The 144,179-nt window shown below is 48.2% G+C and overlaps 1 protein-coding gene across 5 annotated transcripts; it reads right to left on the bottom strand.

The window, feature by feature from the left end:
• Positions 1-62,150: 62,150 nt before the first annotated feature.
• Positions 62,151-117,289, bottom strand: LOC126545415 (uncharacterized). Of its 5 annotated transcripts, none has more exons than XM_055061575.2 (3): positions 117,149-117,289; positions 96,257-96,408; positions 62,151-64,739 (listed from the first exon to the last, which is right to left on the bottom strand). In XM_055061575.2, exon 3 carries the CDS (start codon positions 64,729-64,731, stop codon positions 63,178-63,180), a length of 1,554 nt encoding a protein of 517 aa, XP_054917550.1. In that variant the 5' UTR covers positions 64,732-64,739; positions 96,257-96,408; positions 117,149-117,289; the 3' UTR covers positions 62,151-63,177. The 5 variants fall into 5 exon arrangements, with proteins under 5 accessions (XP_054917550.1, XP_054917547.1, XP_054917549.1 ...); XM_055061572.2 differs by lacking the exon at positions 117,149-117,289 and adding an exon at positions 115,248-115,456; XM_055061574.2 differs by lacking the exon at positions 117,149-117,289 and adding an exon at positions 115,049-115,233.
• Positions 117,290-144,179: the final 26,890 nt, after the last annotated feature.

The raw sequence follows: 144,179 nt of genomic DNA, 5'->3' as shown, positions 1-144,179 counted from the left end.
GTGTTGTCTGTTCTTGTGTCTACTTATTTCCTTTGGGCTACCACTCTTCTCGTGGAGATTTAAAAGTCGAGTCACGGAACTGGCAAACTTTCTTGTTACCGCTTTCCCCTTTATAGTCCTCGCTGCCCCTTTCACTTTGTAACGCGAAACTATATCTTGTTGCCTTGGTATTACACGCAATCGGAGTCGGGTCGCGACCGCACTGAAACGTTCTACTGTTACAGTAATCTTTTTTATTACCTTTCAGTATGTGATTCTGCGCGGATAGTTACAGCTAGAGCCCCACATAACATTGGTGAAAGACCTCAATCGTCCCTAAAACAAAACGGGCCCAACGTAAAGAATAACTACAACGCTTAGTATATCTGAGGCTATCTGAAATCGAGTCTTGCCGCTTGGATGCTCCGCTGCACGGGCCACGGCATCTTTTTCTATCGGGCAATTACAGGCAAGGCCATGGTACCGCAATAAATTTTCGTCCGAGAGATTGCCTGACGTCAAGAAACAATGTTCATGATGGATCGCCAATTGCTTCAGACGCCATAACCTCCTACGAAAAGAACGAAAACTGAAATAGCAGTAATATCACAACAAGTTCAGCTTTCAACCTAAACTCATGGTTGCTACCCCACTCCAAAACGCACGCATGAGTGCTTATTGTATTCAGGAGAAACCCACTGATTTCTCTAAAGACGTTGTTTGCCTCCATTGCCTTATTTCTCGCAGTTGTACGAAATGAAGGCGAGGTGTTCAACAATAGAAGCAACAGCAAAATATCAGCTTTACTTGTAAGCTTGCGGCAAGGCTCGAAGCTTATGCGCAGAGATCATTCCGGGAAAACTTTCGGCAGCGGGCTGTGACAGCATATCAAAAGTGTGGTTGCAGCTGCTATTGCACTGAAATCTGAACTTATTCGTCGTTGGTTAACGCCTTCAATTTACTTTCTTCTTATTTTTATTCACCGAGCAATACTTTCTCTGCCGCGCTTTGTATACTGCACCGGCTGAAGAAAAGAAATAGGAATCCGAAATAGCTAAAGCCGCGAAAATATTGAATGACCCCGGCGTTTATTAATCACCCCAGCAGTGCTGCCTGGGCGATAATTTGCATAAGGTAACAGGAAGAGGGGGGGGATGTTAGCTACAGGCGGATATATACTTGCAAAGGCACCCTCGTAGTCGCGTGCATAATGAATTGCAGCGATATAGGATATGCAGATACGCCCTGCCTCATTCGCAATGCTAACTATAACGAAGTAGTGGACAGTTTGTATCGCCGCCAAGGCGAATTCACTCCCGCAACCAATAAATGTTACCACGGGTCAGCGAGAACCACCTCCCTCGGACTGTAATCGTTTTAGTCTGGGGTCGGAAAATTGTGCCCCTTTTGTTTTCCTCCGTCCTTTCATGGAAGAATGATTTGGCCCGCTCTGAGATGGGCCTATCGCATATCATGCAGTGCAAAGCAGCAGACTCGACTGATCACTTTCGGGCACACTTCCCGACGCTTCACCGGAGGTGTGGGAAGAAAGCCAGCTGCCTCAGCCAATCAGTATGCAGTGACTACACATCCTTGAAAGTGATTGATCAAGGATACGGTCGCTGTAGCTACAGCCGCTGCTCGGCGCAGCTTACTGTAGAGGGTAGAAAGGTTGAGGCAGCTCTTGTGGAGATCGACAAGCCATCATTATCATTATCGTCGTCGTCGTCGTCGTCGTGATAGCAATTATGTGGACACTCAAGGCGCATTTATACAACCGCCGTCGCCGTCATGTTCCGTATAAAGTCTGTGGATGCTGCGTATTGCGCTCGCCATCTCGAAATCTCTCGGTATCTCGACAGCGATCTGCGATGGCGACTGAGTGCTGATAGTTTAGTGTGCGCTGTGCTTTCGCAGCTTAGTTCGCGTTGAAGCGAGAGACAGCACGGAGGCCGTCGGAGCGCACACTAAAGCTCTTGCTTTCCGGGGACGTAGAAACAAACCCTGGCCCAACTGTGGAAGAAATGCTGAAACAAATTTTCGATAAGCAAATTCAAATGGACAACAGGCTTGCGAGTTTGGAAGAGAGCCTAGTTAAAATTACGAGTCAATGTGATCTGGTGGAAATTCTAGAAAGAACGATGGAAGACGTTAAGCGAACAGTTCCGTATAAACAACAGCGACTAACTGATTTAGAAGACCGGGCACGACGGAATAATGTTATTGTATTTGGTGTTCCCGAGACTGAAAACGAAACGCGTGAAGACATCGAGCAGCAAGTTGTAAAAAATATTTTTTCCGACAAACTTGGCGTCATGATTTCATCCTGCACAGGCTTGGTCAAAAGAAACCATCACGCAATAGACCTGTTATCCTAAAATTGTACGATTACAATGAAAAGGTGGCAATCTTTAAGAACTGCAAAAAACTCAAAGGAACGAAAATTAGTGTTTCTGGCGACTATTCGCCGGAAAGAGTCGCAAAAAGAAGACTACTTTGGAAATCGGCTCAGGCTGATAAACGCGATTGCGCAAAGGTCAGTGTTGTTCACGATCAGCTTTTAATCAATAGCATTGCTTACACATGGGACTTAGAGCAGAATGTGCGCATGAGACTGCGCAATGAACGACCACCTGCCACCGAAAAAGTTGACTGACGCGCAAGGCACCCCGAAATAAGGTTACTGAACATTAATGCACGGACCATAGTGAATAAGGTAGAACAGCTTGAATACTTGTCATTGCTTCACGACGCAGAGCTCATAGCCATAACAGAAACGTGGTTGCACAGGGACGTGAAGGACGATGAGGTATTTCCAAGCACTTACAATGTAATCCGCAATGATAGAGCAACACGAGGCGGTGGCGTGGCTCTTCTAGTGAAGAAACCACTCAGATATGAAACTGTGCCATCCATAAATGGGCATGAAAGTGTGCGGTGCAAACTATTTATTGGCAATACCATTTTGCTAGTTGGCGTTATCTATAGAGCCCCCGGAAGCCCTGTTGAATTTTTGTATGCGCTTGACCAGCATTTAAATAACATAACGAATGCCAGAAGTAGAATTATTTTAACAGGGGATTTTAATTTACCAGGTGTCGATTGGGATGCGAGAATTACGGGCCCAGTGGAAAAGCCTAGCGCTGATATAATGTTCGAGATTATGCTTAAGCATAACTTTATTCAGGTAGTTCATGAGCCGAGCAGGACACAGGGGCAAAATCAATCTACGCTGGATTTGTTATTTTTGACTAACGGACCATTTGATTATAGTGTCGACATTGAGGAAGGCATATCAGATCACAAAACAGTAGTAGCAATTTTAAGTATAGGAAACACGCAATTAGAAAAAAATCCCTCTGTATATGTGTATAATTTTAATCGGGCTGACGATACGTCGGTTATCGACTACTTAGAACGTGCTCTTGATAATATGCCGGTTGATAACGACATAAATAGGGTTTGGAGATACTTTGTATCAGTTGTTCGCGCCTGTTTAGAAAAATATGTGCCCAAGAAAATCAAGCGCATAGGAAAACCCCGTCCATGGGTAACTATAAACATTATTCATTTGAAGCGGCGACTGAATCGTGCACGTAGAAGGATACCAAGGCGATGTGCAGAAATAGCCAGTCTCAGTACGCAAGTTAGAAAAGAATTAAAAGATGCGAAGGCGGCATTTTTTTCTACAACACTGGTGGATTACATGCAAAGCACGCCTCAGAAATTCTGGAATTACTTATCTGGTTCTACGTGCAACATTAATGAAATCAAGCTAGACGGAAATGTCTGCACTAAACCAGCTTTGATCGCACAGGCTTTTAACAGTATCTTTAACTCTGTATTTACACCTGGCAGTAATAGGCACCCCATAAATGCGAACGATGGTTTGTTCCTGTGTGAAGACAGAAATGATATTGTACTTTCTCGAGAAGGCATTCTAGCATTGTTGTTAAAACTGGATACCAAGAGATCTTGTGGCCCTGATGAGATACCCAATGAGTTTTTAAGGCGTTACTGTGAATGGATATCACATTTTTTGTTTAGAATTCTTGCAATGTCATTTCGTATCGGGGTTGTGCCAGAAGATTGGCTCCTTGCACGCATCGTACCCATCTTTAAAGCGGGCAATAAATTATTGGCGGAAAACTATCGGCCAATTTCCATTACATGCTCCGCGTGTAAAATGTTAGAACACATAATATCGAAACATCTGGTTGAATATATAGAAAATAACTTATTCTACAGTAAGCAGCATGGCTTTCGCCAACGTCTGTCAACAGTGACGCAGCTTTTTGAGGTGTCTCATGCTTTCGGCGTCGCAATTAACAACAACGAACAAATTGATGTTATAGCAATTTATTTTTCGAAAGCTTTTGACCGGGTGTGTCACACAAAACTTATTGAGAAATTGTATAAACTTGGTGTTAATACGCAAATTGTGAAGTGGATCCATGCGTACCTTACAAATAGAAAGCAATATGTTCAAATAGCAGGCGAAAGATCATCCTCCTTACCGGTTTTATCTGGTGTGCCACAGGGTTCGGTTTTAGGACCAATTTTGTTTCTGTTATATGTAAATGACATTGCTAATGACTTGCATCCTAACATTGAACTGCGTCTGTTTGCGGATGATTGCCTTATTTATTGTCGCGTTAAGAATGTCCAGGATCAAATGTTGTTGAACGAATGCTTGCAAAGAATTTATGACTGGTGTGTTACGTGGGACATGAAAATTAATTTCGATAAACCAGCTTACATGACTGTATATAACAAGAAAACCCCGTTGCTTTTTTCTTACAGAATAAATAATAGCCCACTTCAACATGTTAGTAAGCTTAAGTATCTTGGGGTCACAATCACGCACAATTTGAATTGGAATCCACACATTGAAAACAACTGTGGATCTGCTCAACGCAAACTCGGTCTGTTAAGGCGAAAGTTGAAAGATGCTACAGCCGAGGTAAAGCTCAAGGCGTACAAAACAGTTGTACGGCCCATACTAGAATACGCATGTACAGTCTGGGATCCGCACGAAGTGGGCTTGATAAATAAACTAGAGCGAATTCAAAGACTAGCCGCACGGTTTATCTTTAATGCTTATCAAAGGACGCAGTCTGTAACTGCGTTATTATCTCGTGCCGGCTTGACCGAACTTGCAACGCGCAGAAAAATAGCAAGGTTGAAATTCTTGTACCAACTGTAAAACAATAAATTCAATTTGGACTCCAGACTATACTTGCGTCCCCCTGGACGAGTGTCCCCACGTACTGGTCACCCTCATGCTGTAATGCCATATGTGCCGCGGGTTGATGCCTTCAAATTTTCCTTTCTTGTGAAAACTATAGTCGATTGGAACAAACTTGACGCAGATGTATTTATTGAAACGCACACAATTGAATCATTTGAGCGTAAACTGTCATGTGTTTGCTGAACGCATTGTTTGTTTATTGCGGAACTGGTGTTACATGTTCGTGGAAAATTCTTTTCCCCCACCCCTGTAACAGCCCGCAAGGGCTAACAGTATTGGAAATAAAAATAAATAAAAATAATAAATACGCTCTCAGATTCTAGCATAGCGCTCCTGAATTATTCCACAAGTGTGCATTCACATCAGCGATGACGCACATTGAGTTTGCTCCGCCCTAGCCGCATGAATTCACCAGTGAAACCACCAAGGATGTGACCAGTCAAGACAAGGTCGAAACCACAATCAGTGAACCGATGGACATTGAGTAATTACGTCGGCTGCTGTAAAGTGCTTGCTCAGTGATTGAAACGCTATACTCGGACCACATGGTGGCCCGAACTTCCTTGCGCCATTGCTGGGCGCTGGGGGACGCTAAGCTGATGCATTCTTGCATCAAGTGAAAGCGAGAGTCGTTTTGATGCATCGTGACTGCACTCGGCCCCCACACCCATTGCTCACCGGTGGCGCAAAAAGCGCCAGCTGCCATGCTGTCCGAGTATCGCGTTTCAGTCGCCGAGCGCTGCAAATGTGTATAACTGTACATACTCTAACACAGTAAAATTGTAAAATTTTGCATAATCCTCAGCTTTAACAATACGATGTGATATATAGACACTTCACCTTCACAAGCTGCGGTGTCCGTTTTGCTTCAGAAAATTACCACGCTTCGCGAGCGCACACCTATATACTGCCTCACATCTGTGGGCCTACGGCTGTGAAAATATTAATTTGTTATTTATCGTTTCCTTATTCTACTTACCAATTTATTCAATACGTGCAGTATTCTCACAAGGCGTCCTAGCAGTGCGCCAGAACGAATAAAGGCCTAATGGTTCTTTCTTGGCACTTTATTAAACATTTAGTTATTTATTTATTTATTTATTTATTTTTCGAAATGTGAGTCTTATTTATGCTCATTATGCTCTTCCTTTCTTGTCATCTTTCTTTGCTTATTTAGTGAAAGAAATAAGAAATGGGAGGTTTCATATTTTTTTGCAAAAAAAAATATTCTTGCCATATTTTTAAAGCTGAATGCTTTGTCATGGAAGCTGCTAAGCTCCTCATACGTTCCATGTCTCAAAACCCGGACCCACTGATTGGACAAAGCGCGAGGTTCCACCGAATGCGAGTCACCTTTGGGCCAAAGGGCTTAGACCGACCTGTATTGGCCAAAATATTGCTGCACGTTGTCAAATGAAACAGGAAAAAAAAATTTCCTAGGAACGCGTCGTAGGCTAAATAAGGTAAACAAGTTTTTCACCCGGTGCTTTTTCGCAGCCAGACGTGGCAACTTTTTATCCGAGAGGAATGCTTGATATGAGAGACCGCAAAACACTGCAACCGTGAACGGCATGACTTCTAAAACGCAGCGCATCACTCGGAAGCCCTCGCGTAGAACGCTACCAATTGCCTTTGAGCTCTGCACACTTCTTCAGGCGCTGAAACCTTAATGCAACCGAGAGCACGGGCTACCAAGACACTGCCGTTCAGGAAAAGCTTCGCGCCGCTCACAGATTAAAACTAGAGGGAACGTTCGGGTCACTGGATCGCCACCATGATTAAGATACCGCCTCACCCTTCTTGGTACACCGCCGAGTTAAAGCCTCCGGCGATGCCAGGTGACAGTTCTCTGATTGGCAAAACATGCAGGTTGCGGCGCAGAGAATGAGATATAAGCCTCCAGTTGACAATAGTAATAAACTCACTACAATAAACGAAACATAAAGCGCCGCTTTTGGAATATTGAGTAGTATACAGTGGTTGCAACAGACAGATCGAGACCATGAAACAGTTTCCACGTGCTTAACATTACATACTCCGTAGAACAATAGTTATTCAAATGGGAGTTATTGGCGCGAAAGCCACCTAGGCTGTGCTGCGCCAGCCACAAGGTGAGCGAAGACGCCCGACTTAACACATTCAATGGCTACAATATATGCTATAGAGCTGATACACTCGATTAAGAAACAAATAACAGTAGCTCTGAACAACAAACCTGTTGGAATATTTATCGGGTCGACGACTGGTCCGTTGCCCTGCAACTGCTTCCAGAGCAGTCTTGTTGTGATCCATAGTCGCCATGCTGCCTTCAAACTGTCGAATGTGGAAGTTTCCGCGCGGTTGACAAGCCTCAGACGCCCACGCGACGTAGTATAACCAACTCCAATGAAATGTGAACGACGACAGTCTTCTTCACACGCTCGCCACAGCGACACAAATAAACTCATGCAGTGTCGACCGGATGTTCGCTTCAAGTAATGGTCACACAACCCTCCTTCTCGGTGTGCCCACTCCACTAGCAAACGCCGCGTGGTTACTTTTATAGCAATCGACGCTAACCCAACTGAGAAATCAGTTGGGTTAGCCATGTCCCTGGCTGGTGTTGCTTTTCATTGTGTTTACCAAGGACAAGAGTATGAGCTTTCGCCTTTTACTGGTTTGGAACGTTCGAGGATGTTAAATATGGTGCCACCGGGTATGATACAATCTGTTCCTGGCGCATATCAAAGCGTTTTGTGCTCATAGCATGAAACTCTATGGCGCCTACATCGTCAACCACCAGATTATTGTTCGCGGGCAGGAATCAAGTCCTTATTGTTATATATGTCACAATTCGGGAGCTGGGGGTCCACAAAATTATTAAGGGATATCAAAATGGTAGGATATATTTCGATCTGAGAAATAATAGCAAAATGGAAAGCTTGTGCTATTGCAAGTTGCCGGCGAATGCAGTGAATAGAGCTGAAAGACGACGCTTGCGGCCTCAAGCCCTGGGATACCTATTCGAAACGAATCATCAGCCATGTTCAATCATCAATGCGGCAGACGCCCACTCACTTAGAGCCTTGGATAAGCGCGCTTATGCCGCGCTGTGTTCACGACGGAATATCTAACAAAATACGACCCGTGTGGTTAACTTTACACAGTACCGCAAGTGAAGGCCTTGTTCGGCTTTCCTTTACAATCTGGTACCGTTATCGTCAGCAAAACGTTATAAAAGAACTGAGCCATGAGGCATTGCGGAGCTCCACAAACCCATTACTTCGTCCGCAAAACGTGCGTGGCCTTTTAATGCGTTGGGCGCAAGCCATCTTGTGCCTTGCACAACCAAACTGAGTTTATGACCGCATACTAGAGGACAATGGTTTTTCGTTTGCTCTAGCGCACTTACTCAGCGTATACTGCTAACTCTGGTATTTTTTCCTTTGCGCGCTCATCCTGCTATTATTACTGCAAGAAATCAAATATGAAGTCAAACTGTCCTGCTTTACGACGCGCGACGAAACTAGACGCTTTGAAGCTTCTATTTCAAGATCCTTCTAGGTACGTTATGAAGAAACGGATGGGCGTTGTGGTCGACACAGTGGACAAGAGAAAATTGCTGACCATGAATACCGCAGCCGTAGAAATAATCTTATAGTGTTTGGAATTCCGTAAAGTGTAAAAGAGACTGCTGAACAGATTGAAAAGAAAGTGTTAACTGGTCTTTTCCGAAAGCGACTTAATGTTAACATAGCAACAGCGAAAAGAATACATAGGTTGGGTAGAAAGCAAGAACGAAAAGTACGCCCAGTTATCATGAGCGTTTTCGACTGCAAAGAAAAGGCTGTGGTGTTCAAGAACTGCAGAAAGTTAAAAAGGACCGGCATTTCTGTCTCGGGTGATTATTCTATAATTCTATTCTATTCTATTCTGTTCTATAATTCTATTATTCTAGTTAAACTTTACGCGCTTCTCACATGCTCAACGTACATTTGAAATTGACGTCCCATGAAAATACATATGCGAGATATGTTAGTTTGCTGTCACAAAGTTGTTTTTACGCTTCGCCATGTTATTAGAATGGTCAGATTCCAAAGTGCGTGCACTGTATCTGTATCTTGACATTAAAGAGGCCCATTAATCTCTAATGCGCGCTTATACCGCTCCCAGATTATTTTAACTGCAAATGTCTGTTGCAGTATTGTTGACAGACAAGCGTAAGTCGGTAATGAACCATAGAATCAGTCTCTTGTACAAAAAATAAAGAAGAAAAGAAAAGAAATTGGTAGAATCCACCTATTGATAACTCTCATTGTCAATGGGCGAGTTTAAATGAAGGCTTACCTGAATACTCATCATCATCATCATGGGCATTATCATTGTCAACATGGCGGCATTACGGAGCTACATATAGGCTAGGACATGGAGGAAGGAAACTGAGGAGAGGCCCTACCCCCTCCGCGCGCTAGGAGAAAAGTGTGGAGGTAATGACGTAGTAGGTTCTCCTCTTTGTTGCAGATTTTTTATTTCTTTGCCGTAACGGCCACGCCTTTTGGGCCACAATGGCGGCTTTGTTTTGGTTCTGTGCGCTCACACGTGTTGGTCCGTAGGTTTTGTACCGTGGCAAAGGCGCCGTGCGGGCAGGTTTGCGTTGGTCTCCGTGTTTTGTTGCGCTGCGTTATCTGGACCGTGCTCTACCGGATGTTGCTGTGGCCAGGTGGGACAGGAGGAAATAAAGTTCGTGAAATGAACGCGCATGCAACGCTGTACGCAATGCACCGCGCACGGCAATGGCAACGGACGAAGGAATATCCGCGGGAAATTTTGCCCTCGCTAACGTGCCATCGAAGGCCGAAACCGATGCGTTTCACAATCTGTACAATGAACGCCGTGTAAATCATTGATTCCTGCTATTGACAGCGCATATGATGCATTTGCGGCACGTAGAACGTACGTTATGAATGCATAGTTCGTGTTCAGTAACAACTTGCTTTTGTGCATATTAAAACACATGTTGCTTAACTGTTGCTTGTTCCTCGCAGTACTCGCGACAGCACGAAGTCTTTTAAGCAGAGCGCGTTCGGGGTTCATGCACACCTGCACAGGTGTATCTCAATACACGTGCTGATAGAGCGTTAGGCAGAATATGTGCATTTTGCTGCCCTCGTCACCGTGCGCCGGCCAGCCGACGCTTCTTCCTGGAAGATGGGAAACAAGCGTCTGCTTTGACTTAAGGAACGAATCTTCCCTACCGCAGGCGTATCTTATCTGTGCGCGCGATAAGCGCAGGGAAGTGGAGGCTAGCGGATGCGCTGCAAGAGTCGGCAAGGCTCCACAGAACGTACGCCTGCGAACATATCAAACAGCTGTTCCATGGTCGCATGTAGGCCGGTTCTACGCGCGTACTGTTCTGCACCGTGCGCCGGCTATCGCAAAACTTTGGTTCCGTGAAGCTTCACTTACCGTGGTAAGAAGGCACCTCAGGCCGCAGTCAATGAGTCTAAACGCGGAGTCAAAAATGACATTCCGCCTCCTCGCCGGCGCGCTGCCGTAGTGATGTGCGGGCACCCGAAGTTTGTTCAATAAAGCACGACGATTCCTCAAGCGAGAATGTGTTTTTGCTCATAAACTCCAAATGGATTGCAAATGGGTCGGTGTGTCGTACGTGTCTCCAGTGCGTTCTTGCAGTGCAGTGAGAATGCGTACATTTTTTTTCGTATCGCCAGACGTCTAGCTCGCAAGTCCGTCTGAGAGCCCCAGGAAGCCCAAGCTGAGAAAAGCAAGTAGAAGACAGCGATAAAGGTGACATTCTTTTAAAAACACGCAAGAACTGAGGATAATAAAGGGAAAATCAGACATCCACCCGTTCGTAGCAACTGCTACAAAGGAAACCCATACGGGTTCCTCGAAAGAAAAGCCTCAGAGCTGAGTCCGGGACGCATGTCCCGGACCAGGACATGCGTCCCGGTCGTCCTGGTCGTCCCGGACCAGGACGAATTTTTCTTCAGCTCTGAGGCTTTTCTTTCGAGGAACCCGTATGGGTTTCCTTTGTAGCAGTTGCTACGAACGGGTGGATGTCTGATTTTCCCTTTATTAACTAATTCTCTCCACCTTGCGGGTTTCCGCAGAACAACAACGTCAAGAACTGAGGAGCGGCGGGTACCTGCGGTTGATGAGAACAGTTCAGTTGGCAAGCCTTATAAGGCATGCTTATTTTAATAAAAGCCGGTAAAAGCGGCCGATTCGACCTCACGGCCAAATTTGCGAAGTTCATTATGAACTTCTTTCAACACGACTTCGGCAACGGTAATGCAATGAGACATCGCGGTTGTTCAGTATTGCTGCGGAGCGCGCGCGTCCGAGCAGCCCGGTTGCGCGCAGCGCGGCGTGGTTTCGCGAGAAAGGTAAACAAGATAGGAGAGCAGGCCCGATCGGCGGAGCAACGCCATGAGCAACGCCAACTTCCGGCTTCACTTTAGCTTCACAAAGAGTGACGTCAGGGCCTCTCCTTAGTTTCCTTCCTCCGTGGGCTAGGAGGTCCTCTAGCGAAGCATTACAATGAAGGATCGTCATGCAACGTCATTGCTCCGACACGCAACGTGTACGCATTATACAGTAGTGTGGCGCCATCTATGGGGTAGCCCTAGCATCGCCTAAGAAACGCCGATCCAGCAAAGAGGGCATAGACGATTTTACATTCGATTCACGGGCGCCGCCATCTTGGGCTGTTCACAAACAATTTCACAATTGTATGAGAAATGAAGTCACGTTACATGGTCAGGAAACGCTGTACGCATTTAAACAATTATTTTCATGCTTGCGAATCGGCTGTAGTGACGTGTACATTTCGTTAAAAAAAGCAGTAGCGTTAACAGCCCAAGATGGCGGCACCTAAACGCTTCCGTAAAATAGCCTATAGCTGCAGGCAAAATAAATGCTCTCCACATTTAAAATGAACGCACTTCTGCGATTCCTCCAGCTCTGAACATTGAGACAGTAGGAGATTCTTGCAGTCCAGACACCACTCCATCAGGTTTGCTTTTATTTATTTCCCTCTAAATATGGCGCATAACCACCATGGAAAATTGGCGAGGAATCAGATGAAATTAGAGAAAGACATTTAGTCGTGTATAGAAAACAAAAAAGAAATATTTTGGAAAGAATAAAAAAAATGAAAAGTGAGAATGTATCAATAATTTAGCAAAGAAATCGCGTTGCAAAAAAATAGAAATTCCTAAACGGCTGAGCAAACATACCAATGGCATCGTGCAAAGAGGAGGCTGCCAGAGGAAAAATGTCAGGATCCACTCAATAATAACTTCTTTGCGACGCAACACAACGTCGTCTTTGTCTGCTGCGGTTTTGTATTGTGGTCTTCACCCGCGACGCTCACGGCGCGCACGCTCCGATTCCGCGCGCGCCGGACGACCACCGCGGGTTCGAGCACTCCGAGCCGCCATGCGTGCAGGGCACCGCGCGCCCGCGCCTGCTCCGGCCCGCTCCGTGTGCCGACGTGCAGCTGCGCGCGTACGCGCCCCGCCGACCCCACAGCTTAGGGGAAGGCGAGACCGCGCGCGCAACAAGGGAGACCCTAGGCAAATCTCTCGAGAAGTCATAAAGAACATTTATTGAGCTGGGACTCAATAGAAACATCAGTTTTAACGTCACGTCCGAATATGAATCTAATTACACAAAACATGGCCGAATGGTCGCCGGTGGCCGCTAATGGCGCACCGCGACAGAGAGAGAACAAAGAAACGAGGAACAAAGAACCCCAGCAGTAAGAAGTTGCCTATCCTTCGGTCAGCGCCTGCCATCGCGCGCCCCACAGCAGAGAAAAGGGAAATAGAGAGAAACGACAGACGAACAGACGGGGGCACGATCGGCAGACGCTGCCTCAGGACATCGAGACGACGAAAGAGTGCGCGCGCGCCCGCCGAGGCCGGGACCCCGACGAGCCGAAGTAACCATCGGCCGGCGGCGGACAAAGGGGGCCGCCGCCGGCGGAGAGGAACACGTACGCACCTTCAGACGCCCCGATGTGGTCTCCTCGGGCCCCGTCTTGCGCGCGCTTACCCGGAGCGCACGCAAGCAGGGCCCGAATCCCGCCAAAATGTCCGCCAATGGGGAAAGCCTGTTGACCTTGCCATGGGCGGGATGACAGCAGAGTGACAGTGTTTTATGACCCGCTGCCACCCCGGCCAGGCAAGGAGGAGAGGGACACGGAGCCCCCGGCAACACAACGCAATGGCTCCACACAACCACCGCGAGAGCCCGAAAAACGCCGCGAGAGCCAGAAACCCCACAGTATGCAGTGGTCTCCGAAATACGTGCAAAGATGTCGCCATTAGGTCAGCCGCCATTATGTGAACGTAATCTAAAACAAAGAATTTTGCCGCGATCTTTCCTAGCGTTTTATGGAGGCTTACGTGCCAATTTAGCGAGATGTTATCGGGTAAAACACAGTCCAGAACTTCATGGACTGCGTTCGCGATAAACTGGAAACGTCATTGCATTTGGAACGTGCGAGACGTTTCGCCCCAGTTTTCAGTCCTTTAGCAAAAACAAAATAATGATGCTTCCCTAGAAAAAAAAATTTTCTCCGTAACGCCGTTTGAATTCTATCTCCAAATTATACGGACGCTGTGGATTCGGCTCCCACCGGCGGCAAGTTATCTTTTCGTTCACATTTTCCCCCTTTCCCCCTTCATTATTTTCTACATTTCAATTTCAACCACAGCTAATTACCTGTATGTTTTCTTGGTTTCATTGTCTGTTGGCTTTATATGGTGATGATTGACAAAAAAACGAGTCCCTCGGTTTCCCTTCTTTTTTCGTACCACTACTAATACTATAACTGTACCCAGTTTTTCTGGACATCAGGGTTTAGTTCGCGGGAGGGCCACCACGTGGCGTAGTGACCTTAAACTTTTTCAAACTTCCCATGGTGACGTAGTAATGACGTCATCGAAACAAAAATAAAACAACTAAAATTATTCCTGCGCGCTATACTTCACCACGAAACTTGTCCCGCCGGGGTTACCAGTTTTTTGATAAAGAGTAGCCGCTCGTCTGCCGGAAATGACTTATCATCCAAGAGCGTTTAGACGCGACTAGGCAAAGCGCGACGCGAAATGCAACCACGTTTTTTTGTTTTTTTCCTTTTTTTTATGCAATGGAGTCGACCGGCTAGGATAATCGTCGGAAGCACTTCGCGGCAGCTTTTCTTCTGTTGGAAGACATTCTTAGCGTCCGAACGCAGCACAGCATCTACGAAAGACGACGTCGTGGATGGCTTTTGATTTTGACCTGTCGGTTTTGTTGGAATCGCACCGCTGGCCCGAGTTGTTGGGGTCTCGGTGCTGACGCCCGCTATTGCCAATGGGTCGCAAGCCCCAAGGGTAGCGTTGGCCTGGCGGCCTGGGGCACTGGAAGCATCCGAAGGTCCCGGCAAAGCATGAGAAGACTGGTAACAGAACAACTGGTTTATTCTAACATAGCAAAAGAGCGGCCGGTCAGGTCGACCGAATTGGAGAGACGGGAGAGCACGTAACTCAACAGTACAAATCGGAGCCTCTCTCTTGGCGTCCGGGGGCAGCTGCTCTTATACTCCCGGCGTCGCGGTCCAAAAGGGAAGGAGGGAAGGTCACGGGATGAAGGTCACGGGACGGCGCAGCAGGAGCCCACGACGGCGCGAACTGTCGGGCCGAGAGACCTGCTGAACCGAGTGTAGTGACGCATCGCCAACCTTCACCCACACGACGGCGTGAACAGTTGAGCCGAGAGACGTCCAGGCTCCTCATTCGGGGAACTCCGCTCCCCGGCTGCCGCGCTTTGACAAGCGAGGGCACACACACACACACGCACACACGAAGACACGTGGCACTGAAACACGCCTGGACACGCTTGGCGGGTAGGCGTCGCGGCGGCGTCGGACGGGCCAAAATGTCCGCCGCTTTGAACAAAGCCCCGGCGTCCGTTGCATCCGCGCCGGCATTACCGCGCGTTGTAGGCGAAACGTAACAGACCGCCCCGCCGGGGGAAGGAGATCCCGATGGTCAGGGGACTGCATCCGCTGTCCGGAGGGATGTCGCTCGATGATGCTCATAACCGAAGTTGGGCGTCCCTGGGCGTTTCTTGAGCGCAGCGCACAGAGAAGGCCTCGTTCTCACGTTCAGGTGCACACAGGACACTGCAAAGTGACTTCGGGAGAGTTGACATTTTTGTTCTCGTTTCCGGCAAGCGTTAGAACCACGCCAAAAGTCAACCGCTCAGTCAGCAAGCACGGCACAACCCTCACTAAGCCCTGCCAGGCTCTTTCCCCTTTTATACTGCTGCCTAGTTCCTTACAGTAGTTTAGCAGCACTCAGAACGCGTCCACAAATCGGAAAAATTGCACTAAAAAGCACATCATCACTTTGAAACACTACACAAAAGCAATAGGTTAAAAATCCTGCCTCAGGAAGAAAAACATCAGTAACAAGCAATTTTGAGGCTGATTCCCACGTTAGGGGCTTCGACTTAAGCCATCGGCGTTACCGTTGAGACTCCCCTTTTTGTAACGCACCTCAAAGGAATATTGTTGCAAAGCGAGGCTCCAGCGCAGGAGGCGGCCATTTTTGGGAGAGATGGTCTGCAGCCATTGGAGAGGGCAGTGATCCGTTTCAATGATAAACCTCGAGCCGGCTAGGTAACATGACAATTTCTGAACGGCCCACACGATACACGCACACTCTTTCTCGGTGGCGCTATACGCCTGCTCACGACTCGTCAGCTTACGACTAGCATACAGGACGGGGTGTTCTACTTCTCCATTTTCCCGTTGGCACAGTACAACGCCCATGCCTCGCTCACTAGCATCACACTGAACAACGAACCCTTTTGTGTAGTCGGGCGATCGTAGCACAGGCTGGCTTGTTAGGGCGCTCTTTAGGGCGCTAAAAGCTCTTTCCTTCGTCTCATCCCAGACGACTGTTTGCGGCTCTGTCTTTCTTAGAGCATCCGTCAAGGGAGCCGCGATATCAGAGTACCTGGGGATGTACCTCTGATAGTAGCCGGCGACACCTAAGAACGACCGAATATCGGTCTTCGTGCGCGGTTGCGGGAAGTCTCGCACAGCGGCCACCTTTATTTCAGAGGGGCGGCGACGACCCCGACCAATCACGTGTCCGAGGTAGACAACCTCGGCCTGTGCTAACTGGCACTTGGGAGCCTTGACTGTCAAGCCCGCATCGCGCAGGCGGGTTAGCACTGCCCGCAAGTGCGCCATATGCTCAGGCCAGGATGCGGAGAATATCGCTACGTCGTCTAGATACGGTAAAGCGAATTCTTGCTGTCCCCGCAACACTTTATCCATGAGGCTTGAAAAGCAGTATGGCGCGTTCTTCAAACCAAAACTCAAAACTTTAGGACGGAATGTCCCCATTGGTGAAATGAACGCCGCATACCTACTAGCCTCTTCTGTAAGTGGAACCTGCCAATAACCCCTGACAAGATCTAGGGTGGAAATAAACTGAGCGCTACTCACTCTCTCAAGGCGCTCCTCGATGTTAGGGATCGGATAAATTTGATCCTTAGTGATGGAATTAAGCCTGCGGTAGTCGACGCAAGGACGAGGTTCCTTGCCCGGTACCTCAACTAAAATCAAAGGGGAGGTATAATCACTCTCACCCGCTTCAATAACACCGAGCTGTAGCATTTTCTTTACCTCAGCCTCCATAATATCGCTCTGGCGGGGTGACACCCGGTACGCCTTGGATCGTACTGGTTCTGGGGAGGTAAGTTCTATGTCATGAGTAAGGACAGAAGTCCTACCAGGCCTCTCAGAGAACAGACCTTGAAACTCTTGTAAGAGCTGGTGTAGTTCTGTTTTCTGCTCAGGCGACAGCGATGCTTTACTTATTAAGTCACTAATGACTTGATCGGCGTCTTTCCTGTTTGTCACTGAGCCTAGTCCCGGAAGCTCGACCGGAAGCTCTTCTAACTTTCCCGCATCGGGAATTTCCTCTCCAGTATCTGGTGCCTTTAACGCTACAGGCTCAATTTTATCCCGTTCGGGCGTGCTCTGAATACTAGCTTGCTGCGCCTCTGACCCTTTCTCATCGTTCAACAACGTCGGTCCCGCAACTACCGCCTTTGCAGCGAGCTCCCGAACCTTCGATCTGGTTAAGGCCTGAACGCTAGCCTCACCAAACAAAAGCCCCTTCTCGCGCAGGAGGTGATCGGACCTGTTCGAAAATAGGTACGGGTACTGGGGGGGCAGCATAGATGACACTGCGGCCTCCGTCTCAAGTGCTCCGAAAGGTCCTTCAATAAGCACTTTTGCTACCGGCAGACACACGCTATGAGCTTCCACTGCTTGCTTGATCCATGCGCACTCGCCTGTGAACATATCGGGTTCTACGTAAGACGGGTGAACTACATCCATTGTAGCTGCGGAATCGCGAAGCACTCGGCACTCTTTCCCGTTCACGAGGAGGTCTCGCATGTAAGGCTCGAGAAGCTTCATGTTCTCGTCAGTGCTGCATATAGACAAAAACACGACTTTTGGTTTTGTTTCTGGGCACTGCGCCGAAAAGTGACCCGGCTTCTGGCACGTATAACACAGGCGCGCTTGCCTCGCCTCGAACCGCTTTCTGCGTTTGGCTTCGGCTGCCGTCGTCTCCGTACGTTCGGTCGGACTGCTTTCACTCGCATCCGCACTACGTGTATCCCCCTTTGCTCTCAAGGGCGTGAACTCTGGCCTCTCAAACTTGGAGCCAAATTCACCCTTTTGACCGTCCTTAGCTCCACGAGCCCGACGCGTCACAAACTCCTCGGCTAACTCAGCGGCTCTAGCCACCGTACTAACGTCTGGCCTATCCAAGACCCAGTACCGCACGTTCTCAGGTAACCGACTATAAAACTGTTCTAGCCCGAAACACTGCAGAACTTTCTCGTGGTCACCAAACGCTTTCTCTTCTTTGAGCCACTCCTGCATGTTTGACATAAGCCTGTACGCAAACTCTGTATATGACTCACTTTTGCCTTTCTCATTTTCCCGAAACTTCCGACGGAACGCCTCCGCTGACAGCCGGTACTTTTTTAGCAGACTTGATTTCACTTTGTCGAAATCCTCTGCCTCCTCTCTCTCCAAGCGAGCGACTACGTCGGCCGCCTCGCCGGGTAACAAAGTGAGCAAGCGCTGTGGCCACGTTTCCCGAGAGAACCCCTGCTTCTCGCACGTTCGCTCAAAGTTAACCAGGAACAAACCAATGTCCTCTCCAAGCTTAAACGGCCGCATCAGGTCAGTCATTTTGAACAATACTCGTTCTCCTGCACCGTGTGCCTGACTTCCATTACGAGCGCGTTCCATCTCTAACTCGAGACGCTTCATTTCCAAAGCGTGTTGACGGTCGCGCTCTCTTTCTTTCTCTTGTTGCTCTCGTTCTATCTGTTCTTTACGTTCGCGCTCATCTTTCTCTTTCTGTTCTTTAAGTTCACGCTCCTGTCTTTTTGCCGTCTCCCTCTCCTCAATGGTCTCAAGGCATTCCGACAGCTCGTCATCCTCAGCTTCTAACTCAAGAATAGCCCTTAGCAGTTCTGGTTTTCTGAGTTTGTCTGAGACATCCAGACCCAACTCTCTCGCAAGCTCCAGCAATTTCGGTTTGCGCAACGACTTCAAATCCATGGCTGCTCTGAATGCTGCTTTCTCTACTGTCTACTATTGTCTTGCCGCAACTAACCCGGCAGCAACGACAACCCCAATTACCAGCTCTGTTTCTAACACTAACAAAAGCCTGGCAAAACTCAGAAGAAGAAAGTCCCGCACTCACCAAACCTTGCAGCCAAGACTTCAGCGCAGTCGTTCCGCTGCAGGCAACCAGTCGTCACACAGGGCTCGTTGCACTGCTCCCGGATGGTCGTTGTGCTGCTCAGCATACAGTCAACCGCATCTCTTCGCTGCTGGCCTCCGTTGTCGCGATCTCACCGCTGGCAACCAGATGTTGGAATCGCACCGCTGGCCCGAGTTGTTGGGGTCTCGGTGCTGACGCCCGCTATTGCCAATGGGTCGCAAGCCCCAAGGGTAGCGTTGGCCTGGCGGCCTGGGGCACTGGAAGCATCCGAAGGTCCCGGCAAAGCATGAGAAGACTGGTAACAGAACAACTGGTTTATTCTAACATAGCAAAAGAGCGGCCGGTCAGGTCGACCGAATTGGAGAGACGGGAGAGCACGTAACTCAACAGTACAAATCGGAGCCTCTCTCTTGGCGTCCGGGGGCAGCTGCTCTTATACTCCCGGCGTCGCGGTCCAAAAGGGAAGGAGGGAAGGTCACGGGATGAAGGTCACGGGACGGCGCAGCAGGAGCCCACGACGGCGCGAACTGTCGGGCCGAGAGACCTGCTGAACCGAGTGTAGTGACGCATCGCCAACCTTCACCCACACGACGGCGTGAACAGTTGAGCCGAGAGACGTCCAGGCTCCTCATTCGGGGAACTCCGCTCCCCGGCTGCCGTGCTTTGACAAGCGAGGGCACACACACACACACGCACACACGAAGACACGTGGCACTGAAACACGCCTGGACACGCTTGGCGGGTAGGCGTCGCGGCGGCGTCGGACGGGCCAAAATGTCCGCCGCTTTGAACAAAGCCCCGGCGTCCGTTGCATCCGCGCCGGCATTACCGCGCGTTGTAGGCGAAACGTAACAGTTTCTTTAAGGTGATCCAATTGTTTCACAAGCAATTTTTCTATTCGCACTCATGGACTGCCGCAGCAGTTGCAAATCGAGAAAAGATGCGCTATATATATTAAAATGGACAAATGAACAAGTTGGCTTTGCATCTTGAGGCAAAAGGCCCGACGCAAGAATTGCGCAACTGTCTCTGTTTCGTCGACCGTTAGCACGCTTTGGCGGAAGCTGCTCACAATATTGTGGCGGCGGTCCCATTTACTGCCCACCGGGCCAGGTACACTTTTGGGCTTGACACATATACAGTACTTGCAGTTGTCAAAGTACTGTCATGTCACGGTTATCCACGTACGTGAAAGAAGACCGCCATCTAAGATTATTGTCCAGTAATTCACGTGGTATCTGCCTGTTCTCCACATTGTCTACTATGGGCCCTATAACGTAAAACTATTCAAATATGTTTTTATTCCAATCTCCTTACGTCAAATTTACGTAACCACCGACGCAAGCTTCGGGCGGTGACCCGCAGCGTTGCCTGAACAGCCCAATCAAATGCTCTCCTCGTACAAGTCAGTTTTGTTTGGCACTCACAAAGAAGGTGCGCGATTGTTTCATTGCACCTGCAGAAGTCACAAAGCGGGCTGTCGGCCATTCCGATAAGAAAGGAGCACGCATTTGAAAATGCGACTCCAAGCCATAGACGGGCTAGTAAGGTGCAGTTACGTTGTGGAAGGTCGGGCGGAATATGGAGCTGTAAATTAGGGTCCAGGATATGAAGGCGTGCACTTGTGAACTCGGATGAATTCCATTGAGTTATAATGTTATGTCACGCGCAAGAGCGGAAAGTTCTTTCGCTGCGTCGGCTCTGGAAAGAGGGATGGCAACTCAGTGGACGCCGTCATGGGCAGACCGGGCCGCTGCGTCTGCTGGATCATTGCCATGTATGTCACAGTGACTAGGCAACCATTGATATATTATATCGTGTCCTTCGTCAACTATGCGATAGTGGACTTCTGTGATATCTGCGACGAGCTGCTCATGTGATCCATGGCACAACGCTGAGAGTACACTCTGTAGGGCTGCCTTGGAATCACAGAAGATTGACCATGCATGGGGTGGTTCCTCCTGAATGAAATGAAGAGCCGCACGCAGGACTACCAGTTCAGCAGCTGTCGTTGATGACACTTGTGACGTTTTTAACTGTATGTTGACGGAATTTGTTGATATCACCACAGCGACAGCTGAACTTGCAGATTTGACTGAGCCATCGATGTAAACGTGTACGCGGTCACTGTGCACCTCATGTAAAAGTCCTAATGTGGCCTGCTTCAGGGCAAACGACGGCGTGTTAGCTTTCTTCGTGATGCCTAGGATGGTGAGGCGTATTTCAGGTTTGTGCAGGCACTATGAAGGTGAGGATGGTCCTGCTACAGGCATGCAGTTCGATGGCAACGACGCACTATTGGCAACAATTGTACGACTGAAGATTGTGTGTGGCCTTTCTGCTGGTGAAGCGGCAAGATGGTAAGAAGGTAATCGGGCAACAATCCAAATATGCGCCCAGAGAGCATCGGTTGCCAAGTACGTTGACAGTGGGAGATCTCGAGCTATGACAATCGTTGCCGCTGGAGACGCACACTTCGGAAGACCAAGACACGTCCTTAGGGCTTAAGCTTATAGTCTCTGGAGTACACACAGGTTTGTTTTGCAGGTGTTACCAAGCACAGGGAGGCTGTATCTTGCGAAACTGAGGAACAAGGCGTTACAAAGCTGCCGCATTGACCGCACCGATCTGCCCCAGAAATTTGAGGAGATGTATTATTGCCACGAACCTCTTCTTCAGATATGAAACGTGCGGGTTCATGATAGGTCGCGGTCGATAATTACCCTTAAAAGCGGTGTTTCAGTGCGCTTGCAATTGCTTGCACATTGACACTTAACAGAATAACGCTTCAATGCCTTCCGAGTGAATGTAACAAAGCAGCATTTCTCTGAAGACAGCTCTAAGTTCTGTTTTTGCAAGTACAGTGATGTTAACGTAGTTGTTTTTTGTAGCCTTGCTCGCACCTCCAGTCGTGTCACAGCAGACCCCCCAAATGCAGATGTCGTCAGCATAGATTGATACTTGAACTGTGTTGGGCAAGCATCCGACCAGGCCAACGAGCACTATATAGGTTGAATAGCGTCGGGCCTTGCGGTACTTCACGGAATGTTTGGTGTTGAGTTGTGGCGCCATCCTCGCTCATCACGAAGAAATGCTTGTCGGTCAAATAAATGCACAGCCACTGAAATGTGCGGCCACCGATACCGGCTTCATTCAGAGCCTCTACAATGGCATAATGTGCTACATTATCATAGGCGCCTTTTATGTCAAGGAATAATTCCGCAGTGAGTCGTTTCAGACGTTTTTGATGTTGAACAAACGTCACCAAATCGATGACATTATCTATGGATGAGCGCCCACGCTGGAAGCCAGCCATAACATCTGGGTACGCGTTGTAATTTTCCAGGTACCATTCCAGGCGCGTCAAAATCATTCTTTCCATTATTTTCTCTATGCAACTGGCAAGAGCGATGGGACGGTACGATGACAAATCTAACGGTGATTTACCAGGTTTGAGAAGTAGAACCAAGCGGCAGCATTTCCATTCACGCGGAACCAGACCGTTTTCGGTGGAGGAGCTTCAAGTGGAGCAAGATCAAGTGGAGAGGGTTTGGATGGGGCCTAGCCAGCACCCTGAAAACAGATAACCGGATGAAGAGGGAGGTGCCGGCGTCTGCGATTGGTCCTCCTTCCCTTACTTAGCTTGTCGTACCTTGTCTAAAATCGTGGCGGCGTGCAACGTACAGTTAAAAATACTGCTAAAACGGATCCTCAGCAAAGAAGAGCTGGAGTTCGCGTCCCAAATTACAGACCCGACTCACCCTGTAACGACTGACGACCAGGTATCTAGCTCATATGTGCAGTCGCCCGACAGTTCGCGGGCGCTGGCGTAGGCCACAGGGCCTACTGGACCTGTCTTCAACAGTTGCTGACAATTCTCCCCTTAATTCAGCATCAGGTATCAGTTGAACTAGTCCTACAGCCAATTTATTTGTCTCGAAATGGGGCCACCCTGTCAACGTTATGGTTTTTTTTATCTTTAAGTTAGCTTTTATATTTAAGTTATCTTTTATATTTAAGTGAGTGCTGTCCTGACATTAGCACGGTTTCGCCTTTGCCAAGATCCCCGCATTTTAATTGGTAAGCATTCTTTGGCGAGTACTGCAGCAAAATATGTCACGCGCAATGTGTAATGTCTTGTATGTGCACAAAAATGGGTAATTTGAGAAGTTAAGACCTTTAAATGTAATAATAGTTTGAATATAGATGATTAGTAGCATTATAGGCGATAAGGGACAATTTAAACAAACAGAATTGATCAGAGAAAATACCGATATGATCAGATTTATGCATAGAAAATGCATGGGAAAGCATATAGTCGGGCTGGGTCAACTAAATTTTGTGGCTACGTCAACTTGAAATTTGGGGGTGGACCAACTGAAATTTGGCATTGGACCAACTTGAAATTTAGGGGTGAACTAACTGAACTTTACTAACTGTACTAACTGAACTAACTGAACTGTAAATTTCAAATTAGACGCTGGGACAAATTGAAATTTGGAGGTCTGCCAACTGAAATTCGGGGATATGCTTATGCATACTTAGAGAACTTAAGTGGAGTTACTGCTTTCTTTTTGTCCGCTTCTGTTCACATTTTGGAGAATTTTCGAAAAACGTCGTAACTATAGCACGCCCCCTGACCATGCTGCTCAAAAAGTCCATTTATTTACATGAGGCCTTCTGCAAAAAAAAAAAATTAAATTATGGGGTTTTACGTGCCAAAACCACAATTTGATTATGAGGCACGCCGTAGTGGAGGACTCCGGAAATTTTGACCACCTGGGGTTCTTTAACGTGCACATAAATCTAAGTACACGGGTGTTTTCGCATTTCACCCCCATCGAAATGCGGCCGCGGTGGCCGGGATTCGATCCCGCGACCTCGTGCTCAGCAGCCCAACACCATAGCCACTGAGCAACCACGGCGGGTGGCCTTCTGCAAGCTTCTGCCTTCTTGCAGTTCATCAGCCTCTTGAATTCACTATCAATTGTAGCCCATTTTGACGACTGCGATACCATGAAAGTCCGCAACGATTCAACGGCCATGGGATTGAAGCTGTTTAAATCAACTTTACCGTGGACACAGGAGCCGCTTTTTCGCACTTGGAATGAAACTATTCCATTAATGAGCGCGATTCTTGAGCATATACGTAAATTCACAGTTTAAAAAATTTTCTTTATTGCTTGGCGTACAGTCGCGTGTCGTCATAGTGTCATCGCGTCCTTTGCGGGATTTCATCATTGCGAGAGCGAACTTGGCCGAATGGGCCACTAGGTTTTCTGCCTTCAGGAGTAACCTTACCCGTTTGCCAACACGCCAATGGTCTATCCAGTTTACTACTGACATACAAGACTGTTTTTTCAGCCTGTACATTATTTGCGACCTCCACAGCTATACTGTGAAGGCGCTTCCCTTTTACTATACGCTACTAATAAGTGAGCTTGCCTTCGAATTCTATTCGTTTACTAATGTATCCTTGCTATCATTGTCGCACGTAATGTACACAGAATACTCGGGCACCCTCAAATGAAGTGCTTTAGCTTCTTGCGTGCGCACGCCCGCCATTGTGACGCAAATAAATATTACTTGAACTCATTTTCTCCGAATTAAATGCTGAATTAAAAATTAAACGCTTATGTCACCCTGAACAAGGTTAATAAGGGCCGTAGTACTCAACCTTCTGATGCCTCCATTCCCAAGCCTATGTTTTTTTCAGGATGTCACCTTGTACCGTAGATCAGTCTCTTGATATACCACTGTGCAGGGAACCTTGTTGGGCTTCCCGCATGGCTGCATTCGTATTTATAAGTTTTTTCAATTTTCTTTCTGTGCAGTAAGGCAGCCCTCCTCGCTATAAAACAAAAATGTGAACTACATTGAAAAATTTTTAATGAAGTGATTTTTTTTTGCTCCCGCGTTGGGCAAGGTCATCGGCAATGTAATTCCATAATATTGCACGGAGAGCAGGCGACAATCAAACGAAAAGAAACGAAAGCCGCCTTATATTTGTTTTATGAATCCGAATAAACTGCGAGGCGCGTTCGAGGCCAGAAGCCTCGCAATAAATCTCCCCTTATATTCGCGTAAATACGGTAATATAATGTTCCAGTTTAACCAAGGCCTCCAGTTGCGTGAATGTCTTTTTATAAATACCTGTGGCAGATACAAAATATTCAGTACAGTTTCTGCACATGTCCACAACCATGTGACAGCGCTCACGAAAGATGAAATAGTCAAACGTTGAAGGACGGGAAGTGTACTCAGTCTTTATGCAAGGTGTCTTATAATCCTTCCCGTCAATTACTGGGTAAACAGCGGTGAACGTACATTAAACACTCACATCAAACAAACTTAGTTTGTATGGCGATACCGTTCATAATATAACCAAGCGAGGAAGTGCGATTGGCGAAGCGTCCCGCCGATACAGTTCTCAAAGCCGGTTGAGGGCGCTATCTGTCATTTGGATTAGGAGGAATTCCAAGTGGTGTCCTGAAGTCAAATTTCTTTCTTTTTCTAATATCTTGGCGTTATCCCAATGAATCCTGTGGCCGAGGTCACCTGCATGTTCTGCCAAGGCATCTGATGCGACTTTTTTTCTTTTTCACATCGTTGACATGCTGCTTCAACCGCTGTTCGAAATTACCTGTCACGCCGATATATGCCCAGTCGCTGTCTTCACATAGAATCCCGTAGACGATGCCAGGAAAATTTGTCTTCGGAAGCTTGTCTTTCACGTTTACCAGCCGATGGCGTAATTTTCATCTGGGCTTCCGATGACGGAAGCCCAGGCAGGATTTCGTCAAAACCTCGGCTTCATTAAGTTCAAGTATATAACCTCCTTGCATAGAAATGACAGCATGGTTGCTAATAGATTGTGTTAGCTTGGATATGTTTGGCACGTGGCCGAGGACGGCACCCTATCCTCTTTAGCGTTCCTATGTTTGCCTTCGCGTACATTAAACTCTGTCTTGAAGGGACGCGCACCGTAACGTGCTGCAAAGGTACTTGCGTTGAGCGTGTCTAAGGCGAGAAACTCTATCCTAAACTGTTTGTTCTCTAACTTGCGCAGTAAACCCATGTTTATAGCATTCGCGCAATCGCAAGAGTCACGAGTATGGCCACCGTAACCACAAGAGTCACGGTATGGTCGTAAGGTGTCGCGACAGCGCAGCTGTAATCCACAGAGCCTGCCACTAGGCAATACGCGACGAGGTATGGCTGATGAATAAGTAATTGTCAATATTGGTACTCAGGAAAAGATGTTACCAAGAACGGCGGGCGCCTATTCCGCTGCGAAGGACGCATGCTGGGCAGTGACTACAATCATTTGCTCGCCACATCACACATCTACACTGCAGTTCAACCGGTTTCGCCGACGCTCCCTTATATTCTTTAGACCCTAAACTGCGACTTCGCCTGCCACCCGGACTCCAGCTTTTCCTCTTTTTGTCCTCCACTCCTTTCCCAATGTGCTCAGACGTGCTTCCATCGATGTTTGCTCCTCCTTTTTCTCAATAAATGAACTCATGCATTCATTCATGTCTAAATTGCTGCAGAAAATAGCGTGTCTTCATCTCCGTAACCACCCTCTCTCTCACCTTGACTCTCCCATCGGAAAACAATGTTGCTGTGTTGCAAATGGCTGGGCTTCGGATATACAATTTCCTAGAAATGACTAGCAGCGCGGTGTGCAATTTTCGGTGGGCGACAAGACAGTAAAGAGCGCCTTCTCTGCCTCTTTCACACTCACCGCTCTGCTCCGCAAGCTACTATTAGCCGCTTCTACGGCTGACCACTCTCGGAAAAATAAATCCTGGGAACTTGGCCTAAACATTATTCGACGCACAAGGCCACAAAAGACCAACTGTGCTTCTTGAAAGTACCTGCACTGTGTGTACTGCAGCGTTCACTCTCGCTACCTCTTCATTCTTTTTCTTCAAGGGACACTAAATAGAAACAATAAATCAGTTTAGATTATTGAAGCATTGTTTGAGAACCCTGCAGGCAGTCATTTCAAAAAAATAGTTTGATTATTAGATGAGAAAATGAAGGTCCAAATATCAGTATTTGAATTTCGCGCCGAAACCACAGCGCCCGTACGTCAGCGTGACGTCAGGGATTCCAAAATATGTTTTCGCATTTGGGCCGCGTTGGCTGAATAAAGGTTCCCGAAACTTGCCATGTTTAATATTTGGTTCCTTGTACAGTGAATCTGTACCGCTATATATAATTAGTAGGTCTAGAAGATGCCATCAAAATCCATGACGTCACAGCCCCCAGGTGCGGGAACTTAAGTAGGCGTCGCCACCCGTATTTCGTTGTTGCGCTTTTTCTGGCTTACCAAAGCCTTATCGTTGTAAGAGTGAGGGTTTTTGGTGTTGTAGAACGGTAATTTACTGATGCAGAAGAAATCATTTTTCACTTTAGTGTCCTTTTAACTTTCTTTTTTCCTTATCTCTGTTTTTCTTTTAATGCGTAGCATTAGGATTGTCAAAGTGGAAAAAGGGGGAAAAAGTGTAAACGTGCGAAGTTTGACAAGCTGCTCACGTGGGAGAGTTAAAAAGGGGAAGGGACTGCTTACAAAAAGATTTTACATATATATATATATATATATATATACAGGCATCGATTTATTGTCACATTGGCGGCGACCTACAGTCCTGCCAACACAGGAGGGCTGGTCGAAGCAATGGAATCCTCGTCGAGACTCGAGAGGCTCACCCTATTCGGCAACGCAAGCGACCAACTGGAAGTCTTCGAGTAGTCGGCTGACTCCGGTGACGAACACCTGTTCCCAAGTTGTCCATGCGTGTTCCGCGGAACGAATGAATATTCCAGACTGGAATATGCCAGGCTGGTCTCGCTGGGCGTAACGCAGATGAAACTAAGCGTTGTCATGGCGAAGAAGCTCATCGATGCTCTTCTCAAAAATGGTGTGCGTGCGTGCGCGCGTGCGTGCGTGCGTGTGTGCGCATGTGCGCGTGTGCGCGTGTGCGCGTGTGCGTGTGTGCGCGTGTGCGTGTGTGCGCGTGTGTGCGAGAGCCACCATGCGCGAGCGCGGCTCCCGACCTCCGTCGGTTACACTTTGCTCCTCGGAGAGGCACCTCACAGAGGTGTGCCGAATGCCTATCGAATTGCTCTCGCATTTACCGCTAAATTACAGTTAATTTTTTTTCCTTCCCCATGTGTAGGGTAGCCAGACGGGAACGTACATGGTTAATCTCCCTGTCTTCTTTTTCCATTCACTGGCCTTTTCTCTAGAATGTTGCGCTTTCCTTTTTCGGTGGCCTGCCTGATCTCTGCTCGGACGAAGTACGAAATGAAAGAAGAGAGAGAGAGAAAAAAAGGATGCATAGAGAGTCAGGGAGGTTACCAGAGACAGTTCCAGTTGGCTACCCTGCACGGGGGGAAGGTGTTGCGTACTCCAGGGTAGCGTATCGTACTGCTGCCGAGAAGTAGCGACGCCTGCCTATCGAAGCTCGACCGACGTTACTTATTGTGTAGCGGGGCGTTGTCGGCGGGCTGCTGGCATCCGGTAGACCATGGCGACCAAGCAAGGGCGAGACGATTTCTAGTGCGAAACTTGCACGGTTTATTCAAAGGTTGATGAAAGAAAATGAGAAGAGCTTGAAGTGATCAAAAGTAGATTTCGGAGCCCCTTAAATAGGCTCTCTATAATCGTGGGCGCGATCTTGCTTCCGTCGACATCACGTGACCGGCACAGAAAGAGGGCCCCTTCTCCTCTGGTTATAACGAGCCTGCTGCAAGGAAGAGGTCGTCCCGCCTCCTGGAATTGTAGACGCCTGTCCGTCTCTTCTACGCGTTGCGGGTTCGTGGAAGTTCTCCTCTAGGTCCAATTCGAGAAAAGGGCCTCTCTAAACTCGCACACACACACAAAAGAGGCCTGTACACTACTGGCTTCCGGCAGACAGGCAGACACTCGAAATGGTCATGGCGAATTAGGAAGTCACGCTTCATTTCGACGAGGCCTGGTGGAAGAAGGGCGGGTGAGAGAAAGTTCTTTGTGCACGAGGTGCCGGACGCCAACAAGAGCAGGCGAAGTCACGCCTCATTTCGACGATGCAGGGTGAGAGATGGTCGGTTGAAATTCCTTTCTACACGTGGTGCCAGACGGCAACCCTAACAAAGGGTGGAGGGGGATAAAAAGAGAAAGAGAGCGGAAGGGGGAGGTAGAGAGAAATAGAGACGAGCACGAACAAACCGCGTACACTACAGAGCGGTAGGGGGCGGCGTTCTTGAAGTCTATCGTGAAGTCCCGTAGACCGCAGGAACCTTAATAACGCGAGCAAGGCGTTCAGCGCGATTGTTCTGTGAGAATACTGACCTAAAGCTTTGAGTTCTGATAGTGAACTTTATCTAGCGAGGCGAGTCTAGCAGTGTTATTGGAGGAATTAGAGTGTAGTAAATGGGATATAATAGGGCTCAGTGAGGTTAGGAGGACAAAAGAAGCATATACAGTGCTAAAAAGCGGGCATGTACTGTGCTACCGGGGCTTAGCGGAGAGACGAGAACTAGGTGTCGGATTCCTGATTAATAAGGAAATAGCTGGTAACATACAGGAATTCTATAGCATTAACGAGAGGATGGTAGGTCTTGTTGTGAAATTTAATAAGAGGTACAAATTAAAGGTAGTACAAGTCTACGCCCCTACATCCAGTCATGATGACCAGGAAGTCGAAAGCTTTTATGAAGACGTGGAATCGGCGATGGGTAAAGTCAAAACAAAATACACTATACTGATGGGCGACTTCAATGCCAGGGTAGGCAAGAAGCAGGCTGGAGACAAGTCAGTGGGGGAATATGGCATAGGCTCTAGGAATAGCAGAGGAGAGTTATTAGTAGGGTTTGCAGAACAGAATAATATGCGGATAATGAATACCTTTTTCCGCAAGCGGGTTAGCCGAAAGTGGACGTGGAGGAGCCAGAATGGTGAGACTAGAAATGAAATCGACTTCATACTCTCCGCGAACCCTGGCATCATACAAGATGTAGACGTGCTCGGCAAGGCGCGCTGCAGTGACCATAGGATGGTAAGAACCCGAATTAGCCTTGACTTGAGGAGGGAACGGAAGAAACTCGTACATAAGAAGCCAATCATTGAGTTAGCGGTAAGAGGGAAACTAGAGGAATTCCGGATCAAGCTACAGAACAGGTATTCGGCTTTAACTCAGGAAGAGGACCTTAGTGTTGAAGCAATGAACGACAATCTTATGGGCATCATTAAGGAGTGCGCAATAGAAGTCGGTGGTAACGCCTTTAGACAGGAAACCAGTAAGCTATCGCAGGAGACGAAAGATCTGATCAAGAAACGCCAATGCATGAAAGCCTCAAACCCTACAGCTACAATAGAACTGGCAGAACTTTCTAAGTTAATCAACAAGCGTAAGACAGCGGACATAAGGAACTATAATATGGATAGAATTGAACAGGCTCTCAGGAACGGAGGAAGCCTAAAAGCAGTGAAGAAGAAACTAGGAATAGACAAGAATCAGATGTGTGCGTTAAGAGAGAAAGCCGGCAATATCGTTACTAATATGGATGAGATAGTTCAAGTGGCTGAGGAGTTCTTTAGAGTTTTATACAGTACCAGTACCCACGACGATAAGGTGAGAGAGAATAGTCTAGAGGAACTTGAAATCCCACAAGTAACGCCGGAAGAGGTAAAGAACGCCTTGGGAGCTATGCAAAGGGGGAAGGCAGCTGGGGAGGATCAGGTAACAGCAGATTTGTTGAAGGATGGCGGGAACACTGTCGTAGAAAGATTGGCCGCCCTATATACACAATGCCTCATGACCTCGAACGTACCGGAATCTTGGAAGAACGCTAACATAATCCTAATCCATAAGAAAGGGGACGCCAAAGACTTGAAAAATTATAGACCGATCAGCTTACTGTCCGTTGCCTACAAAGTATTTACTAAGGTAATCGCAAATAGAATCAGGAATACCTTAGACTTCTGTCAACCAAAGGACCAGGCAGGATTCCGTAAAGGCTACTCAACAATAGACCATATTCACACTATCAATCAGGTGATAGAGAAATGCGCGGAATATAACCAACCCTTATATATAGCCTTCATTGATTACGAAAAAGCGTTTGATTCAGTCGAAACCTCAGCAGTCATGGAGGCATTACGGAATCAGGGTGTAGACGAGCCGTATGTAAAAATACTGAAAGGTATCTATAGTGGCTCCACAGCCAGCGTAGTCCTCCATAAAGGAGGCAACAAAATCCCAATAAAGAAGGGCGTCAGGCAGGGAGATACGATCTCTCCAATGCTATTCACAGTGTGTTTGCAGGATGTATCAGAGACCTGGATTGGCAAGAATTGGGGATAAGAGTTAATGGAGAATACCTTAGTAGCTTGCGATTCGCTGATGATATTGCCTTGCTTAGTAACTCAGGGGACCAATTGCAATGCATGCTCACTGACCTGGAGAGGCAAAGCAGAAGGGTGGGTCTGAAAATTAATCTGCAGAAAACTAAAGTAATGTTTAACAGTCTCGGAAGAGAACAGCAGTTTACGATAGGTAGCGAGGCACTGGAAGTGGTAAGGGAATACATCTACTTAGGGCAGGTAGTGACCGCGGACCGGATCATGAGACTGAAATAACCAGAAGAATAAGAATGGGCTGGGGTGCGTTTGGCAGGCACTCAAATCATGAACAGCAGGTTGCCACTATCCCTCAAGAGGAAAGTGTATAACAGCTGTGTGTTACCAGTACTCACGTATGGGGCAGAAACCTGGAGGCTTACGAAAAGGGTTCTGCTGAAATTGAGGACGACGCAACGAGCTATGGAAAGAAGAATGATGGGTGTAACGTTAAGGGATAAGAAAAGAGCAGATTGGGTGAGGGAACAAACGCGGGTAAATGACATCTTAGTTGAAATCAAGAAAAAGAAATGGGCATGGGGCGGACATGTAATGAGGAGGGAAGATAACCGATGGTCATTAAGGGTTACGGACTGAATTCCAAGGGAAGGGAAGCGTAGCAGGGGGCGGCAGAAAGTTAGGTGGGCGGATGACATTAAGACGTTTGCAGGGACTATATCGCGGGAAGACACAGATAATACGTGCGAGCGTCTCATCGATGTTGCATGTGGCGCACGTGGGGCTGTTGGCCATTCCAATAAGAAAAGCATATGAGTTCGTAAATGCAACGCCTAGCCACAGACGGCACAACATTGTCTGTTCACGCAGTGGTAACCCAGCCGGTAGGTGCATCCGCATGTCCGGAGACAACAAACGCAAACGACACATGGTGAAAGCGTTCGAGACCCACAGAGGCAAAGTACATTCACGGGACATCAATCGCAGCCCAGCCGCACTGTCTGTTCGCGAAAGTGGAATCAAGACAGGTTGACCACTTTCAAGTGCAGATCGGGCGGCTTCGTCGGCGTGGTCATTCCCGCTGATGCTGCAATGTCCTGGAAGCCATTGAAAGATTATGTTATGTCCCTTGTCGTGGCTGCGATGATACATGCGTCGAATTTCTGAGGCCAGTTGTTCATTGGGTCCGTGGCGCACTGGGCTTTGTATGCACTGAAGGGCTGCCTTGGAGTCACTAAAGACTGTCCATTGTAGTGGTTCCTGATTAATTAAATCAAGTGCAGCACGGAGTGCCGCAAGTTCTGCACCCGTCAATGTGGTCACACATGAAGTTTTTAATTTGATTTCTTCCGATTTTGTCGGGATGATGACTACAGCAGCTGAGCTGTTGAGCTTTACCGAACCATCTGTGTAGACATGTTGCCAGAATCTGTGTACGTTGTGAATGTGTTCCAAAGTTGCTTGTTTCAAAGCTTGCAACGGCGCTCCAGCTTTCTTCCTGGTGCCTAGATTTGTCAATTGCACTTCCGGCCGGTGCAGACACCACAATGGGTCTGATAATCGTGTAGCAGGCGTAAATTGTGATGTCATGGAGGACGGATGTCTTACAACACTTTTGGCAATAGTTGAATGTGGCCTCTTTGCTGGAAAGCAAACAAGATGGTGGGAGGGAATCTGAGTCAAGTGTCGGATGTGTGCTCTCAGTACATCTGTATCTATGTAGACTGTCGACGGAGCGTCTCCGGCAATGGCCACTGTCGCAATCGATGACGTAGTTTTGGGCAGACCGAGACAAGTTCTGAGTGCTTGTGTTTGCACACTCTGGAGTTTGCGGATATTTGTAGTGCAAGTATTTCTTAGTACAGGTAAGCTGTACCGCAGGAAGCCGAAAAACAGTGCTTGATACAGTTGCAACACTGATGGTACCGTTGCGCCCCAGGACTTCCCGCCGAGAAACGCAAGAAGCTCCACGATGGCGGTCAAACGCTTTGCCATGTACAAGACGTGAGGGCTCCAAGACAAGTCCCTATCAATGACGACGCCAAGAAAACGGTGCGTTTGTCTGTATCGTACAGTTTGGTCATCATTAGCAGCAGAAGCAGCCTGGTTACGCCCACTGCAGGACAAAGACCTCTCCCATACTTCTCCAACTACCCCGATCATGTACTAATTGTGGCCATGGTGTGGCCTGCAAACTTCTTACAGTTAGACCATTCATCCGCAAAGCATACGGGGCCATCGCGTTGCGAGTAAAAGCAACGAGTGCACATTTCTCAGGGGAAAGCTCCAGGCCTTGGCTTCTTAGGTATGTTGACACGGCAGTTGAAGCCTTCTGAAGTCGTGCGCGGACTTGTGCACGTGTCACTCCTGAAGCCCATATGCAAATGTCGTCTGCATATACGGAGAGCTGAACGGTTTGTGGTAACGAATCGCCGAAACCAATGAGCACCAAGTTGAACAGGGTCAGGCCGAGTACTCAGCCTTGCCGTACACGACGACTGGTATAGCTAGCCGGCGTTGGTCCGTCTTCAGGCGAAATAAAGAAAGATCTTCCATTCAAATATCTGCGTATCGAGCGAAAGGCGTATCCACCAATCCCTACAGCTTCTAAGGCGTCCAGAATTGCATGATGTTCGACATTGTCGTACGTACCTTTAACATCAAGGAATAAGACCGCAGTGATTCGTTTCAGATGTTTCTGGTGCTGGACATATGTTACAAGGTCGATAACGCTATCTATTGACGAGCATCCGCGTGGAAAGCCAGCCATTAGCTCTGGATAGACGTTGTAAAATTCCAGGTACCATTCTAACCGTGTAAGGTTCATTCTCTCCATTACCGTGCCGACACAGCTGGCCAGTGCTATCGGAACATAAGATGACAATTCCAGTGGAGATTTGCCAGGCTTGAGGAGTGGAACAAGGTGACTGGATTTCCACGTGGTAGGGATCAGGCCGTCACGCCATAATGCGTCGTATAGGTCAAGAAGTGCAACTCTGGCCTCTTGGCCAAGGTTTGCAAGCGCAGAGTATGTGATGCCATCGGGTCCTGGTGACCAAGATCGCCTGCACCCAGCAAGTGTGGCCTCCAGTTCTTCGATGAAGAAAGGAGCGTCCACACGAGAATCTCGAGAGCAAGGGGCGACAATAGTAATAGGTGCGCAAGGTGAATAGGTGAACGCCGGACCCGCGATCCTTGCGCAGTAATCTTCGGCTACGTCGACTTCTCGGCGTCCTTCCTTAGAGATTTATATGTCCGGTGTTCTTGAGGAGCTGTTTGAAGTCCGCGGATTTAAATGTCCGGTGCTGTTGAGGAGCTGTTTGAAGTCCGCGGATTGTTATCCAGACAACCGACAGAGGTTTACGCAGATCAAGAGACTTACAAAAGGATTTCCAGCGTTGATTTTGCAGTACAGCAAGACGACGTCCTTCTGTGCCGTCACTCCGCCCGCCGGCGGATTGCACGGAGGCTCTGTATTTCCGCATCAAAATCTGCGTGTTTCTCCAATGGCCGAAATGAACGCATAGCATCCTGCATAGCCTTGGCGATCTGTAATTTCTAGTGTGAACGAAAAGCCTTCCTGGCATGCATCTTCCATAAGTGATTTAAACACGGGACAATATATAGTTTGTTTAAAATTGGGTGGAACGGATTCGGTTAGGCCTGTAATCTTCAGGTAGGTAGGAATATGGTCGTTTCCATGGGTTTCTATCTGCGAACCAAAGGACGCGGCGAGTGAGGCATCGCGAGACAAAAGCCAAATCTAAACAACTACTGTACGTCCGGCCGCGCAGAAACGTGGGACTGTGATCGTTTAGACAGCCAAGATCATGGTCACAGGCAGAGGAAACGAGATTACTTCTTTGGAATTTACCTTGACGCTTCCCCAAAATGAATGATGTGCGTTAAATTCCCCAACAACAATCCATGGACCAGGAGTCGCATCTATAATGTCACTCAGTCTCTGTCTGTCAAATCAACTTGATGGAGAAAGGTAAGCGCCCACTAGAGTAAATGAAAGTCTGTGCTTTTTCACGGTCAAACAGACATACAGATTACTGTCATGTGGCAGTTCACACCGTATGTAGATGATCACCTTGCTAATTTCATTACAAGTCGATGACACATAAGGTTCATAGCCTGAGATCCGTACGGGTTTCTGTAGGTTCGGTTCACATACGCCAATAATGGGGAATCGAGTGGTGAAAACGTAATGCCGAAAATCAGCAATACCGGATTTCAGCCCACGAGCATTCCATTGCATAATAGACGCTTCCTTGACTTGTCTGAAGAACGGCTCACGCGGTAGAGCCATTGTGCTTGCTCTTCGAGGCTCGCAAGAACCGGATCCAGACCATCCAGCACTTACAGTGCACCGCGAGCAGATGGCGTCTCCATGTCATTTATCAAATTAACACGCGAATGACTTTCATTAGACACTTGATTATAGCGATTACTTGCTTGTCTTGGCCTCGCACGCGATCTGTGCCGTTAATGGTGCATTGGTAGACCACCGTCGATCTTTGTTCTGCTGGAGGACTTAATGCCTGAAGTGCAGGACAGTCATTTCCAGTAGACGTATTCAATGCGTCACCAGGCACCGTGTTGTTAGTGTGGGTGAGCGTCTTGGGAGCACCAGCTGTTGGAAGTAGCGTCTTTCTTACGACGGTCTCAGTATTTCTAGTAGACGAAGATCGTATGCGGCGGGCACGATGCCATCGCACTTTGGCGGTGGCCTCTCTGTGCGTCGAGTTGTCTCTCACCATTTGTTTTAGGACTTTCAGCTCTGTCTTGTGTCTCGGGCAGTCTTTCGACGTTGCTTCATGAGGACCAGAGCAATTCGCACACTCGAAATCAGTCGCACGGCAAGCATCAGCGCTCTGCTGCTCAGAGCATTTCGGGCACACGGTAGAATTTTTGCATAGGCCGCTGACATGCCCTATCTTCAAACAATTACGGCACTGAAGTGGTCGTGGAACGAACAGTCGCACTGGATGACGAAAAAATCCAACTTTGACGTGTGACGACAAGCTTCCTCCCTTGAATGTTATCCTCACACAACGTGATTCTCCTATGCGACGGATTTAAATAATGGTGACATCTGCTGTGGCGGGTTTAACCAATAAATGCAGATCGTTGTCGTTGATTGACTCATCGACATCATAAATCACACCTGATGAAGTATCGCTGTCCTGTGGTATTATGGTGTGAACATTTATCTTGCCCAGCACTTTGACTGTTCTCAAGGTATGCAGCGCTGCTCTGTTCTTGACATCAACCGCGAGAATATTCTTACGTGTGTTAATTCTCACATCCATTATCTCATTCGGAACAGGAGCCTCCAGTGTGACAGATATGGCTTGCCTGTTTAGCCGATTCAGGTCGTCGGTCGGCGCCTCGGGCAAGAAGAGGATGGTATGAGCCGCGTCATTGTTCTTTGCCATGGCCATCGTCCCTGTTGAAGACGAGGAAGCAGTGACGATTCGCCTCCTTCCTTTTTGCCTCACAACTGTCAAGTAATCACCGTCATCCGATAGATCTTCTGAAGCAGAGTAGTACCGCATAGTGTTCTCGCTTTCTGTGTCGCTCATGAGGTGATTGCGCTTCCTTGGAGCGCTTGACGCTGTGACGTCTGTCTCCTCAGGGCGTCTAGCTGACTCCGCTTCCATCGCCGAAGGTCTCGGGAGCAGCGTCTCCCGAAAGCACGCAAAAATACTCGTAAAATGAGAGCAGTGGAAAATGGGGTTCCGCACAAGTGCGGGGCTGGTCGCCGGCAACTCTTTTCGCGTTCGTGATGCGCCGATTTAAAATATACTTGTGTTATCTAAGCCTGAATGACAGCGATGTAGGCGAGATGAGTTACGGTAGCTCGTGGGTTTGGACTAACGACGCTCTTCACGCAGCACTTTCGTCTTATGCGTGTTTGCGAACCAGAGTAAAGGGCAGGAGGGTAACACGCCTTCCTGAAATGAAACAGTCTAATAACCCTTTGTTTCACCGTTGAACATATGTAACACGATACGAACCACCTTCCAGTCGGTATCAGATTGCAACGGGGGAACTCAGATGAAATGTTGTCAAGCGGATAGACCTTTAATTATCGTAAGGATATATTTATTGAATTTTAATTCCTTATCATGAGGCGAAAACTGGCTAATAAGCATTTAGATTTTCTTTATTCTTAAGACCTCCTGTTATTACAAGGTTGCTGTCTTTTACAACCTCCTAAATTAAAAAAGTAAGTTATGAAAAATAAATTGTCGCGCTAAATGTGTAAACGCACACGCAACAAATGTCCTAGTCCATTTCCCAGTATTCACTCAATGAAGATGTAGCACTTATATACTGTCACGTTGTAGTAATGTCAAGAACATGACAGTTCCAAAAGAGTAAGTCACGAATCTAACTTATCAGGCGAGTTTGCGTTGAAAAAGAAAATAGCATTCAAAGCACAACGAAGGCTGCGCGCAAAATAGTGCTTCCTCTGAATCTGATCTACGGATCAAGGCATCGGTGCATCAGATTCGAAAGCTCGTAGAGAGAGAGAGGGGGGGAAGGGGAAAGGCAGGGAGGTTAACGAGATGGGAAGATCCAGTTTGCTACTCTACGCTGGGGAGAGAGGGGAGGGGGAGGTAAAGTGATAGCGAAGTAGAGATAAAGAAAGAAAGGAGCATAGACATACAATCACACTAGGTCACTGTCACAGCATACTGTCACCGCACAGCACAGTAGCACTTGCACGTTGCAGCCAAACTCTGGTGCTCCTATGTGATCGAGAATACACGCCAGTATTCGCTTCACGCACGCAATCTGATTAAATAACGCTGTTTCACTATTGAATCCGTGACAACATACTGGATATTATAAACACATGCAGGCGCGTCTTCAGCTAACCAATAACTTTGGAACAGTGATTAGGCGCTAAAGAAAGCCCACCAAAAACAATAGTGCATAGTTATTTAAATATTAGACTGCACAGCGACGCCGACATACTAAAAATTCAAGTGCTAGACACTTTCCTACTACTGGTATTTATCAAACCAGCATTTCGTGGTTCAATGTAGCCCTGTAGTCCAAGGGCCAGTTCCACCACGGGCACTTGTGTCGGAGCTCATTTCACGTGACTGTACGTATGTCAGCATTAATTGTCACAAAATCAAAGTATTTTCTTCTTTAGGTCTTAACATTAGACAGCCAAAATACATGCATCGAGACCCTCCATCCTAATACTTCAGTACTTTTCGCTCTAACGTACATGTCCGCTCTGCTCCATATGTTACAAAGTGCTGAAAATGCGTTCAATGCCTTCCCCCAGGCAGCAGTTTTTATTCCTGATGATACCAGGAAAGCAAACCTGATGCCACCAATGCTCAGAAATCTAATCGGGAGGGCGCACAATCTTCTCGGATACCTTGTGTAATGTACCGTAGCGCTGAGGTGATTCTTGTATAATGTAGGAGAATCGGTTCTAAAGGCAGAAGTTCACAGTTGGGTACATGCGTTTAAGGTCATGAACTTGATTTGTGCTAAGATAACCTGTCCAAGATTTCGCACTTGCTTTATAAGAAGCCTACTACACCATCAATATGCCGGCTGCTTTTAACTGCACCAAACTATTAAACGAATACCAATTGGTGACATGATTTTATCATTCGATTGTTCAGATTGGTAACCTCTAGATGCGGAGTAAGTTGAGAAGTCGTGTGCGTAATTAACGAAGCTACGTTAACTAAATTTCTCAATAATTGATCTTAGGTGGATAAAGAAAATGAGTAGTTTGGAGCCCGTCCTTGGGATTATGTGGCCGAGCGAAGTAATTTTGATTAAACATGATCCTGTAAGAGCTATACCAACAAAGATTTTCCAATTAAATGCTTTTAGAAAGCGTAAATGACGCATAAAAACAACATCTGTGAAGTCACAGAAAGAACAGCGCTTCAATACTGGACACAAAGGAGGAACCACACCCACACACTGCGCTAACAACTTGGAGTGCTGTTCTTTCAGTGATAACGAGCTAACTAGCCCGTTCGTCAATCCTTGCAAACCTGGGAAGTCAACCTGGCTGCACCTAGCCTTTTGTGATGTCATCAATAGTATGGCCGCGTGAGAATGTTCCTTGTAGCCAGCCGGCTTTCAATTCTTATTAAACACGTTTTTTCGAAGGCAAGCAGTTCAAAGTTTAATGTCAATATAGCTGCGCACGTGCGCCGTCGAAAGCTTGCTTGGACGCAGAAGCGACGCATGACGCAGTGATGGTGCAGATTTAGCGCGTCGCTGGAATCAAGACAGTGCGCTGCCGCCGAGGGAAGGAAGATAACGAAAGTGAACAGCTCGGTAGCTGCTGACGTAGCCGTACCGATGGTTACGGTGCCATCGTGACGAAATCGGGGTGACGATATTGACGGCTCAGGCGGTTTTTCTTTTTTCTTTTTCGTTGATTCCGCTTTCAGGAAGAGATAATACTATAATTGCAGTGTCATTAGTTGTTATCTCGTAGATTTAAATATGGGCTTAAGCTATATCCCATTCATCCCCGAGAGTAGGTGTAAGCGGGGAAATGCTCGCTCGCTCGCTCACACACAGACACACATACGCACGCTCGCGCACGCACACACACGTACACACAAACACGCACACAGAGATACGACACATGCTCGCCCGCATTCACATTTACACGCGCCCACGCATGCACGCACACACAAAAATGTACACAGGCACGCACACGGAACTGCTCGCACACACAAACGCGCGTACGCTCGCACACGCATACACACACTCGTGCGCACGCATATTCAAATACGGAGACACAAACACGCGCGCACACGCAAATGCAAGTACAACACGCACGCACGCTCAAGTCGTGCACACGCATATACACTCTCTCTCCTTCCATGCTGCCTGACAAAAACATGCGCGTGCAGTGTGAATGACACTTGCTCTGCAATTACCGTTCAAACTCCAGCTGTAATAAATCCCTTTCGGGTTTAAATTTGGCGCTTCTTCAACTGAATGTGCCCTCTGCCGAGAGGGTACAAAACAATTCACTCCAGTCGTGTGACATAACCGCCCATCTCCGACGAAAACACTGCTTTAACGCACCACCAATGTTCCGACCAAGTGCCATAAATGCATATGTTGTTACAAGGGACTACTCTCTCGACGCAGCCAGTTGGAACGTGCTGATACGCGGCCGATATATTGAAATAAATTTGCCTAAAATTTTGCCCTTTCAGCTACGCATTTGCACTGTGGTGAAGTTCCACAGTATGTCCAGAATTCCTGAGTATGTCCGTGCTACAATCCACCCTAGTTTCTTTTTTTTTTCTTTTTTCGTAACGTAACACAAAGACATGCGCACGCTTGTTATGTTGTCCAATGAACAAGCTCTGATAATAAAAGCGATGACTTAACAAATGAGCAACTCATTGCTACGTTTTAGGAACTAAAATAGAAAATATAATATTTGAAGAGCATTCCTAAAAAAACCCAAACCGAAACCAAATCTTGAGTTCTGTGTTTCGGCCATATGGTGGGAGACTGTCGAACTCAGTCATACGTGGCGTTAAAGAAGAAGTACCCCGCAGCCCAGTATGGCACCGCTACCAACATGGCATGGAACGTCAAGGCCGTCAAGTGCGAACGATTGCAGCTTCTAACGCTGTCGCAAGTGATACGCTCGGGTTTTTATAGATGCCGCGTGAATTTGCACGACTGTGTTACAAAAATCGCTTTTGGGAACAGTGTTACGCCATGTTTAGAGAGTCTAGATAGGTATGAATCGAAAGTTGCGTCTTCAGATTACATATGCTGTAGCGGCTGTTACAATAGCAGCCGTAGTTTTATCACAGCTACCGTTTTTGTCTCGAAAATCGAGTATAAATTTTCGTCGTTTCCATAGGCTTCCATTGGTGAATCTTGAGCCGCTCAGGGAACAAAATTTTAGCTTGTCACAGCGTGAACACTGCATTTGTCTCGTGTGGGTTGCCTTCTAGAACATGTCTGACACCTGCGTTTTTCAATAATAGACATGCAGCTTTAATTGTTCGCGAAAAGCCCGTTCGCTCCATTGAAAACACGCTAGCTTCGTGCCGCGGCCGCTTGGAGCGCTAGTCGGTACGCGTCCTAGGTAGGATATTAGGCAGCATAGTAGCAAGAGCTTGGTGGCGCAACCCACCGCCCCGTTCCAAAGGGGACGCTCATAACATCCATCCATCCATCCATCCATCCATCCATCCATCCATCCAGAAACGCTGGATATGGGAGGTATCGTAGATGGCGTTATGGGCGTTAGTAGAGACTCATTGTCGCGAGAAAGTGCCGATGTGATTATGTGGTGACGAGTGCTGCAAAGTGGAGAAATCGTTGTTCCTGGCATGATCTGCTTGTTTCTTTATTCTTTCACGTCTGTTTGGTGCTATGAGTATATATGTTGTGTTAAGCACACAACGCTTTTGTTGACACAGAGGTCCAGCCCACATACATGTCACGCAATCGATGTTGAACTGACAGAGAACCGCATAGAGCGTTTTTCGAATACTCCAACCCGTTTTCTTAAAAAAAAAAAGATGGACCTTCGGAGGACTCAAGCGAACTGCAAACGCAAAGTGTCGTGCAGAACACACTTACAGATGGCCTAGCTCCGTTCATTCTCTTTGCAGCGTCCACTACAAAATCGTAAACTGGCAATTACGTCTTTCGCGAAGACTCGTTTGCAAGACAGGCCGCAAGGTAATGGCGTGCTCCTCGCGGTAACCGACCTCCCTGAATCGATGCAATTTCTTCAAAGCGGCGTAGCGAACAACGCACTCCCTGGCAACCCCCAATGTTGTGCCGCTCGAACCGCGTGAAGGTCGCCGTGTTGCCGCCACCGCATGCAGTCTTCCGCTCGCGCGAGATATACATGTTGCGCTGACGAAAGTCTATCGATTCCCATTTTCCGGCAAATGCCCTAGGCCTCGCATCCTCCCCCGCAGCTGCCGCGTTTCGAGGGAGCGCAAAGTGCGAACGCATTTCACGGCCATCTTCTTCGACGCCGATGATGAGTTCACTTCGTAGTTCTTTATTAATATACTGTACTTTCTTTTGACCTTGCTAACTATTTACTCTAGGATATGTTGAAATTGCTCAATTGAAGGTGAGCAGTAGAGAATGCTTGTCTGCTTAGCAGAAATACCAAAACTAGCGTAACTCTCGAGATATTCGTCCTTCAAACATGTTACGCAATACATTGGCTCTTAAATTAAGCTTTCCCCAAGCATTCTTACGGCAGTCCGGCACCATATTGCCACGTGGTTTTCGATTCTGTTCCCACAATCACTGCTACAAGAGTTATACTGTCGCTCAAGAGAGAGGGAGAGGGAGAGAGAGAGGGAGAGAGAAATGGGGAATGCCTAAGGATAAAAAGGGAGGTTAACCAGAGATTATCTCCGGTTGGCTACCCTGCACCGGGGGAGGGGCAAAGGGATGCGATAGATGACAGAAAAAGAATTCGAAAAAAAAACGAAAACATACAGCTTCCCCTGCCGGCGATATTACCTGACTCGTATATTTCTCTGAACTTAATGAAGTCACTATTCTGCTGGATCAACCTCCCTTTTATGTACTCTCTTGTTCGCATGGCGAGGGCTGGTCTTGTTGTTTAACTTGCGAATCAGAAAACGGTCAGCGTAGCCAAACATCATATTTAGCGCTATTGCACCAGCGTCGCCATTTGGACCATCATCGTCATGAACATGATCAAAAAAGTTAGATTAGCTTTAAGCCACAAAGGCTTCGCACAACGCTATCCAAGTATTTCTATCCTGCCCCCGTCGCCCCACCTTGAAGTCACTTTTTACGACGCATGGGAAAAGGTGAGCATGGCTTCGAGGGGTGACAGCAGTCTAAGCCATACCATTGACTAATCTTTTGTTTTCGCTTATTGGAAGCCTTCTCATTCTTTTCCGTTAGAGTTTCTAGTAATAAAAGTATAAGCAACCGTTATTCCACGCAACATCCGTCATTGGAACAATCAAGCATGTTGGGAGCAATTCTTGCAGGTGAAGGTGGTAATTACCTACATGAGAAATCGCAAGTGCAAGTATCTGATAAAGCGATTAGCTTATTATCGTCCTACTAACTAAGTGTACACACGTGTCAAAATTGCCTAATTGAAGCGGAGCAGTAAGGAAGTAATATTTGCTTAGCTAAAAATCCTAAAACCGGCACCACTTTCGATACATCCGTTCCGAACATTTGCTTAAGGAGTGCATTTGCGTTAATATAAAGAATCATTCGCATTGTGCATTGCCCCTTTGGTCTCACGGTGCTCAGGCAGGCAAACATGCATGGCATCAGGCATGGAAGCACAGACGGTGACTATTTTGTAAACAGTATTTATACGTGTGCCCTCTGAACCTAGATGCAATACGGTGGCGGTAATACAGTATAGCAACAAGCACGTTCTGTGGTCCTATAAGATCGAATGACATCACTCGTATCTAACCTCTTTTTTTATAAATGCGTCATCGAATCTTCCAGATGCGCAAATTGCAGAACATGTCAATAACATCAGTACGCACGTTCTACAGCCACGTATGGACGACCGGTCTTTCTAGAAAGCCTACTACGTTTGAAATGTTCGGATTAGGTAATATCTCCAGGAGCGCAACTTGTGAGACTGATGGCAGCGATAGCGGGAACAGAATAGAAAAGCACGTGGCAATGTTGTCCCGAACTGCTAGACGAATGCTTTTTGGGAAACCACTAACTAAATCTCCCGTGTATGTCACAGCTCGTTTGAAGGAGGGGTATTTCCACCTTGGTATCAGCCTTAAGAAAGAGAAGATTATGAGGTTCTTTATACATGCCAAAACCACGATGTGATTATGAGGCAGGTCGTAGGTGGAGCTCCGTATTAATTTCGGCCACCTGGGGTTCTTTAACGTGCCTCAAATGCACAGTACACGAGTGCATTTGCCTTCCCATCGGAATGCGGCCGCCTCAGCCGGGATCGAACCCGCTACCTCGAACTCAGCAGCACAGCGCCATATATCCACTATACTAGCGTGGGGGTGTATTAGTCTTTAAATTTCTGCTAAGCAAGCATGACTTCTCTATGCTCCTCGGCTTCAATTTCGCAATTTCAAATTGTATCTTAAACGGAAACTTAAAGATTAGTAATATCTTTAGTTAGCTACCTGGATAGCGCGATTCTTTTAATATAAGTAACGTCCGCATTTTCAAGTAATCCATTTAAACAGGCTAAGTTGGGCTATGTGCTCCACACAATATTTAAGGATCCTGTTTAAACTTAAAGAAAAAAAAAAGAACACCGGTATACCTTACTCCGGCTCTTTTTCGGCTTCATGCACATGGTGGAAAATTAGCACCCCCTTGTCTCCGGTTTCGTCGTGATCGTCTTTTTCCTTCACTCTTTACGAGATGCGCTAATTCATGAAAACGTTACGCAATGTAGTTTTCTGTAGAAAGCCTTACGGTACAATCTTACAACAGCCAAGTTTCAATAGTCGTTGCGACAATGAGCGACTATACGTCCTTATGTAACGTAAGTGTAATATATATATATATATATAAAAAGCAAATTCACCATCACTTCAAGCTGCACATTGCATAAGTTGATCAATGCTTCCATTCAGCTTGTTTCACATAGTAAATGTTGAATAAGAAATGAAGAAAACGCACATCTTTACTTCACCGTAATGCTAAGTGCCAAATTAAAGGCGCCCAGGGACTAGTTCGTTGAACGTAACCGGCGTTAGTGGACGCTTTGCCAGTGATCGCGCCAGGAGCAGCGTTTCGTTCGTGTTTGCCTTGTCGCTATGGGACTCTTATTGCAAAAACGGCGGGTAATGAATTCTCCCCCCGCCCCCGCCTTCTTCGCCCAGTCACGCTGCTATACATCAGCGAGTGTCGAAATGGTACCCAGAGAACTCACTCTCACTCATCTCCCTATTGTTTCCTCCCTTCCCACTTCTCAGCGACCGCGTCCTTCCAGTTGCCCTTCTCAGTCTACAGCTGTATTTCACTCCACCGTCTCGACGCAAGAATCCGGCCTAATTGAACCTTACTGTCGGAGAGCCCTGAAAAACGCTCTTCTGCTGCGTTTCGTCCTACAACGCTCCCTAGTGACTGTGCCGCTCTATTCCTGGCCTTTGTGTGTTTCTATTTCTTTTTCTTTTATTTTTTTTCTAGTTTTCCAAGAATGGTCATGACAGTGCTGCATTTACGCAGGTTAAAATAAATGTAATACCATCAGACCTTCGAATATAATTAACTTCAGAGCCGATGCCGCACATCCATATGTCCGTATCTTCCGCTACCCCGACGGCAATCAGACCAGCTGACCATATGGACCGACTGATCAAACTTTCTGTTTCATCTGTCTTACTGTTGTTCATTCAGGGCGTAATTAAAGTACCCATTTTAAACCAAAGTTGGATCCATGTCAAGAGATAAATTACAGCAGGGCTTTTTGCTGGGCTAGGCAGTGCATGATTTTTAACGAAAAACTGACGCAAGCAAAAGACAACAGAACACATTAAACAGTGACAGAGTGTCCGACGGAAAAGGCACTCTTTCTGACTCTGCATGGCATCAGTCGTGTCTTCATTTATTTATTTTTTTATTCAAGTTGTAACTTTACGCCATAAGTAAATTGAAGGTTAAAGAGCCGTCACATTAGATGGCATGCATTTACTCTGTAAAAACCATACGTAGCACACTATCACCGTGGCTTAAGCAGATTAAGATAGGAGAGATTGGGGGCAAAAATGATCATGAACTAATGTTCACTAACCTTTCCATGCAGTATCATACTGTTCAGCGACACCAAAATGGAAGACACATGCACCTGCGTCGTTTCCCTGAAGACTCGCGGTATAGGCGAATGCGAATGATATAGGTAAATTCCCAGAAACACTACATGCCTTATCTAATGATACTTTAACAACAGCATAAATTATCTAGTGGAAGCCTAAAAGAAAAAACTTAGCACAAGAGACTCCGCTCGAATGGCGCTGTATACGCAGAAGAGAACCGAAATTTTGTTCCATTTAACCGGTATTATCCCAAGAAAAGTACACTATACTTTTGAAGTACTGGTGTTCAAAATGGACCGGTACAGTAAAAAAAGCGAGTGGTCAGTGGCATTCTGCGTAGCACTTAACAAAGTCTTTTGCTTTTAGAAACTGAAACTGCGCACCGCTTAAAGACTAGTGAACAAATTCAAATAGCTTAGCTCACCTCTCAGCCTTTCCCTGAGAAGTGCCACTGACACTAAGTTAAATGGTGGTCCTTTGGCTATACCGTGCGATTTACTCTAAATGCAAATAACATATTTGTGATAGTAAAATCGAAACTCACTGGTTAAATTTAGCTAAGAAATTCCACGAGTAAATGGGCAGGACGGAAAGCTCGGCGTTCTCGCGACCCGTTCATACATAATCGCGTTACATGCGCCATCTCATAACAAGCACTGACGCTGGTCTTGCAGCGCTTGTACTTGTACGTTTTCGCTTATAAAATTACGAAAGCCGCTTCAGAGGTATCTCTGCGATTTTTTCTCATTATCGCTGCCTTCCGGTGTCATCGCTGCGCTCAGTAATAGCGCGCCTACGATAGGACTTGTTCAGCGAATTGTTTAAGGCGCCCTCAGGTTCGCTGAGGATTCCGGCGCTGACGAAGTGCATTCCTCGCGCATTTGCCTGCGCTCCTGTTCCTTCGCTCGGAGGCCGCGCTTTGGCGGTTTCGCATCTGCGCGCGCTATGCGTATAACGAGTAAAGTCGTATTAACAGGGGTTTACCCGCGCGGCCAGATAAGAAATGGTGCCACGCACAGCGACGCAGTTTCCACGTCGTCTATAGCGCGGAAACTGTGTAAGCAAAAGAACACCATGTAATAATAATAATAACAATAATAATAATAATAATAATAATAATAATAATAATAATAATAACGAACATGTTTACAAATGGACGACCCGCCTAAGTAGGAGATTTAACTCCTGATTTATGTGTGTGTGTGCGCGAGTGTGTTACGCAGAACCGACAGGCACGGATTTCGGTAAAAAAACAACCGAAGTGAGAACGCAATAAGCATTTACAGTCCATTTCAAGGTCGCTGAACTCCATTTAATTTCACTGATTTGATAACCTCGAACGCCTTTGCGGTGACGTTCTAGCATCTTACTGCGTTGTGACTTTGTTCTTCGCTAAACTTGGTCGCAAGTGAAAATGCAGTACATAGTACTGAATCATTGACAACCCTTTTCCGTTGCCGGAATCGCGCGGCCCCTGTTGAGTAGGACTTATCCAAATGACTAAGCGTGAAATAAGCGCGCGTGCATGCGTGTGCTCGAATGATATGTACTAATGCGAGGACATGGGGTCAGTGCCTCACTGTATCAAAACTTAGCGCTAATGGCGAATTCGAACTGTGCAGTGACAACACTGCTGCATGCCAGTAGTCTCAGATAACTTCTGGTCTTAGGGCTACGGCTCTCGACTTTCTTGTAAAAGAAATGCGCCTAGCATGCTGCTCAGTGATACCGGACGCACACTGATCTTCACTCTTTTATGAAGACTTCTAATACTGAAATGTCTGCTATGACTAGATGAACGTGTTCTGTATCACTGAATGCGACTTATCAGTGAGGTACTCAGTGACGCGACGGAGAAAAAAAAAGCGCATCGGCGACAGAATCGAACATCCGAAATTACATAAACTTCATGCACCGCAATCAATACCGCGCGGCCACCGTTGACATAGGAGGTTCTGTACTGATTTCTGCGCACTGGCATTTTGGAACAGCTTTGAAAACGGCAATACTGGACAAACTTTCATTCTCTTCATTGACATTCATGGGACAGAACTGAAATCTCAGCGACTCTAATTAGGCTACTTTAAATGCCAATTCATAAAGATTTCCTTCGCAAATCATTCTTTTCTAAGAGCAGGAATTCCAGAAGAATGTGACGATTCACATGAACTCCTTTAGTTCGAATTAAACCTGAGTGAAAAGAAAGCGGCTGAATAAAAAAAATTAAAAAGAAAGAAATATAGTATACTGCTGCATTCATATGAAGCCGACAATCAAGCCAAGAAAGGTTTAAATCTGTTTCACATGTGATTTTGCTGGCGATATCGTACTTCAGAATTCGCAGGTACGGCACATGAGCAGACAGTATCTTCGTGCGTGCAATTTTGTATGCTCGGAGCTCTGAACTTCTTTACGAATTCGTACATTGTGGCATCGTCGGCAACAACCTAGCGGACAAGGCAGCCCGGTCTGCCCACGAAGATACCCAGACGCGTTCAATACCTTTGTCGAGGTCGGACGCTGCCAGGGAACTTCGCCTACATGCACGCAAAAAGTCGCAAGATATCTGGAGTTCAGGTGTCTTCAACTGCCGATTATATAAACTGGACCCCACGCTACGGCTACAACTGCCATCTAGCCTTTCCCGAGGCGAAGCAACCTTGCTGTACCGCTTGTGGCTGGGAGTAGCTTTCACAAACTCATACTCCTATCGTTTGGGAATGGCCGAGAGCCCGAAGTGCGATTCCTGTGGGTGCGAGGAGACCATCGAGCACCTATTGTGTACCTGCCCCCGCTACGATGTACAACGCCTCTCTCTGCGGGAAACTTTGCACCGACTGGACTTAAGACCGTTCACCGAGTCAAAGATACTCGGACCGTGGCCACACCCGTCACTGGCACGAAAGGCGAATCGTGCATTAGTGCAATACTTGAGGCGCACCGGTTTAAGAGACCGTTTATAGTGTCCCTGTGCATAGTGTCCCACCCACACGCACTCAGTGCTCACTCTCTCCCTTTTTCCTCTTTCTATTCCCCTTTCCCCACCCCCAGTGTAGGGTAGCAAACCGGATGCTCTTCTCGTTGACCTCCCTGCCTTTCCTGTCCTTGCTTTCTCTCTCTCTCTCTCTCTCTCTCTCGTACATGCGGCGCGGACGGAGAACAAGTGACAACGCGGATCGTGATAGACGTCACGGTGACCCGCAAGCTTTTTTTTTTTTTTTGTCTCGGGAGAGTAACAGGTTTCAACACGAAAAACGTTTCACGATAAAAGATTCTAAGTTTTTTTTTACATATTCTTCACCGAAGCGGACCAACAGTAAGAATAAAGTAAATGCGAAACTCGCAGCCCCCGCGATCGGTATTTGTGAAACGGAATTGTGAAGTTCACCGGGAAATCATGAAGGTGCACATGGGGCTGTAATTCTGCGCGCTCATATTGTTCTGTAGATATGCGCACCCAGAACAGATGTTCCTTTTATTCCCTTTAGCAATAGAAACAAACCTTGTGCAGACTATGTCCATCTAATGCGTTTTAGCGAATCTGTACGGCCAGCATATGCTGTTGCCGATTACGTAAATCATTTTTTCTTGACGTGTCAGTGCGTAGATAATAACTGGAGGTCTCAACGGTACCAGGCCAATGGCCTGCTCTTCAAGAAGAGAGTCATGCCCTTCACGAATTATCAGAAAGCTAAAATGATCCTGGCTCTGGGGGCGGCGCACGGCGACAAGAGGAAGGCAGCCAAGCTATTCCGGATGTGGCATTGTGGAGGACGCCCTAGTCCGTCATTAGTACTTAGAACGTACGAAGTCCTTTGCGAGATGGGTAGCTTCACAAGAAAGTGACACAGGACTGCGACGGTAGTTGAAGAAGCGGAAACGGATCTTTTGGCATACCTTGCTGCTAGGCCTCACGGTAGTGTGCGCGACGCCAGTGCGTAGGCCGGAACCTCAAGGTCTTCAGTGTGGAGGATTTAAAAAAAAGAAAAGGTCACATGCACCCGCATCATGTACAGTCCACCGGAAAAGTTTACGGGACGCAGGATCTGCAAATATGCTGAATTCTCACAAAGCGTGGTCACACAGCCTCGAATTAAATGTTCCAGCATGTAGTAGCCTTCGCCACCTACACAGTGATTTATTAAATATGAAGTGTCATGCCTTAACAGTGGAGGAATTCACATTTGAAGGGGAAACCTCATCCCGTAAACTTTTACTGTTGACTTTACATCTTCACCAAAGACTTGAAGATCAAGATATTGAAAACAGATTTTGCCAATCGGATTTTCACGAAATGTGAAGAAGAACCAGATTTTCTCACTCGCGTTCTTTGGACGGATGAGGCTAATTTCTCCAGAAACGCACAAGTTAATCTTCACAGCGCGCACTACTGGAGTGATAGGAATCCCCACTGACGGGGCACAAACGCGACACCAATACCAGTGGTAGTTTCATGTGTGGTGCAGTATTTTTGATGGCAACATCATCGGACCCATCTTTTCTGACAACACACTAACGACGCAACGCTACGTCAACGACATTCTCCACCGGACATGACACCACTGGACATGTTTTTGTGGGGCTACGTGGAAATCGCGTGTATAGCAGTGAAACTACCACACCGGACGCCCTAAAGGCAAAAATAAGCAGAGTCTGCCGGGAGATTCCAGCGTCGTTGGTCAAAGCTGCAACACCACAAGTGTTGAGAAGAAGCAAGTACTGTATTGCTTCAGACAGTGACCGGTTTGAGCACGTGTTATAAGTGGCAATGGAAAATAACCGCTCAAAACTGGTGTAAAACGGGACTGTTTAACTTACCTCCATGATGTCACCCTATTCAGCACAATGCGTTGGCGGGCTAGTTGGTGCGAATCCATGAATACTTTGTTTAGCGCAAAACGACAGAGACAAGAAAGACGACAGGACAAGGCGCTACTCTCAACTGACATCATTTTATTGCGTCACTCCTTTATAGACCGCTCAAACCAGAGGAACATGCGCAGTGAGCACCATGCGGTGGAGCCACCAACATCCAATCCCAAGAGCGCACTCATGCGACAGAATCCAAAAAACCAAATTCAGCGCTGTACAAGGTTAAGGAAGGCACACTAATGCACTGTGACCCCAATGACTGAATGAAAAATGCTTCCGATAACTCTTGGGCGGTGGTGTCACGGCGCTTTTTCAAAATCGTGGTATCACGAGACATGGGTTTGCACTTGCATGCTTTACAATGCTGAGCCAAATGGGAACCTGTGCCTGTTGGTATGGATCGCTCATGTTCTCTAAGGCGCTCGTTAACACAGTGGCCTGACTGCCCTACATACACTTTGCCACATGACAAGGGAATATTATAAACCACACCGACTCTGCAATCTACAAACTTCACGTGGTTCTTTTCACAATCAGGTTTTTTACTTGATTTAGAAATACGGCTGCACAACATTGACAGTTTCTGAGGAGCGGAAAACACTACCGGAATTTGGTATCTAGTGGCGACATTCTTTAGATTGTGAGCCACTCTGTGGCAATACGGCACAACTTCAGGCCTCTTCTTTTGTGTGATGCGGTTACTTTTGTGCCGCTTCCCTTTCAGTTTCTGAAGCAATACCTCCTAGACTGACGCACCACCACACTTGGGTAACCAGCAGCCTGCAGCCTATTTAACTGAGCAATGAAACTCATGTTCGCAGAGTGATGACAAGATTTCATTAAGGAAGATTCTAAACACATCAAAGCAATGGCTCGTTTCACAGTCTTTGAGTGCGCAGACACGTAAGGTAAAAGTTCCTTACGTGCACGTGGCGAATGCTTCCAACAGGCGTGGCCTGTTTGTAAGGATAGCTGCAAATCTAAAAACTGGAGTTTACCGTCCCTAGATAGCTCATGTGTGAAAGTTAAAGCTTTGCCATTGTCATTGAACAGAGTTAAAATATCAGCTACCGTCACGGAGCAGTCATTGTTAGTCTGTTTTATCACAACAAGAAAATCGTCAACATATCTAAAAATTTGAACCGAGTCGTTGTTTAAGACACTCTTAAGAGCGCGGTCGACAAACGATAAAAAGATATTACAAAGAGCAGGCGCCACACATGAACCAATACACACACCATTTTTCTGGATAAAAAGGTTGTTTTCGAACCGGATAAAAGTTGCACTTAAATAAAATTCAAGAAGGGATATGAAACTTTCCGAAGACAACCCGGTCACATTGCGAAAATCTACCTCGCAGTTTTTAGAGTTGCAGCTATCCTTACAAACAGGCCACGCCTGTTGGATGTATTCGCCACGTGCACGTAAGGAACTTTTACCTTACGCGTCTGCGCACTCAAAGACTGTGAAACGAGCCATTGCTTTGATGTGTTTAGAATCTTCCTTAATGAAATCTTGTCATCACTCTGCGAACATGAGGTTCATTGCTCAGTTAAATAGGCTGTAGGCTGCTGGTTACCCAAGTGTGGTGGTGCGTCAGTCTAGGAGGTATTGCTTCAGAAACTGAAAGGGAAGCGGCACAAAAGTAACCGCATCACACAAAAGAAGAGGCCTGAAGTTGTGCCGTATTGCCACTGAGTGGCTCACAATCTAAAGAATGTCGCCACTAGATACCAAATTCCGGTAGTGTTTTCCGCTCCTCAGAAACTGTCAATGTTGTGCAGCCGTATTTCTAAAACAAGTAAAAAACCTGATTGTGAAAAGAACCACGTGAAGTTTGTAGATTGCAGAGTCGGTGTGGTTTATAAGATTCCCTTGTCATGTGGCAAAGTGTATGTAGGGCAGTCAGGCCGCTGTGTTAACGAGCGCCTTAGAGAACATGAGCGACCCATACCAACAGGCACAGGTTCCCATTTGGCTCAGCATTGTAAAACATGCAAGTGCAAACCCATGTTTCGTGATACCACGATTTTGAAAAAGAGCCGTGACACCACCGCCCGAGAGTTATCGGAAGCATTTTTCATTCAGTCATTGGGGTCACAGTGCATTAGTGTGCCTTCCTTAACCTTGTACAGCGCTGAATTTGGTTTTTTGGATTCTGTCGCATGAGTGCGCTCTTGGGATCGGATGTTGGTGGCTCCACCACATGGTGCTCACTGCGCATGTTCCTCTGGTTTGAGCGGTCTATAAAGTAGTGACGCAATAAAATGATGTCAGTTGAGAGTAGCGCCTTGTCCTGTCGTCTTTCTTGTCTCTGTCATTTTGCGCTAAACAAAGTATTCATGTCACCCTATCCTTTTATAAAAAAAGCTTGCGACAAAGATAGAAATAGGTAAGAAACTACTTTGTAATTTTACCTCTTTTTTCGGAGTTGAGGAGACAGAAAGGGTAAATGGCTAAACCAATTGCACCTTTGGATGTTTCTTTGAGGGCGGCTGAGATGCCTTACGTGCTCTGGGTTTATTTTTTATTGAAATAAACTCCTGAGTAGCTCTTCCGAGAGCTGCCTTTTTAATTTTTTCGTGCTCTTTTCGGCACTGTTATTTTTTAACATAGGTTGAATTTCTTTTGTAGCTTTGTTTCATGATGCGCGAAGGTTAAAACAATCCCGAGTGCCTCATGATCGAGCACAACATTCTTGCGTCCGCAGATGCTAACGCTTATCGCACCACACTAGTTAGGTTAGGTCGTGAAACCTCTCGAACCATCCTACATGACGAAGCCTTGTACGATGCGGCGATAAACGAATGCAGCCGTATATCTTTCAAAGGTCGCTCGGGGGCGCTTGAGTAGCCGCGCGCGAGCGCGCATCTATTCCATATTTCGCGTATTTCGCGAAATTTTGTTTCTTCTTGGAAAAAACAACGAGTCACACTTCAGCAAGAAATAAATGCTTGATTCGGAGGTTATTTAAGGTGTCCTACAACTTTGTAGTTGACATGTTTGCGATTCAAACAATAATTGGAACGTTTGCTAATTAAAAGAAATTAATTAATACTTCGTAATGAAAAAAAGACTGGCTATAAGTACACAACACTGCCGCTACTATGCGGTCGGTACAATTTCTCTAGAGTTCTTGGACATCTATTTTTTTAATCCTGGTCCAAGTTAACTGGGACACCCGGTATACAGTATATACGTATAACCGATCCTCAAGAGTGTTGGGGAGCGCTACGCACGACCACGGGCGGCGTATGTGGAACATCGATTAAACCAAAGGCAACGCGTGGTATGTGATTGTAGAAGCACAATAAGCTCTCGTACGCTACATCAAGACATCAACGCGGGCATGAGTCGAGTAGGGCGAAGCCCTCGATCGCCACGCGATTACCGATAGAAGAAAAATCTGGGGCAACGAAGGGCTCAAACCGAGGAGGATTCGGCTCCCACGGGCTCTATCCTCTATAAGAATTTGAAGCTTATAGCAAACTTTTCGTCCAGCGTAATCCTAAAGCTCAATAAAAGGCGGGTAATTTACTCTATGGGTTACTTTGGTTCGTTGTCTGTTGGCTTCATGTAGTTGTTACTGAAAATCGAGCCCCTCGTTTTCGACGATTGTACCGTGCGACGTAGGCATGGTCACGTAGAGTCTAGCTCCTTCAAGGACGAGAGAGACAGAAAGGCAAAGGAAAGACAGGGAGGTTAACCAGAGATTATCTCCGATTGGCGACCCTGTACTGGGGGAGGGGCAAGGGGATGAGATAGGTGAGAGAGAGAGAAAGAGATAAAAAATATGCTTTAGCTTATATACCCTACGTTGTTAGTTATTGATTGAGGAGCTGATCGTTCGTGCTTTAAAATGTCATACTTCGTGCACTCGCAAAAGATTTCGCGCACTTATCACAAATGGACGACCTTGTCAGAAAGCTGACAAGTGTAATTTATGACTTGTCGGAAATCAGCATCGTGTGTGTCTATCTGCGTCCTCGTCTCCCGCTTTGTGCTCGTTTTATCAGAAAGCCTCCTCAGTTATCCGCCTTTTGCTGCTCCGATAAAGATTTCGCAGCGTGGCGTGTTATCGTGGTAGAAAAGTTGATCATGATTTCGCCCCATCGTGGATGCTTCTGTGAATAAAAGAGACCATCAAAGAAACAATACGCGTCTCTTATGAAAAGAGGCATGCAAAGACATTGATGTTACAATCTTCTTAACGACACATTACTTGCAAAGATTGACTGACGGGCTAGTTGGTTCATTATCACACACACACACACAAAACAAAACAGCGCTTCAAGACGGGACACAGGGAGGAACCACACACAAATTCATCGCTTTTCGAAACAGAGATAATAAACCAACGCTCAACGGTGTCTGCGACTCAAAATTTAGACAGCACACGATACGTGTCAGCCACAGTTATGACGCCGGAGGCTCCCCAACATCCGGTCGCCGAGTTACAACCAGCGCGATCCCACGCAGATCTCTATCTTTCTTTTTCTTCTTGCATCTGGCTGCCCTTGAGCATGCAAGCTGCAGGCGGCACAGCTGGCAGCAGCAGCTGGAGTGCAAAGGCCACGCGTGAAGGGAGCGTATACGGACTGATCTCGGTTCTGCACCCTCCAGCTTCGATGTGTGGTGGCACTCGAGCGTGGAGCTATTTGAAGAGCGAATAAATGCCTCTCACGTGCGTGGCGAACGTGGCTGAGAAATCGACCCCGAAGTGACATGAACCTGTACGTTGGCGGCGACAATACCCCGCACATTTCATCGGTCGCAGCGTTGGATGCGGCCGATGGGCGTGACGTCTAGCATTAATCGCGCGAGAACTGTGGCGCTGGTGCGAAGCCCTCGAATCTATATATATATATATATATATATATATATATATATATATATATATATATATATATATATATATATATATATATATATATATATATATGTATTTAGTTTCGTTTTCTACGTACCTACGCAACGTGAACATACATCACTGCTGCAGCGTCCTCCACGCGCGAATATCGTGCAGACCCCGGCATACGCGTCACAAAGGGACTAGAATTACTTCGAACATCAGTTTGAGCGGTGTATGCTCGTTGCTGACTACTCAACAAATATTTGCTGTCGAAAATATATTTCCTAGTATAGTAACCCGCATTTCCGCTAAGATGCTTTCAACAATGTTGCCGTTTCCACAAGCTACTTTCAGGACAATAATCAACCTGTGGCAACCTATTGCTCCTGCGGAGCAATAGGTTGCCGGCTCGGATATCCGCCGTGGCAGCCGCCATTCCCTTTGGAACAGAATACAAAAACGACTATGCACTTGGATTTGGACGTGTTAAAGAACTCCGGATAATATGAACTAATCCGAAGCCCTCTACAACGGCATCCCTCATAGCCCACAGAGCACCTGTATATAGGATCGTAACTCCCGTCCATAATTAATCCGCACAACCAACCCTGCCAATGTCCAGGCATCCCGCTGTCGATAGAGCGCTTGACGGCGGCTTTACGACAGTTAATGCGGTTGGATCTGGTCTTTATGGCGACGCCGCCACAAAGATTTGGCGGCACTAACGATTCCGGTATACATCGCGTATATACTATAAAAGGACAGCACAATTTGTCAGTCGTTGGTACTGCTAGCGTCATTAGAGTCTATTCCAGTAATCATATGTTAAGAGCCTGTAACTTTTGGAGCTTTCTTAAATATCGCTTTAACAAAACGAATGACCCAGTTCATTCGTAGTGTCTTGTTCTTGTCCTTTCTTTCCTGTCTTGGCACTATTTCTTCCTAATTAACTAACAATGCCAATATACAAGTGCTCTGAAAAGTAAACTGGTAACAGACGGTTGCTAGAAGGGACTCTAATTACGTCAGCAGAACGAAAGACGGACAAAGCGCCAAACTCCTTCGTATCAAAGAGCTACGCATCAGCGTGTGATGCTGCAGCTTTGCAGCTTTTACTCATGAAATTGGCGGTATGAACTATAGGTTCAGTGTTCTTAGTTTTATATACATACATTATATATATATATATATATATGTGTGTGTGTGTGTTGTGTGCGTGTGTGTGTGTGTGTGTGTGTGCGTGCGTGCGTGTTCAATATTTTAAGCAGATATGTTACTGAGAAACTAGAGGGCCGCAACAACGAAACCCGAAAGAGAAGGACAAGAAAGGAGAAAGAAGGGGTGTTTCGTAGCCGCAGAGCTTCGTTTTTCCAATAACTAGATACCAGCTAACCGCATTACACATCCTAGTGACAAGACTTGCTTTAGGCAGAGATATTGCGCATAAGCTAGCTCACCGCGTTTTCAGGTCAATTCACATAAAATGTCTCACTTCCTTTCTTATTTCTTTATTTAACGCATATCCGGGCACCATACTATGCTACCATATTATGCAGAGGCTAGATCGAGCCGTCTTCGCGCACTCGGCATGCCTTGAGATCAGTGCGAATGAAGGGCGCCACAATTCTCGGGAAGGTTATTCACCTTTATGTCGCGCGATGCGCGAGGCACTGGCCCGCGGGAGCCAACGCGGAGCGACCACTCGGCGCCCAAAAAGGAGAGGGAACACTGGCTGCATTTACATGAATGCGACAAGTGGCGTATCAGATCGCTTTTGAAGCGCATCGCATTCATGTAACCGGCGGCAATTCGCTAGGACGGTGAATCGCATTGATGCGACGGGAGAGGCTATTTGTAGGCGGTATAAGTCGTCTCGCGTTGTGCATGTAAACGTAGGCGTGTCGCATTGAGGGAAAGAGACAGCTGCCGCCGTGTCTTCTCCTCCACTCACCGGCGTAACACAAATCGCCTGGAACAGCTTGTTCCGGACGAGGGCGGATGCGCCTCATCAACCGCTGTCACCTAGCAATGATAGCGATGCGCTAGTGAATGCGACACGCTGCTGTCGCATTCATGTAAACGTACCTACTAGCCTCTATTTCACCGATGAGATCTTTGTTTCCCTAGCCCCCTCCCCTCTCTCCCTAGCGTAGGGTAGCAAACCGGATCTTCCCCTCTGGTTAAACTCCCTGCCTTTCCCCTTTCCTCTCTCTCTCTCTCTTTGTTTCCCTAGTGGGGTGCAGTAGAGGTACAGCATCACGCTGCCGCAGTCGCAGTTATGGGCTGGAATCGTCGTACTCTCGCCGTCCCCGGCAAATTCCTGCTGAGACTTTTGAAGTCAGTGACAGGTCAACGATGCAACGTCAAATGTCTCTCAAAGGGAACGTGTGCGCCAGCGAAGTACCTCCAGTGATTCTACTACCTGTCCGCCCTTTTCCCTGCTGTCCACGTCTTTGCCTTTCTCAGGTGCTGCTGTGTCGTGAACCCTGGCGTAACGGCGCTGTTCGACCTTTTGTAGGGCACCTCGATGGCTTCCTCGTCCGCGGGCGAGGGGGCCATCGAGGTAAACTAGGCTTTTTCAATGCGCTTGCCAAGCTGTACGTAAGTATGGCGTCTCCGGAATCTAGGCGAGACCAGACATGCTCGCTCCTAAGTGCTTATCGGTGCTTACCGAATGCTTCGCATGACCACGGCGCGTTCGTTGATGAGCCACTAAATCGTCTGCACCTTATGCCTGTGTGAGCCGTATTTCCTGGGGTCACGGAGGCGCGGTGAGAAGGCGCAGCATGCTTCTGTGGGAACAGCCTCTGCGGCGTCCATGAAATGTCACTGCTTGTTGTGCTGTACCATACTACCGCAACCACATTACGAAGCATCATTTACCAATAGAAACACCCCAGAACTAGGGCCCCAAACATATCGTCGTCAGCTTTGCGTATGTCCGAGACGCACACGGCGTTTCGGGTTTGCCTACTTGCCTCGAAAATTTACGTCAACAAGCAAAGCATTACGGCACCCACTGAAGCGACGGCGCTCGTCTAACAGTAAACCTGACCTGGTTTTGGAGTAACTGGCAACGTTTGCGACAAAAAAATGCTTATGAACGTTATCGTTTTCTGGAAAAGAGAAAGACTGAACATAAGTACCCGCTCTTTGAACGATAATCAATAAATCCCACTGCGGTACATTATGCCCGCAGAAATGCGTTTTAAGGTTTATATTTAGAAGCTCTCTTAGCCTTCACGGCAAGTGTAATTTAACTTCATTTTGGTCTTGATCCCCACCGATCTGCGCCTTAATTGCAGCAGTAGCTTTATTCATTATGCGCTAATGCTACCGTGCAATCTGCTGTGTCTGTGAGGCAAAGCCCGTCTAGCATAATTCTGGACCACAGTTCTGCACTTTTGATAGCAAGTTTCCGCGGTCATCGAGTGAGATGCGTTAATGTTTGCTTGTACGCGCGTGACACAGTGCTTGTTAAATTCGTATGTCTATGTTTACAAGTTTGTACGACCGATAAAACTACTATCCTTGCTTCGTATAGCTGTCCACTAATTTGCTATCGCAATCGGTGCTTCTGGCGAAACTGGGACTTTTTTGATAAGCGCGCGTCTTATCGAGGCGCGAGTGACGCGCTATCTATCCGCTCGGCTTCGAACCGACCGAGAAGCCAAGAAGACGCACCCTCAAGCTCCGCCCAATCGTCTGTATCGCGGTGCGAGGAAAGCACGGAGGAAGGAAACTAAGGAGAGGCCCTACCCCCTCCGCGCGCTAGGAGAAAAGTGTGGCGGAAATGACGTAGTAGGTTCTCATTTTTTTTGCTGCTTTTTTATTTTTTTTTGTTGTATGGCCACGCCTTTTGGGCCACAATGGCGGCGTTGTTATGGTTTTGAGCGCTCACACGTGTTGCTCTGGTAGGTTTCGGGCCGTGGCAAAGGCGCTGAGTGGGCGGGTTTGCGTTAGTCACCGTGTCTTGTTGCGCTGTGTTACCTGCACCGTGCTCTGCCAGATGTTGCGCGAGCGCGCATGCTCCGCGCGCGACACCACGCGCAGCGCGGCGTGGTTTCGCGAAAGATGTAAACAAGAGAGGAGGGTGGCCCAAAAGGCGGAGCATCGCCATGAGCAACGCCAAATTCCGGCTTCACTTTTGCTTCACAAAGTGTGACGTCAGGGCCTCTCCTTAGTTTCCTTCCTCCGTGGAGGAAAGCGTTCTACGTTCAGCTGCAGGCGTGAGCGTAGTGCGCATGCGCACCAGCGCTACCGCTAATGGTGTATCCACACGACGGACGGCTCCGCGCAAATCTGTGCCGCGGACGCTTATTCCGCCGCCCGTCCGGCTGCGAAGCGCATGCAGACGACGGACGGACTGAGTAGACGACCGCGCCGGAAAAATAAAGATGGCGGCTACGCCCGAAGCGACTGCCGTCCGCCTCGAACCTGTCAAGTCGTTGTCGTCCACTGCGTAGCCCGTAACTTTCAAACTGAGGATTGTATTTGGTTTAAATTTGTGTCCAGAAGCTTCGACAGCAATGTATTCGTGATGAGTGGACACCGTTTCCGAAAGCGCTACTCAGATTCTCGGCGTGTAGGCTTAGAGTGGCTGTATTGGCTGAACATGGCCTCGAAGATGTTGCGGCGGCCCGGGCGGATCTCAGTGGCCGTATGTTAATATAATTGCGTGTTTTTACTCACTCTAGATGGCGCCATCGGTGTAACAACGACTTTGTCTTAGGTGTTTTCACTCTGAATGAAAATGGAGATCGAAAGGAAACGACGGTTGGCCGCAATGACTGTTGTTTTGTCCGAATTGGACACGAGTGGTGTCAGCAGCGATGAAGCTGTTTCAGAAAGATCCCAAAGCCGCGCTTGTTGCCAGACTGTAGAGCGTGCTAGGCTAAATCCGCAGCATTCGACCCCCAAAATCCGGATGCGAAAAATAGCTCGGCATTTTCCGTCCGTGGGGGTCGCGGACGACGCGCGGACGGCACAAATCCGTGACGCGTAGTCACGTGATGCGCAGTCCGTCGCGAAAAAGACGGATTTCGTCCGTCGTGTGGATCCACCATAAACGGTTGAGCGCAAATTGCTACCATACACCGGTCTGAAGGGAGTACACTGTAGATGATCAGGTATAACTCTCCATTGTTTGCACAAACAAAGTCTGAGAGGAGCGGACAGCGAGCGCTCAGCTAAATGTCCCCATTTTCAGCTCTGTGAACTGACGCTTAGCGGGTTTTTTTTTTGTTGTTGTTGTTGTTGTTCAATGCAGATCATGCGCCTTGCTGGCGCACATGTTCATGTAACGTCTACTACAACACGTCTGCTATAACAAGCACCAGAGAACATCTTGCGTTGTAGCTTGAGCTTGACTTTAGCTTCCAAACTTTTTCTAACGGAACGTCCTCACTATTAGATGCAAAACACCACTAATGTCATACGCTGCACTGAAAATACGTAATCTACCTTTATTATGTCGCTCTAACACAATAAAAGCGAGCTTGCTTTATATTTATTTAACAACTCCAATCGTGACTGGCAGGTGGTGCAGAAAAGTGCTCCGCTCGAGCAGGCGAACGATCACCGAGCTGAAACTCTTTTCACGTGCGACGCTCTGCTGGCGACTGCGAGCGGAGCCGAACGTAAACTCGCCGAGCTAAAAGTCTAATCTTTCTTTGTTGCACGCTCGGCGGAACAAGAGCCGTCCTATTCGCATTTTATATGGACGCATTCTATCGCCGCTCTGGATAGCCAATCGAAGTAAACGGCGAGTATGACCCACACGTGGCATGAGTGCCTTAGTGAATTCTTCCGTTTTTCTCCGCTCGCCTGCAATCCGAAAACGGAAAGAAACGTACAATGGGGTGGAGAATGCGAAATCAAGGCATTTTTTTTTTCTCGCATCGCGACGCGGCGCCGCCCAACATGCGGACGACGAGCGAGCTTAAATTGCATTTCTAGCGCTTCACTGTGCCAAAACCAAGATTTAATTGGGCGCGCCGTTGTGAGGGGCTCTTGAATTAATTTCGAACACCCGGGGTTCTTCAACGTGCAGCCAATGCACGGTACACGGGCATTTTTTTTTTCATTTCAAACCCCAATGAAAAGAGGCCGCCGTGGCCGGGATTCGATCCCGCGCCTTTGGGCTGAGTTGCCAACGCCATAGCCACTACGGCGGGCAACGAGCAAGCTTAACAACGAGGCTGTCTGCCATGCGTTCGTGTTTTCGCTTTAATAAAAATGACGATAGTACCATCAGCCCGCTGAAGATGTATACATCGCTGTGTAACGACGACCACACACACTGTAAATACGGAACATATCATGCGTCTTTTTCTTTTAACTCGTACATATTTTCGTTTTTTTTTAAAAATCACATGGAGCTTATATTGCAATTTGCCCTGGGGGGGGGGGGGGGGGGGGGGGATTACCTGCAGAGGCGAACATAACTCGTGCGAAAATTTGCGCTGTCCAGGTAGCTAATTCAAGATTCAAAAGTTGATTTTAATAAATCGTATCGCTATACATTTTCAAACTGCAAAATTGAAGCCGAACAGTATAGCCGTGCTTGCTTGGCATAAAGCCGAAGAACAGTAGCACTTTCTATACATCAGTCCTTAAAATGTACTACTAAATACATTAGCGGCAGTTTCCCAGAAGCCTACTTCTAGCACTTCGGAACGAACTTAACTGGAACGCCAATGCATCTTTTTGGTCTATCTTGAGGACGGATTGCGACATCTGCCCTAAAGTAAATTTCTAAAAGTAATTTTTGAACATTTAGTTGTGTGGACATCGCGATTTTTCATACAGGTAATTTGAACCTTTTCCGGAAATCCACCTGAAAATTCGTATCAGCGCTAACTGTCAAAGCTGATGTTTAATCTGTTCGTACTCGGAAAAAAAAAAAAAGAAAGGAGATATGTCGCTTGGGGAGAACGCATATGAAGGTGTCCAAATCCATGTGACTAAGTGAGTACAGGTCATGATCTAAGACTTCGACACATTAACATTTGTTTGTTACTTTCCTTGCGCAAATATTATTCACTTCGAAGAAAATTCATATAAGAGAAATATTACTCGCGAGGGTTGCGCTAATATCACCACACTTTAATTTTCACGACAGTAGTTTGCGTTCGGCAGTCTGATGGATGTAGTAAACCACGCGTCACAACTAAATGGCCACTCGCTATTCATCGAAGGGCAAGCCTTCACTGTCGGCAGTGCACACAAAACTAGATTTCCGTTTCCAGGCACTTAACACTTCCCATAAGCAGCTCCTGGGACGAGCTAAGCTGTCTCTGGCATTCTGCCTCGTCACTAGAAAATGTGTCGCTTTTGGACGAAACGCTGGCCGCCCAGTCTGCCATCAGCGGCTGTTTGTCCATCACAAGGCCGTCCTCCTTGGGCGTGTACAAGCGGAACTGCTGGCCGCTCGTCGCCGGCTTCGGGAGCGGCACCGGCGGCAGCCCCACGGTATTGCACCTGTGCAGGTCCTCGGGCCCAACCGGCTCTGCGTACGACGCCATGGACGTGTTGAGCGGCGTCTCCGGCGCTGGCGCCGTGGTTCGGCTAGACTTGCCGTAGGAACTGGAACTGCTGTCCAGCAGGGTGAGCTTGGCGCCACCGTCCTGCAGAAAAAAGTCCGGCACAGACTTGTGCTGAAGCCTCTGCTTGCCGTCCTCTGGCACCTGGTCCCGCAGCGAACCTCGAGGCTTCTGCTCGGTCGGCTTCAGGCGAACGCGGCTCAAGTCGTCTTGGCTCTGAGACGACGCACCGGCCGCGGGCGCACGCTGAACCATGCCCGGCAGCGCGATGCCGGTCACCTTGCGCGGCACCGGCGGTTTCCTGGCCACTGGGTCCTCGCGCTGCCGCAGGTGCGCGATGCCCACGCGCACGGGCTCCTCGCTCAGGATGTTGTGGCAGCTGACCGCCAGCCGAGGCTCCATCTGCGGCGTTTCGGGACGCGCCGGTGCGGTCCGCTGCTGGGGAGGACGCGTTGCGGAGTCGAACGACGATTCGTCGTCCAGGTCCGAAACCGATTTCGACGTTTGCTTGAACGCCGTCAACGGTATCCTTCCGCGCCCTTTGACAGAAGGCTTCGTCTCCTCCGGCGCAAAGACGCCGTCATCCTCCTGAAATCCCAACGAGGCGAAGTCCCCGACGCTCGCCGGTGATTTGGGAAGTTTGCCGTTCTTCGCCTTCGCTTTTCGAAGGCTGTCGGGTTGCGATCGGTGGGCAGCGGGGATTTCCGCCACCTTCGGCGGCTCCGGGAAAACAGCATCATCCCGAGCGAGCTTCGCCTTCGTCGTCCTCGGCGAGCTTGTCACGGGTTTCTGCTGCGCCTTCTTGGGGTTCGACGCGTCGATGGAAGCATTGTGAAAGAACTCGCCCTTCTCGAGCGCAATGTTTAACAGTCCGTCGCTGGGCCGCGAAGAAGGTGCCGAGCCGTTCAGCTCTTCCCGCGAGCCCACGGACGCTTCCTTGAATTCAGTGGCCAAGCTGCCCTTGACTCCGTTCGACGTTGGCGCGGCAAACTTCCGTTGGGCATCCTTGGAGGACGGCGGCCTGCGCCTGGAGCAAACACAGGCCGACAACGAGACAAAGATGATTCCGAGCACAATAGCCGACCCGGACGCGAGAGCCAGGTAGAAGAGGATGTCGGGGTAGTTGACGATGAATCCGCCCGCGACGGCGCCAGCTATGATGAGGAGCATGCCAGTCAGGTAGAGCAGTATGACGCACACTCGTGAGCACCCTCGCTCCATTCCCGGCCTTGGTGAAGCCATGGTGGAACCTGGAAACAACAGCGGACAATAGTAAATTGAGACGGCACGTCGGAGGACTCTTGTCAAGTGGAACCTGCCACAGTGTTTTCCTTAATTCTCTCGATTTCAAAGCCATGCATGAGCATCTAAATAACGCTCAAATGTCGTCAGGTAATCGCTCGTTCATTGCGAAAAACAGTAATGCCCAGAAAACAGGCTTTGAACGTCCGTAACGTCAGGCTGCACTGCAACTACGAAAGTACGTTTGAATGAAACAAGCGAAAATGCCTAGTTATTAATCGGTATACCGAGTTAACTGCATTGCGTTGTGAATTAGGGATGTAAAATGTAAGTCGGATTTGCACCTTTTGAAAAAATAAGTGAAAGAAAAAAGGACTAAGTCCTTTTTTTCTCCTATGTATGTCACCGCTAAAGCATTGTCACATCACATATATGTTTCCGCCTGAAAATTAACAGCATGTGCATCATCGATGACTTTTTTTATCTCTTGTCGTAGACCTTAATGCCTTTATTCGGTTCAGCAATATGCCACAATTGGCAAGGCAAAATAAATATGCGACATAATGTACCACGCAATAATACAAACAGGAAACAGCGTCCGCCAAGCATATACACACACCTGATGTAAGTATAATGACTATATGAACGGGCGGAAATGCCTTACAGCTTATATAATTTTTTAACGATATACTACCTTTGTACGTTCTGTCTACGACGCTATCTTGTACTTATATGCAGTTCACTCCTTCCGAAAGATATCGATATGCACAGTTGTAACTGTTGAGATGCCGAAACTTATGCGGTACTGCAATCACCCGAGACGAAAGGATCCGTCCCCTGAAAGATGAAACAAGCCAGCAGAGAGACTCGCATTTGGTATAGCTGCTCGATATCTTCAAACAACGATTACCACTGTTTAGGTAACTATACTGTACCCACCACTTTAGAGTACAGTTTTCCTTCATGCAACACTGCGAACTCAAGAGGTACTTTTTCAGTTTTCCTCTCCGAGCAAGTTGTTTTGTTCTGTAGAAAGGGAAGCTATAAAAGAAAAGAACTAGATCATAAAAAAAGCAGTGGCCCGAGTGCCTGTTCAAATTTCGTGCGTAGTTGAAGAGCGCACTAGTTTTCCCTCCCTCAATGACCGCAATCCGGCTATGCAGTACGCAAGAAATAAGAGATTACTCTGCTTGCTTTTTTTGTTTAATGTCGTTCTACTTTTAACGGCGCAGTCTGTTGACTCGCGCATCGCGGCGTATTTCGGTCGGTCGCTTTCATGAAAAAATACGCCTAACAAGTGAGAACAAGGATGACGGGTTTAATAAAAGACATCAAAGGAGCACCGGCCAACCTCTATACGCCAACGCGAAATGGCGCATAAACAAAAGTCTCCCCAAGTAAGGTGCGCTCGCTTTTTCTGAAATCTTACGATTTCCAGAAGAGCTGGCTCAGTGGCTATGGAGTGGTGCTGCTGAGGACGAAGGTTCGATTCCCGGTGGCGTTTACGGGATGTTAACAAACCTCGTAATGTATTTTAAATCCCATTACTTAATTGCAAGGGGAAGGGAATATGAGAGTTCTCGTCAGAAGACCTACTATATCATAATAATATCATAAGAATATAAGATAATAAAAAGCGCGACTAAATCAACCACCCCAGCCATGTGTTGTTGATAAAGTGGAAAAGGAGACTTGCACGGCCAAAATCTATCGGTACAATCCGCCGCTTATAGCGCGTGGAGAGATCTGCCCAGGCATTTGATCCTCTATTTTCCTTTTTGCAGCTCAACAATAGGTGTCGCAGCACTGGTTTTGTTTATCCTCGATAAAACGGCCGTCGCTCCATGGTGTCCGGCCGATCTTGGGAAGTAATGAGCAGACCGAGCCTCACATATCCCTGAAGTAGTCGAGCGGGATGCACCGGACGTGTACACCTGCGACGCCTCGCCTTGTCTGCAGAGCGCGAGATCGGATGGGAAAGAACGTGCTAATTGTGTGCGACTTCATCGAGGCGCACGCTTACATGCCATCTGTCCGCGAGCAGAACCGCGGCTGGCAGTGTGATCACTGAGCCACAACCGCCATCCACAAGCAGCAAAACGTACACGCATATGTGTGCCGGTACGGTTCCGCGCGCACGTCGCAAGGATGCTCGTGGCGCTCTTGGTCAACTCATCTCGAACCCGGCAGGTATCCCCAGTCGAAGCGTGTTTAATCCGGATCTGATCACTCGACCATCTCAGACAAGTGTCAATCCGGTCTGTACGTGGTTACACTTTCGAGTTCATGTGGCGTGTAATTCAATCTTACAAGGAGCGGAGAGAACAGACGTAGTAACGAGAAGCATGGAGCACACAAGTACAGCTCGGCCAGCAAGTTAAAATTCGTATGGAATGCGTTTCCTTTCGCGGCCATCTTTTTTTTTCGTTTCTTTTAAAATTCCAGGCCGACGCTTTTCACGCACACACCACCAGCCTGCGTGGCCGAGGGCTTCCATCAAACGGCGCTTTCGGAGCGTGCATACGGCCGCAAACGAAGATGCGCCAAGTCGTTTCCAAGTCATTTTTCACTCGGATTCATTAAGCCCTTCGCGGTGAGCTCACGCAGTAAGTTTCCCGATCCCGTCTATCGAAAAATGTTTTCATAAGCCGGCCCATTACAGCGCAGCGCGGCGATTGAAGTGCTCTGTAGAGCGAACAGGAAAACGAGGGGGAGGGGGGGGGGGCGAGAGCGGCGACGCTTAAAAGGGAGCGCTTTATGACATCGTCTCGGAACTGCTAGCAAATCACCTCAACGTTCCTCTGGCAATTTTTTTAACCAAGAAAGGCGCGCGACGGGCGCACGCCGAGAGGCTTGCAGTCCCAAGTAGCAAAGACAAACGAAACTTCGAATACACATAATTTATCCTGCCAGTTGCTTATATTTTACCCTGCACAGCTCTCGCCGATGATATTTGCTTCATCTGGGCGTCCGGTGTGACACGGCCACAAGTGCGCGCTAGAATACAGAAAGCAGCAACCCAGACAACGGCATAGCTTCGCCGACAGTCTGACAATATCTGCGGGAAAATGTGCACTATAGTGGCTATAACACGAAAACCGATGTCTTTCTACACGGTGTGCATCGATGGCCAGTCACTTGCGTATAAGAAAGCTCACAGGTTCTTAGGCGTTATTGTGGACCGTGACCTAGCGTGGAGTCCCGGAGTCCCCACGTCTCCTACATGAAGTTAAAATCTCATTTGTATAGAGAATATGTTTAAATTCGTAGCTGGAAAATCATGGGGCCATCCGTGCGCTCCATGTTACGGCTATACACGTCACCTTTTCTCGGATTTCTGCGATACAGTCTTTCTGTCTTGTCCAACACAGGCAAGACTAATAATGTCCTTGCAGTACAGAGTGTACAAGCCAAAGCACTTCGGACATGTCTTGGCCTTCCCAGATGTTCTTCGAAAGCTGTAACGATTGTCATTGCACGCGAACACCCGATCACCACTCATATCAAGGGTGAGACGCTAAGAGCGCACGTTCGAGGCCTTTCACGGTTGCTATCACGCCATTTCGTCGATTTGACAGTGCGAGGACCACATGCTAGATTCTGTGGTATTGTGACAGCGCCGTGACTCGATACCACCTGGCTTCAAGCCTGCGAAACGCCCAACATCGGCATTGTGGTATCTCCGGCTAATTCACCTGTGCCTCTCAGTTCCTGGAATTGTTAAGGTAGACTTGTCACCGCTAGCCCTGAAGCAGTTGTGTCTGCTCCTCTTCAACTAGTCTTATTTTGACGGGATACAAATTTACACGGACGGTTCCACGAATTCCAACAGCTCTAGCAGAGATATACTTGTTCCGTCGCACGCCGTCTCTTTGCAATTTAAATATTCGCACAATACCACGTCTACAGCAGCAGATCTTGCGGCTCTTCAAGGTGCACTCAATTATGTGCTCCAGCAGCCAGCGAAATGTTGGACAACCTTCTGCGATTCCAAAGCAGCCTACAACCTCTGAAGTTTGCCCTACGTCATGGGTAGGGCTCCATGTTTTCAGAGTTTATTTTTCTTGAAATTCGGAGGGTGTTTTTCGGAGTTTATTTTTCGGCGGAGATTCGGCGTTTATCGGAGTTTGTTTCTCGCAAATCCCCGATTCTCGAAAATTCGGTGGATTATTCTCAGTACTCCAAAGTCTTAGATGAAATGATACCAGAACACGAAAACATCAGAACACACAAAGCGATCTTTAGTTGCCCGGAAGGTTTGAACGCACAAAGGCATACACACACAAGCACAAATAGTTGAATACAAAACACCTATATATGTATACATTTGTGCGTATTACAACCATAAAGCTTGTTGTAATAGACGCAAGCATACTTTACGAGGTTGTTGTTACTTATGGAAGCACGCTCCTTTCGATTGATTATTCTCAGCTTTGAAAATGCCCTTTCAACGTTTGCGCTAGAAACAGGGTGAGCCAGAAGACTCAGCGGGTAGCGAGAAAGCACTGGCCACTGAACAGTGTGAAGTCTCCGAAACCACGGGGGTTCAGCAATCTTATTTATTTCATAGCTCTGATAGCTCGCAAAATCACCCATGAGCTGGCTCATGTCATCAGTTTCAAGAAACACTTGACTTGAAAACCGGCGCATAGGTTTCGAACGCGCGAGTTGCCTCGTGCTTCACATTTGGATTCACAATTTGAACACTGTACCAAAACGATTCACTGGTGTACTGGAGTGCATCGCAAAGGTTCCTCTCAAATGTCTGTCTCCACTTTTCAGCGACAGCAGCGTAGTATCCATGGAAGTCTGCGACAGTCGTTGAGCGGTTATTCTCGTCAAGGAGATCCAACAGACTTGCGACATCTGATGTGAAGACCTCAGGTGGGTCACGCCATTGACTGAGGAGCGCATGTAAACGAACCCCCAGTATATGGTAAACCTGGTGCACCAGGGTACTCTCTGCATCAAGTTCCTTAATGATTGAGAGCCCAGCACACGAATTCGTCTTAAGAAACCTCAGCTTAATCAGCAGGTCGTGCACAACTTCAGGATGTGAAACAAGAGTTTTGAGCTTCTCACACTTGTTTCCCTTGGCACAGTCGCTTCTCAAGACAGAAAATGGCACGCCTGTAGTCGAGAACAGCTCCTAGGGCTTCATAAAAAGAGAACCACCTAGTCGGACAGTCTTCAGCGACTTGATGGCTATGCCCATGGCCCCACCCCGCACGCAAGACCAAACTTACGGCGCAGCTCCCGCGACGACTTGAACAGGGCAGGAAAATGTACAAAATCGTGAACTACCTTAAATGAGCTCGTCTTAATTCCGTCCTCCAGAGCGTTGTCAAGTAGGCGGCACGGATGTTTGAAATGAAGTGCCTTGAAATCGGGGCTGGAGAGTTGCAAGTCCTTGTGAAGCTTCTGCACGTAGGAAGCTGAATCGAAGCACAACACAGCTACGTCGGCTAAGGCCTTTCCAACCTTCTGAAGAGCGGTTTGTATCAACATGCCAATTGATACTGCGTTACACTGCTGAACCACTTGCAAGTCTATCATGAGGGCCCTACGTCCAGGAAGCTCGTCGTCGTAGAAGGTTGCAAGCACCGCCACTGCCGGACGTCCACAGAGTTCCGGCGAGTCGTCGATGGTGATTGAAATGGGCCGGTCTTTCATCGAAGAGCTTATTATCGCAATGTCTTTCACACTGACCTCATGTAGGTATTTCCGATATAGTTGATCACTACCTGGCATCGTGCGTGCCGCCGGACACTTGCTTCGAAAGCGGCTGCCGAGAGGTTCATCAGCCTGGTGCAGTGGAATCCCAGCATGACAGAGTGCACGGCAAAACTGCTGCGTTATGACATCCGCGTCTAGTCTACTGGATCGGGCCCGTGTGATGCATTCTTCTAGCGAGCTTTGCTATGACGAGTTGTCTAAGGGATAGGAACAACAAGACGATGTGAACAAATGGGACTGCGACCATGTGAAGTCTGTTAAAACACCTGGCATAGAAGGAAGCGGGCACAATAAACGGAGAAACCATGTCAGGCTGTACGAAGCATGCTACATACACTCTCACATAGCCGTAAATTCAGAGCCCCAACAGTCAAAAAAGGACATCTGTGTACAGACGGGGCTTCTTCAGCTGGACGTGGTGTTGTGACTGTAGATGCTCTGCAATTCTCAAGGCGCCCTTGCCGTTGACCAATGCTGTAACACGACAAAACTTACAAACAATGACTCCTTCAGGTGGCGTTGACCCTTCAGAATCACTAAACTCCTTAACGTAGGCGCTGGAAAGCTTTCGTTTCCTTCCCATTTTGCTTGCCCAGAATTTCTGTTCCTCGCTACAGAAATGCATCATGAGAGCATGCCAAGCTTTCCGCCAGCAGGCTTTCCGCGCTCAATTGAGTCCCCTGGCCGTCGAGTGCCGCCAGGGGATTGTATATCAAGATGTCTCGCGCTCCCGGGGGCAACAAGCCCTTTGCTAAATGTGCGATGGGTGCGGTCTGCGAGATACTGTTGACGTGAGATAAAGTTTATATCGGCTAGATCGGCCAATGTATCAGTGACGGCTTAGAACGTGCCCATTATCGAAAGGCTTTCGATGGAGAACGGAACAGGGTCACATTGGGCGTTAAAATCTGAGTTTACCGGAAAAATCCGAATTGTGAAAAATTTTACAGGCGAGTCTTTATCGGATTTTTTCGGATTTATCCGAAAACACGGAGCCCTAGCCATGGATTACACAAACAGCTAGTGTACGAAATAAGACACGCTCGTCATCACGCACTCGAGAAAGGACACGACATCGTATTTCAATGGCTGCCGAGCCACTGCGGAATTTTGGAAACAACAGCACAGCTCGGCTCATCAAAAATATCAGCGGGTTTCTATACCACTCAAGAACGGATGCTGCACGGCGACTTCAATTACTTGCTCGCCACATCACACTTCTATGATGGAATTCACTGAGTTTCACCAACTCACGTTTGTACTCTGTCGACCCAAACTTGAGACTTCGCCTGCCACCTGGGCTCTCAAACAATTTTACGGTGTCGCATGTGGTTGGGCGTCGCATTTACAAATCCCTATTCATTCTAATAGGAATGGCCAACAATGCGGCGTGCGATTTGCGCGGGTGCGACGAGACTCTAGAGCACCTTCTTTGTCACTGTCCATCCTTTGACGCTCAACGACGTGCTCTACAAGCTAAGCGCAGCCTGCTAGATAATAGAACGCTCTAGAAAAGATCCTCGGACCATGGCCTATGCATTCTTGCATGCAACAGGGCACAAAAGCCCTTCTGCACTTCTTGAAGGCTACTGGACTGCACGAACGCTTGTGAAAGCGGAAATTCTTCTGCCAGTGACTCTGCCAATGACAGACTCTTCATTAATTTACTTCTCTTATCTATTCTTCCCATCTCCCCCTCCCCAGTGTAGGGTAGCGAACCGGGCACGTCTTTGGTTAACCTCCCTACCTTTCCCTCTCGGTTTCGCTCTCTTTCTCAGAGGCAAATGGTAAAGTTTACTGTGCCAACCACACTGGCTTTCTTGTTATTAGTGTGGCACGCTCCTTGTCGTCCTCTATTTTCTTTTCGTTGTTGTATGACTGATATCACGGGTTGTAACAATTCCACAGAAAGCCCCATGCTGGACTATAATGGTCGAAAGGGGCTGCGCGCTATAGCATGCCCCGAATACGTGCTTAGTGTGCTGTACCTCGTTATTAGCAGCACCACAACATACTCGCCAAGCCACCGCGACGGGTGGGTCGGCCAATACACCCGTCTGTTTGCAATTCTTCCTGACATTCTACATGGCAGTACTGTTGATACTTCGTTCGGCCCGGGCAATAAACGAATAAACGGACTGTTCTTGCCCCCTGGGTTGGGAAGAAGGAAGGCGGGTACATCCTTTGTGCGCGCACCAATTTCGCATGTCTCCGCTCATTGTTATGAAATCCTTTCGCGGAACGCCTTCGGCAGACGTGGCGTAATGAGCCATTCGCCTGGTAGCGCCGTCGCGCTTTTGTGCGCTAAGCTCTGCACGCCAGTAATGCTTTCATTGCGGCCGAAAACAATACGAAGCTCGCCTTTGTTGCTGACAGAAGGGCGGGGAAAGGCTACGCAATTTCGAGCGTGATAGAACAACAATGGCAGCTGCGATATTTCTCCTCGGTCTCTCTCTCTCTCTCTCTCTCTCTTGGTTGCTTCATTTTAGTTAGCAACGACACGATTCATTCCTTTCGGGCAGCAGGAAAAACAATGCGGAGCTCCGCGATGCAAGAACCTCAAACTGGAGCAACGAATGAACTACGAGTATAATGAGACTGGTGTACCGCGCTCATCGGGAACTTTGAGTTAATGTTTGAATTCATTTCTGCAACTGCCATAAGAGCCAAAATACAAGTTTACTGGATTCACATGCGAGTGGAGTGAGCTTGCCACTTCAACGTGCCGCGAAACAAGGTGTACAGAAACCAAAAATTTTCATTCTAGAGCAGTGCCTGAATGTGCCCCAGTCACAAGACAACGTGCACGCGCGTGGGCAATAGGATATAGCAAAGTATATCACCGTATTTTGGACGCTCGCTATTCTGCCTTGAAAGAGTGAACAAATACTGGTCGCGCAAAGATGCGGGGCCTAAACCAATCGCAACCTTTTTTTCGTCACACTTCTTTCAGAAGTGACGTATGCTGAGCAGGAGCCATCTCGTACAAAGAAACACAAGCATTGCAGCAACGACAATACTATAAAACTTTACCGATAGGGTGGCAACACATTTACGTACGCCGTGTATGTAATAACCGCCGCATCCAAGACAGCCGACTTTATTTACTGATACGCTTAAACGCGGCTTCACCCAAATGTGTCATTTCCCTCTTATTTTTCTATTTGCTTCGGGACCCGAAGACTAACACAAGCATTCGTTACACGCAATCGTCACACGTGAGTCGCGGCACGCCCATGTGCTGTCCAAAGGTCGACGGAAAGCCGCGGAGCCACCGAGCCCCCCAATAAACAGGCAATTTTATGGGCCGTGCCTCAGCGAAAAGCCACCCGCGAGGATCTGACAACACTTTGTTGGGAGCTAGTTGTTCAGTCAGTGCCAGCTGCTTGCTCTCATTAGCGTCGTTAAGCGGCGTTCGAAACGAGTTCCAGCAAGCGCGAAGCAAGCCAAGTAGCGGGAATCGGGCCTCGAGTGAAACACGGCGGCCCCCGGAACACTTTACAAACGAGCCCCGGGTTCTGTTCTCCTCACGCAGAAACTTTTTTTTTTTCTTTTTACCCCGTCCCGGGCCCTCTGCCCTCTTGGGCTCCGAGAGGGAGGCCCCTCGCCAAACTGCCGGCCAGAGAAAGAGCAGCAGCCTTGAAACCAGCTCTAATGAGTTCGCCCAGACGGGATAATGTCTCCGTAACTGTGTCCGTCTTCCTCCGCAGCTTCTTAAACCAGTACCCTGGACTGCTCGTTTCCAACGTCCGCGCCTGGGAGAGCTAACTGGAAATCGAATCTACCGGAATAACAACGTCTCTTTGTTCTCCCAACAATCGCGCGCGCGCGGGCTGAGAGAAAAGAGACAGAGATAAAAGAAAGAGCCAAACTGCCGAGCGGAGCCAAGTTCACGCAGAAAAGGGGAGAGAGGGCCGGCCCGAGGAGAAGCAGCAGTGGCGCTCGCGCAACGAACGCTCCCGCCGACGGTCCTGGTAATGGCCCGAATCAATACCAGAAATCGCTCCCGACCCCCCGACAAAGCCTCGCGAACCGACGACGGAGCCGTAACTGGCACCGGAGGAGGGCCTTGTACCGATTCTCGACGAGACTGTCGGTCGCTGAAACGCGGAAATTCCGCCGAAAGCTTGCTGACGCGATGAGCGGCCGTGACCGCGAAATTGCGTTCGACGGCCATTGTTGAGCGATCGCCGCTCGTTCCCTGTGCCTCGAAGCAATGCAGCGAGCCACTTAATCGACGAATGCCGTCCACGGTCTGGCCCCAAAACCTGGCGCGAGACTGCGCCATGTCGGGCCTCCTGGCTTCGCAGACGCTCTGCCTGTGGATAAAATTCTCGGAAATGGGAAAACCCTCAACTGCGCACTGCCGAGTGATAGCTACGAGAAAAAAAAGAAACAAAACAATAAACGGCGAACTAGGTATCTGTCCCACAGTTATCATAGAAGCAATCTTTCTCTTCACCTGTTTAAACAAACATTCATGGCATTTATGGATCGAAACGCTGTTTTACTTTTGTTAACATCTGCGAATCTCCATTTATAGCTGAAGTGTTGGTGGCCTTTCGAGACTGGACATTTGGAGGACGTGGATTTGACACATTGCGGCCGCCGGTGACTCACGGTTAAAAATTAGTTAAGCGGCTTTGTTGCGCCATCATATCCGTGAAAACACTTGCGAACTGCAGAACCTCTGAAGAAGAATTGCAAGTGTAAGGTGCTTGCAATCCTAGGCACGCCCTGACGTTACCGTCAGTTAATCACTGGCGACAAATTAAATAAAACGCACGATACAAAGCAACGCACGCGACAAAGACGGTCGCACAAAAGTACAAAGGGTGAAAACGATCCCATGGTGGATATAGGTTCTGAATATGTACGCTGTTCGTGAAGGCGGCCGCTAACCGCAGAACTATCTGCGCGCGGCTGGACACCAAAGCTGCGGCAACTTTTAGTAGCGGGCAATGACAGTCATGACGTCACTATATCAAGCTGGTACAGCCGGCATTACGCCGAAATGGACAGGAGCTTACAGGAATGCTTACAGAAGTCAGCCCGAAAATTCGAGCACGACGTATTGATTTTATCAACAGAAATAAAACGATAAGTATAGTAAAAGCGGCACAACAACAGCCGCCAGCAGTAGACGTATTTGAACACTTCGGTAGGACACTTCGGTAGCGCACGGTGCGATCGGTGACGAGAAAGCTAGGTGCTTGTCCAGCTGGAACTTGCTCTTACTACGCTCATATGAACGTGCGCGACACGAACACCGCACGCACAATTTCATAGACAGCAGACATACGTTAACAGCAGCGCGTTGCACGTTTGCTACTTTTTTTCGACCTGGCGTACGCTTTGCTCCTTCTGAAATGCTGCCTGTTTGCTACTTCACGGGCACACGAAGCCAGCGCACGGCGTAAAATGCAGTCACGCATAGCGAGTCACTTTTGGAGAGCGACCGTCCCCCTCCACGGAGCATCCCATTCGCAGCACGCTGGCGCAGCCTAAATATGCAAATAGACTTGCATCTATACCACACCTGACTTACAAGGCCAAGCGAGTTCTGGCAACGATCGTCTGCTCCAAGGAGCTTCCTGCGAGCAGCCAGTGTTTCTCAAACGCACCGCCCTTTAAGTGTACAGAGCGGGAGACGCCGTTCGCTGCTTCAGCAGGCTAACAGAGCGTCCGACATTTGAAATGCTATCCATAGCCGTGCCCTTCAGCTATTGAACGCTTAACACCGGGAGACATAAATTCACCTGAATGAAATCTTGGAGCAGCAAGAAAAGAACATAACACAGCAAAACGGGGTAAAAAGGTGAGGAGGAAGAAAGAGACTGCAGTCATACCGTGTCCGGGGAGCAGAGAAACGCGAGCAGGCCGGAGAAATGCGTGCAAGCACAAAGAAGCGCTGACGTTGCGGGGGCGGCAGACGCTGGCTCTCGGAAATCGAAGCTGCGCCTATCCGAAGCAATCGAGATTCGAGCGGGTAGTTTGGCCATCTTTTATTCATGACGATTTCTCGGGACGAACCCGGAGCAGACTCGGTGACCGATTCTGCGGTGAGAGGCGGCGCCTCTGGGCTGGGGCGGTTTGTTGGCACGAGGACCACATCAAAGGGATCGTCTCCCGCTCGGCAAACAATTGAATGAACACGCGGGAGCAGCGTGCCCGCTCTCCTCTACGGCGCCTTTTCGCCCCTCCGCGCCGGCTGAGCGCGCGCGTCCTTCGGGACTCGCTTTCTCGCCGCAGCGGGCGCGCGCAGGCCCACCTGATGATGACGCGCAGGCCGCGCTCGGACGTAGCGACACTTTTGTTTTTTTTTTCTCGTACGCACGCGCTTGTACTGTTATTCCGAAAGACAACCGGGGCCCGATTCGCAAAGCTTTTCGTTCTGAGGTGCTCTTTGCCATTGGTCGGTCGCCCACTGGCAGTATATACTGTCCAGCATAAGCACTGGCTGAAATTTTCCCTTAGGAACAATTTAGCGCAAGACCTTCTCGTGAATACGGGCTCTGGTTATCTCTTCAGTGCAAGTTAAAGCACGCACGACTGTTGTTCTGTTAGAGTAAACAGCACTGCGAAACATCTGCCTAGCAGCGCTATACGGACTTCAGCCGTTACATTAAACTACTGTATGCATCTTCCCAAAGGTATCCTGCCAACAGAAAAGCCATCTCGCGAAACTTGCTGTTCTACCTGCCAGGGAGTAAAACAATAGACTTAATGTGGGCGCCCTGCCGGAATGCCCCGTAGGGGGTTTTCTTTTATTTATCCACTGATTTATTTAATTTTGTTGAATAAACAATTTTGTCGCTCTCTTTATCTCTTTAGACTAGCCGAATGGCTGTTCATTGAAGGGAAATATAGTCGAGGGTGGCAGAGCATTAGTTGGAGGAGCGATCAGATTAGGAAATCTACAGGCATAAGATGGGGTGGTACTAGGACGAAAATGATGATACGCTTCGCGAGACAAGTGCTAAACTCATGAGAAAGCAAGCAGCCAAGCTAGTAAGGGATAGGTTATAAGTACGGGCAGGTAATTATTCAAGAAAAGTGGACGGAGGGGCAGCAGCCGCCAAACATAATCGGTAGGGCACCTTCCAAACGTCATGCGGAGGTTATGGGTTCAGCTCCCACCCGCAGCAAAGTTCTCTTTTCTCGCACTTTCATTTCTACATTAAAATATGAAGTTTACAGAAAACTGAACCCTCACGCCTGATTATTTAGAGTTGATTTCCCCCAAGTAATTATTCGCTAGTTGTTTGGCTGGCTTTTTACACTTCTTTCTTTTCTTATTAGTTTGAACAGGTTTCTGAAATAGCCAGCGCTGTTCCGTATTTGCAGGTGTATATGTGGAACAGGCGGAGGTTGCACGACAAATTGCAATGCCCAGGAAACCAATTAAATATTCACAAAGCAACGCTTTAGTTATTCACTTTAAGGCACATGTTTCAACTGTGAAATTCAAGCCTATCAGTACAGTGTACAGTAATACAGCGACGCCGTTGACGATAGACATATGGCTGCGCCCAGACTCAGGTGGCGAACACGAAGTGCTCTGGGCGTTTAATGTAGTACAAGCACGATTTTCAATGGAAAGAGAAAAAAGGAGGAAGTGCGAGCATTGTAAAGGTGGGTACGCTAGGAACATGGGCTTATTTATGAGCAACTCAAGCTTGAAATCAGTTTGTTGTGACGAAAATAAGTTTACAGCAGCACTATACGACTGATCTTACCGACGTCTGAGTAGCTCGGTGCTTCTTTGTTGTACGGCAAACGTGAAACATTTGCAATCCCCAGCAGTCGTCTACCGTATGCGCGTTCATCTATCACAGCAGAAGACCGCCTCCCCCTTCTTTCATCGGTGCCGCAGAAATATCCACAAAGGGGAAACCAGCAATGCTACAGTTACGACTTGTGCATCTTGAAATACAATGCACGTCATTAAACCGCTTCACCTGCCCTCCCTCACTCCCTCTGCTTGTCCCTGCAATAATTTAAGCGCTACGATAGGAACTCATGCGCACATCTTGCACGTCGTGCTAAAAATTCAGCGCGCAGGCTAAGGCACAAACTGAGGAATACAGGAGTGACTCCCGAATGCGTATATAGACGAACGATTATGAGAATGAATGGAAGGCATACACTTCAGAGTCTTGCTCAAAGCCAACACCTTTTTTTTTTTTCATAATGCTATCAACGACGGTGATACCATACTCACCCCCCTCCCCTCGCCCCTTCCCAAACAGCCCTCCCTCACGTACCTTCTTTTCATTACTCAATATGCCGTTAGGGTTTTGCTCGGTTCGGGTGTCAACCTGCGAACGTTCTTCAATAGAAGACAGGACGACGAAACGATACAAGCGGGAAGATTGATGAATGCGGAGGAGAGCCGGTGCGGCCGCCGGGATGAATGCACTTGGGCTTCGGCGACGTACAGGCCGCACGTGTGACGCGAGATATCGCAGCGCCTAAAGAGTCTCTGTCAGGTACTCGAGAAGTGCATTAAGGAGCCAGGAGAAAAACACAGAAATAGGCTTCACTTCTAGAGCGGCGATCACTCGGTTCCTTTCTCCCTCTGCATTTCCCACTTTAAGGAACACAATTGCCTTCTGCAGCTTTCGCGTTAGTTCTTAACAAAAAGATCAGATAGTGGTTGCTCCATACTTTGACTCGAGGCTTGCGGGTAAGAAAGAGAAGAATAGCAGGCTACCATTGCGCAGTACTCAGAGACATCCGTGACAGTATAGAAAAATAGAAGTTGCGTTGAAAAGGCGGCAGCGCAATAAAAGACGGACCAAATGCACCAACACGCCCAAATTGCCGCCGCATTAAGGAAGTTACGTTCTTGCGCAAATCAATATATATATATATATATATATATATATATATATATATATATATATATATATATATATATATATATCTTGCGTAAATCAATACTGATACGTCGTGCGGACACGTTGCCTATAACATGCATTGCAAGAAACAATGCCTAGGCGCCAGATTTCGGCTAACCTGTTAATAAATGCGCTAACGAACTAACTGGGAAGAAATCTGCGCTATCGGTCAGATTCTATCGGCCTCCTCCTGAAGGCTCTTCTTGCCTCGGCGAATAGACGGCTCACGATTTCACGTAGCAGCGCTTTTATTAGCCCCCAGACCTTTGAAAGACGCACTCTCGCGTGTGACGTCAGCGAGAGAGAGGAGGGGGGGAACTCGCTCCCGCGCGCGCGCGCTCGCTACGTGAAGGAAAGCCGACGCTGTCGGCCGACCTGCGCTGCTCGAGTTTTTGAAATGCGAGTCTGCAGGCTTATAGAACAGTACGTAGAAAATGTTCCAGGACACTTCCCTGCGAAACCGAGCGGAGTCGCCGTCGTCACCACGCTTAGTGCCAATTGCGTCGTCTGCTAGTCACCAGAGTTTACACGGTGTATGGCGTTCGTTTATCGTCCTTGATGTTCCGTTGTCGTGGCGCACTCAATGATTTGTCGGCGGTTTTGCGACGATGAAGTGCAGCATTTGGCGTTCAGCTACTGCGTCTGCACTGTAATACTGCGTTTCTCCAGCGCGGGCTGCATGTTGGCTCGCTCGCTCCGTTGGGCACAAACATTTCAATCCTGTTGCTGCTCAGCGCGTTAATTAAGCATATCACGAAATAAGTACGATGTCATTCTCAGGTAACTAAGTGGTGGCTGCGGTCCGTTAATGCACGCACTGCTTTAGCGCCATTGCAGCAAAATGCGGTCTGGAACGTCTGATACCAGGACGGACAAAATTAGTGGGCAAAACAAGGTTACGTAGTCATGTGCTGCATTGCTGACCTTCGCAAGATAATTTTCATGAACCTTGATTATTTCCATCGCGACACCGCTCGTCCCTGCATGCATGTTAGTCGGCTTAGCGCAACCCATTCTTTCATTGCTCCTGCCACGAGGAACGAGCATAATTGGCGGGCGAGGTTCGTCCAGCGATGAGAATTAGTGCTTTCGCGTAAAAAACAAAAACAAAAAAACCAGGCGACAAGGTTGGCTTAGACCAATTTTCAATATATTTCGATCTGTAAGCGGTTAATGGGCATGTAAAGATAAGACAAGAAAATTGCGAAGTTTATGTTTGCTGGTACTTGAGCGAATAAGTAGCTGGAGGGCTAAATAAACAAGCAGAAAAAAAAATATAAGAAAATGGGGAGACTTACAAAGCCGCAAGAAAATGCTCGCAGGCTTTTCTCAGGTTTATCTCCTTTTTGTAATAATATTTTTATTCTTACGTTGATAAAGTGATGTCTCACATAAGACGTCTCACATTACATCATCGACGGCTGCCGAACTCGCAGCTATCCGTGCTGCTCTAGAGTTTATTTGTCACAAATCATCACAGTCATGGTCCCTCTTATGTGACTCGAAGGCAGCTCTCCAGTGTCTGATGTCCCCTTTCAACCCCGGACCAAATATACAACTAGTGGCAGACATCCGACTACTCCACCATCACGCAATCAACAAGGGGCACAACATCATCTACCAGTGGATACCGGGTCACTGCGGAATTTCGGGCAATCACAGTGCGGATGATGCCGCCCGATCGGCCCACGATGGTGCCCACGTTATACCAATACCACTGTCACGAACAGACGCAGCCACAAGTCTTCGCTCCCTCGCCCGCCAGCTTACGCAGAATCTGTGGAACACCAATGAGTTCAGGAACGCACGTCTCCACAGATTGGATCCATGTCTGCAACTCCGTCTACCACCAGGGTTACCACGAGCGGAAGCAACACTTCTGTGCCGCCTGTGGCTCGGCGTGGCATTCACGAACTCCTATTCATTCCGCATTGGAATGGCCGACAGCCCTACTTGCGACACCTGCGGCTGCGAGGAGACGATTGAGCACCTCCTTTGTGACTGTACCAGCTACAAAGTGCCAAGAACAGTGCTCGTGACCACGCTCGAAAAACTGGACAATCGCCTCTTTACAGAGGAAAAATCTCTAGGAGACTGGTCCAGACGGGCTTCGGCACTCAAGGCCTTAAGGGCTTTGCTGAAGTTTTTAAGGACATGCGAACTGTGCGATCGCCTTTGAGTGTTGTATCGCGTACTATCGCGTTACTGCGTGAATTTTCCGATTTCTCTTTTTTTTCTCCTCTTCTTCTTTCTCCTTTTATTCCCTTTACCCCTTTCCCCAGCACAGGGTAGCCAGCCGGTACTTACACTGGCTAACCTCCCTGTCTTTCCTCCTCTTTGTCTCTCCTCCTCTCCTCTCCGAGTGGTTTCCGGTAGTGTGAAAGTGCGCTGAACACAAACAGTTTTGCGCTAACCTAAACAAATCTTTCGCATTAAAAAGTGGTAATGAGATTTACTTGCAAGGAAATGGTGCAACGCATGATGGCCGATTGCAAAACATAATAGAGCGTGGTGCAACTAATGTTAGAGATAAGTCGCTTGTCAAAGAGACTTTCCTTGCCGGAAAGTTTTATGTACGCAACGCCATGTGACGAATTATGAGAGAAATGTAAAATTGGTACTTAACTACAACGCCGGTTAGTCGACGCGCAGTTTCGGGAATGAGGCTGCGCGATCGCGCTTCATTTCCAAAGCTCGACCCGTACTCTCACTGACTCACTCAGCGGTGACAAATAGTCACTTAGCCTGTTTTGAATTAAGCATGCTATACATGTTTTTCATTCTAGCATTTTGTATACATCTCCATAATCTTTTTTTTCTCTCTCTCTCTTCCTTAAAGCAGCAGTGGGAAAGTCGAGGGAAGAGGCAAAGAAAGCTTCGCTGCAAAAGTGCAGGACGGCGACTTGATAGATCCAAGGGGACGGCAGCCACGTTCCCATACGCAAGGCTCCCCCTCACGTGCGTTAGCGTTGAACGCTAAATCGCGAATAGCGCACGCCTCGCTTACGCATGGGCATGCGCAGTGCGCGTCACCCAATGCTAACGCTAAGTTCTGACATTCGTTGCTATACGCTATAACAAAGTTGTATCTTTTGTAGCCGTTTTGTAGGCCAGCTGAAGTCACGGCAAGCGAATCGTTCTGCGAGAGAGAGCCGCATCACCTGGAATTTTCTACTGTTTACGTGTTCTTGCTCTTGTAGAAGAAATTACCGGTAAGTTATATATATATAGGCTTTTATGGTCGTCGAAAACACGTATAGGTACAGGCCTGAAACCCAATAGGACAAATGCACATGGTACGATTCACAGTGCGTGAGTTGCAAATCAAGGCTTGCAGGACGCCAGAAGTATACGCTGTCCGTTAGCTGAGCCACAGTATAGGTTTCCGCAGTAATATTGCATCGGTCTAGCTACCCTGCCAAAACACCGTCTCCTCGTTTCGCAGAAAACCCAAATAATTGAGCATATCTATTTGTTGACTGTGGCAACGCAATGCTGTTTTGTGATATACTGCAGCGAACTTTAAGAAATTATTTTCCTTTGGACCTGCACAGTATCAGGTTCCTTGCTGTTGAGAACAAACGTAGCATACCGTTTGAGGCTGTAATGCTTCTGGGTATGTATAACAGATGGAAAAGCTGCATGGCACATAGACACACAGATGTCGACGTGCAATCTACACAGGCGTATTTCTTGGTGGCGATAGCGGCGTTCCAAGAGCCCTACAGCCTTCAGCATCTGACTTGGTTGCTCACTTCGCGAAGCTGACCTCCCTTTCCCAGCATTGAGATGGTTCTTTTGCACTACTTTTGGCTTTATTGTGATGTCTGTGTTCAGTACATGCAATAACGAAGAAAAAGAAAGCGCGCAGAGTTGGTTAAGGGAAATAATAAAAAAAAACTTACGTGAGCGAAAGGAGAAAGAAAGAAGGCGTCGCACATGCGTGCGCTCGACGTCTAAGAGGAGGTGGCTGGTAAGCTAAAGCGAAGAAAATGTGTCGAAGATATGGCCAACCAGGCGATAGCGTACATATGGAACCATTTCGTAACCTTCCACACGCAGGAACAGCATCCCAAACTATACCTTCCGCGCTGAAGAGATATAGCCCGAACAGTACCGCGGCTGCAACGTGAAATAGAAGCGTTTATTCCGGCCTTATTCGCCAGTTACCCGCCGCCAAATATACTGCACAAAGGCTCCGTACTTAGTGTTTCAGGGCTTTTGCATCCGTATTTGTTCGGCGGAAGATGTCGCCTTTAATGCTTGCCTCTGGAGTATAGTGTTACCTCGCGCAACTACATTTCAAGTGGAACAACAGCTATAAGACGCGCGGCCAATGAATAGTCCGCCCATCCAACACTATTTTTCGCGGGCGCGCACGCACACACACACGCACGCACGCACACACGCACACAGGAGCTTTAGCAAACATACGTCCTGCTTGGCCCACGACGGCTACACGAAACCACTTCTAAATACGTGCGCATATACCAGCGGCATGTACCTCGCGTCCGCGTCGGTAATATATTTGACGGAGACACAGGGAGTCCCTGAATTGAAGTTTTTGTATTGTTTAATGTACTGAAGTTCTCAGGCTATGCTAAGCTAGCATGCAAATGCAAACACGTATTGGTCTGCGGCGCTTTTAGGATATATATGGCCCTCAATCTGAACCATATATGCTGACAGAAGGCCATCCGTTATAAGACCCGTCTGCAAGACCGGGACGTTATCGGCCGAGAGCATTCCTCAACTTTGTAATGCTGCCCCGAAACCAGGCAGTTCAGCACTTTGTTTCTGGGCGCTCGCGCACAAAGTGCAGGAGACGGCGCTTGCGTCCAGATGTTTCAACAGGAGAGACGAAGATGGGAGAAAAGCAGAAAAAAAAAAAGCCAATGGAAATCGCTCTGCAGAGCGCAATGGCTCTGCACACAAATCAAGCGCGACCTACGCGAAACCACTAAATCTAGCGGGCGCTCGCTTTCAGTTGAAGGAAGCGAAAAGCGACGCCCACTTCTGCAACTGCTATTAAATACACCGCTCAGAGCTATCGCGGGTGCCCCTAGGGTTTCGCTTCCGATTTCCAGAAAGCAGCGACAGTGTACAAGAAATAGTGAAGCCGGGCGCAGTTCCCACTGCCGCACGAACACCAGCCCCGGGATCATGGCGAGAACGGAAAAAGACACGTGGAGGAGTTGGAGAGCGCGGGCTTCTCAAATCCGAATGCGTGGCGATTCAAGCGCCATTTTTCGCGGCTGCTCCGGGTCCGTGCTCCGGTTGGCCGCAGTCGGGCGCGCAGCCGTGCCACTGGGGAATCCGGGCCGGCTGAGCGCGCACGCAGACCCGTCGGAGATCGCCGATGCAGGGGGGGGGGGGGGGGGGCAAACACGGCGCTCGGGGCTCTGGTTCCCCCCAGCCCCACCATCGGCGAAACTGGCTCGCAGCTAGGAAGTCGAGTGGAACGAATGGGCCTACCGTGATGGCCGACGACTCACGCGCGGCCAGAGCCCGAGAGAAAGTGGACTCGAGGCACGCCGGCGAGTCGGCAAGCGGCGCACGCGAGTCGATCTGAAATCCTGTGGCGTCACGAAGCCCACCGCGACGCCTGCTGTTGGCGGGCTGACGTCCAGCAGCTCCCCTTTTTTTCCACGTACACAGTCGGGGCGAATGGAATAAGTAGTGTGGGGAGGGAGGGGGGGGGATAGTTCGCCCGAGCAGAGAGTACAATGTCTCCGCTTGATCGTGCAGGCGACGCACTCACGTGATTAGCAGGTGGAAGCAATGCCGCGCAGGTGTCGCACAATGCTTGAAATGAAACCGTCTAAATGGCAAGTCCTCGTTGTTCTAAATATGAATCGGATAACCGCAACGAGTCTGAAAATCTCTCGAGCCCGTAACAAGTGGTCGCGGGTTTCAAATTCGCAGTGTCCCCTTCTACAGTGGCCTGAAGGAAAACAACGTTCTTATACAGTAGAGTACCGTTGTGAACAGGCCGCAGATATAGGTAATAAAAGGTGCACCGTTATGCTTGGGTGTTCAGTTTGTTTACCTGCGCCCAACTTTTAAAATTTACCTGTGGCCGATAGGAGAATTGTAACCCTTGATCTATATTACTATATGAGGTGGCAATTATTTCTAGGAGAAATTAAAATGAGTAATTGAATAATTAACGTTATTACGCCAAGTAACTTTTTAATTATTGCCTTTATAGCACATATTTCAATTTACGAATTATGGCCGGCGAGTTCGCAAGGTGTATATACTTGGGACAAATTCTCAGGACTACACCGGTTTCTAGGTATTAATTTTCAATGTGTCTCACGAAGTTCATTGGCGTTCCAAGTACTTCTGTGCTTCGATGTATAAAACAGCTTTTTCTAAAAAGGTAAGTGCAACAACAGTGCGTATTTACTCCAAGTTTGACGCCGCATATCGAAACCGGCGCCACCCTCAGAATTTGTTCCAAGTGGATATGCCTTACGAATTCACTAGCTAGCACACGTAAAGTAATTAATTAAATGTAATCCGTGCAGTTAGATTAATTATTCAATCAAGCATTTTGATTTCTCGTAGAAGTAATGGCCACCTGATCGAGTGATTTAGCTCAAAGGTTAGAATTGTGCTATATGCCACAAGATATTGAAGAATTTGGTGCAGCTAAAAAGAAAAGGAAAACTTTAACGGCAACGCAGTTAACCTCGGACTCACTCTGGGCGATGTCTGAGCAATTTAATATAATTAGGGATTGCACAGATACGAAAGAAATTAAGATAAAAATCATCCCCCTATCGTGATCTGGCCTCCACTTCTCCGGCGGAGCGCACAGCAGCTAAAGTAATTTTCGCAAATTGCGCTGAAAAAGCTCGATGGCCCTCGACCCGAGAGGTGCCGGGGGGGGGGGGGGGGGAGGGGATCGTCGCAGCGAGGATGAAAAGACGAGCAAGCGCGCGGTCTCTCAGCCTCCCGCCAACGTCCGATTCGGAACGCATGCCCGCAGGAGCAACTTTTCCGGGCGCATCTCTGCGGCTGGTTGCGAACTAGAAGGGCACGAAGGCCGCGCCGCTGTTCGTGCAGTCCGCGATTATGCAAATGAAATGCAAATGAAGGACGACCTCAATTAAGGCACGATAGCCAAGTTCAATGGGCCGACCGTCGGAGGGTCGCTGTTGCTGCAATACTAATCACCCGGCGCGCTCCCCCTCCTTCGGCTCATTACTGAGGGCTCGGATTCCTGCGGCGGGTCGAAAGTTGAATTGCGGTCGTTGCGTCCAACGCTAACTCACCGGAAAGGAAAAGCGTCCGGCGAGGGCAAGCAGGATCGACTTTCCCCCATTGATTCTCGCAGCTCGATTCCCACCGCAGTCGCCAGAGCAGCGGCGGGAGTTTCTCGGAGGAGGGCGTACTTGAGCAATTGGTAAATGAGACCCGGAACGCGGGATCTGGGCGACGCCTGTACCTGCACTCCAAATGGCTTCGCGCCGTCACAGGTAATTTGCTCGTCAATGAGCGCAAAGACGGCGAGGTTACTATTGAAGGGGCGCAGAAAAGATGCTCTCTCCAGGGGCTGCACGCCAGCTGACAGCGATGATGTGTGTCGGCAGCGGGCCAATGGTTCGTGGTCATTTGCGGACCGGCTAACGGCCGTGAGCGCGCGACCCGAGCCCCACAAATGGCGCTCGCGAACAAGAGGGCGCGCGCGAGCTCATCGCTCGGCACTAAACGGTCTGTCTCCTGATGGGTGCCCATTTCCAATTTGAAGACCCTTGTCCACTCCTCTGCTCGGATCGAAGGCGGTAATTTCACCTGACTGCGTCCAATGACGGCGTCACTATCGCCATGTATCTCCCGCTTTATCAGGTGTATCTAGATCTGAGCACATTGCCAGTGCAATCCACGCAACACACGCAGCTTCTCCAGTTGAAGTTATATCAATCTCGCAAAATCGATATGGGAGCGTAAGCATCTAACTGTCACTGACATGTCCCCCAGTGAATTCACAGAAACAACACGTCACCTACTCCAGCCAGGAGTCTCGCATGATCAGTACACGAGTCTCAAATAGGCGGCCCGCCGAGCTTTCATTTGTAGCCCACCCTGGCTGTATATACCCGACACTGCTCCAGCGAATGCACCTCTTGTGGGCCTAAGTTTTACCTTTGGTTAGCGTAATGAACAATGAACGTCATCATTCGACGTAAAATGCCCCCGCATCAGCTTCACGTTATTCTTTAAGACAGCCGTTGAATCTGGCTGTCGTATACATCCCCGCCATGTACCGCATGTACTAGATCACCGTCATGCAGGAATTTCGTATCTGCCACAGACGTTGAATGTGCGTTTTAGTAGAGGCTTTGGAGAGAGCAGTGTGAATGTGTGTGTGTGTGTGTGTATATATATACATATATATGTTGCAATACACCCCAAGCACGGATGTGTTCGCCAAGTGACAATGAATGTAAAGTCGCTGCATTCTTCACGCAGCACCGACGGGAAGTGAGCAGAATTCTGAAAGCGCATCCGGGGCAGCCGAGCCGCACAACTGCATTACTCGCTCATTGAAACCACCGCTTGCGTTGGCAGCGTAGACTTGCCCCAGGCTCTATCACGTGAGAAGCTCCGTCTCTCTGTAACCGCCCATTCTCATGGGCGGTTCTGGTACAGTCGCTTCTGGCACAGAATGGGCACAAACCGAATGTGTTACACACAAGCAACACAAACTGTAAAACCCAATGGGAGCGTGGTTTTCCCAAATTAGGCAGTCGGGACGTCCGTAGAAGAGGTCAAGTTGACGAAGGAATTCCCTAACACAGCGGCATCTAGACGCGGTCGCACGCTTTCTTTTTCTGCGCGAAGCTGCCCGCAGTCATATCAGTTTCTGGAGAGAGCCACACTTATCAATGTGCAATCGGTGGGGCTGCTGCGTTGTTACGGTTCAACAGGAGGGCGGTACACGTGTCCGACGGCAGCGCGGTCTTCTTAGCGCGAGCCGCAACTGATTAGAGATGCGGTCTACGGAGACGGTCGTCAACGAAACAGGACGCCACCGCACCGTTCCGCAACCGCTAAGCCGCACTAACAGGAAGCGAATAGCGGCAGTGTATGCATAAACGTCTTCGTAGCAGCACGCCGCGCTTTCGCCGCTGCCGGGCCATGAATATGAATGCCGGCCGGTTCACGCAAACGCCGGGCGCGGCGAAAGGCGACCGGTCATGCGCACGCACGCGGCCTTGCTGCCCGTGGCTGCCACGACGGCTCTCGCGCGAGGGAACGCCGCGGCGCGTCTTGCATACATATCGGCACTGCACACCGGCGCGCAAACGAGATACACCGCATATTCCGCGGAAATTGAAACGGTCCGCGCGGAACGAACGACCCGCGATTCTTTTCTCCAGCGAGACCCTCGCGAGGAGGAGGCGCGCGCGCACAGCTGCTCACACGCCCGCACCGAGTGCAACCGATTGAGGACACTTCGCTCTACGCGACAACATTCTCCCGGGAGGAACACGACAGTAATGCAAAACCTGAAACTGAAACTTTGCTGTAACTTCTTTGAAGGGGCACTGCATTCATTTATTTATTTACTTATTTATTTTATTTAGTTAGTTCGCATTAAATGAAAGTCCTCGGGAAACTGGAAAACGTGCCGGCAATCCCCGGAGCACCCTAAATATATTGCTATAAGCGCTTTTCCACGAACAATTTTCGGTCTCATTTCCCAGGAAGTGTATCTGTCGTCACGTCATGGCACAGAGGGTGGCAACGTAGGAGCAAGACATATCGACGATAAAGTTTCACAATTAGCGTCTTGCGCTTGCAGCGCCACTACGGCGTCAAAGAAATGCTATTATAAATATTAAAATAAAATATAGCATTTTATGGTAAGAAAAGTAATCTTAATTTTCGTGTTTTCGCGTGTAATTACAATTTAGAGGTTAATCTATTAGCAGCAATCAATTTGTTGCCTTTGATTTCTGAGTAACCAACTTTCCGTGCCTTCACCAGCGAAGTTAAGCCGTGTTCGGCCTACGAGGTATGAAATCGACAATCGAATTCGGAATCAGCAGCCTCTAATGAACCAATCTCCATAGCACACGTTAGTTGAGAGAAAGCGATAACCGCAGTCACTTCTCCTAGCTTGCGAACTTCACGCGCTACTACGAATCGAGCCGAATTTGGTGCTAGGTTAGAGCCGTAGCTTCGATGGGTCCCGCCATATTTGTCGACGAAAAGCCTTTGGGCCAGCTTTTGGAGCTCTCGCTAAATCAGTGAAGTAGGGTGTCCGACGTAAAACCCAAACGCAGTTTGTGTCTCGCGCATTTCTAAAGCTCTCTAATAAACTACGAGAGAAGCGCCCGCTGGCAGCGCCTTTTAACTGTACGTATAGATTGAAGGCTGGCATCTGAACGTTGGCCCACGGAGTGAAGAGGATTGATGTTAATTTAGAAACGATAGGCAGGAGAGAGTCGAGAAATCAAAGAGAACATAGACAACAAAAGTTCGGACGCCTGCGATGCCGTAAGTAAGTTCTAATTCACCCCGGAATACATCGCACTTGGCGCGGAACAGCGTTGGGATTTACGACGTCGTCAGAGGTGTGTCGTGCTCGGTACGCTGCAAAGAAGCGAAGCAAAATCGCAGAAAGGAGCTGATGTGTAGTCTTAGCGGCGCATGACGGGGCCGCGATGTCCGCCACAGTTGCACCGCAATTAGAAAAAAAAAAAAAAAAAAAACACGTCAGAAGTGGCTTTGCGCGAAGCAGACATGCAATACTGTGCACACTGCACACACCTGTATCAATTTCCACAAATATTAGTCCGCCTAACACTTCCCTTTTGCCCAATCTCAAAGAGCCGCCTCTGATCGGATATATACTTCATATGACAATTGCCGGCTAACTTTAATATATACATATATATATATATATATATATATATATATATATATATATATATATATATATATATATATATATATATATATCGTGTGTGTACACAAACACACACACACATATATATATATTTGGATCGACCTTTTTCAAGGCATACAGTAAATTTGTCAGTCCACCGATCGAAACCGTTGGGTAAGTAAACCAAAGATAACCGCAATATTGTGCTTCTCATCTTTCTAAATAGGCTTGGCCCATTCAAAAAAGTCAAGTTACAATAAATAAATAAATAAATATGCAAGCATGCATGCTATGGCGCCATAATGTAATCTGCTTGTGATATGTTTGTTTTAGTAAAGCAGCGCCCTCAAATAAGCTGATTGAAAGCAACTGCTTTGCCTGTCGCAAAACCGAAGAAACAGCACATCACCTTGATAATGGTACGGAAGGAGTACCAACAGCAGGTCTCGCGGCTTCGCAGCTATTCCTTCCTCTCGTTTCTACTTCACACTTATTATCCGACTCTCAAGGCCGACTGATCACATTGATAACAAAAGCCCCTTGATAACGCGGCCGAAGCGCCACTCTGACCACGCACGAAATGCGAAAAGCAATGGAATAAGCATAAGATGTTTCAAAATCCCGGCTCTGCTCGCACCACGTCGACAGAGTGCGCGCGCAGCTATATTTCGCGCCAGAATCTTGCTTCGGACCAACGCCAACTTAAAGTGACGGTTTTATTTTTCAAGAGTGCGTATCCGTACTGCAAGAACAGGCTCGTGGCAAGAATGAAAGCGAAATAAGTAGACCGCGAAGAGACCCCAGTGTAGAGAAACGGTAAAACTATGCGTCCAAGAAAGTAAATGTACCACTTCCGAATGTGCCGAGTTGGCAATCGGGATGTCTGTACAAAACAAAAGAAAAAATTATGCAGTTCCCACGCACTGTGGGAATCGATGTGAGCGCAGCTTTCTGTGCTGTTTGCTTTGATTGACGATAATTAGCGGTGATGTTGACGTCAAAAGTTTAATTTTGTCAACGTTTAAGCCTAACACGAGAGCAGTGAGTTGATGTTAAACGTTACCTTGCGTGCACCTCTGCTGTTTGTCGGCGTAGTACACAAAACACACAGGAAGAGGTGTTTGCTTGAGGCGTTGTTGTGCGCCATATTTCAAAAGCTCTGAGATGGTTAAGCGTAGTCATTGCCTCACATGGCACATCGCATTGTGGCAGAAGCATTAAACTTGAATTATGGGGCTGTACGTGCCAAAACCACAATCGGATTATGAGGCACGTCGTAGTGGCGGTCTCCAGATTAATTTTGACACCGTGACGTTCTTTAACGTATCCCAATAGTGCACGTGCGCTTTCTATTTCGCCTCTGTCGAAATGCGGCCGCCATGGTCGGGATAAAATCCGCGACCTCTACCAATGCCATAGCCGCAAAGCTACCGCGGCGGGCACAGAAGTGTTGGTGCCGCGTGGACCATGCGGTGCGCTTTAATTAATGCGGCTCGGCCTCCGCACGCCCTGCGTAGTTTGTTCGCTTGCCATATTTGCATGGTGTTTATTCTTGAGAAATAGCAGCAACGTACTATACCGTACCTTGAACTTAAGCTTATCCTGTTTCCCCTCAACCGCGCCGCCGTATAGGGTTTGCTTGCCTTCTCACCTCCCCCCCCCCCCCCCATTCCCTTGTATGGGAACTGCCTGTTTTCCTTCCTCCTCCCTGCAGTTATATCTACGTCCCAGCTGGACTCGCACCTTAGTTGAATGGGAAGCGCTGCAGTTTCTGGAATGCTTCTGAGAGGAGTCACGGATAATTACGGCTGTCAAGAGGCTAGCTAATATGGGGAGGGCCAGGGAGCTCCAGAGGGCATTGTGCACATTCGACGCGGTGGGGTGAAAACTAGTTTCTAGCGTCGCCCTTCCTCCCTGACTCGCTCGTGTCAATATACACAGGCTTTTACATGGCCGTTTCAGCAAAAATTGTCTGCACCTGTCCACATGATGTTGCTCGAAAAATCCGCTGACTCGTCGGCTTTTTCGAGGACCCAATTCGAGAAACCAAGACGGTGCTCCAGATCTTTGTATTCATTGGTGCAGGTTAAGGTGGTACGGGGGACAGGCTGAATCATTTAGAATTCTCTTAGAATTCTCCGAACTGGTGGCTTGGAAATTGGTACCTGGGCGGTCACGTCGCGCAGGCTAGCACGAGTGTTTGAGGCCATAAACGCTGGAACATCCGTGCGTAGGCTAGAACTCGAAGATGGAGTCCTCCACTGTTTCTTGAAGCTGCCGGTTTGTCACAGATTTCATAATTTCGGATGATCTTCGATGCGCCTGCTCTAACGCCACACTTACATGACTGATATATCTTCGCGGCTTTCCTCTTGCCGCCATTTGCAGTTCCTCAGGCAAGGATCGTGCTTGCCTTCTGCTCATTAGAGAAATGACATGGCGGCTGGGACGAAACAGAACGCACGCACCTTTAAACCTTTGCACTGAAGTGTTTCGCGGTGATAGGTCTTGTGGAAAAAAAAAAAAGAAAAGAACCCCTGTGCCCTTTATCTACGCTAAGACAACAGCTATCACGGCTTGTTTCCAACTAACACCAAAGGCGACGAGTTGCTTCGGAAGCGGCGCGGCAGATGAGGCATTAGCGCGACCACGATGTTTTTTTCTGTAGTTCCCTTATTTCATCTGGCTAACTCAGAGCTAGCCAGTTCGAGGACGCTGCTTTATGATGCGGGTGGAGCGCAGTCAGGTGGTATTTTTCATATTTCGCGGCTGTATGTATCAGTCGGTAAAAAGTTGCGCCCAATCAGTACGTCGCCGAATATACCGCAGTTATAAGTCCCTTGGCTGTGCCTACAAATGCCTTATTGACACTTTAATAATTAGGACAGTACTTATCGAGTTGGATAATTACAATTACATAATTAAATCATAACAACGAAAAAAATACTGCTTGCTACTCCGCTATATATATATATATATATATACATACAATGGAACTGCCTGGACGCGTCTACCGCTGACTCATTTCCAATTTTTTGTTCCCAACTAGACAACGCGTTTTAAACACTAATGATGAGGTCATTCTGTCGGCTCTGAACATTTGAACCTGTATTTACTTTTTGAAACTTGTTCGTTCTAATTGGCTGTTTTTCGCCTTTTATTACTGTAGAATTTTTTGGTAAGTATTGCCTATGCAGAGCTGCTGTGGACAACGATACTATAGCTGTCAAAACCTGACAAATGTATTTCCCACTTGCTCAGGTCTCAACCAGAGACTGGCAGTATTCGAAATAAATAAATAAAAATATATATAATTACGAACACAAACATACCACAAGCAGATCACGTAATGTGATCTTTTGTGCTCCATCGTGATGTCTGCGACCAACAGTATCCGGTCAGACTGGGACCGCGTTCAGACTCCGTCTAAATAGCCACATAGCTCACGACAGCGCTACACACCTCAGACTGCCAGAGGATTAATTTGACAAAATATGTGTGACCCCACTCCAGGCAAGATTCCACTCTGTTCATGAAGGGGAACAAAGAGAGTCAGATTTTGTCCACAAATTTAGAACCACAACGGCATAAATGAACACATGGAAAACCTCTCGTTTCTCTTAGGCTACAGTAACGAAATAACTGAACCACCGCATATGCAAACTGAATACGTGGGCGATGCTGAAAGAATGTTTACTGCTCGATTGGGGGAGTGTACTGACCAGCTGTCACCGCAATGTTCCGGTTCACATTACCTTTCTTTTTTTTTTTCAATTTTTACTTCACCAAATTATTATACATACTTCATTTTTCTTTCTTTCTACATTGTTTTGTCTACATTTTCCCCCACGATCAGTTCCTAGTTCGGAGCTAACTGCTCCCTGTCTCGTTCCTTCCATTTTTCTTTGCTTTTTTTTCTTCTTTTTTTACACATTCTTCTCATATTACAACGCCTTCATTCGGTCAGAACACCACAAAATAGCTTACGTGTTTGTCTACCATGTAACACATTCGTCGACCGTGTAATACGTCTACATGGTAGACGTACCGAACTACGGTACGTCTACACGTACCGCATTACTTTTTTTACGCCATTGACTTCCTAACCCCATGACACTCGTCTTGGAGAACGCGTCAATGACCCAAGCACTGCCATTGATGAGGGGCGCGTCTCCGCGAATCACTATGTGTCTTCGGGTGAATACCCCTGGAACCAACGAGTAATCTCTTTACCCCTGTGCTCTTGCTCACACTTCTTTTTTGCTTTCTTTCGTTTTTTTTTCTTCGTGTGTAGCTACATATATGAAGAGACTATGTCGCGAGAACTTACTCTAGACCTTGGAAGGGCGGTCGACCGATCGAAACGGTTAGGCAACCGCGAAGTTGTGCTTCTCGTTCTATATATATAACATATATATAACCAAAAACATCCCCGTCGTCTACGCACCAATGCGCCGGTTGGTGGCAATTTCCAAGCTTAACGAAAGGTGACAGGTGCTGGTGAAGTGTGACTGATGCTAATTAGGTATCAAACGCGACATCACCTATGCAGAACTTGCCGACATCTTCGGAATGCCTATCGGCCAAACCGGCATCGAGAAACGAGTTGCGTCAGCTCCGTTAGCTCCGACCGCGGTAGGAAAAAAGAAACAGCCCAAGAAAAAAAAGTGGACAAGGCAGAAAACATGTCTTGTCCACTTCTTTTGTCTTTTTCGTTCACGTTTCTCGTGATATTTCTTATTTCAGCCACGAATTCGTACCAACCTGGGCAACTGTGATTCTGAACACTAGGCAGTTTCAGAAATAGGGGACGCTATTGGCCACGCATACAAATGAGTTTGGGTTTGTGGGTACGCAAAGACGCTTTGCTTTAGCGACTTGCGATGAAGTATAAACGATACACCCTGGCACTGATAATAAATAATTCGACGTATATGCTACAGCCATCGCCAGTTATCACAACTTGGTAGTGCTTTCGCCCGCGTTCCCGGCACCGACAACGTATACTTTCAAACACTACACTCATCAGTAAAACTGATGAAGTGAAATTAACGAGCTAAAACACGACTTCATCAAAAGAAATTAATCTGCCGAATGCACGATTGCGTTTAACTCGGACATCCAGCCACTGTGAAGCGAACGTGGCGATAAATTTTTAGTTATATCACGGCTGTTCGAGGGAAAAAATGCCACGTAGACAAAATATTTGGCAGGCGAAAACTTTGAGACCGAAACAATGTCACCAAACGGCGGAATACAGACTCGCTTTGATTTATCACGGTTGCTGGCCCCCTTCGTTTGATGCGAGCTTTAGTGTGCATCAAAAAAAGCTCACATACTATATGTCTGAATGAGACACTCGCAACATTCCTTCTACGTGACGATATCACAACCGGCCACTAGTCCCACATGATACAGGTTATTTTGATTTAAATTAAAGCAGTAAGGTCATCACCTGCTCGACATTATGCAAAAGGAAGTCAAGTCTTCAAAACGAGCTTTGCATGTTACACTGATTATGCTCTCCCCTTGTTTCCTATTTCTCAATATCTTTCTTGGAAGGGGAGGGGGGGGGGGGCTCCCACTGCTGAAGTCCTATGATAGCACTTTCAAACCTCTTGATAAGATCACAACTATCAAAAACGTGCACGCAGCACCAATGCAGAGAAACGTTGGTCGACATTGCACCCCACACGCAGACAAATTAAATTCCTGACTAAACATGCTATCCGAAATTTCATTACCTTCAGACGAACTGCAAGAACAAAAAAGAACCGAAAAACATACACACACGTGCAGAGAAATTCTTTGTTGCCAGATGTTCACGATCACAGACTCATGGTGCAGACAATATCTGGACGCATAGCAAACCAACCAGTCAGACTGTTGTCCAGAAAATGACATCACCTTAGTCATTCTACAATGAAATAAGTAAAACTGGAACGTATAACATAAGCATCCAATAAACGTGGTAGCTCACCCGGAAGATCGCGTGCAGTAAATCCTTCGAAGCGTGAACACGTGGCTCGCTCGTTCAGTCTACTTGCACCGGCTGGTCAGCGTTGCAGCTGCTGTCGATCTGGTCGGCATCGAACTGCGACGTGGTCCGGAGGAGGCATAGCCAGACACTGCCTGCGGTAGAGAGATGGCGAGGGGGGTCTGTCTTTTGTCAACTCAAGTTTTGAGGCTGCAAGGCCGTAAAGCCAAAGATAAGCTATCCCTTGCCCCAGCTTTTTGTCACTCAGCGCCCACCAAATAATTCTCTCCCTCCATCCCGCTTTCACCACCGCTCTGGCCCCGTGCACCACCTCCTTTCAAGCTTTCCAATAAGGTCTCGGGGTTCCCGTTTCCTAAGTAAACAGTGGGCGCGTCATGGTACTGAGGCGTTCAAAAAGGGCGGCCTTGAAAAGAGTATCTCTTCTCCCCCACTGCCCGCTTTCCGCTCAGTCTCTGCATCAACAATACCCGATGGAATCTGACACCAAATGCCAAAACGCGCGCTGCGCCCAATCGCCGCATGGTGTTGCCCCGACGCACTCGTCAAACGTCCGGCACACACGTTGCCGCGTCGACGGCAAGGTCCGTGCAAGATAGCGGGGCGCCGAGCTCGCGCGCGCATGCGTGCCCAATGTGCGGCTCAAGACTGTCTCGGCGTCAGCAGGTGCATGGCGGGCGCTCCATCTCGTGGCACGGTGCCAGTCAACCCGCTCCGGAATAGCCGACGCCCGCGGGTTCAACAAAGTTCGCCCCAGCACTTGTTCCCGAAAGAGGCGCCGCTTCCCCGGAAGCAGCGATGAATGCTACCGGCGCGCCAGCATCGTGGAACCGCGCAGAGGAGAAGGTTGCCTCCTTCCGTCCTCACCAATTTTAAAAGATATCGCGCACTCTAATACAGCGCTGCCCACTTTCAACAACAATGACAAAGAGTCTTGCCATCTCAGCACCGTCGGCATTGTGACTACGGCAGGTGGAACATTTCCGGTTCGTACACCCGAAAAAGGGTGCAGAACAAGACAATAACTGAGACCAACGACTAGCATTCACTCAGGGTGATGAACATTTCTAATGGCATTAGAAGAGGATGCCATTTCTAATGGCATCCTCTTCGAAACGGGGCGGTGACAGTCACCTAGCCCGCTTTAGCTAATCAGGAATTATATATGCTACAGGAAGGCGTTCGTATCCTACGGGTCTTGCTGGGTGAATATCTTGGCGTTCTATTATGATTTACTGAGTCATGTCTGGATTTTTGCTGCAGCAGACAAATGCCTCTTTCTTCCTTGTTTCCCGCTGTTACATAAATTCCAATGAACTAACTAGCCCAGCAAGCAACCATTCTGCGTCATGCTATTGCGAATATTTGCTCCGCTATGATCTTGCGCTCAAGCAGCGAGCTCGGGCCTCAAATAGCAACGACAATGCTCTGTGTTATCGCACAGATTATCCCTCCTGATTTATTCCTTGCCGTGTTTCTAGCCCTTCACGGTCTCCCCCCCCCCCCCCCCCCAACATCCCTTGCATCCAATTTACAGTCTGTTTCTCTGATTTTCTTTTTGATGGCACTGGGTCGTCTATTACAGTTTCAATTATCCTGTACTTGGTTGCCAACCTTCTTGCCTTCTTGCGTCATTCCGTGTCTACGCTTTTGAAATGATGTGTGCACGTCAGCAGGCCATTTATTTTCACCAATGTTTCCGAGTTTTTCTTCGAAACTAATATTGCTCTGCGCTTCCGACTTCAAAAGAAGCCCAATCCACATGTCTGCCTGCACTGCCTCATTTGTGGTTTTACCATGGGCCTCCAATGGCAATCGGCCCGCCGCTCTCCGTTAAATTTCAATCCCAACAAGAACTCCGGCTTTAAGCCTAGAATGGCATTTGCGAACATTAGCACCGGCACCATTACTAAATTCCAAATTCCTCGCACCACCTCATTTATTAGAGCACCTTGGGGAAACATGTTCCATTATTGCTGCATTTCAATGCCCTTCATCCTCACATTATCCTGGTGGATGTTTAAATATAGGTTCTCTCCTTCGTTCATATATACACCGAGGTAATTATATTGCTTGACTGTGGGTATGACGACTTACTGTCGGATTGATACCACGTTGTTACTCGTCTTCTCATAAAATATCAATATTTGCCGATTTCTTTACGCTAAAATTAAGGCCTAGATATGTCGCTTCATTGCCACACGTATTTGCTAGTCTCTGTGAACATCCTGCATTGTCGGCTGGTAGCACTATTTCGCCCGTTCCACACTTCCCCCAGGTACCCTCTGTTGCACACTTTGCCCATTACTAATGAAAGGTGAATCGAAACCTAATTGCCCGTTTAAAAAAGGAAAATCTAGGGTTTCTACGAACCAAAACTACCATGTAATTATGAGGCACGCCGTAGTGGGCGACTCAGTCTTCGACGTGCCCCCAATGCACGGGACACGGACGCTCTTGCATTGCGCCCCCATCGAAAGGCGGCCCGGGAGTTGACCCCGCGACCTAGTGCTTAGCAGCGCAAGGTATTCGCACGAGTGATAACTGCGCGCAAACTTAGAGGTTAAAAAAAAAAAAGACGGACGACACGGCGCTGTCTATTCATTCTATTCGTAGACTACAGTAGCTCGTAGAGTAGACCACGCCCTACGCTCATATTTAGGGGGCGCACACGTCACGGCCTTTTTCCGCCTTGTTCCGCACACAACGACGAACGGTTGCCGTGGCAAGCGTGGCTGCAGCGTTTGAAGCAGGAAAAACGCCGGTTTCGACACTATAGGAATGTATAAAACAAAAAGCGTACACAAAACAAAAAAACTGACCAAGGTCGCGTCGACCACGAAACAAGTCAGCGGTACGTCGTCGTCGTCGTGGGCAGTGTAAACAATGAAAGTGCTCATCGCAGGAGACGGTGTCAGTCCATTTCCCTCACTCATTTGGTGTTAAAATGTCTGTTCTTACTATCAGAGTTATCACTGTATCTTGATCATTAATTCAAGAGAAAGAGAGATAAAGAGGAAAGGCAGGGAGGTCAACAAGATATCGGTCTCCGGTTTGTTACCCTACCCTGGGGATGGGAGATAATGTAGAAACTAAACAAATCTGGAGAAATTCCTGTGACTTCAACAAGCAGAAAAACTAGCGTAGAGGATTGCACAAAGGAAGTGGACGGAATGGGCACTGGTCCTGTTAGCCGATTTGTCTTTTCTTTCGCGAGTATGAATACCAAACCCGTCCAGCAAGAAATTGTCGAACGAGCGCTCATGAGGTTTAATTGGTCTACAGAACTTGCCCGAAATGAGCGCCGATGTGATTCGCCATTTGCTGCGAAGAAAATTTTGGCAGGTTAACGTAACGCTGAAATCGATCGCCGCGAACTTTCTTACAAGCCTGGATACATAATTGAGCGTCACGTCAAGAGATATCCCTCGAAGGAAACCATTCAGATGGCCGAACATTCCCATCGCAAGCTTATTCTTTCATATTAAACGTGACAAATATTAAGGTTTACCATTATACGGAAGGTTATCTCATGGATCATTGGAATTGAAAAAAAAAAACAATGAAAGTACAAAGCACAGCCAAGTCTAGTAAAATTGATCACAAGCCCCTTCGTAGTATATCATTAAATAATTTGAGACATTCCGTCCCATGAGCCCTTTATTTTGTAGGAACCTTTTTCCAAGCAGTGAGGGCGCTATATCTCTCAGATCAACGTCACCAAAAGTTCAGAAGTGTGCCATAGATTGTAGCTTGAGTTAATCTAATGTACCATTTCCAGAAATAGTGCGCGCATGCGCGAGAAATGCATTTTCCAGCCAATATTATCTCGTCCACAGACTATTGGAACGAAGTAGGGTTCTCTCTTGTGGAAACAGCGCGAAAATCGAGGATTGAGAACACAACACAAACGCGGCGTTTACACGAATGCGACAAGTGGCGCATCGCTTTTTCAGCGCATCGCATTCACGATAACGGCGGCAATGCGCTATGGAGGTGAATCGCATTGATCCGACACGAGAGGGTAGTTCGAGCAGTCTCGAAGGTGCATGTAAACGCTGGTGTCGCAGTGAGGGAGAGAGACGGCAGCCGCCGTGTGCTCTCCTCCACTCACCGGCTATCGACGACGATCACTTTCGGCGATAGCATGTTGGCATGACGTAGAGCTCAACTAGATCAATCAACTCATCCGGTTTTGCTCAATCAGCCAATCAGCGCACACCTGACGGCCGAGGTGATAGTATCGCCGAAAGTGATCGTCGCAGAATACGTGTCCCCAGGTTCCGGCTTGTTCCGGACGAGGGCGGATGCGCCACATTAAACGTTGTCGCATAGCAATTACCGTGGCGCGCTAAAGAATGCGACACGTTGGTGACGCATTCATGTAAACGTAAATAACCAATTAGTACTACGAGAGTTATTGGTTAGCAAACGGCCGTGCAAAGCAGCCAACATTTCATTTTTTATTCGGACATTTCGAGAAATTCCCACGAAGAGAGGCAAAAGGAGACTGTCTCCTGACTGGGCCTACTCTTCGTTCTTCACTTCGGGCAACGTACAGCAAAGCAGAACACGATAGAAAACAATATACTATGTACAAAGAATATTCGACACATCATCCAGAAAAAAAGAAGAAAACAAGGAGAGAAAACCTTTTTCTAGGTCACGCTTATGAAAAAGTTTATGAAGAACATAGATTACTGATTGATGCTACCAGCGCTATAGAAGTATGAATGCTGCGTAGCTGAAATAATACACTCTGCTTTTAACAATTAATGTCATCGTTGAAGCACCCGGCATACTTTCACAACATCTGAAAACACGCGCCAGTTTTCATACAATGAACGATCCCCCGCTAAATATTTTCTGGACAAAAAAATAAAAGATACAGAACGCAAAAGAAGATTACCGAACTTTTTCCTTACGCATTTCTTTAGTTTCCGCGTGATCTCCGGACTAGCCTTAGTGAACTCAGAAGAAGAAGCAGCAAAAGATAAATTAGTTATCAGCGTTAAATGCAGTTATTTCTTGATGCTGTGATTCTTGATAGTTGCTACTATGATTCTGTATTTTACATTTACAGGAAGTCCTTTCTACGGTGAATTACCTTGGGTCTTCAACCCCACTATATCGGTACTAGTAATGTTTTTTTTTTTAATTTATGTCAATTTGCAAAATCAGCCCGCAAAAGTTTGCATAGTTTCTCATCGAAATCCATTGCTCGATATCAGCGCCGCCATAGGGTCACGGTGCAGTTACAATGAACATCGGGCACACTTTGATAAACGCAAAAGTGAAGGAGGAAAACATTTCGTCCCACGTGCGCGAAAGCCGTATGGACGATACTGCGTGTCCAAAATAACTCGAAGAGAACACTTCGCGCCGAAAAATAACAGCCAGCAATGCGTCATGACGTAAATGTTTCCTGTAGAATAAGAAGGTGTGCACTTGTGCTAAAACCCAGTACCGAGGGGCTCGTTTTTTTTTTTTTGTTTTTTTGTTTTTTGTAGTCTGAAGACAATAAAAGGAAAAGAGGAAATCAATTTTTTTTTAATATAGGTAACGCAGTAATGATAAGGAAAAGGGAAACGAAACCGGACGACAACCAGCCACCGGTGGGAGAGAAACGCACAATCTCCGCATCATGTCACCCCATCCACGTTCTTGGGAAATTGTGTATGTGTGCTAAACCTAACCTTAAGTGTATTAGCGCCTCTCACGGCCATGGCAGCAGTTGTAGAACAATCTTGCAACCGCAGGATTCACGTAGTCGCGAACCTAGGAGCAGGTATTGGCCAATGAACCACCAAGGCGTCAAGGCTGCCGGAGTCGACACACTCGCTATGCAAAGAGCGAGAAATATGAAGACAACCGAAGAGCTCGGATTTTTCGTCAGTTCCAACGATACGAAGCCAGCGGAAAATGATGCCAAGAAAAAGCATAAAAGAGCATCGGCGCGAAATGGGGGACGAACGTTGCAGACGCCACACCAGGTAGACGCAGGGCTATTTTGTGAGTTTATGGGCTGGTGCGTCGGGTCGTAATGGCCCTGTAGCGAGTTGTGTTGGGTAGTGCAATTGCCGCGCGCCGGACACGAGGTCTATCGGCAAGCACGCGGCCACGAGTGCTCCTCGCCCAGCAAGGAAAGCCAACAGAAGACATCAGAAGTGCGGGCAGGAGAAGATTCGCACTCGCGCCGCAATCTACCGACCGCCAGAGTGAGCTTCACGGGGTCGTGGCCGGACCGCATCAGAGGACGGAGGTGGGGAGGGGTCGGCGGGGAATGCATACGGCACACGGGGGTCTCATTTTACGGCAGGCGTGCACTCTTGTAGACGTGCGCCGTCTCCTTGTGACCGAGCACATTAAGCGACAAGAAAACGCACCGCAACGACGGACACCCATGGCACGAAACAAGATTCGCGTGGCACGAAATGTTGAAGAACGCCAGCCCGGCCGCAGGGAAATGGAGTGTCCTCGCGCTGGGAATCGCGTCGTTCTTGCAAGTGGGTGGCGGCAGAGAAACGAAAGAGCGTTCCGTGCGGCCGGGCATGAACTCCATTCCTGGCCCCCGCGGCATTCTGCCGCTGGTCGTGTTCGTCTTTCTCCCTTATTTCTGTGTGTTCCCTCGCAGCTGCGTGCTCTTCTTGCAAGGAAAAGCCAAGAGCGCGAGGAAGTGGGGAAAGGGGGCTCGGCTCGCGATGAAGACGACGAACCGGGGCATAGTAGTTGGGAAACACTAGGCGGCGCCACGATAAGGTGCCCCTCGCGCACGGAGAATGCGAGCGGTCGTTTGCCCCCCTCTACACCCACCTTCTTTGGAAGCGGAGCCTCCCGCAGCTTTGTCTGCCAGATACCCAGGGAGGGTCTCTGGCACGTCATTTCTTTTTTTTTTTTCCGCCCACGCCGCACGAAGATCCGCCGGGCATCGCACGCGCGCCAGTTCACCACAGGCAAAGCTGCCGCGTGGGTGGTTTGAGGTGGTGCCACCCCGCTAAAGCATGTGCGGACACAGGCTCGGCAACACAGCCCGATAGTTGGCGAAAGGCAAAAATGCCTCGTGTAAATAGATCCCGATTCCCAGAGTCTTCCACACTACCCTTCACATAAGTTTGCTATTTGAAGAACTAGTTTGTTTTGCCCTCCAGCAGAGGCCGGTTAGAACTAACGAAGCCAATTTTTTTTTTTTTTCGTTTTGAAAACGGTAACATCATCAAGAGCCCGTCACGTCCAGACCAGTGCGACCATCTCTATCATCTGTTTTGTTAACGAAACGAAGAATATTCAGCACTGATCTGTTAGGGCGCGATGCATATGTTCATCCGGGGCACGTGGCAGCCACCATCGCACCAACGTATTTTGAGCAAGAGCAGACAGCGCTGTAAGTCAACGACAGTACGCTGGTTAATGACCCGGCGTGTGTACTCGTCTTGGCTACCTCGTTTAATAACCTCGTGGGTGGCTGACAATTTCGTTCGAGCAGGCGGACGCGCATCCACCTGGACCCACACAGCGCGCGTGTGCGCCACATGCTCGGGCCGTATCGCGCGCATTCGCGGAAAATTGAACGTAGGCGCCACGCGCAGCAGAAGCTGCAGGCACAGGTGCCGCGCGCGGCAATTGCGTGCCGGCCAGACACATGCAGACGCGCGCGCACGGCTGCAGCGCAGCCCGTGGCGGGCGAGTCGGGACTGCCGTGGGACAGGCCGAGTGGCGTCGTTTAATTGCAGCCAGGCTAATGATGAGCGTCCTCGGCACCGCTTTGTCTGCCCGTCTCGTGCACCCAGTGAGGCCCATCAGGGCCGCCGTCGCGCCTAATGGGGCCGGCACGGCTCGATCTTGGGCGGCCGATCGACTCCTCCGGACGGTGCTCCCGGCGGCGGCAAATGGACGCTGCAGTTAATCTGACAGCTCGGATTAGCGGCCTCCTTGATCCGGAAGGGAGGCCCATCTCGAAATAATAAATTGCTCCGGCGAACCGTTCCAGACAGCTCGCGGCCGTCGAACACGAGTCGGAGAGGCTCGTTTCGCGTGGTCTCCCGTGAGATTACGCGAGCACCGTGTCTCTCGACGAGGCCCGGCTCTCAATAATCGCTCGCCTAGTGTTGTGAGAAACCGGGACTGTCCACATTTCAGTTGTTTTAAAGCAAAACGCATTGGCTACTTATCTCAAAGCACTTGGGTTCCCTGCGCCTGTCCTGTTCTCCGCGTTGGGTCGCATCTTTCGCGCTGCTATCTTCATCAGACACGAGACACGATCTTCTTGAGACGCAAGAAAGCGACATCTACTTCTCTTAATGGAAAAAGATCGCTTGTTGTCGAGACATAAGCTTCTTTTTTCGAGCTGCTAAAGCACTGCCTTAATATACGTATAAAGCTCGCGTCGAACGGGCTTGGACTTAACAAACGTTAGAAGTATATTTAGGGTCATGAGTACAACTACAACCAGCATCACGAATGCATCTAAACCAATCGCGCATAGATTTTTAAGGCCTCCTTTCAAGGGATGTTCCAGTGGCTGCCAAATGTAATATTCTGCTCACACTATCTCTTCGCCAAAGAATCGAACCCGAGCGACATACTAGAGATATTCGTTCACACACAGTGCAGCGCAGGTCACAAGGCTGCCAAGATACGCCACGTCACGGCATAGAGCTTGCACGGCTACTCGCATTCTTAACGCTCGAACATGGACGCGCGCCCACGGCTCTGCGCTTGCGCTACGTGAGCTCATGCATACGCGGTTCGTTCTGCTTCTTCGCGGTTCTTTCCTGTTTTCTTCTTAGACGTGAATCAATTCAGAATGGCTGGCTGGATTTACTTTACCTGCTCATGCAACCTCGGGAACTAGAAAGAGGGCGTGCGCGGAATCAGTAGCAGTAAAATCTACCTGGGGAGTTGCTGGAAAGAGGTCGCCTCTTCGCGTTGCATTGTTTTGAGAAACACGTCTTTCCAGAACGTGCGTTGCCGATATCAACTGGTGCGTGGCCCCCGCCGACACGGTTGCGGCCAGAACAGAACGGCTCTGGAAGCCCAGACGATAAAAATTGAAAAGAAAAAAATTAACCAATAAATACAGCTTCACGTGGTGGCCGAATAAGCGGGCCGTAGTAATATTTCACGCTCCACATTTCCTCTTCGCGCAGAGTTTCATTGAACAGTTCTAAAGCGCACAAATTTAAGATCAATTTTCGATAGTACATTTCATCGACGTCCCTCATTCTACACACTTAATACATTTGCATAATACGGAATGCAGGATTCTCATATTCACTACTGTGCCATCCAAGTTGTCCAGCATGCGGCCGGGTAGTTGATGCGTGAAGCACACTGCAGGAGCTATAGACTAACAACAATACGCAGAACGACGTATATGAAAGGGAAAAAATTGCCATTCATCGGAGTGCAGCACGAACTTACAAAGGAAAGCCGGGTGGAAGACTTTTTATTCTAATACTTTCATGAACCTTTCCGCAGCTGTGAACACCTGAGGGGAGCTTCTACGCAAGCGTACAAAATGCAGTTGCGCAAGTACACTGTTTCAAGAGAAAGAGAGAACAATAAAAACGAATTCGGCGAAACACCGTCACACTATTTATGAAAAAAAAAAAAAAGACATGCGGGAGATGTACAAATGCGTCCTTCAGAGAAGGTGTCTCGTACGTGGTTCTCAAATAAATTACGGTGGCGATCATATGATCACCACCCGAGCCATATGGTTATATGGCAGCAAAAGTAGGCTGGTCGCGATCTTCGTGTGAAGGGTGAACACAACGGACGCAGGGAGAGCCTGGAAGTACCAAATACGAAGGGGTAAATAATAGAAGCCAGAACGCAAGCCATGAATCGCTGCTTGCAGCAGCATCCACAGCCGAATCAGTTCTCTGTACCTCAATATTCTTTGCAAATATGTTCGTTCCAGCGCATTTTCTGCGTGATTCCTTTGTATCTCATTCTGTCGGTTAACATTCACCTTTCAAAGCATTAAGTACGTTGTTGCGCTCTTTATGTACCGGACGATTCGAGTAACATGATCTAAACTTTAAAAAATACGGTGGCTCCTCTTAGACGTATGAGGGCAACGGTATATTTGTTGTTAGTCGTCTTAAGTTGCATTGTTTTTTTTTTTTTGAGTGCGATTAGTTAGAAAAACTGAAATATTCCTTTCAGGACTTCAGTCTTATTTGAAAAGTTAGCGTGCTCCGGGACACCCAACGAAGTTGTTTCCGTGATAACGTTTACGTGTATGTTTTATTTTTTTTTTCGTATTGTTCAGAAATACCGCGAAATAAGAAAAAGTCGTCACAGTACGCTCGCTGCGGATTGCAGCGCTCTCAATCGTGTTTCGAAAGAAACAAGCCCGCATGCCCATCTCGCAAAAGAAAAGAAAAAAGATGGCCACGGCGTTCAGTGTACGTCACAACCTTCATCACGACGGTCGAAATCCGCCACGGTCCTAAATGACAAGTGACACACCGGCGCTGAACACGTAAGCAAACACATTTGTCGGCTTTCGACAGGCACCTTAGCTGCGTTTTTTGGAAACGCGATTGAGAACGTTGCAGCCAGACGCGTAAGCACGCAGTAACGCGATTCCTTTCATACTTCGCGAGCTTCGATCTCTAGCGCAAGCAGTAAAAGAACCGCAAGATAGATAGCGTCATGGAAACAGCTTCATTAAGTATTTCCGAAACCGCGCTACAGAGAAAGGGAGAGAAAACAAGGATAGGAAAGGCAGGGAGGTCAACCAGAACAGCATCCGGTTTGCTACCCTACACTGGGGGTGGGGGAAAGGGGAATAGAGAGGAGGAAAGGGAGAGAGTAAGCACTGAGTACGTGGGAGGGACACCATACACAAGGACACTATAAACGGTCTCTTAAGCCGGTGCACTTCAAGTACTGCACTAGTGCACGAATCGCTTTTCGAGCCAGTAACGGGTGTGGCCACGGCCCGAGTATCTTTAACTCGGTCAACGGTCTCGAGTCCAGTCGGCGTAAAGTTGCCCGCAGAGAGAGGCGTTGGACATCGTAGCGAGAGCAGGTACACAATAGGTACTCGATGGTCTCCTCGCACCCACAAGAGTCGCACATCGGGCTCTCGGCCATTCCCATACGGTAGGAGTATGCGTTCGTGAACGCCACTCCCAGCCACAAGCGACACAACAAGGTTGTTTCGCGCTACAGCTTTTCCAATAAAACTTATGGCCTAAAACTTACGTTTAAGATATGTCATTAAACGTAACTAATTGGCCAACAAATCATGCTTCAAAAAATAGTAGCTCAAGACCACAAACAATATGCCCTTGATATTTATGTAAGGTGTAGCACTCTTTTTAAATTTGGTTCAGGTTACGTGATACACCCTATGTATATAGAACACGTACTATAAGTGCGACTATACGTCGTGACCCTACAGCCTCCATATACCATCACCAACCGAATAATCCGTGAGGTCATTACTGTATAGTGGCACCTGCATATAACATTCGCTGTAATCCCTAACATATAACTCCTCGTGTTGCATATTGCCATGGGACGACATAACATTCCGCGGTGCTTGACGACTTGTACAGTTGCACAGATGTCCGGGACTTCTACGACCGAGGAGTTCCGTATACCTTGTACTAGCAGCGAACGTTGTACTGAGATAAATGTCTGCATGTCTGCACATTCATGGACGGGCAGACACGATTGCTGGCTCCTCGGTGAATATACGACATTCTCAGCGCCGCAAACGCGGTTGACGGGAATGCTCTTGTTTGCTGTCAACACCGAGGTCAACTTTCTAGCGCCACTGCGCCGGTCTTCTTCAAGTTAGGTTGCTGTTCCCGCCGTGACGAACTTTGGTTCCGAGCGGGCCGGAACGACGGACTAATGTTTTGCCAGAGCACGAGAAGATCGTCTTCCTAGCCTATCTCGCTGTACCGGACGCTATGTTTTCTGGGGCATGCCAGAGGTCCAGCCTCACCTCCTCTACAGGAGTAAACACTCCACATCTCCAGACCGAAGCCCTCAATGGGACTGGGGCAACGGAGCTGTGCTGGCACCTCCGCTTCGCATGTGCTCGTGGCAAGGAGGTGCGAAAACTTCATTGGATATTTGCCGCGAAAGAAAAAAAGGTGTTGAAGATTTATTTAATACGGTGCCAGCGAATTTGTGAACGCGACTCTTCCCTTTGTAACTGTAACACTGCCCTGTATACACGTACCTTCCTTTCACGTGGCCTCCGTCTTCGTGACCGCATGCAAGATCCAACAATGCCAGACCGCTACACGCCGATAGGACTACTTCCACGTCCGAGCAGTACGGAATGCATAAAGGCAAAACGATATTGCTGATTTCAGTCTTGAAATCGCAGCGAGCCGCACTAGTCTTTCCGTCGAGGACGGTTGCGTTTCGCGGCGCCGTTGCTTTTTCTTCGTTATTTTGTCTTTTTCTTCTTCGCGTCGCTTAGAAGGCATTCCGGGCGTTCGTGTTTATCTGCGACCGACGACGACGCCTCTCCATTTGGCCGGCATCCAAGGCAGCAACAGCAGCAGGTCGACCGCGACACGCGGACGATTTCAGCGCCATTTTGAGAGAGTTTTCTCCCCGTCGTCGTCCCCGCCAACGGCTTCTTGCCACCTTGTTTCGTGTCTGCTGTCCTCGAAACGTCACACCGATCGGCCAAGCGCAGAAGAACCCGGCTAGGGACGAAAATTACTCGCGCAAGTGCGACGAATCAGCGCGCATCGACTCTTGGCGTTATTCAGTTCGCACTATTCATAGAATAGTAGGAGGTCACGATTCACGTGGCATCATGACAGCTCGAATAGGATATGCTGCGAAATACCGAGTTGCCACTGCGGCAATAAGAAGCCGCGCGCCGGATACGATAGCCGCAGAGCTATCGTGCAACCTGCAAACTTCGCAGTTCGTGCTGGATTTGTAGTACGCGCTACGCAGATTCCGACGGCGGTGGCGTCTGCGCAGTCCGAGACTCGTAAAACCGGAGTTGCCGACGCGCGAGAGAGAAGATGACGGCGAAACGTGAGGGCAAGGGTTGAGGGAGGACATCAACGCAGGGTGAATATGAGCCAAAAGAAGGTCGTTGCCAATCAGATATTGGTTGTATTGACTGGGCTAGGGAGAGCCAGGCAGCTATAGAGAGGCGTTACGACGGAGCACACAGCAACGTTGGCCCATATAGAGACTTCAAGTCAAAAATGTACAAGAGGAGAAACAAGGAGGAAAAACAAAGGGTAGGCGTAGAGATGGACAGAAGGTTATGCCTCATGGCTCCTTTAAGATGGAGTCACGTTACGAGAAAAAACACGCAGGGGTGTTGCATCAGTTCGAGGCGAAGACGTAATGGTTATGTAGGCAGAGATCGCCAGAGGTGCAACGTAAGAGGCTTGACGGTGTGCAAGTAATGGTGGGTTCAGAAAAGCAGGGGGCTAGAGCCCTTCGGTGCGGTTACGACGGAGTGTCCAAGCAATGCGAACAGAGGATCCAAGCCGCAGGAACATCCTGAGAAGCCGTACAGATGCTAGTCGGCAGAAGCCGTACACTGTATATAGTTAATCTCAGACCCCGTACAAGTTGAACAAGTGTTAAAAAAAAAGAACAAGAATTGACGAGCAGCCGACATCCCACAGCTCTCCGCCGTTGCAGATGTCATTCATCGCTAAGTGGAAGAGCGCTTTTTTAAGATCTTTTTCTAGTTAAAAACCAGAAATTTGGCTTGCTGTGTCCATCTGTCAATTCATATATTCGATTACGTCACCGTGGTCGTGCACATGGGAGCCAGCCGCGCTAACCACTCAGCTACCGAGAAAGGATCGCAGATATTGAGCGACACGCAACCTCTCTATTGGCGTCTGTGCGTGTATTTCGGGGACCACGTGCAGTCCCCACTGTAGCGGACCCAGACAACGTTGTGCGCAGTACTCGAGAAGGTGGCGAGGTGGTCCGCCGCGAGGGCCTGCTGTTGTCGCAGTAAATCTGTGTCGGAGTAATCGCGCAAGTCTGGCCTACTGCCTTTTTTCATCTGTCCTGCTCGGTTTTTACTCAAGGAACATGTTTTGCTGCGAAGTTGGAGAAAATATGCACGATCTTAACATTCACATATACGGAATTAAAGAGTCCTTCCAAGTTACTTAGCTCTGTCTAGGTAAACCGTTAATAAAGCATTATTGAACAAAAAATCTAACTATTACGGAGTTTTTAATTAGTTGACTTTACGCGTTATAAGGCGGCTGCTATACTTCACGCTGAAATATATGTCTATTCTGACGGGCTATTAAGCAGATTATAAGCAGCCGCCCCCCCCCCAAAAAAAAAATTAAAAAAAGCAATGAAATCAGCATCAGGCTTCAAAGAGAGAGAGAGGAAAGGCAGGGAGGTTAACCAGACTGATTCCTGTTTGTTACCTGACACGTGAGTATGGTGGAGTGAAAGAAGAGAGAGAAGACATGAGTCTATATCGCACTTTCACATGCACTAAACTATATAGGTGCAGCATGTCTACAGTCGGGCATTCAAGTGCGGAGTTGCCTTCAGGTACTGAAGAAGCGCTCGAACGGCTTTCTGGGCTGATGAACTGTGAGGCCTGACTCCCAAAAACTTTGCTTCAATATCCCCTACAAATTACATCTTGGCTCTGCTACTGCTGACTAAAATTAAATTATTGTGCTTTACGTGCCAAAACCACGGCCTTGTTATGAGGCACGCCATAGCGGGGAACTCCGGATTACTTTTGTCCACCTGGGGTTCTTTATCGTACGCCTAAATCTAAGTGCACGGGTGTTTCTTTGCATTTCGCCCCCATCGAAATGCGGCCGCCGTGGCCGGGATTTGATCCCGAGACCTCGTGCATTAAGCAACCACGGCGTGTCGCTACTGTTGACAGTGTACAGCTAGCACACATGATCCCATGTGAACCAGAGTAAACAGTGCGTGACGTTGTGGTCTTGCGACGTTGCGAAACTTGGGCAGCAAAGTTTCTTCAAGCACGAATGCAGCCGCCTGTCGTGAAAGGCCGCCGTGTTACGCTTACCAGGCGTCCTGCTAGGTTGAAGTCCAAACGTATTGAACCCGGGTCACAGAAAAAGACGCCCCCCCCCCCCCCCCCCCCCCGGTTTATTCCCACGTCGTCTGAACATCTCGCGACTCGTCTTGTACACACATCCGAGCACAACATAGCATGATCAATGACAGACGCCGCTTGCCGTGTCTCATGTGGCGTGGCGCGTGAGATATGAAAGAGCAATCCCAACTCGCAGTCCACACACCACAACTGTGCATTTCGGCCCGTGGGTAAATATATGCAGTTCACAGTTTCAAACGAAGTTCTCGCGTTCTCTCATTTGCTGTGTCTGCTCATAAAGCAACCGACAAGTTCTCGTTATGTAATGGTGGCGCCAAGTACGCGCGCAGAGCTTCAAGGGCGCGGTATGGCGTGAACTTTCCCCAACTTACAAACTATAGCCCCGAAGAGTATACGCGGCGCCGTAAGCGGTATAATTGCTCCAATGACTACATAGCACTTTAAGGTTTGTGCAAGCGTAAATACTGCATTATATTTTACGCGGTCAACGGTTCTGCTCGTGCTACAATTACAAATGAGAACACAGCGTATCAAGGTATAATCAATACCGGAGTTGCAAATAAGACTGACCCACTCGAACATAGAGCAACACATTTGTAACCACTGATAGTACATGAGGGGGCCCTCAATGCATAAGGCGCTTACCGTGAGACGCGATCACGTTTTCGCTGGAAACAAACAAAACTATTTGTAATTCGAGATCGCGATATTTTAAGCGAAATGTTTCGCTCGTTATGTGGCAGCATACGCGGTCCACTGACCGAGTTATTGGGGGCACGCGTCTGCAGGCGCACACGGTGCAAGTCGCATGCATGCATGCGTCAGCGAGAGATATTGAGATATTGCCTTTCACTCGAGTCGACACACAGTAAACAATGAGCGCGGGGACTAGGCCTTCAACACGAAACCCGTCAACTTGACCCGCTGTACGAGGCGAGCCCTTGTTAGAGAAGACAATTATGGTTCTTTGTTTTGCACGCTGTCGGGCGGAGCGGAAATTCTATGCCATTCATAACCTCGGCGGTGTCACTGCATAAACGAGTAAAAGAAAAACAGGCAAAACTTGAGTTATGGCGCATCAACTAAATGCACGAACGCCCATTCATTTTTTTTTTTTTAGATAGGCCCACAACATGACAGAGCTCACTTATATACGCGAAGGTGGCGTGCTGGCACGAAGCTGCCGAGTAAACAGGTCCAAAAGAAGCGCTCAGGAACGTGAATACACACGTGCACGTGCTGACATGCAGAAATTTTCAAAACTACATCGAACGCTCCAAAGTTGCAAGGAATACGTTCCAGTCGTTAAGGAAGTGTATCTTCTAATGCTGTGAAGGTTTTATTTAGCCACCCATTGAATGTTACAAAACAAGAACTTGCATTTGTTCGTCGCATAAAATGATGTAAACATTTCGTAATGTGACTGGTGCTCCTCTTATGCAAACGTTCCTCATGTTACCTTAAACGGTTTAAGAGGTGCAAAGATAACGGCGGCTAAAATCACTGAAACGCAACAACCATTAAAATGAAGTAGATGCTCAAACGCGCACTATTTCTCTATCTGCTGTCACAAATGTCCCACACGGGACCGATTTTGGTGACCCAAAACCACCCGCTTCATAGTCTTTTAATCTGTTCCTTACGGCCCAGCCCATTTCTTGTGCTCCTCACAAGCGCCACCTGTAATCACAATTGATGGCTCTATATAAACACGCGCCAAATAACGGGCGTTAGCGCAGGTGAGTGAACACGGCTGGCTCCACGCTTGGCAAGGGCCATTACGGGGCCTCAAGAGCGGCCTTGAAGCCAGTGTATATGTACCATCCACGAAGCTGCATTCTGCCGTGAAGCCTTCAATTAGACGATTACGGTCTCCGCCCGACTTCGCGCAGCGGGTACAGAAGCGTTTAGGTCGCTTACTAGAGCGAAGCGTACCGTCTGCATTGAAGGCGTCGCGTCGAGATGCCGCGTGGATGCCGCACGTGGCTCCCAGAAATGCACTCCCTCGAGGTATTTCGAGTTTAATTAGTCGTAGCTGCCTTACACGGTCTTCCCCGAAACATTAATGAAACTTGGTCATTTGTGTCACCGTTCCGTGGAGCTTCGTCGTTGCAAACGGCTTTGTTGGGCGTGTAAGGGGCGCAGCGAGCGCCATTCTATATAGGGCTGGGACGGCTGAGCCGCGGCTGCGATGGTTTAGCAGCCTCGTTGCGACATTGTCACTTAGAAACGTGGTGAAACTGTGTAGTCACCTGCGCGTTCTTGTGGCGGATCCTGACACCATTGTGAAACAAGAACTCGGATCGGTCGTACGAACAAATGATCGTTGTAGCGCGTTCACGAGCAGAGTAAAGCTTGCCCTATTTAGGGTTACCAAGCGCCGTAGGATATGCAATAAACGAACGGCAAGGTAATACGGCAGGACGCTAAGGGCACTTGAAAGCCTTTACGTACCTGACATGTGCTATTAGGAGCAAGTTTTGGATACTTTCAGCACCGTCATGTGACCAACCGCTTGCGTTAGTGATTAAGTTACGCATCTTGGCCTAAAGGACAGCACCCTATATACAGACTCGCAAAAAGCACAGTGGTTATCGTGGGACATTGCTGTAAGCATCGAGCAAATGTTAAGTTTCCGGCACTGCACACTCTCCACCAATATGAAAGGGAACGCCGGATTTATATTCGAAGTTGGTAAGTTTCCTTTTGCGTTCATTTTAATGAGAAAAAGGTTCCATGAGCGGGATTCTTCAACAGGAAAATAAATTTGAGGAACACACATGAAGTATTCCCTTTCATATTGGCGGAGAGTATACATACGGATCATACATTACGCCTACGTTACAATAATCGCATAGTTAGACGGACACTGTTGGAACTTTCTGCATTAGCGAAACATAATCGGTGAACAGAAGTTGGCGCAAAACGATATAATAAGTAATACAACTGTATGTACCGTTTCTTGTTTTGTTTTTAATTGGAGGCGTTTGACAAGTAATAGTATAGTCAGGTGAGCAAACAAATGCTCTCTGTGCAAGCGAAAAGAAGGACAAGCGCTGCGCCCAACCAACACAAGCGCAATGCTGCCAGCGTTGATGGAAGCACAGCGCTTCTCCTCGCACCTTCAAGCACCAGTACACTATGCCTTAGACAGCGACGTAAGCTAAGCGATGACAAAGCTCAGCCTACTTAAGGGCCACATTTGAGGAATCAGTCTTACTTACGGTTCGAACAAGAAGCAGACTAGGAAGGTCTGACGTAAACCAGCACCGATGCGCAATGTCAGCGGCACGTACCCACTGCTGAGAACGACGGGAACAGAGGTATCCTGATGGCGCCGAAACACCACCGTGGAATTTCACACGACCCTCTGGTCGGACTCACCGACTTCAAACCGGAAAAACGACTCGTACACTTCACAGTGAAATACGCATCGTGGGTACCACATGCCTCTCGCCGACCAAGCGGCCAGCTGCTAGGTAGCGCGCGTCGGCGCTGCGGATTCCCCGGACACATCACGAGGCGGTAACGCGAGCCGAACGCAACAGGACACAGCCTGGCAAACATGCCCTTCGCACGGGCGGTGGTCCTCCGCGAAGCAGCGCACGCTCTCTCAGATAAAGCGCCGTGGCTTTGCTCCGGGCAGCGCCGTAGCATGTAGTGCACGCAAATCTCCCAACGAGCCTCACCTGGCCTCAGCTGGGCCCGCCAGGGGTGGCGGCGGCCGCCGGTTGCAAGTCACGACTGCTGCTGGTCCGCTCCGTCGCGTACGTGCACGCGTCGGGCGAAAACAGCGGCAAGACATCGCGGCGAAAGGCGCGGCAGCGGGCTTCGCGATCGCACGCCGCGCCAGTGGTAGCCGTAAACAAGACCCGGACGGCCGCTTACCTGGCTGCTGCCGCCGCTGGCCGTGGTGGCGCTCTTGTGGAGAGGGAGCCCCGGCCTTGTGGCCAGGGGTTGTCGGGTGGGGCCCCCCTCGAGGAGGCTTATCGCTGCGGTTTTTTTTTATCCCGTCACCGAGGAAACTATCGGCCGATGATGCGTCGTGCGGAATGGCGTCGCTCGTGCGCCGACGAGTGTAGACGGAGAGGCGTGCTACGAGACTGGCTGCGTCTTGCGTCAGCAGGAAAAAGCGGTCGGGAGTCGGGCAACTGTGGGACGCGCCGGGAGAGGGAACGCGGACCGGTGCCACCACAGCCGCCGCGTCGGCGTTGCTCGTCCCGCCGTCAGAGTCGTGCAACGACGGGTGCCGGCTGCCTCTGGGCAGACTTCCCACCTGCGGCGGCTGTTCGCATGTGCCGCGTTCTTTGCACCGCGACACGAGGGGGAGGAAAAAGAAACATACAAACAAAAAGCTCTCGTTTTTCACGGCCCCGCTCTTTCGCCGTCGACCGTGAACTTCTGGAGCACGGTTTGACCTGCGTGGTCCGATTTCCATCCATTCGAGTAACCGAATCGCGATCTTACTAGCGCTTTTAACAAAAACAGGTGTCCGCCCTCTATCAAGTCGTTAAGTGCCAGCGTGTTAATCAGGCACCTTCAATAAACAGCTAGGAGCTCATTCACCTTTGTTTTGTACAAAACAAATTCCAGGAGTAAACCGTATTTTTGTACTTACCTGGAACCTTCTACTAGAAAGACATTTTCCGAGCCCCGATCAGACAACAAGAAAACTAAAAGCGCAAACTAAAGCAGCGAGTTCTCTAAGTGTCTACTCGGTTCCATCTTGTGTGTATGCAAGCAGCAGGAAGAAAAGGATGAGAGCGCCGATGGCACCCTCGACAACTTTTCCCTTGGCGCTTTCGGCATTCGTGCACAGCGAATGCGTGCGCGCTCGTAAACGCGACACGCACTTTTCGGCCCTTTTAAAATGCTCTCTCCGTGACAACAGCCGCACCGCGACAGAGTGCTGCATTCGCTAGGACGTTGAGGACGCTCGATTTTGTATCCATTTATTTTTCGCGGCCCTTGGACTCTTGGGCGCATAATGCGCTCTTATATTCGCGGAAACATCGCGTACATAGCAATGTTATTACAGTCCAAAGAAGAAAAGAAAGAATTTCGCACAATAGGAGTCACATAAAGAAAGAAGCAAGCAAAGTGCGGCAGACAAAATGGAAACTTGCGAGCACGACATTAAGCTCAAAGTCGATCGAGTCTGATCGCGAAGTTCCGCATTCCTGAGCGTGGGATGCGGGCGGCGCTCCCCCGAAGAGGCAAACAAGAGGACGCAGCACGGACCTGCACGGCTTCTGAGGGAGGAGTGTCGTCAGATATTGCGCGCCCGAAGGGCCGTATAGCAAAGACCGGTGTTGCTCCCTGGTTGCCCTCCCCACCGCCCTCCGACGGGCACCCGGTCTTCTCGTCTCCCATCTTTTGTGCGGCGTTTCGTTTGCCGCGCGCTTCGCTCGCTGCTTCTTTACGGCCACATCGCGCGGGGTGTTGCCTCGGCGAGCATCGCATGTGGCGCGCGCGCGCATATGCGCGCTGCCTCGCGATCCTATCGTGAGCGGGGCCGCGCGGCGCGAACGCACCCTTTTTCGGGCCGGCGCCGGCTCCTCCGAAGGTTCTGCTGCCGGAGTCATGGGAAATCAGTGCCGCCGGGCCAGGCTCGAAAGCTGCGCGCGTTCGCCGCTCAAACACGAAACGTGCCCGTGAAAAGATAGACATCGCCAGATTCGGCCTGCAAGGCAGGCAGTAAAAGAAAAGGCCAGCACGGGCCTTTCGGAACGAAACACTCTGTAGGCGTCACACAGTCGAGTTTTGCATAAGTTGCTAGAGTAACTTACCAGAGCTTGGAGGCTTCGTTTCCCGACTTTGGTATACATGCACACTTTCGTAGAATGCTTCGCTCCACTTGGACCTATGTAAAGAAGCGAAATGGAGATGCGGTCTACCCAAGTTACGCTGTTATTTTTTTTCGCGCCTTAGAACAGACGACGGTCGAGATGCAGTAGGTTGGCAGGTTACGCGCGTATTCTAGGCGGGCTGCGTTACTGCTGCCCTTCGCAGCAAGAAGCGATAAAGGGAACTAGCACCCATGAGGCGCGTATACGAGATAACTACCGCATTTTCTTCGAAAATTTCTCACCAAGCTACCGTTATAAGATTAGCATACTGGAAAACTTTGTTCTAAGAACTTCGCGCTGCCGCGTTTGTAAAGCACTTGTTTTTAAGGCCAGTAAGAGCATATCGATAGTTTCGACGGGACGTCACGCACCACCGTGACTGTGCACAAGCATGGTGTCTACGATGACGTCAGTGCAAGCCATCTATTAGCCACGTGCGTAGCGATCAAGTTTAGACTTACAGCTGAAGAGCACCATAATGCGCACGCGCAGATTGTGTCGCTTCGAAAAGCAATGAGGACGAGCAGTGAAGTCTTTTTATTCATTTTTCACACCATAAAAGCAATTCACGATATGAGCTCTGAGAAGATCGTGTCACGGAAGATTAGAACACCACGATAAAAAGTCCTTTAGAAAGTTAGATTACGGAGCTTTACGGGCCAAAACCACCATATGATTATGAGGCACGCCGTAGTGGGGGACTCCGGAAATTTTGACCACCTGGGGTTATTTAACGTGCACCTAAATCTAAGTACACGGGTGATTTCGCATTTGGCCCCCTTCGAAATGCGGCCGCCGTGGCCGGGATTCGATCCCGCAACTTCGTGCGCGAGATCGAACACCATATCCACTAAGCAACAACGGCGAGTGTCCTTTAGAAAATACAGACCATTACATTCATGTCATGACATTTTGTGACATACATGGCATCACATGTCATTAATGTCCCACATGCATGTCATTACACGCATGTCTAGAATATATCCAGTTAAAAAATGCATGTCATTCAATCCATTATAGCTATCACATTTATGACATTCATTTTATGCCATGATTGTCCTTCATGTCAGTTCCATCTTATAACAAGTTATACGTCACGATATCCATGACATGAATTAAATGACATGTATCACATGAATTACTTAAGGTGATTGTCATGAATGACATGGGTGAAAGCATTGTTGTCATTTTTTAACTGGATATGTATCAGGATATGGGTGGCGAGAGATATGAGTGCATCAGATGACAAGAATGAGATGCTCATGCATGTATTGTCATTGATGTCATGCAACTTATGGCATACATGTCATTTCACGCATGTCATGCCATTCATATCCAGATATGTATACATTGAGTTAAAAACGACCATGGCATCATCATGGCATTCATAGCATTTGTGTCATGACATACATACCGTGACCAGCATGCGATATCATTGATATCATGACGTGGCATGCGCTTGGATGTCTCGTCTTCATATCATGACATTTAAGCCATGTCATGTCTTCCATGTCAGGTTATGCATGCATTTCGTTCCTACGCAGATATATATTGACTTAAACGGCCACGATGGCATCATGTCATTCGTACCATTAATATCATAACATACATGCCCTGACAAATATGTCATGTCATTGATGTCATGACGTCCAAGTCATGTTATGTACGCATGCATATGATGCCGACCCATGCCCATTCTGATATATAACCAGTTCAAGAAACGACCACGATGGAGGTGGACAGACAGACAGACAGACAGACCGACAGACAGATCGACAGACAGACAGACAGACAGACAGACAGACAGACAGACAGACAGACAGACAGACAGATAGATAGATAGATAGATAGATAGATAGATAGATAGATAGATAGATAGATAGATAGATAGATAGATAGATAGATTCAAAACGAATTCGCAAAGACTGCTTCGCATTGAATTAGCACAAGAAGACGAGGGCAACACAACGCATGCCTAAGTTGGAGCCTGTCCTACACACTGTCTTTTTGTTATCGTTTTAATTTTGCACTTTATTATTATTATTTTTTTTTTACTATCTGTGATTACTACGAGCGTAAGCTGCCAGCTGATTGCTGTGTGTCTGTTTCCGGGCTCACAGCTCAGGACAACCTATGGGCTAAAGAAGCTGCACATTTGAGACGCGAAAAAGCGCTTTCTATAAATGCGCGCGCTTTCCGCTTCTTATGACGCGCACACGCGCCGCGCATGCTCAAAGGAACAAGGTGGCGATACCTGGGCTAATTGGTGATCCATACTGACAGTAGACAACAAACGAGCACTACATCCACAAATGTCAGCAGAAATCACGAAACCGAAGTTATTATAAAACCCAAACTACGTATAGGCGCCTTACGCCGGCCAGAGGGCACTACGACCATAGAGGAAGAAATTCGACAAGAGGGGACACTCGGCGAAAACTGGCAACAGGAAATAGGTCACGCTAGTATTAATGCCGCGATCATCGAAAAAAAAAAGTATGTTAAATGAATTCAACACACATTGTTTTATTTTCTTCATTCTTTCCCGCCAAAACTAAACATATCTGCGTGTAATTTATGTTAAACTTCGTGACTTACGTTTCTTGCTTTACCTAGTGACAGGTCAATAGAATGTTTTAGAATTGGGGACCCAAGACACTGGGTACACTGTAAAATAATTTACATCCTTAAAAGTGAAAAAGGGTGTAAACGTGTCTATAACTCACACCCTGTGTGTTAGTTGGGTAGTAGAAAAACAAACAAAAACAAATGCCGCACCGATCAGCGCAGCCAGCGTAACGCGTTCCAGCTAGCGTTCAAAACGCGCGCCCAAAACCGAAATCGCAAGTGTGGTCCAGGTATTGTTGGGGTCTCGGTGCTGGCGCCCGTTATTGCGAATGGGTCGCAAGCCCCAAGGGTAGCGTTGGCCTGGCGGCCTGGGGCACTGGAAGCATCCGAAGGTCCCGGCAAAGCATGAGAAGACTGGTAACAGAACAACTTGTTTATTCTAACATAGCAAAAGAGCGGCCGGTCAGGTCGACCGAAGTGGAGAGACGGGAGAGCACGTAACTCAACAGTACAAATCGGAGTCTCTCCTGGCGTCCGGGGGCAGCTGCTCTTATACTCTCGGCGTCGCGGGCCAGAAGGAAGGTCACGGGATGAGCCCACGCGACGGCGGAGCATGAGCCCACGACGGCGCGCACGGTCGAGCCGAGAGACATGGTGAGCCGAGTGTAGTGACGCATCGCCAACCCGCCGACGGACAGACCTGCTGGCTCCTCACTTGGGGAGCTCCGCTCCCCGGCTGCCGCGCTTTGACAAGCGTGGGCACACACACACACACGCACATACGAAGACACGTGGCACTGAAACACGCCTGGACACGCTTGGCGGGGAGGCGTTGCGGCGGCGTCGAACGGGCCAAAATGTCTGCCGCTTTGAGCGAAGCCCCGGCGTCCGTTGCATCCGCGCCGGCATTACCGCGCGTTGTAGGCGAAACGTAACAGTATTAATGTCGGCGGCCTGGTGCGCTGTAGTCAGTTCGGCCGCTGGGCTCTATGGGACTCTCCGCTCTTGTTGTATCCTTTGTTGAACCACAAGGACCCACGTTCAATCGTTCGTCTGAATTCCACACACCACGCGGGGCGTGCACACTTGGAGATTTTTAAATCTCAAACACTCTTGCCTCGTGATACGCGATCGCAGACGTCGCGGCAAATTTTTTGTCGCGTCTCTCCCATTTTGCTTTCACCGCTCTCTAGGCTGTGTGTTCTGGCTCGGCGAGAACGAAAAGAGTGTACAGGATGAGGCGCTTACTCACAACTGAAAATCTTTCACTTGTGAGTACAACTGGGCCGCTATTTTGTAGCGATGCCTTATGCCTTATTATATGCTATTCTTATCATCCACCACACACGGCCGCCTCATCGCGTTGATAATGTGGGCAGACCGTCGCTCTGACCAGTGGCCAAGCGCGAAAAGCCTGGAAAAGCGTAGAATCGGAAAAGGCATCGCTACAAAATACCGGCCCTGAAATTTTTTCACTTGTGAGTAAGCGCCTCGTCCCGTCCCCTCTGAAAATTTTCAATTGTGAGTAAGCGCCTCGTCCTTTCCACTCTCTTCGTTCTCGTCTTTGTGCGCTTTTACACTTTCAAGATCCCAGACGGTGCGTTTATCGAGCACGAAATAGTAACACGACAGGAAAGAACCAACCGAGCTACGAGTGTCCATTTCTCGGTTTCTGGGTGCCTAATTTTCTTAGATACTGTGAACTACTCAGCGCTACGAAAAAAAAAGAAAAAGAAAGGTCCCCACGTCCCCCGAGCACGGCTATGCCAGAACTCACTCACTTTTACATGAGCGAGAGCGCGAACGCAACGACAGCAACAATAAGGCTTCGCAGCGCAGGTGGCTCGAGACTAACTGGGAACAAGAACGAACAAGAGTGCTCGCTTGTCGACGTCAACATTCTGTTCAAAGGTTTTGAAATAATAGAAGGCGAAACATCGCTTGCGTTTTTTTTTCCATCCCAAACAACAAATACCGAAGCACAGGCGAGCTTCTCCTCACGTCAACGCACGCAACACGGTATTCGGCTTGGCCCGCTTGGCTTCTGTCTCGCAAGGCGCCTGGTCTTCTTTTTTTTTTTTTTTTTTGTGAGCTTATTCGTCAAGGCTGCTGTCGCTGCGTGCTGACGTGAAAACGTTCTTAGTCGCTCCCTCCCTCTCTCTATTTTCGCTCTAGCTCTCATATATATATATATATATATATATATATATATATATATATATATATATATATATATATATATATATATATATATATATAACCTACGCTTTGCTGGGCGTAGCGCAGCCCTTTAACCCGTCTCGCGCAGATTATTTTTCTCCGCTCCAGCCATTACTCTCCCTTGACAAAATTATTGATTGATTGATCGGAGTTTTCCGAAGCCGCGTGCCGGCACCGACGTTTCTTTGTGCCCAGCTCAGCCGTTTCCTCGCTCGTGGCACCATCGATATTCGTCACTGTTTAGCGTGACTCGGGCGCCGATTAGGCCGCTTCCCGTGATCAGGCTGAGAGTGCGCGCGAAAGGGGACGCGGCCTCACCGCCGAGGCCTTGGCATCCCTCCCACGGTTCCGCGCTTTAAAATCAGATCAGCTCACATCGGTCGCTGGCGCTGCCGTTGCAGCCGCGAGGCCAAACTATACGGCAGCACAGCCCAGCAGAACTGTCCTCGCGGGGGCGCCGCAGAGACCGGCGAAATATCCGTTCGGTGGACGTCATTCGCGTCACGGGACGCCAGCAAAACCTTCGACTGGAATCACAAACTCGGCAGCGCTCTCAGCGTTTTCACTCGGTGGGGAAAGCTGGGCGAGTTGTGCTTTGTCTTCGTACTTCGCGCCCCTCTCATATTTGCAATAATCATTTATTGCTTGTACTCGCTCACTTCTATAGTTGATCAAAGCGCACTTTCAGCAGGACAGCGTGAGTCTTGCTTCAATCCACAGGTACCCGCTACACAAAGACAGAGAAACCACGGAATGCAGTGATGAGCATGTCATCAGCGTGAGTTATCTCACTAAATATGAACGACAGAGAAATAAACTCTTTGAAGCTGCAGCTATAGGCAGGACTTTCACTTACCAAACTCTCGCAGGCTATTGAGACCTAAAGCGCGCTTATCTTACCGCCTGAACACCATCCTGCCAAAATCGCTTTTTATTAAATTGAACTGGAAAAAAAGAAACACATTGCAGCATGCAGCACCCATCTCACGATGAATGTCGACGTTAGTGCGATTAGCAATAGAGAGTTTTAGATTGGGGGGACGCAAGCGTAGGGCCCCCCTAATCTAGGACTCTATAATGAAGCAAAGTAGTGACACACCATATTGCCACCAGAGAGGCGTGTCATGTGTCAGGCTAATATGCAGCCCGGGCTCCTCCTCTCTCGCTTCGCTCTGGACATGGCTGGGTCATTCAGCTAAGCTGCCGCGAAGTGCGCGCGTGGCGCTTGAGTAAGTATGCATTCAGAGAAGTTTGAATATGTATGATGCGGGCTCGATGCCGCCCAAGCACCGGAGAAATCCTAATAATACGGGGAGATCATTTTCAGGTTTAACAGAATTTTTAAGAATTCGCCTGTTGCCGCTAACATAATTCTAGTTCCTGAGCCGGATTATTCAGAGAGGCGGGCATTGCTTTAACGAGAAGTCAGAACACATATTCTATTAATTAACGAAAATTAATTAATTAACTTCTTAATTACTTTGCGGCACATACGGCAATTTACGAATTGCAGCCGGTGAGTTTTCAAGGCGTATTCACTTGGAGTGAATTTTCAGAATGGCACCAGGTCGTTCTAGAACGGCGACGTTCCTCTTGGCCAGAAACTGCCGGACGCTGAATGCGTTGTCACTTGGTGCGTTCTCTCGATGCCAGCAGCCACCATTTGTTCCGACACAACTCCGGTCTCAGCTCGCGTACGGAACGAAGCAAACGCAGCATAATTTTTTTTAAGCTTGCTGATTTATCGTCTGGCCCAGCGGCAATATAAAGTTTGCTACAACTACTAGTACTCCATAAATATTTTTTTAAAAAGAAGAACGAACCGCACGACTTTCACTTTGGAACTGGACTGCCTTGCTCTCTTCGGCCTTGGCTACAACGGATACTTCCGTTGACAGCTCCGGTGCTTGAATTCGGTGTTATACTAAAAAATCAACGTCTCATCACCGGTAATGAATCGGCAAAGCAAATCTGGCTCAGTTTGAAGGCGTGCGATGATATTCAGACACATGGGCATGGGCAGCTCTTTCTGATCAGAATTCAGCAGCCATCGTTTCACAGATTTTTTCGCAGGCCCAAATCTTCACTATTTATCCTACAAACACTGTCCTCTCACATGTTAAACTGCAGCTGGCGATCATCCGAACAGTCAAACGGCTGCAAGCACACAACACCAGCATTACACGGTAGATGCCACCGTAATTCCTGCTTGTTGAAGGCCTCCCGCTTCTTGAGTCATCTTCCACTTCTTGGCAACCCTCCTAAAACCTCTTGTGCCACTCAAACACACGTGTGCGCGAGATGGTGTCATCTCCGTCCTCTTGCAGACACATTTGGGGTGCTTCTGACGTGGTTTTTCCCAAGCGAACCAGAAAAGTCAGGTTGCTTTGTTGCTCCATGCTGCTGCATCATTCCTCATTTCTTACAGCCGAACGGCTTGCAAAAAACAATTGCGTAAAAAAAAATTATCACTAAAAAATGGCAATGGCTGCAGAAAGGCGAGATTACGGTCATATACTACCAATGCATCAAATTAATCGACAAAATAACAAGCTTGTCTCTATTTCGCTCATAGCCTACGCAGCAGACCCGGTCTCGTTACTTAGGATCTCTTACGGGGCAGATGCGAGTTCGCGGCAGGCCGCACCTTCTGCAGAAAATCAACGGTGCAGACGGCAGGCTGGGTTACGAGCGCGCGCCGCATAGCCGCCTCTGACGTCCATATTGAGCTGCGTCATCGTGATGTCTGCCCGTGCATATGGGATCAAGGCAGCACATGTCGATGCCGTGAATCATATCTTGCACGTTTGCGGATGCGACCTAACCCTGTGGTTTTTGCAGTGCGCGCCCGTAACCTCGCCGGTATCTGCGCTGGTAATCAGCAGGCTGGCGACGCGGATGGCACTTCCGGCCACGCGCTCGCGTGTTCCTATTAATAGAAGTGAGGACGCGAACTCTCTGTAGGTCACTTTCGGTGATGCCGCTTTCCGTGCGAGGGGTGGGGAGAGGGGTGAGGCGGGCGTCTGTCTCTGTGGCGATGGACACTAGGGGTGTGTTCCAATTTTGGCCAGCATCGGAGACAGCCTATATACGTTGACAGCTGAAAAGACATCTTCGGGCCCAAGTAATGGAACGCATCTGCAAGGCGTCGCTGCGACTTGATGCCACTTCGAGCCGACCAGACAAAGCTAAGGAAATCGCATATTACCGCTATTCTTAACTTTTTTCGTGTACGAATCTCAGAAAAGCGCAACGTAATTACATTGAGCGCATAAGAAACCGTGACTACGTTTTCTTGCGCATACATGGCCTTCCCGTCGAGTTTCCAAGAATTCTGCCATAACGTCATCTTGTTCGGGCATGCGCACCACTGTTTACAGCGTACATAGTTTTGCCATCGCTGCTGTTTTCGCGAAGCTTTCTTTGCGAGCTTCACTTCAGATGGCCACAATCTGCTTACATGCCTATTTAGACGTCTACAGCGAGTATTGAAACACAGCTAATAAGTTGCACAAAGGTGGAAGCATGCCTGAAAGAGATCAACCGACGATACGGGCAATGACCTGTCTGCTCTGGATTGGTTAGTACGGGTTACATAATAAAAAAAGCTTGAGTCTGAACGATTTCGGCAATATTTATTTATTTATTTATTTATTTATTTATTCAAATAATCTCACGGCAGGCTTCAGGGGTGGAGTGGCTGAGGGAGTATGGTGCATAGATAAATATAGAAGTGTTGGCCGTACGCGGACACGCAGACAAAAGAAACAAAAAAAGGAAAAGAAAGAAAATGCGGCTGAACACATAAATCCAATAAACAAGATATTCGGCACACACCCAGTGACAAATATCCTGTCACCCAAGTTGGCATCAAGGTTTATTGAAGATCGGCACATACCCAATGGCACGTATACCCACTGACCCAAGTTGACGTCAGAGAGGTCCATTGAAGAGCACCCATACCCAGTGTTACATACACAGCGACTCAAGTTGATGCAACGGTTGGTTTCGAAGCCGGTTTCTTGGTGGTGGCTTGTAGCAACAGGGCGGCTTTATAACCTGGTGATCAAGGCCGGCAACTGCTCCGCCTCAGCGTCTCTTACAATATCACTGCGGCGTTTCACAACATTTCCATCAAACTCGTCTCTCTTAAGAATGCGATAAGGAGACCCGAAGCCTTTTTGTGGGTTTTTAGGACGGTTCACCCAGTATGCCGTCAAAGTAGCGGGGGCCTGGCGGTCGCTTGCGGGCGGCTCGGCGTACTTGGAACGTCTGGGCTTTCTCCGTTGCTTTGGCGGCGCGACATAAATTGTTCAACACACAGGCCAGTCGTAAACCGGTTATAACCGACCCTTCGGGGAACACAAAGTGTCGCAGGCATGCATGCGGAAATTCCTTTTTTTTTTTTTTTTTGCAGATTCTCCAGGGGAGCATCCCTTTCATCTTGGAATTGCGGACACGCCCACAGAAAGTGTTCGATGCCTCCTGTCTCGTCGCAGGCCGTACAGTTCCGGTTCCCTCAGCACAGCTGCTCGATGCTTTGACCATGGACTGACTCAATTTGCGGGAAAGAGGTTAGGCGCGGATATACATATATACACACGTAGATTGATACTGGTATTCCGCAAATTGGGCGACGTTCCCAAAGAATGCTAATAGCATTAATAGTAAGGAAAACTGAAATGAAAGTTGACCAAATGACAACTTGGCGCAGGTGGAAGCCGATCATATTACGGATTACCAACCCCGCATAATGCGTGCGGCACTTTAACATTAAGAGGAAGAGATAGCAGTGGAGGCGTAGGGACGTTCTGAAATAAAACAGAACACAAATTGCGCTCCCCATATTAATTTTATGCAACATGGGAGCATTCGAACGCGCTGTCAGGGCAGCATTCTGAACTGGAGCTCCTGCTGCGTCGGCGTAAACTTGGTGTCAATATGTACTTTTCGATTTTATATGGCGAAGCACATTCGCAGTGTAGACGGGAGCCCCCTTTCTGTCGCCTGTATGCTATGAATGCCTCGTTTATGACTCGAGTAACAGAAACACACCCATTCCCCCCGTTGTTTTTACGGCTAACTCCTCAGCATCATGAAAGTATACCTTTTCCTCCTCCACAGAATACAAAGACAACAGCACGGCGCGTCGACTGCATCGTGCATCTTTCGGTGATTACACCTTTGGCGTAAGTGTCGTGGTGGGGATGCGCTTCCTTGCGGTGTCACATGCACGTGCGTGCGCCGTCAAAGGATCACCACTGTCTGGAGGAGTAAGGCGTCGGTACCGCCAAGTTTCGGCGCTGCATCTTTTTCTTTTTTTTGGTTCCGTTCTTGCGCGTTAGTTGTGACAGGGTCGTTTCATTAGCGTAAAGTTCGCCGAGGCCGTGTCGGAAGCACTGTACCGGAGGTAATACGAATGCGCTTTTAAAAGCCGGCGCCTTACCGCTATCTTTCTTTTGGACGGACGCCTATGACACCGTCAAGGCGGCCGCCACGTAGTTATCGCCGTGTGCTCGAGCGCCCAGAGCGGCCACTAACAGCCCTCTCGGCTGTAATTCTTTTTTCTTGAGGGCCCGCGGCGAGAAAGCAGGGGGCGGCATTGGAAGCATTGATTTTGCACGGCGACGACGGCCCGCCTCCCCGCCTCGCGAAGGAGCCCGCTGGACCGAGCGTCTTTCGACGCGGCCGTGTCCTCCCGGAAGTGCGCGCCGCTGCCAGTCGATGCCCGTCGTTAACGGCCGCTGGCAATTACACAGGCCCACCAATTACGCACGCAGCGACGCTTTTCACTGGCAGCCAGACACGGCCAAGACAATGGCAGTCCGACGAAGCCTGCTGCTTGTCGAGCCTCCTCGGGCTGCGCGTACGTACGAGGAGAAGGGGGCGTTGGAAAGCGGGGGAACGAAAAGAGAAGCGACGACGACGACATGTATAGATTCTGTCGTCTCGCTCGAACGGCTCCCCGCCTCCCCCTCTTCTCCGCCGCCCCTCCGGGGCTTGTTTGGGCGCTGTTTGTTCGCGAAACAAGCCCGCCGTTCTCGGTACCATGCACCGCAGAGAAGACGGCGAAGAGTCCGCTGCCTCTCGGTAGAACTGGGCGCACACACCTCCGACGCGCGGCACGCCGTCGGACTCGACACTGCTCGGAAAGCGAGAACGGTTGAGCAGCCTTAGTCAGCAATGGCGCCTGCTTTAAATGCCTTGAACTCGCCTTGGCAGCGTGGCGCTGACGCGCTTGAGTGGGCCGACTCAAATATGGCGTTGCACGTGTGTTTCCGGGGTGCTTCTGCTTGGCTATGTACGGTGGGTCCATCGTTTCAGCACGCTCGACTGGCGTTGGGCAGCCTTCCTACACTTTATCGTTTCGTTCTGCATCGCTTATCAAACATCATCATCCCGGCACACTCGGAAAATGTACTACGGCACAAAACTAGGGCATAGGTGATGTATCCACTATAGGCGCCGCCGCATTCGCGCTACCATGTTAACTTTTTGGCACCGCTTTATGCAAGACAGAAATTTTGAAACATCTTTAATAAAGCCGAGTTCCTTTCAGATTCAAGTGAATGACGCAAGCACAAATGTTTAAGAAGCACTGAATCTTAAATGCAGCCACGTGAATTTATTATGTAAAATGTAGGTTAAGATAAACAAGAGCAGACTGGCCCCACTTGGAGAAGGGTGAAGAATAAGCCCGTTCGGGGAGGAATGAAATTCCAATCAATCAATCAATCAATCAATCAATCAATCAATCAATCAATCAATCAGTCAATCAATCAATCAATCAATCAATATCTATCTATCTATCTATCTATCTATCTATCTATCTATCTATCTATCTATCTATCTATCTATCTATCTATCTATCTATCTATCTATCTATCTATCTGACTTGCTATTCCGGATGGCAAACGGTGCGCTGGATCAATGTAGCGCTGTTTTCCCTTTCTGGGTGAATTACTAGTTCGCCAGTACCTCAGTGGTTCGCGCTGCGCTGCTGAGCTCGATGTCGCAGGTTCGACTCTAGGCCGTGGAGGCCGCATTCCTGGGGAAGGGAGGGGGGGGACTGCAAGAACGCTATAGTGTATTTAGATTCATATAGGTGCATGTTGGAGAAGCCCAAATAGTGAAAATTCACCGGGGAACTTCATTACGGCGTCCGTCAAAACCTATTGTGAAGCTTCGGAACGTTAAACCTCTCCATTCAGCTCACCAGTGACGTAATGGTTACGTCAGAAAGCGTTATATAAACGTTAGTGTTATAGATAATTCACGTAGTACGTTAGTTCGGGCTTAGAAAACATCGAGTGCTTCATGTCAGCGCGTATGCGTCCACCGATGGAGCTCTGCAATGTCCCTCGCCCATCTTCTACGTACAACGCATACCCGCCGACATGGAATATTGTCCATGCGCTATTATGCTTAAATAATGTCATATAAGAAGTATCAATATCACTATTACATTACATCCTACTCGTAAGGAATACATTTAAGAAACCAAAAGCCAAGTAGAAAAGTCAAGGGCACTCTAGGTTTCCCAGTTCCTCAGGACCCAAATAAAGTTCTGGTCATGTCCAGTCACTCAGGTATCCGTACACGTGGATGAATGCGAAAGCATTGCGACGTCTTCCCGATGACGACTCGTTTTACGAAACCTAATGGTATTGTTTTCACGTTGCTTTGTATCATTTCTCGCACCACGTGCCTCGGCCTCGTTCGTGCACTTGCGTGGGCGTCCAAAGGAGCCGGGCGCAGCTACTGACTGAGTAGTCGAAGTCCAAGATTCGTCCATCGGAGCGCTCGGCAGAACTCACTGAAATCACCGCATCGACTGGCACTGCGCCAGTACCGTCAGCGCCTTCGCAGAGGAAGGGGCAGTATGGGAACGCTGGCGTGATGAGCGGCATCGGAGCCAGCCAGCTGTGGAAGGAGACGACGACGAACGCGCGAGAAGTTGCACGAGCGCGTCTGTAACCGCGTGAATTTTCGTACCATCTCCGGCCACGCCGCCGGACTATCCGCTTCATGAGCCATATTATGCTTTCGCATTATTATGGTTCGTTACTGCAATGAGAGCTCTGTGTCGCCTACTGGCTATACTATGCACCACAAGACGGTGCCGCCAACTCGGCCGGTCATGTATACCGTCTCCGGTAACCCCGTATTCCGCAGACTCACACGTTTACGTGTAGCTAAAACTCCCTAATATTTAATAAGGTGAATTTAGTTACGATGGATAGTTTTTTTTTTTCGTCAGAGATAGCTGTTCATCATACACTCCACCGCAGCTAAAATGCGGTGTTCATGCAGCACGCGAGTTGGCTTTCTTAATTGTTATAATGTTCCGACTGCAGGATTTGTAGAGATTGCATTGTGACACTGGAAGCTTTCTCGCCTTGATGTAGGTATTGCATACTAAAAACAAGGAGAAAGTGAAGAGACGGAGTCACACGCAGAGCTAACATTTAACGTTGGTATAGTGCATGATTTGGTGTGATATATAGCGCACATCGCTGATTGGACGGAGCGTATGTACCTGTCTCTTTCCTTTCTACTCGTTGTTCGTGCGCTATACCTACACTAAATCATGCAGTACCAACTTACATGCACGTGATAGTTTTTGGTGTACTACACTCTTATAAATAAAGTTAATAAATAGTTAGTAAATGCACGCGTTTACTAGATTCTCACCCGTTCTGTACTAGCCAGCGGCTAGTAAGCTATAGTAAGTGCTGCCTTTACTAGCCAGAAAGACCTCTTAGTAGTTTTTACTATGTAACTACTAGGCCACTACTACCTTCTCTGGCCGTGGCCTATTATGCTGCGATTGTGACATTATTATGCAAAAGTGAGATAAGCTGCAGTGTTGTTCATTATGCTGGACTAACAGTTATGTGCGACGTCATATATATAGCATACACATATCCAGAAAGTAGGCTTTAGAAATTTCTGCACAAAGCCTTCATTATTTAACCAAATACATAGGTGCTCACCGGCGCAATATGTGCTTCCTCGAACTAGGGCTATAGATACTCTTGAAATTGCTCTTTGAGTAAGTGTCGTGTAGCACCTTTGTCGTTCTGTATGTGTGTTCTTGCGTATTGTTACTTCAATAGCCAGTGCTCGAATATGTTCTCTATAGGAGCAATAGCGAATAAATAGGCCTTGGGATCCACTGTTGAAAGTCTGCCGCCCGAAGATTTACTTTCACCGGGCCCTTGTATAACATGTTTTCCGTACTCGTGAAGGATTTATCCGCAATAAAAATGAGAAAGCCCGAGGGGATGATCTTTTCTGAGATTCCACCGCTATATTGCAGTCTTCCTTGTGGGGGTGGGCATTGAGACGGCTGTCGGCGTGGCACTGAGACACGCAGAAGGGGGCGCCACGAATGCTGTTCTAACTCGTGCCAGAACATAGCCCTCCTGTTTATTTCACACTAATGGGCGCTCCATTGATGAGCCTTCGTTTCCTTCATTCCTCCACTTATTTCTGAGCTTTCGTGTGGCCACCTTGGTAAAGACTTGCGATGTGTATTTGTTGCGGGATATGCAAGACTGATTACGAGCAATAAAAAAAAAGCGCTAAACAACAGGCAGAGTGAAGGGACACAGACAACGGCGCTGACTAACAACCAAAGTGCCTTTATTCTTTCAGTCAGCATATATTTACTCCGCCGCTATCTCAAACCACAGAATCAACAGAATTGGGCATGTGCAGGGGGGATGGCAATTAATGCGATAGGAAGGCAATCTCCTTCGAAAGGAAAGAAATAGGGGGAAGGCTTACATATGCTTCGCCGCTAACATGAATGTGAAAAGCTTCGGAAATAAGGCGTGCGCGGTCATCGCGGTATTTTGACAGGTAGGTCACATCGTTGAAAAACGGCTTGCAGCCGCATTCATTGCAATGCAGTGACAACTGACTATCTTTAGCTTGTTTTTGAACTTTGTTTGAGTGCTGAGTTCTCTCCTTCCGAAGGATATTGCCTTCCTATCGCATTAATTGCAATCCCCCCTGCGCATGCTCAATTCTGTTGATTCTGTGGTTTGAGATAGCGGCCGAGTATATATATGCTGACTGAAAGAATAAAGACACTTTGGTTGTTAGTCAGCGCTGTTGTCTGTGTCCCTTCACTCGTCCTGTTGCTTAGCGCTGTTTTTTATTGCTCGTAATCATGAACCAACCATCCCAAATGCGTACTCTTATGCAAGACTGATTACGGGACTGAAAGTTCAGTCCTTTGTCTTACACAGACACCCCTATAAGGGGCGAACTTGGACAACGCGCATATTGCATAATTCTTACCGATCTATTCTCTACTGCTCTGGCATCCTATTTAATTAAATGTATGTAAAGAGACGTTGGGGCCTTGTAGAGGCGCCGCCTACTCGTCTGCTCCAACGCGCAAAAAAGGAAGAAAGAAAAGAAAGAAAGAAAGGAAGACCCTCAGAACAAAGCCGTATATAACGATACAAAAAGCACTCAAGGACAAGTTCTAGCGAATAGTTCACAAGTCATTAGAAAGGTACCGCGTGAGAACACGAGTTCGATGCAGTCCGTCTGGAAAAAGGAAAAAGGAAAAAGAAAAGGTAATAGCCCCCCCCCCCCCCCCCCCACACACACACACCGTAATACACCATACACCACACCGCATTATGTGCTCTCTAATAATTAATCTTCCGAGGTCCTCGTTTTTTCGAGAAATTCTGTAGAAATTCACTGAATTCCCGTATTTTTTTATGGTTCTGTTGGCCACACGCCCAAGTGTTTCTTGTGGTGGCTTGCGAACTGCATCTAAAATTACCTTTTTTATTGTCTAGTTCTTTTGAGATGATCTGGGCAACTCGCTTGCAAACGCTTGCGATTGAACGTATTGCACATACAAAAATTAAGACGGTAAATTTTGTTGAAAAGAAAAATATACTACGCAATTTGGTAAGCTTCCGCATCGACACCTTTATGCGCAGGACCTTTAGAGGTATTCCTGTATAACGTAAATAGAACATAGAGAGCGACATGTACATACTATACTATACCAGGGACAAGTAAGGAGGAACGACTCGTGCATTGTAAAAAGTTCAAGCACGATAGAGCTTGTGTGGCCGTTCCCTTTACTCTAGTATGTGTCGCGTTTTATATCTAACATCAAATTACAAAGAGTTGCTCAAGGAAAGTAGCAATGCACTTTTTCTTTTGTTTTTGTTTTTGCCTTCTTGCGCACGAATTTTACGGAGAGCTGGAGCCACTCCATTTTTTGTCATTCACTGTCTGCGTTCTGCCTGGATTATGCGCACATCTCGCTGCTGCGCGTGTGCTGCTGCTCCTTTTAATGACAATAAAAGAAAAAAGAAAAGAAAGAAAACATACAAGTCTCCATGCAGTACACCGAATGTAGTCGTGTACTATTTTAACCCACGCGTAGTGGTCGGATAGCCTGGGAGGACTATAGAAAATTTGACTTTCCTTACCAGCAGACCCGGATAATCGCCTCTTTAAAGCTCAATGGCTTCTCTACAAGACGCCTCGCTGCTGCAGCAAGATCTAAAACACGGCGACTCATCAACGTTTCCGCCAAACACAGTCTCCTCGCGGACAATGCAATGCGTGCAGCGACCATTCCTCCATTTTCATCGTCGGCAGACGCAAGTGGAAGGGGCAGTCTGATTTCCATTTTATTTATTTTTTCTTCAAGGACCTCAAATTTCAATTTCCTACGGCGCTTTTCTTCGCCTTTTAGCGTTCCTTTCCTGTCCTCTCTTTCTCTCTGCTGGATCGCAGCACAGGGACAAACAGAAATGAGAAGGCGGTATACACAGAAAAAGCGCAGTCGTGTCACGCAACACCGAACATTTATTAAAGGAGAAACAAAACCGACATCGGCGATGAGGTGGGTTCGGTTATAATGTCTTCAAGTGTCTTGCACACTGGAGTTGCTTTCGTGCTTCTGCTGTTGCCACGCTGATGGCCCGCCAGAACGCTGCGCTGGCCCAGCACCCTTGTTATTCGAATGGCGTCACTGTTATAATGTCATTCGTCATAGCGTCACTTGTTATGCGCATTGCTGCAGCGTCGCCCTTATCTGTTATTTGAATGGCGTCCCGTGTTATAACTGACTTGCTGAGAAGAGCAATGGCAAGCTTTACATCGCTTAAATTTTAAACAACACACGAAGGAGACTGACGCCATATCGCCTTCCGCTGTTCGCAAGCGACTCGAGATAAATAATGAGTCAAGGGTGATCCGGCATATGTTGGATCAGTTCGAGATAATGCCCTTTGCGCGTTTAAAAGATGCATCCGCCTATCAGACCGCACTTGAAGAACGAACGAACGAAAGAAAGAAACAAATGAACAATGATAGAAAGAAAACAAAAACAAGAAAACAAATTGCGAAGGCCAGCCACGCTTGCCGCAGGGATTTTTTCAGGGTGAGGGAATATATTATTCTCCCGAAACAACAAAGAATAGGTGGGCGGCATAAACAGCTTGAATCCGTCGTTGAGGCGATTGCAAAAGCCGCTGAAACCCGTCGACTAATACCAGTATGAAGAAGAAAAGAAAGCAGGGGCCAAAGGGAAGCCCGAGGTGCAGTTTCTAGCTCTGCCACCCATGCAAAATGAAACGGATTTGCGAGCTGACCACCCAGCGCCCCAAACGATAACGTCCGGGGTGGTACAATGGGGGCCGAGGAAAAAAGATTAGATGCGGACACGTCGTGTAAGCCGGCGCGACATGTGTTTCGCGAGCATCTTCCATTTAGCATGCAGATAAAATGAGGTGGCCTGATGGAGAGCCCTGAATAATTTGTCCGCCATGCTTAATAATGGCAGCTGCGCGGCACGCGCACAGAAGGGAGCCACGCGCCGCAGCTTGGAGGTGAAACGTGGCGCGCCTCGCGGCTCTTGCCTTTTGCCGGAGGCGTCGCGCCACTGTGCGATCGCCACATTTGCGCGATCAGCGCTGTTGCAAGACCACTTGTTCGCTGAGCTGGGGCGCTAATGAAGGCTATGTCGTCGTCAGCGAGGCTTAATTTGAATACGTGCACAATGCCTGGGCGATATCACCACATCTGAGCTTTCTTCCTCCCCCCCGTCCGTCAGGAAGAAGGGAGTGCCTGAGCACGGAAACCGTGGTTTGGGAGCATAGAGAGTGATATATAAAATTTTATTTAAAGCAGGGGAAAAGTTTTCGCCCTAGGTGGACAACATCCTCACTCCAGGACTCCGTGGACACGATCCATCTCCCGAGTCCGGTCGATCAGGCTCCTCTGGTCTTGCTTTGTTTTATAGCTGAGCCTCCCACTGCTCTGCAGTTAGGTCTTTGGTGCTGATATTTCCACGTGATTCCTGTATCCCTCTTCCCTTGTTAGTTTCGGGTGGGGTGGGGAGTATATTCTTCTATCAAGTCTGTAATGCCGGAGGATGTCCGTGTATTTCTTGGGTACATCCTGGGTTCTCCGAGATCCCTCTGGCAGTGGTGCTCGGGCTCAGGCGCTGGCGGCCTCGTTTCCTTCCAGGTGGGTGTGTCCCGGAGTCCATACGAAGTAGTCGTCTGAGAAGTGGAGCGCTACGGCACGGCGGATGATTTGAAGTGCTAGGGCAGCAATTCTTCAATTTTGGTAGTTTCTGCACGCGGATTGTGAGTAACTGAGGATGATGGCCCCTTCCTTGCACGTGGATAGGGCTAAGGCGATTGCAACCTCTTCCATCGTGTCTATGTCATTTGTTGGAATAGTTGCGCAGGTCTTTTCGGTAAAGGTGGAAGACATGACGCGGATGGAGTGAGCTCGTCTTCTTGGTTATCTTTCTGCATCAGTGTATCTGGTGTTTGTGTTTGCTCCGTGCGCCTTGGTTAGGGCGCACGGAGCCAGCCGCCGGTCTTTGTGGTAGGTAGAATGCACATTGCGCGGGATGAGGGCCACAGTGATGCATTCGCAGAGGTCTTCCGGGATCCTCTGCTTGGCGTGTTTTGGTCCTAAACCTCGTCTGCATCCCAGCTTCTTGAGGGTTCCACGTCCTGTTTCTGTTAGTTGTAAGCATTCCAATTAGTTGACTTTGTGTGCCTCGGCAAGCTCCTCCCACAACCTGTTGGGAAAGCCCAGGAGAAGGAGGCGTTGCGCAGAGGCGCGTTCAGATATACCAACGGCGATGTTGAAGGCTTTGCGGACGAGAGCGTTGAGTGTTTCAATTTCTGCCTTGTTGAGATCCAAATATGTTGTTTCTTATTTTATGCGGCTCAAATTGGGGTCCTGGATAATGCGAATGGTATCTTGTTATTTGATACCACGTTTTCGTTTGACCACGCAGCGTACGAGGTATGCCACTTGAGTCACGCAGCCTGAAGTTTCACTAGTTTTATGGCCCCGGAGCCAGCTTTCGGGATGTTTAGGCCAGGAATGCGGAGGGAGTTGACTTGAGTGATAGAGAGTATACGTCAAGAGCGATTTCCGGATCGGCAATTTAACCTTCTGGGTTCTTCCTCAAATTCATGCTTTAAGTACCAGAAGTTCATTCCGCCTGTGCGCAGACAAAACCGCGATTTTGGAGGTACGTGTTGGTGCAGTCTACGGCTTCATAGAAGGCGGTCTCGTTGCTGTCCTGGGCAGTGGCGTAGCCAGAAAGTTAACCCTCCGCCGGCCACTACCACTCCTCACCCTATTATCACCCTATCTCTCGATATATATATATATATATATATATATATATATATATATATGTATATATATATATATATATATATATATATATATATATATATATATATATATATATATATATATATATATATATATATATATATATATATATATATATATCAGGTGATAGAGAAATGTGTGGAATATAACCAACCCCTACATATAGCTTTCACTGATTACGAGAAAGCGTTTGATTCAGTAGAAACCTCAGCAGTCATGGAGGCATTACGGAATCAGGGTGTAGACGAGCCGTATGTAAAAATACTGAAAGGTATCTATAGTGGCTCCACAGCCACCATAGTCCTTCATAAAGAAGGCAACAAAATCCCAATAAAGAAGGGCATCAGGCAGGGAAACACGATCTCTCCAATGCTATTCACAGTGGTTTGCAGGATGTATCAGAGACCTGGATTGGCAAGAATTGGAGATAAGAGTTAATGGAGAATACCTTAGTAACTTGCGATTCGCTGATGATATTGCCTTGCTTAGTAACTCAGGGGACCAATTGTAATGCATGCTCACTGACCTGGACAGGCAAAGCAGAAGGGTGGGTCTAAAAATTAATCTGCAGAAAGCTAAAGTCATGTTTAACAGTCTCAGAAGAGAACATTTACGATAGGCAGCGAGGCACTCGAAGAGGTAAGGGAATACATCTACTTAGGGCAGGTAGTGACCGCGGACCGGATCATGAGACTGAAATAATCAGAAAACGAAGAATGGGCTGGGGTGCGTTTGGCAGGCATTCTCAGATCATGAACTGCAGGTTGCCATTATCCCTCAAGAGAAAAGTGTATAACAGCTGTGTCTTACCAGTACTCACCTATGGGGCAGAAACCTGGAGGTTTACGAAAATGGTTCTGCTTAAATTGAGGACGACGCAATGAGCTATGGAAAGAACGATGGGTGTAACGTTAAGGGGGATAAAAAGACAGCAGATTGAGTGAAGGAACAAACGCGAGTTAATGACATCTTAGTTGATACCAAGAAAAAGAAATGGGCATGGGCAGAGCATAGAATGAGGACGGAAGATAACCGGTGGTCATTAAGGGTTACGGACTGGATTCCAAGAGAATGGAAGCGTACCAGGGGGCGGCAGAAAGTTAGGTGGATGGATGAGATTAAGAAGTTTGCAGGGGCAACATGACCACAATTAGCACATGACCGGGGTAGTTGGAGGAGTATGGGAGAGGCCTTTCCCCTGCAGTGGGCTTAGCCAGGCTGATGATATATATATATATATATATATATATATATATATATATATATATATATGGTGTTTCAGCGAACACTTTCAAAAGTGTTTAAAGGTTGCCTGTGACAGGTAGCTCAATTGTAGTTTATGAGCCGGTCTACTCGAAGCGGCGGACACTACTTGCACAAAAAATTGATAAGCAAAATAGACTAATTAACAAGAATTCACTAATTACCTTGTAGCTAATTATCTTATGACCCATATTCCAAATGACAAATTCTAGCAGTGTACTTCGCAAGACGGATCCACTTGGAACGAATTCTCAGGAAGACACCAGTTTCGAGATATAAATTCCCGGTTTGGTGTTGTTCGCTTGCAAAATCTTGGAGGATTTGATTCTCTTCGGCATCGGGCTGTCCACCAGTCGCGATTTCCACGTAGGTGATCCTTTTTTGGGCCGTGTAGCATGGGCGGGGGCCAGACCGCGAGCACGATTTTGAGGGGCCTGTCCGTGATCTGGAGGGGCTTCTCGATCTTCTGGTGGAAGGTAACTTTTCCATGCAAATAAGGGGGAGGAGGGGGTCACCTTTACTAGTCTAAATGTGAATGATGCCCACTTTTCACCATAAAAACGCGCAATCCCGCAAAAGAGAAATAAAATAAGGTGTATCTCGCAGGTATACACGGCTGTGGGATAAAACTCTCCTTTACTTGGCAAACAAGGAACCACATCAAATTACCTCGCGCTGGAAAGAAGCGCAGGAAGAACACTGCGAAAAACAAGTAAACAAGCGAAAGCGTAAAATAACGATTTCTAATAGAGTTTTTTTTAGTTAGCTCTGGAAGAAATACAGATACATATATTTGTAGAACGATCACAGTTCTTTTGGATCCCTCGTTTACTGCTTACCAAGTTAAATGCCAAAATCGACTCGTATTGTTATTCAGGAAGCTGCGTAACGATGCGTGGCTGAGAGTCCCGTACAGCCGCACAGAGCGCAGGACGCTGCGGTTCTAGACGTACTCCGCCCACCTCCGAATGTTATAAAAACACCCACATAAGCATAGCAGAGAAGTGGCTACGTCAGGCGGTTAGACTGATAACGGTAGAAGCGTCATTTAAAACACGCGGAATCCTTCTCCATTTCCGGCGGCGTTTTCGCTACTTCCTTTTTAAATAAAAAGGTTTTAATCCATAAATAGTTTCACAAGCAACGGTTAAATTGGCTAATTTTCGTTTTTCCTTCCTGTTTGGGTGTTTCCTCGGCTCTCTCCTTTAGTAGATAGCTTAATTTATCAACTCCTTGCGACTCTTGTTTCCAGTTGACAATTTTGCATGAAAAGTGCTGTACAATTAGTGATAAACCAGACGAGGTAATGGGTGACATTCATATTGCTTAAGGGTTTAACGGTTATTGCAGGGTTAGATCATGGACGCTGTTTCGCATGGTTTTATTTTCCACCTTATCTAACCTATATTACGGTTATATGGTTCCGAGGATATGCCAGTGCCGCGGCGAGCCGTCACTCGAGGAAATAATGAAGCAAAAAGAAAAGTTAAATGCAACTGGCATTGGACAGTTTTAGAATAGCGTTTGTCACCTTACGTACGTTGAACGTATTCACCTTTGCGGGACTTTACGGTGCGCGTCCTTCGAAGACTTTAGTTTACCGTACGGGAACGCAAACGTAAGGAAGACGTTATAAAACAGGGCGCCGTCTGGCAACTCGTGCCAAACATATCCAAGCCAACACAATCCATTACCGAGCATCCTGTTGTTGTGCCGACGCGTCTCGTTGCATACGGCCGCCGGAATCGCTGAACGATCTCAGAAATTAGACGCACTATGCGCTCATAACTAACGTTTCAGGTGAGTTTAGAGAATGCGAAAGCTGATTTCAATAGCTACTGACGATCAACGAGAATCAGAGCGCAGCCATCACGAGAATTCACGCTGAAGCGGGAGCCATAGGTGCTGCCATGTTCGACAACGCTATTTCTTTGCGTACGTGAACATTCGAACGTTAAACTCGCCAAATAACGTACGTGCCTGCGGGAATTGTTAACGTGTGTTCATGGCGGCAGCGTGAAGCCTCCGTCACGTTTATGTAATTTTATCGCTTAGGAAAAGATTGTTCTCTGTAAAAGGGGACGTTGCAACGGTCACCTTGGGCACTAATGACACCCATATAGAGCAATCCCCGAAACCCAAGCGCAAGGGCACTTTTTTTCCCTCCCTTTTTTCATTTAATTTCTCTCTCACACGCATATTTTCTTTTCTTTTTTTTTTCCTTTCTGGTTATGTCGGAATGCTCTCGCAGCAACATGATTCGCACTCGTGCTAAGGGTTATACGGGGTATGTGCTTAGTATTATTTTCACGGGTGCGCACACACACCCGCATATTTCCTTAGTACAGTGTGTTTATTCAGAGGCGACTGCTGTGTTCGGCAGCGTCGGGGACACAATCTTTCACCTCGGCCGTGGCACATAATTTGCGCTCTCGCAGCCCTCCTTCCTGGCTGACACGTTTCGTCGCGCTCACCAAGTTAAAGCTTTACGAAAGTATAATACTCAGTGAAGCTTGATTAGTAAATTACGTTTATGTAATAGCGAGACGGTCATTCTTACCGTGAAAGTAAGCTTGGAAAGCTATCCAGGAAAGACACAGAAACGAAGGGTAGGTGGCATCGAAATCCTGAAGTTACCAAATAAGTTCGCTGTGACGTCATGGATATTGACAATATTTGCTTGGGTCTAGATAATTGTTCATCGGTGAAGCAGGACTACATTTCATTCTGAAGGGACCAACGACTACCCCTAGCCATATATTCAAGAGCTTTCCGGCGCAAAAATGGCTAAAATTTTTAGTGGCACGAGCATTTCTTGGATACCTGGAAGTAATGACGTCACTAATGTCGTCACACAAAAGAACTTGGCATGATATGTAAGCGGCTAATTAATTGAAAACAGTTGCCTGGCACAGACTGAACATCTGCCTAGCAGAGCGGATGTGGCGTCACTCCCTCCTCTCTCTCACTTCTCTTCCGGCGCGCAGCTGCTCGCTCGCTTGCTCGCAACAGCTGCACGCGCGCGCTCGTTACATGCTCTGACGTCAGCACCGGAGAGGGCGCGTAAGGTACAATTCGTGCGCCCCTCGCTAGGGGGCTACGCCCCGCCAGGTGGCGCGCCATTGCGCTTCCTCCTTACCCTCATTCGCTCCTTTCCCACATCTTGTGCTATGGGAAAGACGTTCGCTCGCTCAACCTAAAGCATACCAACGCCGAGGTGCTAGTGCCACTAAGAGACACCTAAATCAAAGATTAGGGTCGTCTACCATTTCTTTTACCAACGCGCATTTATCACGCACACGCGTCAGGCACGCGTTGTAGTGCTCGATATGCATATAATCAAGATGGCTTCGTAAGAAAGCGAAACCTTGATGAGTAGGCAGTACCAAAGGCAAGATCGTCGATTAAGATATGCGGTTTGTGCGTCTCTCTTGCTCTCTACCAGGACTAGTGTTACGTACCATTTATTATTAAACAGAGAGCTTTAGCACGCCACTTAGGTGACCGCATCGCGTCACCTAAACGAGCAGTTGGGTAAATAGGCCAACGCATATGGTACAGATTGCCACTGTCCTATTAAGTCAAAACCGCCACCAAAGAAAGAGAAACATAGTCTTGGGTGGCAGAAAGACAGATAGAATGACGAGATTAGAAAGTCTACAGGAGTGGGATCAGCTCACGCACGACAGTGTGAACTGAAGATCAGTGGGAGGGGCCTGTGGGGGACTCAACAGGCTGACAGCGTTGATGACGGCGATAGTTGTCTTTTACACGTATCAGGGCTAAACCCTTATCCGCGGAGGCCATTAGACGAGCAACGTCGATAGAGAGTGTCTGGAACCGAGAAAGCACTCTTCGCGGATGAAACCTGAACGGCGGAGAGCGAGGAGCAGCGGCAGCCGTCGACACTTCGCAGCCAGTCATCGGACGAAGCCGTCGCGGTTGGGACGACCGGCAAGTGGGAGTTGTTTTGGGGATCACAAGCGCTCAAGGTGGTTGCGGCTCGCGCTTTTTCTTCTCACGCTGCAGCGGGACGAAGAAACCTTTGTTCGGAGCACGACCTCACAGCTTGTTTGCCTGTACGCTCGCGCATCGCGAAGCGGACGAGGATCCATCAGCGAACTGCTCGCTGCCGAGGCGTTCCCCCCGCGCGCGTACGCAGTCGTGCGTTCACGTCTCGGTCGCACGCGCGGCGCAGAAAAAAAAAAAAAAGAAAGAAAAATCGCGAGAGGCGCACGTAGCCGCGGACGAGACCCGGAAGGAAGCGCATTTAACGGCGGCGGCCTTGGCGACCAGCGTACTACGCGTCGCGATAGTTCTGGCCAGCTGAGCCGCGAGCAGGCACGCACGCACGCGGACTGCATGCGCCGCAGATCCTTGCCGGGCAGCGGCGCCGACGTCATCACGTGCGCGCAGGACGAGTTCGTGCGTTCATCACGCGTGCATTCGGCGTCGCCATCCCGGATGGAAGGGGCCAGCGAGCCACGAGCATATAGTACTAGTGTGTTGAGCAGGCCGCCCGCGTGGCCCGCGAGCTGACGTTGTCGGAAACGTCACATCCCGTCAGAGCGAGGACGGGGCCTCCACCTTTCGTGTGGCTCAGCCAAAAAAAGGGGAACAAACAGAAATCTATATATATATAATCGAGCGCCACGCAGACGGCAGCACGTATGCCCCTCGCCCCGCTGGACGCAGCGCGGTCGACGACCACCGCGATGTTCTGCGCGCCTTTTTGTTTGCTACCAACGCCGGACGAGCTGCGCGTGCGAACGGAATTGCTAGACCAGCGCCGCTTTGCATCGTCTGTCGGGTTCGCTGCCTGCTGACCCTCACACTAGCCGAGCACGCGCGCACCGTCTCTTTCTACTGCTGTTGGATGTTGTGGCGTTGTAGAGTGCGCCGTGAGCGGTTTTCCTTTCATTTTTTTCCTTCGTCAGCGGGTTTCACTCGGTGGTTCTTTTACACACATTGGCGTGACTGAGCAAGTAACGGGGCGGAGCTCCCATCTGCATACCAGCGTAGGCGCGGATTCAGTGAGCGCGCGCAGTGTCCCGTTGGGCGTGTGAACGGCCGGTGGCAAAGCATACAGGCACAGGCGTGGAGAAAACGTTCTTCACATTTACCGCTGCACCGGTGTCCTATCTAGGAATATGGAAGTTACCTAAAGGGCCTACCCAAACAAATATATTTAGGAGTGCACTATAGACCCTGAATATAATGAACCCGGATAAAACTATCCTTTCTCTATATCGAACACGCGAAACTTGGCGACCAGCACTCGTGTAATATAACTCGCTCATGAGGAACTGAACATTAGATAGACTCAACTCTAGGCGGTCGCGGCCGTTCGCATGCCGCGAACGCAGCATTGAGGAGTTGTTTTCTTGTTCTCTCTTTCTTTTCTTCTTTTGGAACATGCGAGCAAGAATGCGAGCGTGTGTGCAACGAGGTGAAAGAGTTAAGGGCGCAGGCAAATATTACTGCCTACTACACTTAGTCTCGTTTCGAATAAATTGATTCGTTCCGTACTTGTTTTCTCCACGGAAGAAACAAATGCATATGTAACGAACACATCACAAATGTTACTTTAAGTTCTTTGTAGACGAGGTCGGTATACCGAATTGATATATTGTACTATTTTTTTAGCGCACAAACGAATACGTCATAACCGAATTATACTGTGCTTTATTTCTCAAGTAGCTTAGAGGACCGAAGGTGCGGCTGACGAGTCCATCAGAAGACAGTTTTTGCTGTCTGTAAACTTATAACCGTTTGCGGAATGTCGGATTAGTGTAGAGGTATGCGGCAGCTACAATCCTGATGCCCTGATGCAGAGTTTAACGAAAGGCCACACAAAGCTAATACTTCAGTGACCTACGATACTTTACTTCACCGCTGGTGTAACGCTTTGGCACCAACATAATCGTTAACCTAGTCTCTCAATTATTTTCCTTCAACGAGAACACTCACGCAACACAAAAATGTATCGAACGCATTGTATTTGTACAAAGCGTAGCCAAATGTCTCTACAACGGGCTTCATGCTCTATGTCAAGGGCATAGGGAGATGACTGGCAAGCACTGAATGAGCTGTTGATCGATCTTACATTCATAATGGGTGAAAAGTGCAACAGAAGGCTCCTGGGCTGATGTATGGGTACGGCATAGTGCTACTAGCGGACAATACAATGAATTTACAGAGACTTGTGAACATAAGCGGC

The sequence above is a fragment of the Dermacentor andersoni genome, chromosome 1, assembly GCF_023375885.2.
Source record: "Dermacentor andersoni chromosome 1, qqDerAnde1_hic_scaffold, whole genome shotgun sequence".
NCBI classification, from domain to species: domain Eukaryota; kingdom Metazoa; phylum Arthropoda; class Arachnida; order Ixodida; family Ixodidae; genus Dermacentor; species Dermacentor andersoni.
This window is presented reverse-complemented; position numbering and strand designations above follow the sequence as displayed.

What these genes read in the sequence shown, in the direction of transcription:
- LOC126545415 (XM_055061575.2), bottom strand. Translation starts at nt 64,731, where the DNA reads ATGGCTTCACCAAGGCCGGGAATGGAGCGAGGGTGCTCACGAGTGTGC.